At 38.2% G+C, this 144179-nt stretch overlaps 4 protein-coding genes across 5 annotated transcripts; 2 read left to right on the plus strand and 2 right to left on the minus strand.

The window, feature by feature from the left end:
• Positions 1-8051: 8051 nt before the first annotated feature.
• Positions 8052-64929, minus strand: LOC5567105 (katanin p80 WD40 repeat-containing subunit B1). Its single transcript, XM_021845876.1, has 6 exons — positions 64603-64929; positions 43048-43175; positions 41518-42993; positions 36592-37265; positions 36450-36524; positions 8052-9177 (listed from the first exon to the last, which is right to left on the minus strand). Exons 1-6 carry the CDS (start codon positions 64640-64642, stop codon positions 8940-8942), a joined length of 2631 nt encoding a protein of 876 aa, XP_021701568.1. The 5' UTR covers positions 64643-64929; the 3' UTR covers positions 8052-8939.
• A 4394-nt stretch (positions 64930-69323) lies between these two features.
• LOC5567104 (serine--tRNA ligase, mitochondrial) lies at positions 69324-83804 on the plus strand. Its single transcript, XM_021845892.1, is given in 4 exon segments — positions 69324-70025; positions 82400-82976; positions 83471-83484; positions 83486-83804. Coding segments are annotated over 4 exon segments (1389 nt in total). The 5' UTR covers positions 69324-69458; the 3' UTR covers positions 83717-83804.
• A 3133-nt stretch (positions 83805-86937) lies between these two features.
• LOC5567102 lies at positions 86938-106954 on the plus strand. The gene is made up of 3 exons (XM_021845900.1): positions 86938-87229; positions 105811-106045; positions 106187-106954. The coding sequence occupies exons 1-3, from the start codon at positions 87079-87081 to the stop codon at positions 106302-106304; spliced, it is 504 nt and encodes a 167-aa protein (XP_021701592.1). The 5' UTR covers positions 86938-87078; the 3' UTR covers positions 106305-106954.
• A 6574-nt stretch (positions 106955-113528) lies between these two features.
• On the minus strand, positions 113529-121426 carry LOC5567101 (BEACH domain-containing protein lvsF). Of its 2 annotated transcripts, XM_001651447.2 has the most exons (8): positions 120985-121424; positions 120443-120923; positions 120125-120310; positions 116086-116992; positions 115592-116021; positions 115404-115532; positions 113858-114330; positions 113529-113790 (listed from the first exon to the last, which is right to left on the minus strand). In XM_001651447.2, the coding sequence occupies exons 1-8, from the start codon at positions 120996-120998 to the stop codon at positions 113690-113692; spliced, it is 2721 nt and encodes a 906-aa protein (XP_001651497.2). In that variant the 5' UTR covers positions 120999-121424; the 3' UTR covers positions 113529-113689. The 2 variants fall into 2 exon arrangements, with proteins under 2 accessions (XP_001651497.2, XP_021701608.1); XM_021845916.1 differs by lacking the exons at positions 113529-113790; positions 113858-114330 and adding an exon at positions 115229-115333 and having other exon boundaries at positions 120985-121426.
• Between the last annotated feature and the right edge of the window lie 22753 nt (positions 121427-144179).

Genomic DNA, 144179 nt, shown 5'->3' on the forward strand with positions numbered 1-144179 from the left:
CGTGGGTTCGAATTCACAGATCTAGGATCATATTTACTCTACTAGAGTAGTTTCCTATGACAGATAGGCATATTTCGACATCAACGACGTATACTAGACTCGACTTCTTATATACAATAAAATACATCAAATGTGAATGATGTGGTATTGAATGAGTATGCATTTTTTTTTTAAACTATTGCCTTACAAATTGAAAAAAAACGGCGTGACAATTTTTTGAATAATCGGCGCGCCGAAAAAAAATTCGTTGGCGACGGCGTGAAGAAAAAAAAGCGGCGGCGTGGCGCGGCGGCGCACACCTCTAGATGGGATGTTTTTCTTCGCTTACTTTGATCGTTCGTCAAATTCAAATAAGAGCGAATTCTGCAATGCCTGCTCATGTATAATCTCAATGTGACTGTTATGCGGTTACAATTACCAATGTGACTAAACAACTTGGTATTTTTTTCGAATTTTCTTGAACAATCTCACAGATTTCAGTGAGTTGATCAAAAGTATTTATCATTTGATGACTCTTCAAGGTATTAACTCAAAATTGACAAAAATGTCGAATGCAACAAATATGCAGTTATGGGCTGTACACAGGCGTTGCAGAATTCGCTCTCATTTGAGAATGAAGCACGATCAAAGCAAGCAAAGAAAAACATTCCATCTGTTGCGGTCCACGATCGTCATTGTATCGCAAGGTGTAACAAGTCTGATAAATGGAAGCAGCGAGCGAGAGCCCCAACGAGAGAGCGATGATAAAATCCATTTTTCTCGCTTGTTTACCGTTGGGGATAGGTGTTTTTCTTTACTGGCACGATAAACAATCCACGAACTTCCAATAACAACAGTGTCCCCCAGGCTTGGAGCATGTTTAGAGGGGTTTTATCATGCACTACTATCCCCCCAATCTGATCAAACTTGTAGCAGTATACGATAAACAGTCTCTCATAATGTGCAGCATGTTATGATAGTTACAGAGAGCGATACGTGAGAGATTCTCTCAATTTTCTCAGGATTCAATCCCTGGCTGTACATTGATTGATAGCTTCTGGATTCAGTAAAACATTCAAATCAAAACTCAATAATGGTAATTAAATTCTAATAATTTTGTAAAAAATCCATTTTCTTTACCCTTTATAAAAAAAAATAATTCATTCGTAACGCTGGCTTCGTAAATGTTCACTTTAAATTGAAAAAAAGAAGCTATTAACAACTATATGCGGCTTGTACACCCCCTCTGCAAACTTGTTTCGAGCGCCTCCTTGCGCAGTGAAGCCATCAAAGCAAGGGGTAAAAAAATATGTGTTGGAAATTTCATGCCTCTTTTTCCATGAAGCTGGCAGGTATTCCAATCCGGAATGAATAAAAAATGAAAATTAATTAAATTATATTCAAAGCATGGAATGCATGTTCGTTTATGCCAGGAGTCTGATAGTATTCGTCAGGTTCGATTAGCTACGCACATTTGTGACTGCTGAACCACGTGGTTGATGAATCGAGTTCACGGAAACGGAACACTTGTTAGGCGCAGAAGTGCACTTGTTCGCTGTAGGGAAAATGCCATCTGATGCAAACACTAACGAGAACGGGAGGTTTAACGTTGTTTGCTCCGGAACTAAACCGAATCGTGAGAAATTGACCCGGTGGTGGTGGCTGCAGTATGTTGCTGTGTTAATACTTTCCTCAAACAACGTTTGGTGCCTTTGTGCATCAGGAAACGATTATATGATTATCTCATGACTGATTTACAAGTCTGATCTGAACACCGATTGTCCATTAACATAGAAACTTTTCAGTGTTTTCCATTGCACCCGATTTTTAGGCACGAAGAATTCGCCAAGCGAAATTAAAATAGCACCCCTCTTATTGCTACGTAAAAACTATTTAGCAAATATTTTATATGACCACTGTTATATGAGCACTAGACCGGTTCAAAACACAAAAATATTTAACAACCCTAAATTAAATAGCGCTATTTTCATGCTTGGGACAAAAATTTGTTCCGCAATTTAATGATAACATACCATATTTAGTTTCCCTTACCTATAAAAACAATGTTTTATCATCATAAGGCAGCGTTGGGACTGTTGTTGACCCTGCAATTCATTTTTGAACTGTACATGCAATAAACTAGGGTAGTAAACATAAAGCTGATAAATTTCGAAATATTGAACACTGAAATCACCCATCCATTTAGAAAGAACCATGCGGAGTAGGAGTAAGGATATTTTATGAGCATGTTATACACTATGCGAGCTAATTGCCAAACGGTTATTTGGTTTTTTCGGAAAACAACGAACCCCAGCAGTGTTCAGACCATGCGCCGTCCGTCGTTGTTCGGGGATGGAGCGCTGTCATTCGGAAACGTATAGCAAATATCCATCAGAATTCGGTTGTCTAACACATGTTAGCTTTTGTATGATCCCGCTGGGCTCGCTCGCTGTGGCTCTGAAGCCAAAATGCAGTCAGTTCGGTGCCCGGTGGGAGAGCCATCAACTGAACACCGGCAGACAAAAGAAACGAAGACCTCCTTGCGTGACCGGAAGCAAACGATTTCAAATTACATGCCCTTTTTCGACGCCGCCACCGACGCGAAGCGCGTACGAGGGAGGGATCATTTAACACACGTTACTACCTTGATCAAAAATCAATTTCTCATATCCTTATCGTATCGTGCTCGTACGGGAGAAAATAATGACCGTTCCCATAATTCACAACATAAACAAAGCACATCGATTACGATCGCTATCCGCTCATTCACTAGTGCGAGCAACCTGTCGATCTTGATCGCAGCTGATTGGTTGGGTTGGTGGCAACGGTAAGATCAACAGCATGGCACATCAAAGCAAAATAAGCCGCCCTTTATACCAACTAGGGTGTCGTCGGTCTGAGCCAAGAAGGAAAAGGGATGAACTGAAAATTGAATAAAAATTGAGGCATCAACATTAAATCCAGCGCCTGTTGTTGTCGTATAGCGCGAACGCATCATCAACGTAATTTTCGAATAAGGAACCGTGGGCCAAGTGGGTAAAGTAAATCGTAAATGAATAAGGTCGTGTTTTTTTTTAGATTGATTACTACCAAATCTGAACGTTATCTTTCAATTGATTTTTGTGCAAAACTTCGGGAAAAGTTTTTTAAAAACACATTTTTCAATTTCAATTGTCTTACTAGTACAAAAATGTTGTCTTTGGGGGCCACGACGTTCACATACCATACACATAGTCGTATTGTGATATTATTACAAAGTATGCAAGAATCCCCAGATACCAGAAATAAAAGCGAGCTTTTCCCGAAGGATTTCTTTCTTAAGTTAAACAAATTGAATGGTTTTAATATGTTCAATGTTTTTTTTTTATATTTTTGAGTGGGTTGTAGTGTATACAGTAGCAATTATTCTCCTCATCTTTGTTAAAACATTGTTTTCACAGAAATAACTGACTAAGCTGTTTTTTTTCATTCATCCTAACTATCGTCAAAATTAAGAAGGACTCAGCAATCATCATCATCATCACACATTCCACAAACATGATACGCTGTTCGGATGTTAGGATGGCCCACCTTGAAAAATCGCAATCCATTGCTTTAATGAAAAAAACAAAACAACGTTCAATTTCTATCTATGATTCCATTTTGATCTCACTATGCTTTCACTTGTCTTTCATTTGCTGTTACTGCGTTCGTATGTTTCGTTTTTATCTCTCACTTCGTAATTGAAGATTGATTTTTGAAGGCACTTTAATGTCGCGTGAGTTATTTTATTCTTTATTCATAAATATTATCAATAACCTACTAATTATTAACCATGCTGGATGGTGCTTCACTGTTTTAATGATATTAGTTTCATTTTTGGGGTTACTTTGGAGCGAACATCACTTCTTACATATCTTCTGGGATGAGGTGCGAATCAACAAAGCGTTATAAAATTATTGTGTGGGTTGATGAACTAATGAGTGAATGAACGTATAAACTAGTAATGGGCGTGAAGCGATTTTTATATACATTTATATTGAATATGCGTTTGATATTGTATGGTAATATTTTTTGCAAAAAAGGCTTACTGAAACTATATCAAATCGTGTTAATTGATTTGTTTACGAAGAGTGTCATTCGTTTTAGCAAATTTATGTAACGGGGTGCTGGCGTAAAATATTTATAAAACAATAATGTTGTCATGTGTTTTTTAACATTCAAAAGGATAAAACTAAAACTCTGATTTGTACAGTATTGCGTGGTTATATGAAACAATGTGTTCTGTTTCAACGATACTATTTGTATAAGGTGACTGATTTTTTTGTATTTTATTTAATCTAACGAGGTTGTGGTGACAATTGAATGGTTTTTGTACGTTATGCGTATTCTGGGAAGTTAAAATTATTGGTAATCGCAATCAGTGAAGGTTAAGGCGAAGTAGGCTGTCATTGAGATTTTTACGCGTCGTTGATAATCAGCCGTGAATATCAATTCACCGCCTTGATTCGCAAGTCAGTCCCAATGTTCAAAGAAATCCAGAGGAATGGAACATGTTCAAATCTTAATGAAACTTTCACAATTTGCTTTTCACTACAATATCTTTTCGAGAAAAATATAAAGATGAACAAAACACGGTTCATTTCTATGTAACACGATGTGGAAATCTGCAGTGGGACTGATATGCGATTACTTTTAGTTATGGAACAATTTTTCCTTTATTTTCCTATTTTTTCCGAACAAATCATATTATCTCATTAGTGCAGCTGAAAGAGCATGGGAAGATATGTTGAGAGCTGAACTCAGCTCAATTTTGACGAAAATACAGATGGGACTGACTTGCGATTCACGGCAGTCCTATCTGTTAGAAGCATTGTGAATCTGACAGACTGCGAACTCGATTTCCATCAAAAACTCCATGCGAACTCGCCAAAATAAAAACAGAAGACTGGAAAACCAGAAAAGGTATCAATACATATCTTCAATGCACTGTGCACTTCTAATTTAGTGTTATTTCATTTTTGCCATTACCTATACATTGGATTGAACCCCTTTTTACGTTGATTAAAATGTGTAGCCAGTTGTTACTACTTCGTTCTCAAATATAATTTTCTTTTAGTCTTTCAGTTGATTCAAACTTTTAAGATTTCAGATGTTAATCGGGCTGTTTAGTTTGATATATCAATTCAACCAAAACTTTTTCGATTAATGATTAGTCAACATAAGCAAATTGTGAAATTATGCGGGTCATCAGTAACGATTTATATAGCACTACTACAGGATTCTACCAAAACTCCTACCTCCTGAAAATTCACGCTTGCGCCTTCATACCTCAAGCGTAATGATGTTGAAGGCGCAAAGGACAGCAAAATGGATCTCTCTCGTAGATTGACTTCTCTCTTGCCTCCCCATCCGTACGCTCGCACTAATCGAATTTGGTTGATGTAGCAAGACTGTGCACCGGCCAAAGTTGACGCTTTGCTGCTTACACACTCGCATTTGTAGTTAAAAAAGCTTTCTACCACATGAACAGAATTGCGTGTACGATACAAGGCAGCGCGTTTTACGATGAGAGTGCACGCATTGATTTTCTTCGTCGCAGCAGCGAATTGTAGCGTGGATCAAAGTATTGTGCGGCATGCATCGCGCTGAGCGCGTAGAGAAAATTAGGTCTCAGATCGCGCGTCGCACGAAACTTCCAATTCACCAAGCAAAAATTCAACATCAAATCTCGAAAACTTATTCAAATAGTCTCAAGTCAGAAAAGTGAACTGTACTTTATCGATCCTACGTGTTTCGCAAACAAAATTCCACACATTTCGCTCTCACCCAACTAGATTTTTCACTTTCAAAACGTTTAATTCCGGAATCACAAAACGGCGTAAGTAAGGATTTCAACTTTCGCTACCTAACCGCTACTTTCACCGCTCCGTTGTATGGAGAGACAAAGTGACTTAACCATGAATCTAAACAAAACACTACTTGAGCCGATTTACACTGGTAGAATGAAACGGCTTATCATTTAGTTATAAATATTTTTTGTGGGAAACAAGAGCAACTACCTAGTTTTTGAATGCGAGCTGATTGTATGCAAAATTTAAGCGACGTACACGGCGAAAAAATGTTAAAAAGTTTATTCATTTTAAAACATTTTGAAAAGACAGGTTGTGATTGTTCTTAATTATTTTCTCAAAACCGTATGAAAGTGACTTACGTCGATTTGAAAAAGTAATCGAGAAATGTTTTGGTAGGTGGAAATTGCGTTGCAAGATATCAATAATAAAAATAGGCTAATTTTTGTTAAGATAATTTTTGAATTCTCAAGTAAAATCAGTACATATTATAGGTGGTTAGAATGAACGAACTGCGACTGTTTTCAACTGCTATTTTTGATTCAGTAAGAAGTACTCATCGTCATTCGACAAGCTATATCGTGAAATATTACGAAAATCGATTGAATCTCGTGTATTGATCCAAAGAGAAAATCGACGAAGAGAAATCGATCGCCGCAGATACGCCTGTATGATATTATACGCGAGAACTGTTTTATACGGGACGGAAATCTAAAGAGTAACTGTTATGCGATTACTGATTACCGATAACGGATAGTTACTGAATTCTGACAAAATTACAGATGGGACTGACTTGTGATTCACGGCAGCAATTATTTGCGGGCCCGTTTTGATGGCATAAGTCCACAAATTGTAAGGTAAAACAGTGACAGAGGCTCTGAAAAAAAAAACATACTAAAAAGCTTATACAGACCCACTTTGAACTGGGTTTGTATAACTTTTATTTACCTTTGGAAGGATTCTTGAACAAATAGATCAAGGATACTTTTGGTTACGCTTTTTTTAGGTGTAACTATCAAAAACATGAATTTTAAATATATTGACGTTGTTTTCGAATACCACTAAACGTCTTATAATGAGTTTGAAGACTTATCATAATCCATAGTATGAAGGCATTTCATAACCATCTAATTTATAAAAGTTCAAGCGCTTTCTAGGCATTACGGATCCAATATGTGTGTGCATATACACTCCAATACGGGTTTATTTTTTATATTTAAGTACCTATATAAATGGGTACATTTATATAAAAAAAAACTAAGCCATTTTAGTTAAGTTTTCTTCATCAGTTGTATTTTTTTATCGAGTCTTGCTACGATCGGCACACCGTAAAATCGAATGAGATTGTTGTGTTTCAGTGTAACTAGTGTGTTTCATGGTTCCAGAAAGGAGAACTAGTTATGAAGTATACTCTCCAATAGCCTTAAACAAACTATAGCTCCTACTATCGATAGGGAAATTCTAATTCTCTTCATACCGGCTGGTTTGTCTTAATCAAACAGACACAAAAAGGGGATTCAAATATTATGTACGCAAACTTTGCAAAGTTTAGACCCGCTCTTGTCCTTGTTTTGTTTAAAGCAGTCCAAACCAGACTTTTAGTGCCCGTTGTACCCAGGGAGAAAACCAAATTACGCACCGCGTAAATAAAACCCGTTGTTTCAAAAAAACGACGTAAAAACAGCGTTGTTTCAAAATACGACGTAAAAATACGTGTTTTTTTTTCAAAAAAAAAAACGGCCTAATGCTTTCATGTTTTTTGACGAATCATATTGTAGAGCATTTCATGACCGTACGAATTATATTGTAGCACATTATTTTGTATGTTATTTTTTTCCAAATGTTGAATGCTAGCTTGTAACTTTTGGAAAACGACATTTTCAAGTTGTTGCGAAAATGAGAAGAAAATATAAAAAATCAAACTAATAGAACGATAGCATACTTCAAACGTTGAAAAACCTTCGTAAATTATGGGATTACCAATAAAAAAATGAATATTCGGGTAGTATATTGACAGTCTACAGTTGAGGGATATACTGAACAAGTGGATGCATGTATTGCCCCCATTCGCATAATTATCCCATGTTCTATGGTATTTCCTTTATACATGGGTACGTTATGCGCATAAGGACCGTGTATGCCAACAAACAATGGAACGATGATGGGTCAAAAAATACCTAATACTGGACAAATGAGACCGAAAGCGTTTCCGGGATACTGCACAAAACTGACAACGGTTAGTTACTGCTATTCATATACTTTTTTTCCGGCTACTATTTACTGTTAAATGCATTTTTGTTTCACCATTTTGTGACATGATTTTCCCGAAACTGTGCAGTTTTAATTTTATTCATCTATATCAACTAGGTAGTACAAAGGTAAGTAAGTGGAAAGCATACGTTGAAACCGATTTATAAAACAAGATCAAGGAAACGAATGGTGTGTTAATCACAATTATTGCATGTTGCTTTTTTTGTTTAAAGCACTAAGTAAATCACCGTTTCGTGTTATTTTCTTTTCGTTTGAGTTGTACCTCGTTGGCTAATGCTAATGCGCCAACAGTAGTCCTACGATTGAGCTAAAATATTCCGATATCAAATATAAAAAGCCGTGAATTTGGTTACTCCGCTTGCATATTATAGGATGATTTTGCTTCTTTCGCTTATGTTAATAAAAGTCTATATTATCGTAGCAGTATTATTCTTATTAGGATGATCTTTTGTAGGTTGATTTTTCAATTAAAATGTTCAGTCTTATTATTAATCTGTATCGACGATTTTTTTTTTGCATTTTCCTTCATTGCATCTACGTTAGTTTAAAATATATTACGTTTGCTTCATGAATAAAAACAAAAAACCGTTTTAGATTAAAATCATACAGTTTTGTAGAATTTGTTGCTGTTTTGCTTGCAAATAAATTAGTAGCGTTAGCGGGGATTCTGTTTCTTTTTCATTTAAATGTGGACAAGTCGTACCTCTTTTACCGTTTCAACTATTATGAGTACGAAACTCTCACGATTTTTTTCGTTAAATTTAGAAAACACAATCATTTTGATCATAACGGAAATTAATAAATTAAAACCATACAAAAAAATCAAAAGAAAAGCAAGTCGCTTACCTCTCTCGTGCCTCATAAGTCGACCATCATGTTTTGCAGCTGCTGCAGATTGGTGCCTATTTTCGGATTCTCTGGCAAGGTTCGTATCCTCAGCAGCCACGTTTTGCACTCCATGCATTTACTGACGCGCTCCTCGCGGCTGACGTCCACGCCGATTGTGCAGGCACCCCACGGGTCGGTGTTTTCACGAATCACCGGCAGGAACGTGGTCAAAATCACTCGTAACGTATCGCAGGCTCGGGTACAGTGGCTGCAAAAAATAAGAAAGCAGAGCAGAATATTTAGGATGAGGAATAGTTGAGCATGATTCGCAAATCTTCACATCAATTTGTCCATCTAATCCAATTGCAAATTATATGTAATGTTTAGCTTTTCGGTAGTTGTTAAACTTCCACTCGGCTGGTTAGCCGTAAACCACGATTCATAATTAAAAACAAGTATTTATCGAGCAACGGACTCATGTTCCGTAACCGGTCGTTTGAGAACGTCGCGACCCATTGGAAGCCCACACAATAGAAACCTCAGCAAGCGCAGTTGCTGGCTAGTGTAGTGTGCTATTCCTATACCTAAAAAATAATGCGCTCTCGGGCTAGGCATTGGATATATATAGAAAGCGTTGTGTTTGGATGGGCATCTAATTCTTCCGAAAGAGGTGCGCTTTGCGAAAAAGGACCACGTGATTATTGAGCTGAAACGAATCCAGGTTAACTTCTGCGTTCATGAGTCCTCTCATGGCGTAGTGGTAACGCGCCCCAACTAGAGATCGGGGAGTCGTGAGTTCGATTCTCACTGAGAAGACGTGTAACTTTTTCGCAAATCTTCACATCAATTTGTCCATCTAATCCAATTGCAAATTATATGTAATGTTTAGCTTTTTGGTAGTTGTTAAACTTCCACTCGGCTGGTTAGCCGTAAACCACGATTCATAATTAAAAACAAGGATTATTTGAAGTCAAGTCTTGTTGAAGCAGTCGAATCCATTGATGCCTACTTGCCTACACTTTAATATACAAATTTAAATCGGCAATTACTCATGAAAATATATAATCGCATTACAGATAGCAAGTGTAATTCAATGATAGATTTTCTTGAACATAACTTAAATTTCGACCAAAACAAACTGATTTTGAAAATTTGTATAAGGCGGCATCCATTTATTACGTAACGCTAAAATTGGAAATTTTTGACCCCCTCCCCCCCCTTCGTAACGATTTTTGTATGAAAAATTTCGAATTTTTGTATGAGCCGTAACGCTTGAGCCTACTCCCCCCCTCCCCCTAGAGCGTTACGTAATTTGTGGATGCCGCCTAACGTTGATGGTTCATTTATTTAATTGGTTCTACATCGCCAATTCGTCGGTTCATGGCAGGGGGGGGGGTATACGCAACGCGGAATGCTCACCGTTCATGTTTTGTGAGTGTGTTAGTGTGGCTCACAACGCTACTAGACATCCCGTCGGTTGAGTGTTGGAAAGCATAAGATTAATATTAAGCATAAGCAATTAAAAACTGATTCCATTTCAACATATCAATAATTTTGCATACTTAGGTTATAAATCAAACAGTAGATGATTGAAATAGTCGTTTTTATAACTCTCTATTTATTAGATGCATAATGGTTGTAGAAGTTCATGAACAAGTGGATTTGACGTTATGGAATCACCACTGATATCACTATTGATAAGGGTTGATACACAAATCATGTCACACTAAATTTTGACTTTTTCGACACTACCCCCCCCCCCCCTTCGTCACGCTTTTTTATGAGTCCTCTAAAATTTTTTGTAAGGATTGTCACGGGTGCTACCGAGCCGTAAAAAAACAGTATTAATGTTTACCTGGACATTGACGTGACATTAGTGATTTTTTGTTGCAAATAGTGACTTTTTAGTGACCAGGTCGAAAAAATGACTAAGTCAATAAAAAAAACTCGCTTACAGTTCTGGAAAAGGTCACCGGAAACAAAAAAAATATTTTCCTATTACTTTTATCACAGAGAACGATAATATTAGCAATATTCAGTTGCCAAATTCACGTGATTTTCATGACATTTAACAGTCCTGTTACTTGAATATTTGATCCTTTTCATTGTATGGAATCATATTCTAGTAACTATTGCCTAATATTCAACTAAATTCATTTCATTTCATTTCATTTTATTGGTTTGTATTAGCATGTTACATCATTTCCATAGCTGAGACATGGAGTTCCTTTCAGCAGCTCAATAGCTCAGTTTGACAACCAATTGATTGGTTAGAAGAGACAAATCACTGGCGCTACTATGTGTTGTGAATAGTGGCTCAGCTATGCAAATTCGCGTTAGTGGAATGTAATCGTTTTTTAATACCTCGAAGTAATCCCAGTAAAGTCCTGAGTGTCTTCCGCGATCGTGAACGTATTATCCAGTTCCGCCGTATTGTATCTGGACCAATAAAACAGTTGCAAAATCCTGAACCATATGCCGACATTGTTTCTGTGCATCTACAAGCTTGCCATAAAACGATCAGTGTGAGGTCTCTTTCCTACCTACACATTGCGCTCCTCGATAAACACAGTACGAAACAAAAATGTCGCTACATCGTACTCCACCAAGTGACAAGAGCAACGAAAACATTGCTAAGCGCATACGATCGGATGGCGATGTTCATGAAGTCCCCCAGCCTTTGACGTTGGCGGCCGTAATGCAAGCTATGAATCATCAGTTTGCGCAGACACTAGCACGGATCGAGGAAATTAGTGTCAACATCAGCGGAAAAATAGACACAGTAAAAGCTGATCTAGATGGGAAACTTGAAGCTGTTCTCCACGACATCAACTCCTTCAAGGCGGACTGCAATGCTAAGCTCAAAAGCAACGAAGATGCACTGTGTGCTCTCGACGAAAGAGTGGGCGCTATATCGCAGGATATCGACAATCTCCAAAACAGGAACGAGCTAATTGTGAGTGGTATCCCGTATCTCAAGGACGAAAACCTGACATCTTATTTCAACGCAATGTGGAAGTACTTAGATCTGCAGAAGGGATCCATTCCATCTGTCGACGTACGGAGATTGAGACCGAGTACCCAAAACGATGGTCTAATTGTATTACAGTTTGCGCTACGAAATGACCGTGACGACTTCTACAGCGGCTATTTACTTAAACGAGATCTAAAGCTGTGCCATCTAGGAATCGATTCTTCAAGGCGAGTTTATGTGAACGAGAACCTGACTGTCGCTGCACGCAAAATAAAGGCAACAGCATTGCGGCTGAAGAAAGCTGGGAAACTATCAACGGTGTACACGAAGCTGGGGACAGTCATGGTGAGGCGCTCCGTCGATCAGCCGCCTATGGCCGTGCACTCGGATGTACTGCTGGATCAGTTTCTTAGCTAAGTAATCGAGTTATGTCATCGTCCACTTTCGTTATTTGTTAATGTGTATTGAATATTGTATTTGGATTTGTAAATTGTGTTTGTACGAAGACTGTTATAGTAGCAAAATACCAATGTCGTCTATTGTAGTTTATTCACAGCCCCCTAAAAACTGCTTCCCTTTTTTCACATGATGCCATCGTTACCAAACCACACCTCAATGAACATTCCTGGTGCAGTAATGAATGCCGTTCTCCTTCCTGGAAAGCTGAACGTTTGCCATGGAAATGCTCAGAGTCTATGTGCACGAAACTCATCCAAGTTGGATGAAGTGAAGGATCTCCTGCGTAACTCTAGAGTATCGGTTGCATGTTTCACTGAATCCTGGCTTTCAGCAAGGAACAGCAATCGCAGTATCTCTATCTCTGGTTTTTCTGCAATTCGCAATGATCGTATATATCGACGTGGAGGTGGAATTGTAGTTTACTACAAGAATCATTTGTGCTGTTCTCCGATCTTCAGTACGAAATTGTCATCCGAATCAGAAGACAAAACTGAGTGTCTGGCTGTGGAGTTGCGATTAGGCAGCGATAAAATCCTGATTGTGGTAGTCTACAATCCCCCAGATAACAACTGCACAAAATTCCTCGCAGACAAACTGACGGTTTTCGCCACGCGTTACGACAACATTCTGCTAATTGGAGACTTGAACACCGATTTGTCTAAGCCGAGCAGCAAACGTGCACAGTTTGAGTATATGCTAGAAAATTTCGCTTTGTTCTCGGTGGGTGAGGAACCTACGTATTTCCATAAAGATGGTTGCTCGCATTTAGACCTGTTTATTACAAGCTGCTACGATAAAGTGCTGCGCTTTAATCAAGTTGGCTTCCCTGGGCTATCCCAGCACGACTTGATCTTCGGCTCCCTAGACTTCGACGCAAACCCTGTTCCAAGTATGAATACGTATCGTGATTACGTCACCTTTGAAGCCACAACACTGCAAAACGCTATTCTTTCCGTTCCTTGGGATACTTTCTACGAAATGCACGATCCAGATGAGCTGGTTGACTTTTTCAACTCCCATGTGAAACGCATTCATGATGACTGCATCCCACTTCGTACCAGTAAGAAACACAAGTCATCAAACTTATGGTTCAACAACGAAATCCGTAAGGCTATGTTGGAACGTGATTTAGCCTATACCGACTGGATTAGAGCACCGACTACAACCAAGGATCAAGCGCGACGCCGTTATAACGCTTTGAGGAATAAAACAAACTCGATGGTTGTGGCTGCAAAAAATCAATACCTCAATCGATTCTTGGACAGCCGAGTCCCGCCGAAAGAGCTGTGGAAGCGACTCAAAGGAATTGGCGTGGGAAAAGATAAATCGTCAACCGTTTGTGAGTTTCACCCAGACGATGTGAATCGCATATTTCTTTCAAGCTGTGTTCAATGCGATCATAATAGCAATCCGAGAATTTCATCGTCCAACTCGCCCTACAGTTTCTCGTTCCGGCAAGTGGAGTACTGGGAAGTAGTCAATGCCGTGTGTAGCATAAAATCCAATGCAACGGGCATGGATGGCTTGCCGATCAAATTCATAAAAATCATCCTTCCGTTGATCGTGCAACAAGTTACCCATATGTTCAACTGTATTATTGAAACGTCTACTTTTCCGTCGAGCTGGAAACACGCTAAAGTTTTGCCGCTGCGAAAAAAGCCTCATGTTAATGCGTTGACGAACCTCAGACCAATTAGTATTTTGTGTGCACTATCGAAGGCATTTGAGAAACTCCTGAAGAAACAGATGTCATCCTACATCACTGTAAACAATTTGTTAACAGAACATCAAGCCGGTTTTCGTAAAGGGCAAAGCATCCAAACAGCCGTTGTCCACGTTTATGACGAATTGGCAAAAGCTGTCGACAAGAGAGGAACTGGCGTATTACTGCTGCTTGATTTTTCCAAGGCTTTCGATACTATTCCCCACCGAAAACTCTGCTCGAAGTTGGAAACTCAGTTTAACTTTGCTGGTACAGCTGTTGAGCTTATAAGTTCCTATTTGAAAGAGCGAATGCAGACTGTGTACTGTGGGAACCAACAATCCGAACGTGGCTTTTTAACGTCTGGTGTTCCTCAAGGGTCGGTGCTTGGACCTTTATTATTCTGCTGTCATATCAACGATTTGCCTACCGTCCTAAAATACTGTTCGATACAACTGTTTGCAGACGATGTACAGTTGTATATCTGTCGCCTTGGTCCCTGTACTCGCGATCTCATCAGTATGGTGAATATGGACCTCGAGAGAATCACGGAATGGTCTCAACGAAATCAGCTTTTTGTTAACCAATCAAAAAGCAAAGCAATGCTGGTAAAGAATCGACGGAGAAACAACGTTCAAACGGAGTTGCTGCCTCTTATCAGTATGGCTGGGCAGACTATAGAGTGGACGGAAAGTGCTGCCAATCTTGGATTCATCTTTCAATCAGACCTGCAGTGGGAAGGCCTTGTGAATCAGCAATGTGGAAAAATTTACGCATGCCTCAGATCTGGAGCTCCTATTAGCACACGTCTGAAACTGTTCAAAGCGCTCATTCTTCCGCACTTCATGTTCGGCGAACTACTTCATGGCAGATCCTGCGCATATTCTATGGACAGGCTACGTGTCGCATTGAATTCCTGCGTACGTTTCGTTTATGGGCTGAACCGCTACGCGCACGTTAGTCATTTGCAAAGGAACCTGATCGGCTGCCCATTTGAAAACTTCTATGCTCACCGTTCTTGTGTGTTCCTGTATAAGTTGGTGAAAACGAACACTCCGCCAATACTCCATCAAAAGTTGTTGCCGTTCCGAGGACGTCGCTTGCAGAATTTGATGATCCCTCCCAATAACTCAATGTGCTATTCCAACTCGTTATTTGTTCGAGGTGTGGTTTATTATAATATGCTTCCTCCTGCGGTCAAATGCTCGACATCCGAAGCAGTTTTTAAAAGGGGCTGTCTAGAGTTTTGGAACCGTATGTAATGTGAATATTGTAGAATGTAAGATTAGTTTATATGTTATGTTTTTAAGTTTTTATTGTATTTGACTCGTTAAAACCGCAGGTGGTAAACAAAAAAAGGTTTTCTTTACGCCACTGGAAATAAACAAACAAACAATACCGTGAAATTAGCATTAAAGTGAAAAACTACAAAAAAGCCTTCGAAATTTATCTAAGTTGATTTGTTTCACTCAAGTTTGTCGAATATCAATGGATTTCTGGAGCTACCATGGGAAAGAGAGGGTTAAGACATGATTTTTTTTATTTTGCCAAAGTTGTTTCACCCTTATTTTAATATGTTTCTTATATCCGAAAATATTCAAACAAGTATATTTCAAAATGGCCGCCATTGCAAGAGAGATGTTTAATAAAATGCCAATAAAACACTTCCACACTGTTTCCCCCACTTGAAAAATATACTCGCACTGCAGTTCGTCCTGTCGGCATAATTCAAAAATCCCTCTTGGCTGTAACAGATACTTTTGCGATGTCGAATTGAAAAGCAACAATAAAATCAAGTTTAATCTTTCATCACCACTCAAAAATGCAGGAATAGAGGACACCGAGTATAAAAACTAACGCAACGAGTTTTCCCTCATTCCTGCTTACACGACGTACACTCGAGCATTATTCATGAATGAAACGATTTTCAAGAGGGACGCCCTTCGGAGCAGCATATGATTGTCAGTAACAACATAAACAAGCAGCTTTCGCACCCGGCGCATAACTTTCAATTTGATTTGACACTCTTCCGCCTAAATGCCTTCCCTTACTAAAAAAATGAAGTATGGGCCCATCTACGACGATGCGATGATATGCCCATCAAACATGTTGAGGGACGATGACGACGGTTCTTTCAATGGATGGATGTGGATGATCGAACTGACATCGTACCTACTTATGTACCAGATAGAGTAAAAGGAAATCGAAAGAGGGCAACAACAGAAAAAAATATACAAACTAGATCATAATCGTATTAAAAGTGTCTGATTTGAAGCTGAAGCATGAAAAGGATCGTATCGAATGTCAAAATCAAGGATCTTTCTTCATTCATTGTTGTGCTACTGTATTTTGGCGAAGAAAAAAAATCTGACGTAAATGAGCGTAGAGTGATATTTTGCAAGATGGATTTTCGTCGATTTTAAGGACGTGGAGAGACGTACTGATTTATTCCCGGAACGGTTGATTCACTTCGGCAGAAGGTGTTTTTTTAAACCATGAGACCAACATCATATTTGGCAACAATGTTCTTGGTATATAAGTGCATCTTATTGCAAAGTTTTAGACATGTTGACTAAGAAAAATACTCAAGTCAAAGTGAATCATGGATGTGTCTAAGTAGTTCTTTACCACACATGTATGCATAAAGTTTGAAACATGAAAAAATACTGCAAACCAACTTATTTACAGAAGCATTCAGGAATATTTTTCTTAGGTTACTAATTATGTGCATTATCCTGCCATATTTTAATAATATGAAAACTCATTAAATTTTATCAGCTTATTTAAACAACTTTCGGTCATTTATTTCAGATCAGAACATAAAAAACAAGAGCCAAAATAAACCAACACATATCAAGCTCATGGGGTTAATTTTGATATTAAAATCAATTTAAAAATAAGATTTACATACATCATTCAAATACCACATATAGTTATTACTACATAGAACGTACTGAAGATGCTACATTTTTTTGTAAATTATTATTACCTTCTCAGTATCCCCAGGTAAATGCTCTACCGGAATGACCGGAATACCTGCATGAACTCGATTTGCTGTATCTTTTTATTCACCAAGCAAGCGAGTGTGAGGTTGTCTGGTGCGTAATAACTTATTATAGCAGAAGCCCCTACGAGTTAGGTTGTACATAAATGGAAACGAGTTGGCTCCGCCCCATCGTACCATGCTTGTTTTTGATTGTGTGAGAAGCGGAGGGGAAAATTTGACGATGTATATATGCATGTACGATTGCACCGAAATTATATGCTTAGTGAAATGGTACAGAGTTTTGAAAAGATGACATAATTTGAGTGCAATTGATTATTGAAATACTAATACATAAATTGAATAACATTAAAGCTAAATGATAACACTCGTAGTTTCGTAGCTACTGAATCAATGCACAGTGGTTTAAAAAGCAAAAATACGATCATAGGATTTTTCAGTTTTAAAGAGTGTAATTATTTATATTTATATTTATAAAATATATTCGGCAAACAACATACTGCATATGTTAAGCGGCAACTTTTGACTTTAAAAAAATTTTAAGTGACATAAAGTTTTGATTTCCTCCGTTTGTCGATAAAAGCAATTGGTGTCTTCGACAAATCAGCAAGACCAAGCTGAGGGTCGTGGATTCGAATCCCACCGGTCGAGGATCTTTTCGGGTTGGAAATTTTCTCGACTTCCCAGGGCATAAAGTATCTTCGTACCTGCCACACGATATACGCATGCAAAAATGGTCATTGGCACAGCAAGCTCTCAGTTAATAACTTTGGAAGTGCTCATAAGAACACTAAGCTGAGAAGCAGGCTCTGTTCCAGTGGGGACGTAATGCCAGAAAGAAGAAGAAGAAGTCTTCGACAAAGTTGTGAAAGGCCAACCTCTATACTATGTTTTCCAGGTAGACGGATTAGTCACTTTTCTGCAATTTGAAAACGAGAATATTTTTACTTGGATTTTTCATGTTTTGAGCAGATTTTCATGCAGTTTCCACCACGCTCTATCTTAACTTGAGAAATGTTGTGTTTCGAATGACATTACAATTGACGCTACCAATAAGCTGCCAAAATAAACGACAAAATCATATTGGATAACATAGAAGCAACGTCAGTTGCAATATTTCGCTGTTATTCTTTAACTATTTCGCATGTGAAATTTTTTTAATGTCATTATTTGGTCTGCGTCTACATCATCATTAACTATTATTACGTTGATACAACATGAAAAAGAAATTAATTTTTGGTTTTTCGACAGCTGAAGACTTGAAATGCTACTAAAGTGGTTGAAGTGAAGAACGAAATAGTTTTATTGAAAGGTCCTCATGTCCCATTTCATTTCACCAGTCACTGTCACATAATTACCACACTTTTGCTGTCGTCACTTTTTTAACACTATCACTAATATCACCGATTATCACTCATTAACTTTCGTAATACACATCATTATGTATACTTTCCATTATATCACTTCACTTTCACAGCTACAATTTTTTATCAAAATTACATCATACTACTTTCATAATAATTCATTTTTGTTACCATTTACCATCTAACCATCATAACTAAATAATTAAAATATAATCAAACTACGATTTAGCACTACGATCAATAAAGTTACAGTAGAATAAAAATAAAATCACTTTAATTAATTTCACTGCAATCGCTGTCTTTATGAACACTCATATCATGAATGTGTTGAGAACTAGGTGCTACTTTTTATATTCAGAGAAATGATTGCAGAATGTATTATAACTATCAATAATCTAGTAGCATAGACAAACAAACGTACCACTGAGGGTTCATATTATGTATTTTTAAAAAACTATCACCATCACTTTCAATGCAATTTACAAATATTTTCATCACCACACATTTCTTCAAATATCATTATTAGCACCATCACAATCACCAATTTAAAAAAGACGAATGCAACGCACAATTCCACCATGTTGCATTATAAAACGAATGATCACACGTTAGCATTGAAACTTAAGCACCATTACTGATTAGTACAAAGGATGCTACAGCTCGTGTAAACGAACTGAACCATTAACAACCAGCACTGGTTCATAAGTAACTACTGAGCCCTGGCGGTCCCTCCGTTCGAAGAGGACCTGATAATATGCCGAACATATTAACAGATCCTCCGCCTGAATGCAGCCGTTTCATGAAAATCATGAACCGTTAGAGGTGTGCCAAAGTATTGGGAAGGTGATATGTTTCACAGACGAATATTATTATGGTGCACCTTCTACTTTGGCACCGTCAAACCCTGTGATCGTGGCCAGGGAATTACACTTCTCTGTTTTGTTAAAATAAAATAGTATTTATTTTCAGAACCAATTATTCGCTACAACTTCATCTTCATAAGCATTCCATGAACACAAATTAATAATATCCATGTTTATTCACCCCAACTTTATAATTTTAGCATGAGACATTTGAAATTTTCACATATATTTAGTGAATCTTTGGCGTCTCCTCAATAATTTCCGTAATATGTGAAAAATCCTTTGGAGGAAGGGATCATAAAAGTCGAAAGTCATGTATAAAGCATTCTTTTAAAAATGCATTACGATGGTGATGTTCACAACGTATAAATTCTACATAAAGTGAATGTGTCGGTTTTACCCCAACAGCGTGTCGATCTTACCCGCACTCTCAATTGTTTCACCTAAAAATGATGAAATATCAATTTGATTTAAATCAATATATAACCTTTATATATCATCCAGCGATCGCAAAAATTGATAGATTTATAACCAATATGTGATTCTACAATAATTTTAGGTTCGTTTAACAAGCGAAAGTACACAAATTTTATCAATAAACTTAGGGTGTCGATTTTACCACGAATCCCCCTATTATGCGTATTTGAACACCATTTATAACTAGTGCTTAATAGTTCAGTAGTCGCGCTGTTGTATTTTGTACAACACAGTAAAAAAAACTCTCTTTTTGAACACAACAGCACCGCAGTGGTTCTTGCGACGACCAACCACGCGACGACCGGAAGGTTAAATACACATCAAAAATTTGCAATTCTAGCGTTACGTAATAAATGGATGCTGCCTTATCTCAGGTGTACTAAACAGAATCATCATCATCATCAAGTTCCATCGTGTACATTTTATCCGATACTAAAAGCTAAGAAGGTTTAATATTATTTTTCTATAAATTATTCTATATTTTTCTGTTCTATATTTCATATACAAGCGGGTCTCTAACAAACGCATTCCTATAACCCGCATTCCTATTACGCGCACTCCTATAAGACACACTAGAGCATAGTTTCTCAAACTGTGGGTAGCGACCCCATGGGGGTCGTGGGCTGATCCCTGGTGAGTCGCGAAAAATATATTTTTAAATTAAGTTTTCCAACTTTTTGATTGTTTCCTCGATTTTTGACAACCGATTTTTTTGTCAAAAGTTGTGCATTATTGTCTCATTTATCAAATTCAATTAATTGTTTTAACAATTGATTAGGCATTGGATTAGTTGCCACTAACACTTTTGTTTAAGGGGATATAAAGCTGATCATCGAATGGGAAACGATTTTCAGGAAATTTGAGAAAAGTTGATTGTTATCATTAGAACCATCAGCTATATAATTTTGATGATTTTTTTATAGCTTCAGTCGATGAACTTCACTTCAAAGGCTGTACAATTTACTAAATTTCTTAGCCCGTCAAAATGAAGCAAAGCTGACAACAAGCGAAAATACCTTCCGTAAATAAATTAGTTTCGAAGTTACACATTAAGGTAAAACATCTCCACGGGTAGAAATCAGAATCCAAAAACAAGATTATGACTCATGATATCATGATTCCAGCGTGTTTTCGTCTTATGAAAATACGCCATGATTTGGATTCATGATATCATGAGTCAGATTGCCGTAACGCAACACGCGTGTTAGGTTTTTGTAGCTGATTGCTCGGAATCATGATTCAAATGCCAAAAATGCTGAGTCGCGCATCCGTTTATGATCGACAAAATTTAAAAAAAAAATTAGCATGCATTGAGATTCGAGCCAAGAACCTTCCGATTGTGAGCCACGTACTCTACCACTCAACCGCTCCGTCATCTTGAATTAAGAGTGATCGATACGAATGTGATGAAGCAAAGTGCGCCGCTTAGCGTTTTCACACTGGATGTTACGCTTATGAGGAATCATGATTATGACTCCAGGAACCATGATTTGTGATCCTGATATTATGACCTAACCAATTTATGAATTTCATGATTTGTAAATCATGGTGTGGGGATCAGATTTTTATCCGTGTCGGAATCCAAAGATGGCCGCCACAATGGCTGACTTGTGCTAGCCCGGGTAGAGGTGAATAACAAAATAATGGTAAAATAAGAACAAATTTTGCAATCATATCTACTTTAACCATTATTATGTTATTAATACATGACATTAAATATCTCATCAATAGCAAAACATACAATCATAGCAAAATTTATCATTGATATGTTATTCTTGAAAGTCATGTAATAACTAATCAATAACAAAATATACTATCATGGTAAAATTTGTTATTTGTGCAAAAAATACTAAAAAACATTATATATCTAAAGAATAACAAACATCGCCATCATAGTATAGTATGTCATTATTTTGATATTTGAAAACGTTATTTTAATAATTCATGAGAACAAACCAATATCAAATTTTATTACAATAGCTCATTTTACTATTCGTATGATATTAATTGAAGATTCAAAAAGCAAAAGTTTTAAGCAAAAAAAGTTTAGTTTTCAATTATGCTAAATTAAGATATTAAAGTAAAAGAACTAAAATTAACATTATTTTGATCTATTTGTGAATAGCTTATTTAGTTATTATTTTGTTATCAATATCTAAGTAATAACATATTTTGTTATTTAAAGTTGCCTTTATTTTTACTATTATTTTGTTATTACAATGGCAAAATATGTTATGATTTAGTTGTTATGCCATACAAACTTAGTTATTATTTTTGTTATTTTATCTCTTATTTCAAACAAACAAAGAACAAATTTTGCTATTCAAACATTCTATTTTAATAGTAAATTTTGTTATTCTTTTGCTATTCTCCTCTACCCGGGAGGGCACACGTTTTGGAGAAATAGTTGACAATCGTTTCTGATCATCTTGTTTTAAGCTTTCTGGTAGTGCACAAAGTCAAAATAAAAAGTGCACTGTTTTTTTTTATGCTTTCTTCGCGAAATTTGTGCCTTTGAAGTTTTAGTGCAATCCTGGAAGTTGATTCCAAACCGTTTCACCTTGAAAGCTGCTTCTTTACCAGGTGAAAAAAAATGTATACTTTTATCATGATACCGTCGATGGGGGTGACATGGGTGATATGAATAAAAAACTTTGAACTTTACTACATGTAGCATCTACTCAAAAACAAAATCCACAAAGTTTACTACACTTTTGGTATGAATAAAAAACTTACTACTACTATGAATAAAAAAGTACTTACTACTTTCGAACATGAGCAGTGACTGAAGCTGCACGTTATGAAATTTCCATTCAGAGTGCAGAGTGATTCTGCACGTAAAGAACAATCTATTCAGAGTGACGCCTAAAATTAATACAATCATGCATATGAAGAAAATGCATGGAATCTAATCGATTACGCGACAATTTGCACAAATCATGAAGATGCTGTTATTTGACAAAATTTGTAGTGTAATTTTGCGATTAGTCTGGTATTCTCTTTATGTCTATGATTTTATGATGATGGTACATCAAAGAATTTTCTGGGTGGTGGGGATTGCTCATCAAACCTTCCGGTCCGCCTCATAGTTACGTACTATTTGGTGCTGGGTGTAGTTCTTGTTTTTCCAGCTGTATTGAAAAGCATGAGCCATAGTCTTTGGCATGCAATCGGATCTATCTTTAGCAGAAAAGAACCGAAATGTCTATCGACGACCGGTGATTGCTAGCAGATATAGTGGAGAGCTTGTCTTGAAACGTTCATCGCTTCAAGCTAGTTGAAAAACTGAATACACTGATTGCCTGTCGATCAGAGCCGAACTAGGCATAGATCGTATACATACATCTGAATCTACATGTCTCCGATGTATTACATCGTTCCAGGTGGGAGTTATCTGATATGTGAATATGGTACCATAACAGAATTTTCCATCTGAACGAAGTGATAAATCATACCGTGTACGCACCAAACTTTGCGCAGTTAAGAAATTATCATCGTATTTTTGCTTTAAATAAGGCTAAAATATGTATCTTTTTATTCAAACTTCTGCCAACGATAGACTTTTAACCCTTCAGTAGAACGCGTGATTTAAAAAAAATAAAAATGATTCACAAAAAAATAAAAAAATGCAAAAGGTGATGCAACACCTTGTGCCTAACATTGCGCACAAAATCTGAATTGTTCCTAACTTTGCGCATGATGTGCCTAACTTTGCGCATGCCTTAAATTGCTCGTTCACTCTGAATAATTTTACTTTTTTACTGGTTTTGTATTAAATAAAAAGGTTACAACTAATATGATTTTCATCAAGAGTTTTTTCCGTGAATTTCAATTTAACTTATTCAATTACCTCAAACATAGAGTGCCCTCGAATAGTAATTTACTCTGTTCTTATTTTTTTATAATACATATATTCACAAGATTACAATCTGAGCAATATAGTTTACAGCCGCAGCTTATGCCTATTTGTTATCGTACGTTGCTTTATATGACTTATTCTCTTGTTTTTTTTTAATTTTTAAACTGAGAGATGTATCGTTGATCTCTCGCGATTAATTATTTTTTATCTATTTTCCGCCAGTACGGATATTCCATAATTGATCGCTTTTTGCTAGACAACTGGAGCTTGAATCATTGTCCTTCAACTGGGAAGCCAACCTTTGCGCTATCAGTTATCCAAGTTTACAGTAATAGTCTCCTGTGTTAATACAGTGGATTTTCCGAGACTTTTCAATGCACACCTTGCCTTCAGCTTCATACGAAAGGTACTTTCAAGAATATTACATGTAGCCGCTGCCTTATGGATTGAGTGACCATTCCTGGTAAGATCGACAGATTTTGTCATTTGCAAGGACGTACATGTATTTACGTGCCATTCCGAATTGCTAGAAGTGCGCAAAAATTAAGACCCTCGTGTGAAAAATGGGTCCTAACATTGCGCATCGCTTTTTTCAAATAAAATTTCAACATATTATATGGAAAATAAATGGAATTACTAGAATATTACCTTTCTTGTAAATACACCGCAAATATACTTTTCACAACACAGTTTTGTTCATAAAAATGTTGATTGTTTGCAGAGCCACTCCTTAGCGCTTGTTCTAAGACGGTGTAAAAGTACACGTTTATGCGTATGACGATAAGGTTTTTTGTTTATTTACTAACATTAACGAGGGTTTCTTAGTAAACAAATGTATGTCAAATACTTATTTCACATAAACGAACATGTTGCTGAAACTGAATTGTTAAAAAAATCAAAGATTAATTATCATTTGTTCGTGCTTCTTTAAAATGCGCAAAGTTTGGAGCTGCGCAAAGTTAGGTGCGTACACGGTAATATTCCGCAAACTGTATCACACATCTACAGAATGTATTGCGTGAAGTTAAGACACAGCAGAGTATTGGGTACATAGGACCAAGTCCCTGCCGGGTGGCGCGAAACTGATGAGCGATAGACAATAGAATCAACAACACTGCCATAAGGGATAGTAAGCATGTGACTATTGTCGAAACTATGATTAGGAGGCAAATCAACATCCCAAGATCAAATTTTTGTTACAACCCAATGTAGGTATTATTAAATTAGGCTGTAGAAAATGATAAATATCTGATCACTTAGGAACCTTGCAACAGGTAATAAATGCTCGTAGTCTGTTTTCTTCGAATACACATGTATAAATTGTTAAAATTGCCGAATCATACGCGGAATTTATTAAACGGATCATGAAATTAGGACTGAAATCATAATGATGATAGATTATCAACTTTCCTTTCGTCTTGCTATTTGTTACCGTTAGAATCACCAAACTGATTGGTTTCCCACTACTTACACCAATACAACAGCACGAAAACTGAAGTATTATAATCGCGCGTTGGAACTTTCAATATCCATATATTACATCAATAGTGAATTCTTGTATGTAGCCAGTATAAATAACAGAATCATCAACTTCTTGAACATTCTTTAACTGAAAACAGGATGCTTGTCTTATCAAACATGCTCAATCTGCACCTAAAATCTCGGATCCAAATAGTTTTCTAAATAAAAATTGTGTCTAAATAAAACGTGTAGGCCAACAAAACATAATTGAGTAGGAGTTTACAAGTTACTTAGCACATGAAAAGCAGTTTAAATTAATCTATTACTAGATCAACACTAATGCTCACATTTTTATATTCTCATTTCATCATGGTCCTCATTGCTCGAGCGGAGACGAACACCCTGGAGATGGAAAAAATCGACAGCGCTACGATAAGGAAACGTAACAGATGAGAAACTATCGATACATTTATCAATTATAAAACCCCATTTTAATGTTAACACTTTGTTTCTGTTTTTTCTGTTTTTTTCGTTTCAGCAATCAAATAACCGAACCAACTCTACTATCTTTTCATTTCTTCTTCGTTATACTTATAGTCCTTCTGGCACTGAACCGAGTGGTGCGCCTTCCGATTTCTTACTGGTGCTGTTTTTCCTGTACATTTGGCATAGTGTCGGAGGTGGTGTACTGTATTTGCTATACAACGCGCTACTTTCGATATTGTGCTTGGCGTGTGGGGAAGCAGTACTAGTGGTGAAGCGGAGGGCGCCATTCGGTTTAGTGCCAGAGGGACTATATCTATTTAATGTATCTGAAGCTTGTGGGACCGCTTTAATTCCGGCGCCTGCTTGTGGAAGATCCCGGTGTGCTAAACGGTATAGGACATGTTAACGGGGGAGGCTTGGTAGGTCCTCACCCAGCCCGTGTCTAGATGGGCGGAAAATTGTCTGCCAGGGTGTGGATTGAGCAATTACAATTACAATGGTACATCAAAGAATTTTCTGGGTGGTTTTCGGCCTTCGCCGAACACGCCGAACGCTTAACATCTATGAAGAGATCTTGAGATTACAGCTATCAAATTTGGAACCACATATTTTCTAGCACCAGTACTGAGATTCTGGTGAAATTGCGATAGAATTTTGATGCTCCCCGTGTGTTTTCTTAACAGCATGTTGAATTCCGGAAGTTCTAAGTGTTTCTGCGATATTCTCGTTATTTTGGTGGGGTTTCTGATAGTATCCTTGGAATGTCTAGAACTTAGAATGTCGAGATTTTTATGGGAATTGTAGTGATTCCATTGGTAGTCGTTAGAATTGAATGAGGATCTCCCCTAAAACACCAGGGTTCCCTTTGAAATTATTAAAATTCTTGTCGATTTCACAAAAAAATCCCATTGAAATCTATAAAATATTTACCGACATTCAAATCGTTTATATTAAAGCTTTGCTTTGAAATTCCAACGGAACTGGAAATCAACGGAATCTTAAAGGTTTTTACAATAATTACGAAGATTGATTTTCAGAATTACAAATATTTACACAATAATTCGCAGGAATCCCTCCGCAATCTCATAGATTCTTACAGAAATACCGTCTCAAAGATACCCACAGAATTCCAAGAAATTAATATTCGGAATCTCATTCCCACTCCAATTCTAGAGTTTTTACCAGATTCCTAATATTTCCGCAATATTCCTAGAATGGTATTTAAACTTCCAGAATTATCATAAAAATCCGACATCCCTATCGGAATCCCAAAGTTCCTACAGGAATTCCGGAATTCAAAAGGAAATCTGAGATGTCAGAGTTTGCAAGTAAAATTCCAAATTACATTATAAATATCTGAATTCCTACCGACATCCTAAAATTCCTAGAAAATAACGTAATTATCGTAATGCCAGAATTCACACGGATATTACAAATTGCTACTGCCGGTAATCTTACCAGAATCTCAGCATTGGCGGGGCGAATGTTTTCGTAACCTCAGAATTCCTAAGCAAAACTCAAAATACCTTCCGAAATATCAAAACTCATATCGTTTTCCCATAATTTTTACTCAAAAGTAAATTATTCCATTCAATTCCGCAATCTCAAAGCATGTGTAGCAACCTCTGAAGCTAACTACCAGTAGCTTTGTAGTAAATGCTACCTTTATTCATAGCAATGCGTTGTTTGTAGTATGTTCGAAAGGTGTAGAAAGGAAAATGACACAAACATGTTCCACTCGTGTTCCACATATAGCGTTTACTACCGAGAATGTAGTAAACTCAACTTTACTACATTTTATTCATACGGCCCAATGGGTCTGGGGGGTGAGATTGGGTCAAAACGGAAAAATATGATTTATGAAATATTTCAGCTAATAACGGTGATATTACTAAAATTAATAATTCATATGTTAGGGAGCATATTATTACACATAATTCATCACAATATACATTTTTAGAAATAGTAGTTTTTGTTTACTATATCAATAAACTTGTATGTTGAAATTAGATAAAATTTACAACATTAAATTTCTCCTGTGCAAAGTATCACGCATGTACTTTAACCTCTACCGTTATATTAGTAGAAGGTTTAAAGTCTTTTCATTTCACTTCACACGTATTTTCCGAAATCTTTTTGATTTTTCAACAAAAATTTTATTTTTTTCGATACGGTGTCTAAAACATAAAAAATGGGGGTGAGATTGGGTCAAGCAAGAACGACAGTAAATGAAATTGCAAGTCCACTTTTTTGACATTTTACGGTGAAGGTTGTTCTCTTTTTCATTAAGATGTGTTTATTCTTTCTAAATGCAGCATCTCTGAAACATCAAACTAGTCTACTTGAGGATTCCGTACATTGAATAACAATGCAACGCATTTTGACAACTTCTCAATCCAGCAACTGTGTTTCGTGCGCAGCAACATCGTAAAATTTTATCAAATGGATTGTTTTTTTTATTTAATTATTCATCATCTCCTGGAAGTACAAATGAGTTGGAACACTGAAATATCGTGATTATGACGTCAACATCTGCCTGAAATGTATTGATCGTGGAATGTCGCTCCGAAATTTAACTATTTGCGAAGAATTAAAATAATCACTGTTTCAGTACACCTTTGGGGAAACTGAATAGGCTTCATGGCAATGGGGATGAGACTTTGAAGACAATTTGAGGGAAAAAAATAGAAAATTTATGTAAACTTGACGATGAATGTTGTGTTTACATATTTTTTCTCATAGCTCTTCAATTTCTTGGTATAATCGTTCTTTTAAGTGGGTTTATCATACTTGTGAAACATCTTAGATATCTTTTCATCTTGTTTGCATCGTATTTCATCAATATTCTTCAGCTGTGAATGGTTTTGCAACCATATTATCAAAAACAAGTTATTTCAATTACAGTGACCCAATGTCACCCCCTCTATGGGGTGAGATTGGGTCAATTTTCATTCACTTGTGGTGCCGCTGTGAATAAATATTTTTCTTTAATGTTTTGAACAGTTGTTAATGTACCATCAAAATACATACACACCAAATTTGAAGTTTATTGGAGTTAAATTGCGATAGTTATTCAATAAATAATTCGTACACATTCCTTTTTGACCCATTGTCACCCCCAACGACGGTACATTATTATTTGTCCAGTAGTACTAGTTGCTATGATTCTTCTTTAAATTTATTCATTTCTCTTTTTAAAAATAATCAATAATCTGATGAAGAAATATGATGTATCGTTTATGTCTTTCTTAAAACATCACCCTATTCTGCAAACTAAAAAGAGTAAAAATAATTATTTAGAATTTCACAGATTTACTGTAGATATGTTTGTTTGTTGATTTTTATCATTTAATTTGTAAAATACTGACGAACAGCTCGGTGACAGCTATATTTTCACCGAACTTCTGTTAAACCGTTTAAACCGCTCTAAAGTCATTTAGCTCCTTTTGTCTTTTTTTCACACCATCTTCATGATTCGGAAGCTAGCTCAGTAATAACATCCTAATTGAAATAACGAGAGTTCTTTCCCTGGTCTGGTCATTTTCTAGGATTTTTTTTTCATAATTTGGTTCGATAATTTTTCAGAAAACTCGGTGATTTCTTAAAAAACGTTCAACTACTGTGATTTGGGTGTAATTTCACTGGAAATTTTATAAATAATCTACCTATGTAACCACTTGAACACTAATTTATTTTTTGTGTTTATAGTGCTATTACAGTCGCCTCTCCACATCTCGATATCGAAGGGACCATCGAGATAAGGAGAGATCGAGACATAGAACATTTTTATAGAATACTAGATTGTAAATCACTCCGTTATCAGGAAAATCGAAAATAAACAGACGTCATTTTGTCTTCGCAAATTGTTTTGAATCCCTAAAATCCAGTCTAGTTACCTTTGATAATGGGCATATCGACATGTGGAGATAAAATCGGGAACGAAAATCACATCGAGATACGGAGGATATCGAGATATGGAGAGTGAAAATATATGCAGAACGAAGGAAACGAAGCAATCATCGGCATAGAGAGAGATATCGACATGTAGAACATCGAGATGTGGAGAGTCGACTGTATATCTTCTAACATATGGACAGTCAGCTCTATAATAGCACTATTTTATCACGCAGGCATTTGAACGCGTTCAGTTTGCGTTCCAGTTCAAATATTTGAACGAGGGATCAAGTAGGCTTGAACATTGATTAGTTCAAAAAATTGAACCCATGGGAGCTGAAAAATGAACGCGGAAGGAAAATTGTTTTCAATGCTCTTACACAACACATTTCCATGCGAAAGTCATACAAAACATGCTAGGAAACCTAGATGGTACCATCAATTTGGAATGATATGAATTCAACATAGTTTGATGTATTTTTTTCGTGTTTTAAGCTGCAGTGTGCATTCATAAGTGAACGGGGCGTTCTTGAGCATTGAAAAAAAAAATGCACGAGAGTTCAATGTTTACTGCGTTCTCGTTCAAAAAAGGAACGCGTTCAGTTCACTTTTGGCTCGCGTTCAGTTCAAAATGCGTCGCAGGGTGAATTAGAGTGCTGTTTGATTACTTGAATAACTATGTGACGAAATAGCCAATGAACTACAAAATTCATTTCTTATTTATTTCCCCTTAAGGCTCATTCACAAATTTCATAACGCTAAAAGGGATGGGTGGGTGTCCTCATGATGTTACGGCTCATACAAAATTTGTAGAATATTCATACAAAAGGAGTTACGAGGGGGTGGGTGGGTGTCAAAAATAGTCGTTTTCAGCGTTATGAAATAAATGAATGAACCCTTAGTGGGTCGCGAGAAAGACGCTCTACGCAAAGGTGGGTCGCGCACTCGAAAAGTTTGGGAACCTACGTACTAGAGCCTTATAGGAGACCCAGAACTTATGGGATTTCATAATTTTAGGGGTGTGGTTAAATATCTCGTATGCCTTAAGAGATAGCACAGTACTGTCTTCGGCGAAATTTCAGTACTCAGTACGGGCTACCTTTAGGAGTTGACGATCATCTTTTTAGTTGAGAACCTGGCCGGTAGGGACGCTTTTTCTTGCTAGCACTATATGAACCTTGAGGGATAAGAATGTAACCTTTATAACATATGGTATCTCTAGATCCTGAGGATTTGGAAGGTTGGTGTCTTCGACAAAGTTGTTCAGTAACTGAAGGACTGACATACGGTGGTCATTCAGATGCGGAATTCCGCCACGAGCGGGTCTCAGGATCCAGACCACTTAGAAAGATGGCGTCTTCGGCAAAGTTGTTCAGTAGCTCAAGGGCTAACATTATTTAAGTCAAGAGCCTCGAGATTTCGCCACCAGGTGGCGCTAGTGAGTATAGAATTTTTGATTTGCGATTATTTCAGGATTTGGACCACTTAGAGTGATGGCGTCTTCGGCAAAGTTATTCATTAGCCTAAGACTTATCATTAATAAAGCCAAAAGATTCAAGATTTTGCCACTAGGCGGCGCAAGTAAGCATGAAACTTTTGTTTTGCGGATTTTTGAAGATTCTGGTCCCTTAAAAATATGGCGTTATCCCGAAAGAAGGACGTACGTCGTATGGAGAAGCGGGAGTCTCATCATGATTTTTGTGGAATCTCGTAGCAGATACGCTATTGAGGCAACTCGAAAATAGCGGTTTTCCAACTTGTGGATTTGTCGACGTAGATAGTCGCTTTTAAAGTTGATATGTGCTTAAGAACCCTGTTCGACCTGATGGAAAGTGCTCTACAGGTATTAGAGAGTTGGTGTCGCCTTTTGGTTTACCCAAATAAAGCATCTATTGCTCTTTTTACGGAAAGACGAAACCGCGATGGAATTCGACCTGCACGTTTTTTTGGCACTGAGATTAATGTGACCGATCAAGTAAACTAGTTTGGAGTCATACTGGATTCCAAACTTTACTGGACACCTCACATTGAATTCAGAGTCAGAGTGCAAGCTTGTATGGCCTTCGCTCAGTACCGTCGAACCTTTGGTAAAACTTGGGGCCTTAAACCCAATTATATCAAATGGATTTACACAACAGTTGTTCGACCAATATTGGCATATGGATGTCTGGTGTGGTGGCAAAAGGGCGAAGTGAGAATGATCCAATCAAAATTAGGCCATCTCCAAAGGATGTACTTGATGGCGATATCTGGTGCGTTCTCTACGACTCTCACGGCAGCATTCGATGTTTTTTTTTGACGTTGCACCACTACACATAAATCTTAACCTTTGCGTACCGAAAACGCAATTCAATAGCTCAAGGGCTATCATTATTCAAGTTCAAGACGTTGCACCACTACACATAAATCTTAACCTTTGCGTACCAAAAACGTCTGTTTTTGAGGTTTTTCAAATATTCAATCAGCCTTTAAAAAGTCATTACCCAACCATTTTTCGAAATCAATTGCTTACACACTAAACACACTACGGTGAATTTCACCGTAATCTCAACAGCTGAACAGTTCGGTGAAATAAAACACCGTATTTCGTCGGATTTTTCACCGAATACTGTAAAAATTTACCGTACTGCGTTAATTTATTTCATCGAATTGTTCAGCTGTTGAGATTTCACAGGAAACCGTAAAATAATTTGAGTGTGTACAATCCAAATTTGTCTCAATTTGCACCGATACCGATACACCTTATGTTTCCGGGGTTATTTAGGATTTCGTTGGGGTGAGAACCTGCCCAAACATAATTGTTTTTTAACATTTCACTTTTTGATTGGTGCGGATTTTCGTGTCCACAGAGCTCGCAAACACTTTGTATATGGTTGTATAAACCGGTACCGTCGATGGGGGTGACAATGGGTCTGGGGGGTGAGATTGGGTCAAAATGGAAAAATATGATTTATGAAATAGTTCAGCTAATAACGCTGATATTACTAAAATTTATAATACATATTGGGGGCCCAGATAGCCGTAGCGGTAAACGCGCAGCAAGACCATGCTGAGGGTCGTGGGTTCGAATCCCGCTGGTCGAGGATCTTTTCGTAAAGGAAATTTTCTCGATTCCCAGGGCATAGAGTGTCTTCGTACCTGCCACACGATATACACATGCAAAAATGGTCAATCGGCAAAGAAAGCTCTCAGTTAATAACTGTGGAAGTGCTCATAGGAACACTAATCTGAGAAGTAGGCTCTGTCCCAGTGGGGACGTAACGCCAGAAAGAAGAAGAATAATACATATGTTAGGGAACATATTATTACACATAACTAATCACAATATACATTTTTACAAATAGTAGTTTTTGTTTAATAAATCAATAAACTTATATATTGAAACTAGACAAAATTTACAACATTAATTTTCTCCTGTGCAAAGCATAACGCATGTCCTTCAATCTCTATTGTAATATTAGCAGAAGGTTAAAAGTCTTTTCAATGCACTTCACACGTATTTTCCGGAATCTATTAGATTTTTCCACAAAAATTTAATATTTTTCGGGACGTTGTCTAAAACATTAAAAATGGGGGTGAGATTGGGTCAAGGAAGAACGATGGTGAATGAAATAACAAGTCTACTTTTTTGTCGTTCTACGGTGTCATGAGTACTCTTTCTTCATCTTCATCACACATCTTGTTTATTCTTTCTAAATACAGCATTGCTGAAACATCAAACAAGTCTAGTTGAGGATTCCGTTCATTGATTAACAATGCAACGCATTTTGACTACTTCTCAAACCAGCAACTGTTTTTCGTGCGCAACAACATCGTACTATTTTATCAAATGTTTTTTTTTAATTTAATTATTTATTAGCGTTCTTATATTATAGAAACATCTCACGGAAGTAGAAATGAGTTGGATTGCTGAAATACCGGGATTATGACGTCAACATCTGCCTAAAATGTGTTGATCGTGGAATATGTCGCACTGAAATTTAACTATTTGCAAAGGTTTAAAATAATCACTGATTCTGTAAACCTTTGGGAAAACTGAATAGGTTTTATGGCAATGGGGATGAGACCTTGAAGACAATTTGAGGGGGAAAACAAGAAAATTGTGTAAACTTGACGATAAATGCTGGGTTTACATATTTTTTCTCATAGCTCTTCATTTTTTTTGCTATAATCGTTCGTTTAAGTGGGCTTATCATACTTGTGAAACATCTTAGATGGCTTTTCGTCTTGTTTGCAACGTATTTCATCAATATGTTTCAGCTGTGAATGATTTTCCAACCATATTCTCAAAAACAAGTTATTTCAATTACAGTGACCTAATGTCACCCCCTCTATGGGGTGAGATTGGGTCATTTTTCATTTACTTGTACCGCCTCAGTGAATAAATATTTTTCAATAATATTTTGGACAGTCGTTACAATACCATTAAAGTACATACACACCAAATTTGAAGTTTTTTGGTTAAATTGCAAAAGTTATTCAATAAATAAATCGTACATTTCCTTTTTTGACCCATTGTCACCCCCAACGACGGTAGTGTTTTTTGTGTAACAATATGGAAGAGTAAAAATTTATATGTTATAAAAAGCCATATTTCATCACTGACGGGGTTGGTGGTCTGATGGCTACCGCTTCTGCTTCATATGCAGAAGGTCATGGGTTCAATCCCAGGCCCGTCCCTTTCCTCGTACTTTGTAGTTGTATATCTCTCACTTGCTTCTATCTTCTATTCTAAATATAGCACACTCAAACTATTCGTTCATAGCAAACGCTAGAACCAGAGACGGACAAGAAACCGTTTCCCTAACGCTTCCTACTTCCACGCGCACGCCTTTCTTACGCCTGATATATAGGCAGTCTGCTAACCACAAAAGCAAACCTTTCTGCCATGCCTTTCCCCCAATCCATACACTCCCGCATGAACTGACGTGGATGCAGTGGAATATACGGTCTACGTGGGAGTCAGTTCAATGCATCATCAATTCCTCCCCCTTCCCCTCATTGGTCTGCATTCTGACGTGGCAGGTGCCATTGTTGCCTAAAAATAGAAGATCACCAGCACTTATACACTGAGGATGCCTGCAGCTGATCTGGCGATACTGGAGTGCATCCACGGGCGGCCAATCAAGCTCAAGCTCAAGCTATAAAAAGCCATATTTCATCAGGTTCTGATTCCAACGAACTCCGGAATAACTCCGAAACTTTATGGTGTACCGGATCCCTTTGGCGGCCCTTGCAAATTGAGACAAATCTAGATCGCATGCCATTGATTTCGAAAAAACCGTTTGGAAAATTACTTTTTTGTAATTTTTCATCTTAATAGGCTGTTTTTCATCACGCCAATCTGTCATGAAACGGCCTATTTTCCTGCACTGAAGTATGCAGTGCGGGAATAGTCATAACGCAACTTAAACCAGTGCTGTAATGATTTATTACGCAACGCTTTCTCATTACGCATCTGTTTTGAGAATCATTACACAACAATTTATCAGAAATTGTAAAATGATGATTAATGCATTCCGATATAATTTCTGATATCCCCAAGTGGTCTTCCACGAAATTGGAAAATATGTTGTGCGTAACTCGTTGCAGAACTCTATTTTTACAGCACTCGTCGTGATATCCTACTGGCAAGCCTCGTAGGATAAATTTACGACTCGTGCTGTAAAAATCATCATTCTGTAAACTTCTATTTAACAACTGATTGCATTCTTAAAAACAGATGATACGCGAAACTTAAGTTCACCGCAATTCACTGGTTTTCCGTACGTCAGATAAGGGACGTCAAATCAGTGATGTAAACATTCGACATTTCTCGTGGCGTTCTTTTCGCTGGTCAGCATTCAATCGACTCAAGTACACGGAAAAAAAATCCGTGGTTATTATTACCATTTTAGCTGACTACGCCCATTCTTGAAACTACCATGGAATATCAGACCAATTTACTATGTTTACGGTACATCCTACCACATTACTGGTACTTTTGACAGAAATAATTTACAACAACCTGATTTCGACTACAGACATGGTAAAATCAAGCGCATTTCTGGTCTGCTGAAAATTGCCGGTGCGAGCGCTTAAGTTAACCCCCTAAAATGGTAGTTTTTACCGCACAATTTTTTTGTGTGTAGTGTTTTGTTTTGATTCGTGGTTAAATCACTTTGTCTCTCCATACAACGGAGCGGTGAAAGTAATGGTTAGGTTGCGAAAGCTGAAAATCTTACTTGCCATAGCACGTAGGATCTATATAGTAAGTTTGTTTGCTTTCTTGACTTTTGTCTGTTTGAAAAAATTTTCGAGATTTTCTGGCAACTGTCATGGTCAGCTGCATTCAGTTGACATTTTTCGCTCGTGTTAAAGGCCAGGAGAAGTGGATGAACTTGTCATTCATTTTTCTGTCAATTCTCATACAAAATCTACATTTTCTCTGACATAAATTCACTCTAGATGAAACCACTTCCCCTGGCCTATGGATGCTGAAAGCAAAGACTGTAGAATGTCAACGTAAACGTCTCCACTTCCGTGATTGCTTACAACACTGCTTCAAATTATTGTCCAAAAAATGCTCAGATCGATTAAGATAGTGAAAAATGATAGTGAGATCGAAAATAGAAAATTGGTGATAGAAGTTTGAAACAAAATTTAATCTGATTTTGTTATTGTGTTCGTAGATGATGATGTATAATCCAACATAATGATTGGAAGGACAATGTGCATTTTTAAGTAGGTACTTGCAACATATGACGCCATGAAAAAAAGGTTAGACAGTTCTAAATTTTGCCTTGATCATCTGTCACAAGTACAATAATAAACGGGTTTCAAATGAACTTCATATGGATTGCAACATATAATACATTCACCGACATCAATACAAAAGAAATGACATGATAATTGGCTCAAGTGTTCATCACCATTCCTGATGTGAATGAGATGAAATATGTAGATTTAGATTCTCTTTCATCAAAAAACCTTTAAATGACAGTTCAAGAGTACTTACAATTTCAAATCACTTTGCAGCAGGTCATAGATTTTTGGCAGTAGCAGAACGCACATGTCTAACGTGAAGTGTGAGCTGCAAAGAAACGATGACATAATCGATTATTTAATTTTATTCACACTATTTTCAAGTGCTGCCTTACCTTTTTTCCAATATCGCCCCTAGCAAATCAACTAGAATAGGGTGATCGTTCATCCGCACAGCCACCTTGAGAGCGGTATTCACATCTCCCGATTGCGTATAGTTGCGAATCGCCGAGAGTAGAGCCGTTCGATTACAGAGAGCTTGGAAGACGCTGTCGTGTTCGTTCATCAGTAGTTGGATTTCATACTCTTCATTGGAGGTCATACCTGCTCCTCCACTGTCATGTGACGACGGATATCTTATAAGCGGGATGTGATGCGTTGCAGTGGGGATCGAAGACGAAGGGGGGATAGGTGGGGGTGGCATCAAAATTGAATCCCTCCCACCCATACTTCCACCGCCAGAATCGTGAATTCCGATGTGAGTTAAACTGTGACCCCCAGAGTTACCATTGTTGTGATGGATTATGCCGGCTCGGCTCATTGTGGCGCTACTGCTATTGTGGTGCTCGCTGCCATTGGTGTTCCTTTGGCGCATATCCAGGGAGGTTTTCGAGCGGACGGGTTTTGTTACTATTTCGACTTTAACATTGGCGTTATGGCTATACCGGTTGGTGCTGTTCTTCATGTTATTGATTTGTGCTGTGCTTTCGCTTTTGCGTATCTTACTACTGAGGGCGGTGTTGTTCCGTATTGGAGAGCTTCCACGACTGATCGGTTTTTTAAAGGTGACCTAAATGAAAAAACAATAAACACATAGGTAAATATAGAGAACGGAATGTCAAAGTAACATAAATTAAAGGATACAACTAGCTCATAACTTAAAATAACTTTCATAGTTAATCAATCTTCATAAGTCACCAGGGTGTTTACAGAAATGAAAAAAAAAACAGTTTTTACAAATTAATTCCAGGTTCAATAAATACTCTAAAAACATGAATGACTAGTGAGTAGGTAAAGTTAAGTTAAGTTGGGGTTAGTGGATACAGAAAAATCAATAATCAACTTCATACTTATGATCAGCTAACGTGAATAATATAATTCTAACTTTTTCTTCTCGTGATAAGAAATGAGGGACTAATATACCTACTTCCAATCGTTACTTGTTTCGATTTTTCTGATTGTTACGTATTGAGTATGAGAGACTTGAAAATTTGCGCCGATTGATCCTCTTGTCCCCTCATGGTGGGGTAAGTGGATCACCAATAAAAGAGTTCTCTAAATAAATGTGATATAATTATGTACAGTAAATAGGATATTACTCTCATTTTTATTATTATTGCTATGTTACACGTTTTGATAATTTTAAAACAGAAATTTTTTTTATTCTATCAAAGTATTATGAAAAATATTTGAACATTAGCTCACACTAATTCAAACAAAAACAAAAAAATCGTGACAAGAATATTTTGGAGAAAATTTATTCATTTAATACACATGAGTTATACAGAAGTATTGTAGGATGACTGCTAACAACAGCAGTGTGGTGGTTCTGACGGTGGCAAACTGCGCGACGGCTGGAAGGTTAATTGGCATTATATTTGCTAACATTTTCATTGATGATTACCTCTTCTTTTGAACAAAAGTTGTTCTTTTTAGCAGCATTATTTATTTATCTTATTTTTTTTGTTTAATGCCAAACGGCTATTATACCAAATGACCATTATGCTAAACGACTTTATGCCAAATGGCTTTCTGCTAAATGCCTATGCCAAACGAAGTAGCCCAGAATTCGGTTTGAATATTCTCAGATATTTCTTTTAATAATGCGTCATGATAAACTTTTTTGGGTCCTTATTCCTTAAGGTCAAGCTTCTGTCAATGAATTGAGTTTGACTTCCAAACTCTTCACTCCTATAATGAGATTTTTTCGCTGAAAAAAATAGTTTGTTGGGGCGTAATAAATAAAACGGTTTTTTTCGATTTCACCAGTAAATAATCAAGCTTTTTTCCAAAGGATTCTGACAGTCGTCCAGGGATTATTCCGGGACACATTTCAGAATTTCCACAACATTAACAAGTAATGTCCGAAGTAATTTTTTTCAGGAGATTCCTACAAAACATTTTTTTTTTTTTTTTTTTCAATAAATTCGTCGTGAAGTTTCTCCAAGAATTTCTACAGCATTTCATGCAGAGTTAATATAAAAGATTTTGTTTAAGTTCTCCAATGATTCATCTAAACGTTTATAGTGTTTCCAATTCAAAATGCAACAGCCATTATTTCATTATTTCCCCGTTTTTTATACAAATATTCCCAGCAATTTTTTTCCAGAAATTTATGTTTTACAGTGTATATGAGAGTGTATGCATGAAAAATTATGAAAGACTCTCAGAAGGAATCCCTTAATCACTGCAATAGTTTTGGGAAATATCCTTAGAGAACTACTTCGTTAAAAGCATCAAGAAATCTTGAATATGGAATCCTAAGGAAAAATGTGGATCATTTGCAAAGAAAATTCATGCAAGATTAGATATTATATTATGTTTTTATAGATCAATTTCTTCCAAGAATTTCATGGATTAATTATTCCAGAAGATTTCTCGATGAATTTCTCATATAAGTTTTGACGACGAAATCCGCGATGGAGATGGTCTAACGGTCGACAGCTCCGTTCGTTTCAAGTGCTGACAGAGGTTGCGATCCGATGATGAATGGAAAAGAAAACGAGGATAAACAAAAACAGCGTAGTGGTAGCATAGTGTGCATAGCTTTCATCGAGCGAATTAAGCGAAGTTCTCCAAGTTAAAACGTTTATTTCCATCCTAAAAATCTTTATAAACATAACTTAATACTACTATTTACAATTAAAAGTAAGTAACATTGAATTTATTAGTGAACAGAAACATAAAAACGGAAATTTGAAATTTGTAGCCTACTTAACCTAAACGTTGCCTAAGACTAAGAGGGAAGAATTTTGAGGTGCAAAGTTACTGAAAAATTGTAAGTAGAGTAAACATGTAAGAACATAAACTAAACAATAAATAATTACAGCTAAAGCCTATCCTAACAAACAACATAGCGTTTGGATTGCTATTGGAATTGGAGACAACAAAGTTTCCTATGAATTCTTCAGAAAGTTTAAAGGGTTTCCACAAGGAAATGTTACTGCAATTTTTACACTGTCCTTCTACGCCCACATGTCTCATGTTCTATGTAGACCTTATGAACCGCGGGGCAAATATGCGTATAACAGCAGTACAGTACTGTCAACTGTCGTTCGTTGCACCGAAGCTATAGCTCACCTAGTGTAAGACTTTCGCCAATCAGGCTGAGGTTTGAAAATCTAATGTCAAATTATCCAACACAAAATAAATACAAGACTACAAAACTCTTTCAGGGATTGTACTGGAAATTCTCTCAAGAATTCTATCAAGATATTTTCCAGAGATTCTTCCGGTAGAAACTGTTGCTCTAGATTTTAATCCAAAAAAATCTTCAAAGATTCTTTCTAGAATTTTTGCTAGGCAACCCAGAAAGGTTTATTTATATAAGATTCGGCAGATGGTGCTATGCCACGTGCAAATGTTTTGCAGAAACATATTTTTCAAAGTGAAAGAAGTGTTTTTTCTTATCTGAAGACAATTTGTGGAGTTTATGTTTTTTTTTGCTTTTTTTTCGCTTTGCGCGCGTTTTGCTCGAGCCGAATTCGTTTCACGCGACTCGTTTTTTTTTATATCCGGTGTGTTAAGCGTATTGATTTAAAAATTGAATGGTTTGTGGATGCTCGGTTAGAGATGGAAGTTTTTTTTATCGATTTTTCATGTGGTGCGTGCATTTTAATGGGCAGTGCTAAGTTACGGTTTACACAAGCTTGTCCGTTTATGTTATGTAGTGTTCATTGGTAGAGAAGCGACAGATTGCAGAGGAGTTTCGAAAAAGGAATTTGATGAGTTTATTCTGATCACCAGCGCATGATCACAATGTGTAAATATTGAATATTGGAAGGCCAGAACGTCTACCAAACGTATCCTATGGCACTACCCTTTCCATCAATATTCCACAACATCCCGTAACATCTATGAGAGGTCGTAGAGTTCTCTGCATCTTTCTTAAGAAAGTGTTCAATCAATTATCCTTTACCATTCCCCAGCTTTCGAGGGGACGTGGCAAGGACAGCTCTTGACTGTTGGAGATGCGTCAATCTTGTCAAAGAGTTGGAGGTTAGTCTCAAATTTCTAACTTTGGTAATGGACGAAAGGAGGACCCTCATACAATGGTCTAGGACTGTACCTCCTACGAATTTGTTCGAAATGCTTAATGTTAATGCTAATTTAAATAAATTCGATAGGGACTTTTGCAGAAAATCTTCCTGGAGGTCCACCGTAATTTTTTCAGTGAATAATCAAGCTATTTTCTCTTCCATGGATTTTCTCCACAAATTAATCTATGGATTATTCCGGGACGAACTCCAGGATGTTTTCAACCAATTTCATAAGAAAAAAAATCCAGTTATTTAACAACAGAATCCTATAAGATTTTGCAAAAAAACTTCAAAGGAATCTTTGGAATAATTCCCGATAGCATTCTTAGAAAAATTGAAACCTGATTTAAATGTGAAAGCCATACGAGAAAAATCAACAAATTCTTATGAAGGCCTTGCAAAATACACTGGATGAATTGATTAAGAAATCCCAACAATAAATTCTGGGAAAAAATCACAAAAAAATGTAGGATCTCGAGAATAAGTCAGGAAGATATCCTTAGAAAAAATGCCTTTCTTAGAGAATTTAAATCGAAAAAAATGATAGAAATAATAGCAGAATCTACGAAAGAAATTTGAATTGAAGCAATACATAACAAAACTTTTTAAGGAAACCCGTGGAAGAGGACGATTGGAGGGAATGCACATAATAGTCTAGGTACCTATTGCTTTCCCTTCTGAACAAATTTCTGGTAAATGGGATTTCTTTTCATAAGATTTAGATTGAAGAAACTAAAGAATGGCGTAAAGTCGCTAGCTGATGAAAATGAAAATTCTACTCACTTGTTCATCTTGGCCTAGCTTGTTAATCTCCAGTGTGCTTCTAGATGTGGATATTTTCCTAGTCAAATTGCTGGATCCAAACGTGTTTCTGCTCGAAGCGAGATTTGGCTGCGAAGGTCTCCTCTGCTGTACGCTGGCACTGCTAATCGAATCCGTCTTTTGTCTAACCAGAGTGCTTTTCGTTACAGTCGAGGTGTTGCTACTGGAGCTGGTTGTGCTAGAGTTGGCCATCTTTGGTGCATAATCTGGAGGTTGGGCACTTTTGACCGGGAAGTCCTCTTTGTCCGCGTCTGAAGGGTTGTTTTTAATGGGGTAAAAATCCATATCACTAGAATAGCCTGTCGATGTGCTGATATTGTACATTTTCATCTCCTCTTTGACCAGATAGTTGCTGTTGGATAAGGGCCCGGATGGCGGTGTGATTGTCGGCACTGGAATAGAGGACGGTGGCGGCGTGAATGATTCGAAACTGACTGTACCGCTTCCGTTACTATGGCTAAAATCAAATGCATTTTTCTCTGCCAGTACCGACGAACCTTCTTCGTCTATCATTTCAATACTCAGGTTCGGAGACATTCCTCCGTTGATGTTTTCTTCAATTGTTTCTCCTGATAGAGATCGATCGCCAATAGATAATCGTACTTTTCCGCTACCTCGGCTAAAACTTTTCCTTGAGCTCTGATGATGATTGAAAGGTTGATTTTGTGGATTATAAAATGGCTTAACTTGCGCTAGGTTCAAAGCATGGATTGAAACGTTTCTGTTTTCGTATGTTCCACAAATCAGTTTCTTCCCAGCGGTTATCATATCTCCTAAGAACGTCCATGTAGAGTCAATATGATCATACTCCTGATCGGGTTCCCAGCCAATTACCGAAATACCAGCAGCTGTGCCCACAAACAAACATGTTCCACCTTCGTCAAAAGAGATACATTTGACCGTATGTCCTTTCGAACGAGTTTTATCTGCCCGCGAAACGAGTTGTTTCTTTTCTAGATCGTACAAATCAACCGTGCCATCGTTTCTTCCGGCAGCCATCAGCAAGTCCGATGGGTGGTACTGAACACAAATCGCCGGCGATTCTCTTTCAGTAAATTCCATAAACTGCTTGCTCATTCGAATATCCCATATTATGACACATCCCTCAGTACCAGCCGAGGCGATCCACAGTCCATCGGGAGAGAACTTCACTGAATTCACGTGTGAAATGTGTCCTCGATATCGTTTAATGCATACGTTCTGCCGAACATCCCATAAGCGTATGGAGGTGTCGTGACTACCGGACACTACATATTCACTATACGGATGAAAGTCCAACGTTCGCACTGTTTTCATGTGCCCGAAAAATGTGGTACATTCAGTGTCCGAGTTCAGATCCCATCTTTTGATAATGCCGGTATCATCCGCCGAATACACATAGTCGTCCGAATAGGCGAATTTAACACAATCGATTGGGGCATTATGTCCAGTTAAGCTCTACAAAAAAAAAGCCGTTAGAAACATAAAAGAAGATGCTTACGCCATACTTACCATAAAACATTCTTTGCTTCCAAACGTCCATAGGTTCACATTGCGGTCCTGACCTCCGGTGACCAACACTCGTCCTGTGACTCCAATATCCAAACATGTTACTTTGTTACTGTGTGCTTGAATATCGTCTGGAAAAGAAAAGATAATACAGTTGTTAGGAAAGGGTCTTAGTCATTTGGCATAATCGATACTTGGTATAATATCCACGTTTCGCAGGTAGATCACCTTTACGTGGTGCGTTATGAGGTAAGTGGACTATGATGAACCTTCATAAAAACCACAAAAACCTGAATGCAACTCTGTAATAGCGACCGGTGCCGCTTAAAGTACCATAGCACCTTAGTTCCTAACAGGAGCGCCATCCGGAACATCAGGATTGATACCAGTAAGATCCTTATTCTGGCATATTAGTCGCTACACAAACGGACACAGCATGGATCTACGAGTAGGAGTGCTTTGAGCACATTGGGACCAACGCCAGTACGGCCTCAATTATGCATACTGGCAGCGCACGACTAAGGAGAGGTAACGGTATGTGGACTGGATAGCGTTGAGGCTGACAGCGGCGACATTCTACTCCCTTAGTATGGTCGGATGACACTAGCTTGGAACGGCGAGTGAACTAATGGCGCAGGCTGCCCCCGTCCCGTAAAATCATGGCAGGCCTTGAAAAACTTTTCTCAATCCGTCACCCAGTTGTTCCAAATCGGCGGGAGTAGGTTCAGATGCCATTACCTGACTTGCGCCGAATCTGTTCTGAACAACTTTTTTGCGTAAACTTAATTATTTATATGACTTTTTGATGAAATAAAAAGCTGAAATTTGGTAAATCGACTAAACTAGAGGCGATCTATCGACCAAAAATAGCACATGTTGCTTCTCTTTCTTATATTTATGAGCTATTAAAAATTAAGATTTACGACATACTGCTAAGAATGTAGAATTGGCTTAGGAAATTGCCTACCTTTAGACGTATTCCGCTGTTCGAGTTGTTTTTAATTTTAAATTTGCTTAAATCTTTCAAAAAACAAAATACAGTATATAGTCACGAGCTATGGGTGGCAGTACTTGTTTTTAAAATATAAAACTTAAAACATTTGCATATTTGAATTAAATATTTGGGAAATATCCAAAAAACTGATCAATGTTACCCCGGATTACGGGGTACGGGCACCCTAGATGACATTATTCGATACGAGATGCGAAAGAGAGGACCATCCGAGGATAAATACGTGGCGGTATATTGCCAAAATTTCAATCGCATGAAAAGCTCAGCCAAAATGAAGGATATTCAACAAAAACTTTTATCTTCTTCTTTCAATGTAATTCTTGAATGATGGAAATTTCTCAGAAACTTGGAAATCCTCGTATTTGGTGCCTGTTTTCAAATTAATCAGGTACAAAATCTGACATACGGAACTATCGCGGAATTGCCATTATCTCCTGTATCCCCAAACTCTTCGAATCTCTCGTGAACGACAAAATTTTCCAGCAAGTAAAAAAACAAATTACTTGTAGGCAGCATGGCTTTTTTAAAGGCCGCTCAACATCTTCCAATCTGCTAGAATTTGTATCTTTCATTCTCAACGCAATGGACAATGGCAAGCACGTAGAAGCCCTCTACACTGACTTCAGTAAGGCATTTGACCGAATCGACATACCATTATTAATCTTCAAATTGCAAAAAATAGGAATGGAGCCAGGACTCTTAAGTTGGATCCAGTCATATCTATCAGATCGGAAACAAATAGTGCGCTTTCAAAATAAATTATCAGCACCCATTTCTGTAACCTCTAGAGTACCCCAAAATTCTCATTTAGGCCCACTTCTTTTTGTTTTGTATGTAAACGACATTTCCTTTTTACTTAGAAAAATAAAATTTCTTATGTATGCAGACGACATGAAGCTCTTCATGAAAGTAAGTAATTCTAGCGAAGCAGAAGAATTCCTGAATGACATTAACTTATTCTTCACTTGGTTCAAAAAAGCCAACCCAATATCAAAAAATGTAATTCAATAGCATTTAGTCGAAAATATGCAACACCTCCAATAGACCATTTCCGTCAGTCCTTACCCCATATTTTTATATTTTTCTTCAAAAGACGACCATTTTTAATGATTATTGGCGTTCCAAGATCTAATTTATATGATGTCCTTATTTTCTTACAATTTTTTGAAAACTTGGAAATTCGCCACTTTTTGATGTTAAAACTGTCGTGCGGCACAGTTATTTCAAACCTGTGGGTATACAAAGTCATAACCCTGCGTTGCGTGTTTGTAGACATGTTGAAATGTCAATGTCAAATCGGCCAATAGGCCTTTTCATGTGACAGATCCGTCTCTGCATTTGTTTACATCGGTGGATGACCGGTGCTAACACGGGCCTGTCATTTTCATAGAAGAAATGTCAAAGTGCTTCCCGATCAGCTGATTTGAGACGTCATTTGAATAGGCCTATCAACAGAAAGGGAAAAATCCATGTTCTGAATCTACTCAGGTGGAGAAGATTATTAATGGCCTTAGCCTGTCACATCAGTGACACACGCAAAGGAAAAAAAAAAAGATTATTAATGCGTGCCATTGTTCCTCTCTCTTAGTCATCCGCTGTACTTATGCCGCGCAAATTGTGACGTCACTATTTGCTCTGAATAAGCACAGCGGAAGAATAAAAAAGAGAGCTAGTGGCTCGCATCAATTATATTTGCCACCTGAGTAAACCAGAACATTGCGGAGAAATATGTTGCAAGCTCAGATGCATCTCTGTTATCAAATTGCCACCGGAAGCCTTATGGTTCCGCTTCTTCATTTATTTACCGGAACCATGAGCGCTTCCCCGTTTAAACCCCCTTTCATAGGTCTTCCTGAAAAATGTAATTCTCGCAGTTCCTCTAATCTGATGGTTTTCCCCCACAACAAAAACCTTCACGACCACAAATATTTTCCCCGTCCGCAGCCGCTGCGGTGCTCCACAATAGTTCCCAAAAACGGTTCTGCTCCCCACCGGCCCCGTGGACGGCGGTAAACTGGAGGGAGCGACGAAGATTTCTCCATGCGACAGCATTTTGTTCTGGTCACTTAAAAACCATGCATGAAAGCTAGGGGAATCCATACTGAATGATGGATGTGCCAATCGAGGACATCTTGTACAGTCTTCCGGATTTACAGTTTGGAAAAAAGGTTCAAAACATTATGGTGCTACGCTCATCGCCAGCCCCGGTCGACCACAAAACCGGAAGAGAAAGATTCTTCCAGCCTCCTGACACCGCCTGTACAACCCCATTGAAAAATAACGAGCAAACATCTTTGGTTCCTACTGGGAAGTGGTTCCCACTGACAGCTCAATGTTTGTAAACAAATAACCGTTTGAGGAATAACAATCTATGATGGCGAAATCTTTTTCTCCGAAAAAAATCTTTTCTCGCATAACAACAGCTATTCGAACAAACAAACGGTTGCAAACTATTGGATTGCAGTACAGCAAGTCAATTTAGGTTGATGTGATTAGCTAGAAACACATTTTAGTATTGGAGGAAAAAATCCCTAATATGATTAGGCCAATGTACGTTGTTGCTCTTGAGTTTGATGCTGACCAAGAAAACATGGCTGCCTAGCACCGGGTTGGATTCTTCGTATATCCAACTGGAGCATCACAGCAGCTCCAGGCGAAGGAGATGGTATGATTGCGAAAGATTTCGTCGTGATCTTTCGCTTCCACGAAATTAGTCACCAGCAAACCAAAACAGCATCTATTATATACCTAACGTATTAAAACATGAATAAAGTTATAGATGGTTGTACGCCTGACATAACCTCGAAACTCCAACATTTCCAGCAGTGAATGGCAACTCCTTATAAAAAAAAAACAATTTCAGCAGGAAAGTCTTCTTCTTCTTCTTTCTCGTGTGAGCTGTCTCTTGACTGCTCGGAACTAGGGCTAGTAGCTAAGACTATATGCCCTCTGTTTATTTTAACGTCCTTAGACGGTTCCTTCACAGATCCAATTTGGTCCTTCTTATGAATTCCGCTACTTCGTTGAGAAGTTCGAGCTTACCGCACTGAGAAAAATCTACACGTCAAGGTCGTGTGTTTTACTTATAGATTTGCGCAATGAGGAAAACCACATGATTTGAGTGTGGTAGCCATATGGATTTCATCATTGATTTCACGGTATAATAACATGTGTATCAACATTAGGTTGTCATGTGAAACAAACATGAATTTCCAAATATTAAATCATGAAAACCAACTGATTTGCTTATTGAATTCGAAATGTAGTAGCTTTAGATAGTCATGTGTGATAGAACATAATTGTCATGGGACTGAAAGAAGAAATTTGGTAGAAGAACTTTTGCTCCCCAAAATATGGATCCGAGGCTCCTCTGCTTGTCGCAAGCTCTCTTGATTTTTTTTCAAACCCGTGAGCCAGCAACAAGCGGGGCGCCGCAAATCCATAATTTGGGAAGTCAGGGATAAGCATATTCCATTTTTTTTGAAACTGAAAGCCAGGAAAATCTGTTAGTGGAATCCGATTTTTCTACTAAACTATACATTATAATCAATGTTTTCTTATAGAAAGGTAGAATTCTCGTATATCGGTCAACTTCACTAATAAAAGAAAAAATCGAATTCACAAATTTTCATCTAACACTTTCAGCTTCAAAATTTGCTTCTTCTCTTTGGAAGCATGATGATGACTGTCGTTCGACACCAGGTCCAACCGCAATTCAGTTCACTATGCATCCCATGGGTTGATCACAAACAATTTAGAAGCTTTGAACATGGAAATCGATAGCATAGCTCATGGATTTCATCATAACAATCTCATTGCGCAAATCAATGAATCGACCAACTTGAACATGATGATTATGACACAAGATAACCATAAGCAAAACACACTGAATCCGTGTTGGAGTGATGATCTATGCGTCCATAGGTTGACACATACGAATCTGAAGAGAAAGCTTCGGGAACTTATGTGGAAAAAATATGGAAACCCTGTTGTCGGTTGATGAATCAATCCATGAAGCAAAACAAAGGAATTTAATGTGTAACACACACGAAGTTTGCAAGAAAATCATAGCAAATCGATATGGACGTTCATGAATCGATCCATAATTTTAAACACACAGATCGAGCGTGTGGATTTTTATCAGTGCGGTTTTGAACAGTTCAGTGAGGTTGAGGAACTTATTATCGAACGAAAACTGCATTCTGATTCTGCCAAAACGGGGACAATGGAGTATCAAGTGCTCTGATGTTTCTGGTTCGCCGCACAATTTGCAATCAGCATCATCCGATATCTTCATACGGTGTAGCCAATATTTCGAGTAGTCGTGGGTGGTCATTAATCGATTGATTAGTTTGACGTTACTTCCTTTCATATCCACATTTTTGTACCATGCCGCTTTGTAGAACTTTGGATGACGCTCGTAGAATTTCGTACCTTTTTCTTCCGAATACGCTTCATACCATTGATTAGTTCTTCTTTCCAATGAGCTTTTTGCATTCAAAAAAGCATCTTTCAGTGGAATTTTGTGGCTTACAGCAACATTTGAAGTAACGCCAGCTTTAGCTAATTGATCTGCGATTTCATTTCCACTAATCGATACATGACTCGGAATCCATTGTACAGATGTCTTCTATCTGTAACATTTATCCAGTATGTCGACCAGGATTGCTTCGTCTTACTTTGATTCTTTGGCATTTGCTAACATGAGGCATGCTGATCTAGAGTCTGTGTAGATCACATAGTTCTGAAGTTGATCTTCTTCAATTATTTGCGTTGCTATCGATATAGCAATTACTTCCGCCGATGTAACACTTGTTTCCATGGCAAGCTTGTAGCTCACTCTTTTTTTAGTGTTTTCTACAAAGACTCCTATGCCACATATCAGACCGTCCTTAGAAGCATCAGTGAAAATTCTCCCTCTTCCTTTGTTCTGCCCATTCATCACGTAGAGTGCCATTTGTTTCAGCTTCCTAGGGTCGTTGTCTCTTTTCGCTGACTGCAAGTCTTCTAAGTATGGTTGAATTGAAACTTCGCAACCAACCACTGTTGTAAGCGGGCTGATTGCCTCGAAAAGCCCTCTATTGATCCAGTAGGTTTTCTCCAGATAAGAGTACGCATCCCATTTGTCTTTGTCATCTGGTAGAATTACACTTCTTAACTGTTCGGCGATCACATCATTTCTGGAGAAGTGACGAGCGATTTCACGTAAGGCGATATAATCGTACCTGAATTCCAGTGGTTCCTGTCCACTTAACGCTGCTAAGGCGTTGAGCGGTGTCGACTTGGTTGCTCCTAAAATTTTTCGTAGACATTGGTTGTTGATCGTCGATATTATTCGCCTGTTCGTAGCTTTTGCGTTGTTGTACACTGAACAACCATACTCGATGACGCTTCTACATAATGCTACATATATGCGGCGTAGTGTCTCCGGGTGAGCCCCACTTTTAGTACCGCTTAGGACCTTCACCATATTCAGTCTGTTTTGCACTTTTTCTCGTACCTCTCTAATATGTACACCAAAGCTTAGGTATCGGTCAAAGGTGATACCTAAATAGCGATGGTTCCTTACCGTTTCTATTTTCGTTCCATTAATATTAACGTTGATTTCTTTGTCATTGGCTTGGAACAGTATGGCTTTGGTCTTTTCGGCATTTATTTCGAAGTTCAGGAAATGGGCCACTTCTGTAAACTCCTGCAAATACTCCTGGGCTGTTTTATTCAGTTGATCCAATGACTTCGTCTTCACTAGTATTCCAAAGTCGTCTGCATACTGTACTAGTACGACTCCATCCTTCTCGATCTGGTGTAACTTCAAAGTGTAGACGTTGAAGAGAGTAGGAGACAGCACATCTCCTACTCCTACTGAGTCCATTACTGATTGTCCTGCTGATCTTTTTATCGCGCGTTTGCAGCGATACGCTTCTGTTCTTCAGGAAGCTAGATATCCACATTAGAATGTCTTGAGGGACGCAAACGCTGGATAGAATCTCCTCCAATCTTTCCGTTCTAACGACATTAAATGCATTCGAGAGATCTATACAAATCAAAGCTGTTACCAGGTTACTTCTTTCACTCTCTTTTATCCAGTTCGTTACGAATGAAACACATGTATTCGTTGACAGTCCCTTCCTAAAACCAAAAGAGTTTTTCGGAAGCACCTTGTCTCGTTCGAGTATTTCTTTTAGACGGTCCAAAACAGCTGTGTTAGCTATTTTAGTTAATGTTGGCACTAAGGAAATTGGTCTTCTACCATTCGGAGAATTCTGGTCCCGCCCTGGCTTAGGGATTGCGACGACTTTGATGTTCTTCAAGTTATCACTTAAGCAACCTCGTTGCCACATATCGTTGATGTCTCTTATGATGCTTGTCGTTGCCTCTGGTTGCAAACACCTGAGCATTTCGTATGTCAGGTTGTCTTCTCCTGGGGCCGATCTTCCACGTTTGCTGCTCAATATTCTATTCCAACTCTCGATGTCCAAAAGGGTAGATGTGCTAAACAGCCCTGTCGTATATTCGATTTGTACATCGTTGGACCCAAAATGCGTATCCAAGAAGTTTTCGGCAGCTGCTAGGTCGTCAAATATGATGTTGTTCTCCCGTTTCGAGCTTCTTTTACCGGTTAACCGTCCAACTTTCATCCATAATTCCTTGCTCGTCGTAAAGGGTCCAACTTCTTCCGGGAGTTCCTCAAATTTCTTCTTGATTTCTTCCCTTTTCTTCCGTTGAAACATCGCCGCTTTTTTCTTTACTTCTAGAAGATTTCCCATGCTCGCTACTCTGTTAAAATTTTTCCGAGCCTCATTTTTCTCCTTCCATGCAGCATCGACTTCGTTGGACCACCAAAATTTGGGTGTCCTCACGTCCTTTTTCTTGCTTTCCTTGTAGATTCTCCTCACGTTTCTCTGCAAATCGCCAACTGAACGGACTTCCTCTCCACTCAAGGCAGCTATTCGCTTACTAATTTCTTTTTTATCGTAGAAACAACCGGATCGGATCTTACTCTGAGTGGTCCAATTGATTCTTAAACAACGATGGTGGCTTCCTATGCTGTTGTCCAACGCTATCCATTCCATTGTGTTTACGAAACATGGTGAACATAAGGTGATGTCGATGGCAGAAGCACGACAGTCCAGTCTCAACGGTAAGTACGTTGGAGATCCGTCATTTAGTATTAGCAAGCTGGATTGATTTATGGTATCCATCAGGATTTCACCTTTCCGGTCGTTGATTGCATCTCCCCAACTGATATGGTGTGCATTAAAGTCACCACCAATGATGACTCTACGGTGATTTTGCAGGTTCAGAAAAATCGATTGGACGTCCTTTTCAAAATCCATCGCGGTGATCGTCGGACTAACGTAAACCGATGATACTACTATGTCCAAATGCAAAATATGTATGCTGACTACTTGGGTAAGTCGTGATGTTATTGGTTTCGAAAGTTTAACGTAATTCCATTTATTGGACAATAGCACTCCAGTTCCACCATACCCATCGTCTCTTGAGTCTGGTATAAAATGGAAACCAGAAACGTAATATTTGTTAGTTTTCTCTAATTCTGATTGAGTCCATGTTTCAGAAAGAATAGCTGCTGTATATTTTGATCCAGTTACTACTCTGTGTAGTTCTGCCTTATTTTTGTAGAGACTTTGAATGTTAGTTTGAAGAATGCACAGTTCGTTGGAAGCCATTTTACTTGTTGAGGTTGCTTACCTGCTTTTGCGCTTCTAGGTTACCTACAACCGTTGGCTAGGTTGAAATGCTTCTTAGTACACATGTTGAACAAATTTTTAACATCTTCGTGTTGACCGAGCTTTTCGATGAAGTCCGAATAGAAACTCATCATCGCTTCTTGGTGGGTTCTGTTGGCTTTCATGTACGCATCTTGGATTACTGCCTCCCAGCGCTCCTTTTCCGAAACGCTGAATGGGTTGTGTAGAGCAACTCCTGTGGTACTGTCAGTCGACAAATTCCTTATAATGTTATTCCTCTCCTCGGTAGTTTTGCACGTTTGATTCGCTGTTGACAGTCTTGGCTTCTTTCCACGTTGTTGTTCCTTTTGTTCCTTCTGGATTTGCACCGCAGCTTGTATCTTCTTCCTTTCCTGGTTCGTCTTAATCCACTGTTCACGGAGCGGATCCTTCCAGGTATACTGTCCACTTGCCATTGTCGCATATGTTTGGTCTAACGATGGGAATTCATCAGCGTTCAGTAGTGGTTCATACAGGTTTTGCGTTGCTATGGGGACTTCTTCCCTGGCTTCGGTATATGTGAGGTTTCGTTTCGCCATGAGGTATTTTATTTTAAGCTGCCTTTTTTGCTCGGGGCAGTTTGCATCCGTTGAGTCATGCTCTGTGCTACGGCAGTGTACACACTTTCGATTATTCTGGCAGTTCACATACTCGTGATCCTGATCGTGTCGTTGGCTGCATCGATCACAACGCCTCGCTCCTCTACAATTGTCCGTCCGATGTCCATACCTCAGGCAATTCTTACATATTACGACTTTCGGAGTGAACGTTCTCACTCGACTGACACAACAAAAGATTTTCACCATTGTTGGTAGTTCCTTGGCTCGAAACGTGATACTTAGTCGATTGATCGGAATTCTATTCTGTCCGTCCCATCGTGTCATCCTAGTTACACTCAAGATTGGAACCTCACATATTATATCCGCTTTTATGTCGTCTACATCAATGTCCGTGGGTATGCCCGCAATCACACCAGTGATACTGACTAGATGCTTGGGTACGTACGCTCGATAAAGACCGCTGCCAGAGTTGATTTCGTTTACCAGAGCGTTTGCCTTGGTATAGCTACTCACAAACACAATAATTTTGTGCAGTCCGACATATTTCATATCCGTGATGAATGGTTTAAACTGGTCCATCTTGCGAAGGGTTGATCCGAGAGAGAATTTGTTTATTTTCTGTCCTTCATTCCTTACTCGCAACTCGAAGTAGATGCGATATGGTCCAGTATCCAAACTTGTGTAGGTGATGTTTTCCTTCACTGCTCCTGAATTTCCTTTATCCGCATTTCCTGATCCATTGCCGTGTGTTGTTTCCACTTGTTGACTCGATCCGCTTGCTTCCCCCCAATCGGGGGGATCGTTATTCCCCATCATTTGCACTTCACTTTTTTCTACCCCTCCTCTCTTTTTCACTTGTTTGTAACACTACTCCTATTTCAATATGGCGTCCCTTGCGCCTCCGAATGCCACTCCAATTTTTCTTTCTTTTCACAGTATTTTATAGATTTCCTTCCTTCTTCTACGTATATTTATTTTCTCCGATACACCTTTTACACTTATGCTCCGTTTTCACGCAAAAACCACTTTGCAGCACAAATCTTTCGAATTTTCTAACACTCGCGAAATAAATTTCAACCGCCTCGAGCCGAACTCGAACGAACGATGATGAGCAGGAAAGTCAAAGAGCGGGACAGTCAATACAGGTTAATGGAAGAGGGACTAAGATTAAAAGTTTTCCGTGATGTCACCATGTACACTCTCTCTATCATGATTGATCCGAACCAGCTGATCAAATATTCACCACGACGTGGAGAAAGAATCATAGGGCAAAAAGGGGTCGCATAAAAATCGGAGAGAAATAAATTGTAGGGGACCGAGGGGTGAACTAACGTGCCGCAAGTTTTTTATTGTTTTCTAATAGTTAGAGGCTTCAAAACATATCGGTTCCTTTGAAAAGTCTGTTCAGTAAATTGACAGAAAGCATATTGAAGTATTTTTAGGAAGGGCGTAATCCTAGACTCTAAGCTCACATTTGCAGAACATTATAATTCCATAATAAAAAAAGCGAACAGCATGTTTGGCTTCATTAAGAGATTCAGTAACAATTTTCAAGACCCATATACTATTAAACTATTGTATATTACATATGTAAGACCAAATCTGGAATATTGTCACCTAGTATGGAACCCGTACCATGTCGTACACGAAGAACGCATAGAATCAGTACAGAAGCGATTCCATTTATACGCCCTTCGGAAATTGAATTGGACGGTACTGCCACTTCCGTCGTATGAAGCACGCTGCATGCTCATCAACTTGGAAACACTTAAGCAACGCCGGGAATTCGCAATGATTATGCTGCACTGCTGCACTTCTTCCTCAACTAAACTTCTACACACCCTCTCGACATTTAAGAACGAGAAAATTATTTTCAGGAAAATCAACGCATTATGCCGAAAACGGACCAATAAACCGTATGATGCGTCAGTATAATGTACTTTGCGAATTCATTGGCATTGCTATGTCCAAAGAGCAGCTTAAAACACGACTAAAGAACAATAGAAGTAATCCATAGCATGTAAGAAAGTATTGTAATTATTGTATGTAGTCTACCTATGCTGGACGAAATAAATAAATAAAGTTGGTGGCAAAAAATAAGAAAAGACGTATGGTTGCTAAGGGAAAAGTGACCTACGCGGCCGTCCTCCAGAATGGAAAAGCTGACATAAGCCAAGATCCGCGATCAGGAGGACATGGCAACAGTGGAGAGACCAACTCCAAGCCTAAGACCAAGAAAGCCAAGAAAAAAGAGCCACGGGATAGCCCGATCCAGGCACTACATCTACAGGAACCACCGGTGAAAGGCGACAGCCACCCGTGGATACGAGTTGGAAACCAGGAAACAACAGATGAAACCGAAAACGGAGCCCAAGGAGAATGCTAAACCGAAAACAGCGAAACGTAGGAACTTAGGCGAGGCCCTCGTTTTCAAACGGAGGAAGCGAAATACGCCGAAATTCTGAAGGTGATGTGAAGCACGGAGAAGTTATCGTCATTGGGCGCAGATGTGCGGAGCATAAGGCGGACTAGGATTGGTGAAATTATCCTAGTCTTAAAGAAGGACGTCAAGCAAAAGGGTACAGTCTATTAACAACTGGCACAAGGCGACGAGGTTGATGTAAGATCCCTGACTGCAAAAGAAACTCTTCAGTGAAAAAATGTGGATGAGGTCACGAATGCAGCGGAGATCTCAGCTACCCTCAAAGAGCAGTGTGCCATCGACGTAGTCAGTAAGGGCCCGCCGGGCACCCAGGTAGCGGCAATCAGGCTGCCGGTTGCAGAAGCCAACAAAGCGGAGAACTTGGGCATACTGAAGGTAGGCTGGTCGGTTTGCCGGCTGAGCATACAACAGCCTCCTGAAGTTTGCTTCAAGTGTTTCGGGAAGGGCCATAAGTCGTGGAATTGCAATGGTCGCGACAGAAGTAAGATGTGCAGAAAATGCGGCACCGAAGGCCATAGAGCGATTGTAAGCAGGACGCTAAATGCCTAATATGTGTCGACAAAGCAGACAACAGACACTTAACGGGTGGACCCAAATGTCCGGGCACGAGCGGAGTGTTAAAGAAGCCAAAACGGCAGTAACACAGTAAAATTTAAACCACTGTTATGCAGCCCAGCAGCTGCTCTGGCAGTCAGTCTTGGAAACTAAGACTGACGTGGTGTTACTATCGGACCCATACCGCATACCAGCCAACAACGGGAACTGGGTGGTGGATAGGTCACAACAGCTAACAGCTATAGAGACGACAGGAAGATACCCAATCCATGAAGTAATTTCTATCTCAAATGAAGGTTTTGCGATAGCAAAAATCAACGGCGTGTTCTATTGCATTTGCTACGCGACCCCAGGGAGGTCGATTGGAGAAATCCTCGTGGTCGACAGGATGAAAGCCGAACTAGCTAATCGGCAGCCAGTAGTGATAGCTGGTGACTTCACTGCCCATGCATTGAAGTGCGGTAGCCGCTGCACCAATCAAAGAGGCCAACTATTGTTGGAATCCCTGGCCGCATTAAATGTAGAGCTGGCAAATGTGGGTACAGTGAGTACCTTCCACCGAAATGGTGCAGAATCGATTATCGACGTGACGTTTTGTAGTCCTAACCTTTTAGGTACCATGAACTGGCGCGTTGATGACGGTTATACTCATAGCGATCATCAATCGATTTGCTATAGTATAATACCAGGCGGACGGAAGGCAACCATTCCGCAGAAGGTGATCACCATACCCACATTTATCTGCTCTACATTCAATGCGGCCAGGGATTCCAACGAAAGTTGTCTTCTTTGAAGTGCTCACTCCACTGCCCATACTATATTTGCAATGACGGAGGTTTATTCAGCTCTTACTGAAAACACAAACTTCAAGTGGAATAACAGCTTTTTAAACACGTAAGTATCTTAAAAGCTACCAATTGTTCCTTGGGCATACATTAAAGTCACCAGCAATCCCTACTGGCTGCCGGTTAGCTAGTTCGGCTATCATCATGTCGACCATATGGGAAAATACCTCATTCGACCACCTTGGGATCGCAGTTTCCTTCTAACAATTAGCATTTGTAACATCTATCGATTATGCAAAACACATTTGGTCCACCGAATTTACAAAATAAAAATGAAAGCAGCAATCGATCTCAATAATGATCGCTTTGCAGATCAGATTCGATGGGCGATGATCGTAATTTCTCCTGATAGTTAGCATCAATAAAAAAAAAACAATCAATTGCTTTGCCTATCGCATATTCGATCGAAGTCTGTCAGATTGCTTTACAAACCATCATATCCATCCTCATTCCAAACAGGCCGGTAGGTAGGGCAAAATGGTCCAAAATGCCACTTTAAGGATTTGTGTCGTTTTCTCCTAATGAGATCCACATTTTAACGCCATTCGAAGTCCTAACAGTAACTTTACAATATTTGCTAGCTACCATCATGAAAACATTTCCCAAATTTGAGTTTTTTAACGGGTTTAAATCGTGTAGAATAGTTGGTTGAAAAATGGGGGTGGTTCAAAATGACCAAATGGATGGGGTAAAATGCCATTTAGTATGGAGAACTACTAGTTAGCAACCATGTTTCTCCATGAGTTTGCTCTGTGGTATGGAAACGCTTATTCCTTTATGAAATCATCGGAAAACCTTAATGTTTAGGCAAAAAAGGGAAAAATGTTGAATTTCACCGGAAAATTGAGGAAAAATCTATAAGTTTATGTCCAAGGGTTGTGGCGGCAACTCTTAGCTAAACATATTTTAACTTCGTTTGGCAAAGAATACAAATTGAAACGATTTAGGAATGATTTTATGACGTGGGCCATTTTACCCCATCAGTGCGTCTTGGACCATGTTCCCCTACGGTATGGTGACCGGCCTCGATCTGGTGCCTAATTTGGAACTGCGAGACGACGACAATAATGACGACGGCGATGATGGCTGTGCTATACTCAATAACCTTGTTGATGGGTGTCTCTCAGTAAGATTTAAGATTTGCGCATGAAGTGGATGGGTGGCTGCTCTGCTATCCTTTTGGATACAGGTAGCGGAGATTGGGGACATGAAACTACGCCTCAATTTGGTTTGACTTCATTGATTGGTTGTTGCTTACTGGTTCGTCTGTGATTTTAATGAAGCAAGTTATCATATTTGCAAAATCAGAGCATAAATGGTTTTGATTTTTATTTTTTGAATGTGTTTAATTTACTAAAAAAATATCCTAGCCTAGGGCTCAAAATCTCGTTAACAAAGAAAAAAAAAATGTTTTAAAAAGGCAGTAATTATGTACGAGACCCTTTTTCTTCGGTCATTTCCATTTTGAGCGCAAGGCTGGTTACTTTATTTAACCCCAGATTACACTATATTTGCGTGCTGATACTCATTCGCACTATGCAGAAAATAAGCAAAAATTAAACCAATTTACATCGCTCACATCTCACATAGGAAAGAACTGTCGTTCGATTAAAAGATTGACGAGAGACGAACGGGGAAAACGGAGATATGGCCAGAGGAAGGCCGTCCGTATGCCTACAGTGGCTCAAACTCATATTTGTACAATGCACTGTTTTCTCTTCAAATCGCTCAGAAACTATCAAAAGATAAGTCTAACTGTTTTTATTTACCTTCATCTTCGGAATAATTGAAAAACATTGAATATTGTGTCTAAAATTGACCCAACTCCATATTAATTAGCTAGTTTATATTTAATTAAGTTAATAAATCTTCGAGCCGTTTAGTAGAATACCTATAAATAAATAAAATGAAAAAAATAGTACTGTACCATTCAATTCCACTAGTGTGTGTATCCTTTGACAGATACGCGTATTTCGACCTCAACTGTAAGGCCGTTTTCAGTATCGTGTACTAAACTAGTCGAGTCTAGTACACTACGCTGAAGACGGCCTTACAGTATTTATTAATCAGTTGCTTGCTACACCTATCAAAATTCAAACATATAGCATGATTGCTCAATGTTTTTATGCTGTTCAGTTGCTGTAGACTACATTTGAACAATTTATAAGCGGACAACTTACGTAAAAATACCATTTTTCCAATACTTTTGCTTTAAAATCCAATAAGTTGAATAGTTTTTTAAGCATCATTTCCTTAAGAATGATAGCTGCAAAAACTAATAACAAATCTTTGAGCTGTTTAGTGGAATATCTATAAGGGTGGAAAACCGAATTTAGTACTAGCCGAATCTAGTACACGACACTGAAAACGGCCTTACAGTTGAGGTCGAAATACGCATATCTGTCAAAGGATACAAACTCTAGTGGAATTAAATGGTATAGAACGAAATTCGGGTTTTCATCTACTTTTGCAACTTAATAAGTTTCAAAACGTTGAAATCAGTTTTTTAGAAATAAATAACAAAAAATATTGTCACCGACGGGATTCGAACCCAAGCTAATGGATAAAACCGTTTTCGTTTAGCGCGCGCACCATACCTACACGACCACGCTAGCTGAACAAAAGAAAAGAGAGAATTTTGGTAATAAAAGCAACATGCGAAAGACATGACAAATGACAAAAAAAGAGTAGAAAATGAGGAAGCCAACTTTTCGTTGCTAGTGATAATATAAACTCGCTGCTGCAGATCTCGAGAGAACACACTCTCGCAGTGATGGACGGGTTTGATATTGGGCTTCTCGAGAATTGTCAGCATTTCGATCACTTCCACTTTACTTCGAGTGCTACGTGCCAGGGTCTGATAGTAGTTGGGTACTTTGCGAATATTTTCTCAAAACCGCACACGCAGCGAACTGGACTATCGAAATTCATACATTATGCCTTATGAAAGGTGGAACAATTATTGTACTGCGAAAGTATCGTTCTAGCATCACTACATATCAAGTCGTCATTAGGTGTGTGGTGTGCGCATGGGCCTATCGATCGCAAGGTTCTTGGTTCGATTCTAGGTTGCCGCGAAAACATTTTTTTGTTTTCAAATCTTGATTTCATAAGGCAATGCTATGAATTTCTACCCGATTTCTTGTGGTGAATTTTCATAAGGGTTTTTTATGTATTTCGATATTGCAATGATTCAAACCATTTATTTAGGTTACTAAAAATGTGTAAATAGTGGTAACTAACCATCGTTTTCAAATTTAATTTTCTTCTAGCATTTCAGTTGATTTAAAACATTTAAGATTTCAGATGCTAATCAGGTTTTTTTTTATTGAAACAAAACATTACATTTCTCGCATAATGTTTGGTCTCGCCCTAAAAGCGATTGGTAACCGAGTGAGTAGCTTTTTGTTACCTTGTTATTCAACAATGCTAGGATGAAGAGAAGATACTTCTCTATCTCCCGGTGGTGATAGTTTTCATCCTGGTCCATTCATTTTCTTAGAAGCAAGGAGCTACACACTCGGTTACCAATGGCCTTTAGGGCAAGATCATAGGTTATGCGAGAAATGTTTTTTATCGATTAAATCAGAGGCGTCGCGTGACCTAATTATCAAGTTGTGCATTTGTAATTTAGTGCCATTCTATTTTTGCCATTGTTAGGTATATCTTCATGCAGCAAACTGGACTAGAAGAAAGGTATGCGTATATTAAAAGTAAATAAATCTAGAAAAAGGGTTTTGCCGACTCTTGTAGTGACGAACCAATTATAATTGACTTGAAAAATACAAAAACGTAGCGTCAACACGATAAGAATGTGTTATTATAGGTAGTGATGTACCGAATAACACTATTCGGAAGAATACCGAATAGTGGAAATATTATTATTCGTCCAAACGAATATTCGGCTGAATAATGACTTAATATTCGGCCAAATAAAACCTTAATATTCGGTCAAAAACACCCGTATGTTCGTCGTATTCCTCGGGAACTACATTTTTGATAAAAAAACGTTTGCAAAATTTACAAAAACGCAAGTTCTGAAAATTTCTGTATTCCCGATGTTAGGGAGCTGTATCCTATTGCTCACACTTTTGATCTACATCATATATTTTGGCAGTGCTGCACATAAATTAGAGCAAATAGATCGCAAATCACTGACTCGCATAATAAAGTAAGAAGGCGATTAGGGTTTTTTATGTATTTTGGACAGAGCGTTACGCGTATATAAATTGGCCACCTCCATATGATTTTGCCGCTAATGGCCAAATCATATGCGCGTAACGGTCTGTCCAAAATACTTTGATCACCCTAGTGGGTGTCGCAAAAATGTCGGATGTATAGAAACTCCATCAAACTTTAAAGGCTAGAAATTTCCAAAAGTATAAATTTCCATTCGCATCAACAGCCCCAAAGGTTGATTTGCAGAGAATGCCCTGTGTATTGAGCAACTCAGTAATTGCCATAATGTCATAGAACGCATGAATTCTCACATTTTTGAATATTTAGAAATTTAGAAATCATAAAACGTAAAATTCAATACATTATCACTTCAATAAATTATTTGAATTTTTTTTAAATATCCCTCGCGTGAAACATAATATTTGATGATAGTTAAGTTTATATTTGTATTCTTCTTCTTCTTGGCATTTACGTCCTCACGGGGACAGAGCCTGCTTCTCAGCTTAGTGTTCTTATGAGCACCTCCACAGTTGTTAAGGTGAAGATGAATCGAAGCCAAACCACAAATTTTCAAGAGCACGAATCTAGAGAACCAAATATTCATTTAAGCTGAAAATTTAATCGATTGGTCACTCGTTGGTGGTGACCAATCGATTAGGTTTTCAGCTCAAACGGGTGTTCGGTTCACCAAATTTGTGCTCTTGAAAATTTGAGGTTTGGCTTCGATTCATCTTCACCTTAACTGAGAGCTTTCTTTGACAAAGTTGCTATTTTCGCATTCGTATATCGTGTGGCAGGTACGATGACACTCTATGCCCAGGGAAGTCAAGGAAATTTCCATTACGAAAAGATCCTGGGCCGACCGGGATTCGAACCCAGACACCTTCAGCATGGCTTTGCTTTGTAGCCGCGGACTCTAACCACTCGGCTAAGGAAGGCCCCCATATTTGTATTATTTGGTCACTAATCGGCCTATTCGACCGAATAATAGATTTCATTATTCGACAGACCGAATATTCGGCAAAACCAAAATGATAGAGATATTCGGCCCGAATACTCGGTACATCTCTACACGTTTCATGCTTATAAATTATAAGCATGAAACGAGTTCACAGGTTGGTGATCGATCCTCGACTGAAAACGAATATCTTTTCACACTCGCACAACGCGAACCAGACACGATTGATCTTGATTTCATCGCGCTCGCTCCAAAGGAGCATGCAGCAGAATAAAAAGACCACACACAAATCTACTGAACGCGCGCAAACGGGGAAAAAAGCCAACTGCACCGACGCACAGTGATGCGAGGTCGGAAAATAGTCGAAAACCTAACTTCCACTATTATTTCTCAAAATCTGTATGTGTTTTTATTCGATAATTGAATATCCCTTTTCCAAGATTTCATGAAGACTGAGGGAAAATGGAGTTTTTGAGAGCATTTTGAAGAACACGACCGACGGAATTGTATGTTTTGCTTTCTTGTAAAATATATGAGGAAAATCAGAATAATAAAAAGACATATTCGTTTATAAATCATTTAACAAAATACTAATATTAGCACGGTAAATAGCTGGGCATGGCGTACCATTGGTACCTCGCGTACCTACAGGAATAAAATATACTCCATTGTGTGGTCCTTATAGCTTCTTGCCAAGCAACTCCTATCCCTACCTCCTCGTGGCACTGGCCGGGGTACGAGTAACCTTAGGGAAGATCCGGTAACCAACCCCGGTGGGAGCTTTGGTCGTATGCTGACAGGGAAGGAGGGGTTTGCTTTTGCTTTTGCTTCTGCAAACCTGGCGCGTTTGTACTCCACGTTAGGAGTGGCTCGCAACAGCGTCTGTTTCCCATGTCAGGGGCGGCTGATCATTGTCCGAATGCCAGAGAATGACTCTAAGCTAAACTGCGCACTATGGTCCTCCGAACATTTAGGGGGAATGGTCCTCCGGAAATCTAGGGGTTGGTGTCAGGTCCTGCAAGCCAACCGTAAAAATACACCAGCACAGGAACGTCAACGAGAGAATGCGGACCAGAACAATCGGCAAAGACCACAGCGACAAAAATGGACTAGCGATTGGAAACTCGGTACGTGGAACTGCAAATGTCTCAACTTCATCGGAAGCACACGCATACTCTCTGATGTACTGAAAATCGACATCGTAGTGCTGCAGGAGGTGTGCTGGACAGATTCGATGGTGCGAACGTTTAGAGATAACACACGTGAGCTGGGAACAGTTTTTATAGTGATGGGTGATATGCAAAAGCGCGTGATCGGGTGGTGGATGATCAACGAAAGAATGTGCAAGTTGCAAAGGCCGGTTCTTCATTTTCAGCATCATAAACGTACATAGCCCTCACTGCGGAAGCACTGATGATGACAAGGACGCATTTTACGCGCAGCTCGAACGCGAGTACGACCGCTGCATAAGCCACGACGCATAGATTGGCCAGGAGGAGCTCAGACCGACGTTTGGAAAGTTCAGCGCCCACCGGCTGACGAACGAGAACGGCCTATGACTGATAGATTTGGCCATTCGTAGCACCTACTTTCAGCACAGCCCGCCGTATCAGTACACATGGAACACAGCGAGCGAGGTGGCTTGATTAAGTGCAACAAGATCTGGAGAGCGTGGACCAAAGTCGATGCTGGAGGGACATAGCCAAGGACCGAGTAAATTGACGTAACATCGTTAACGAGGTGTTATCAAATTAATTGATGTAACACCAACTAAATAAATAAATAATAAAATAACGATACTAAACAATTCCATTTTCAAAAAAATCAATAGTTAGGCTCGAGTGCCTTTTTTTACCATTTTGCATAGAGCCACTTTAGAAAAAGATACCGCTATTTATACTTTTTGTAGAGAACAGTTTGTCAACAAAAACTCTCAAAAGCGTGCCCTTTGAATGATACTGATGTTGACTATGCATCGGTACTCTAGCGTATCAAATTATTGCTTCTACTTAGGTTCAAAGTCGTCTGTGAACTGAACAGATTTCATCTCATTAGACATTTAGATTCTTTGAAATAAAAAGCTTATTTTAGAAGGTAGGAGGTCTGCTATTCCACTGATTCGGAATCGCGTACCTACTAGATATCGAAAGATAACCACTTGAACTCGGAAAGAACTTGTCTCATGAATTGAAACCAGCGTCCAATGCTGATTGAGTCATTTTTCCATTTCGACCTCCTTCTCATCATCTAGGACAAATAGGTTGGCATTAGTGGCTTGTTACTCTCTTGTACTCTTCCGACCGTAACTTATTAGTATTAACAAGAACAGATGCAACAAGAGTACAATATGGTAGATCTTACCCCGTAACGCACCTCGAAAAGGTGATCTATCAGCGTTACGACACTATATAAGCCGTCTATAAGGGATTGAGTCCGATATACGGCTTAAGGTTACGTGGGTAGTTACAAAAACTGTACAATCTCGTCAATCAGTGTAAAGAAACTTTATTGGGATATGAGAAATCTTATTCAAGACTTTTTTCATCTTTTGTATGGAGAGGAATCACTGAGCAACGACACGAAAAAACATCACGATTGCTTGGCCTTCCACGAAGCACTGTTACAGTGAATACAATAAATTGGGAAAAAAACTCGGAAGTGATTTACGGAATATTTTCCGTATTTTTCCAAATTGGCCAGGTTTTGAATTCTCATATTTTTTTCGCTCACCCTGGATATCCCGTATAGATGGACACTCTGTTTGAATGTTTAAATTCAAACATACATTGAATTTTGATAGGTGTACTAACATGGAATTTAATCAGTTTTAGACACAAATTCAATATTGTTCCATTATTCCAGAGATCAAAGTATATGCAATTTCTGATAATTATCAATTTACCTATGATCTTTATTTTTGATAAGGTATTTTAAATTCATTGTATCAAATTTTGAGTTTTTTTTTTCAACTTGATGTGAAAACAGCGCCATGTACAAATATAAAATTGAGTCACTGTATTTCGTATATGTATGGGACCGACAAAAAATCACACAATGAAAACTACTTCTCATCTCAGCTGTGTCCAGAATTATCAATTTCGGGACGTTTTTGATCCACTTTCCTGTGCCTGTTGGCGCCATCGATTCCCACTGGGATGCATTTCACCGCAGGTTATCACAAAAATAGCCATCTCGTGACGAAAGAAGTTTTTTCCTCTGTTTTCTTTCCCCAGTTCCCACCATCACACTACTTACAGATTTTCGATGGTGTCTTTCGGGCTGCTGCTAAGGCCATAATCCGCTCCGTCCAGAAAACGGGGGTGTTTTACTACGGACAATAATTCTGCTTCTACTATCACTGTTTTCCACTTTATCGGACCTATTCTACGGTTGGGCCGATTTCCGTTTCTTCATTCGCGTGGCCGGAATCGCGGGCACCAGTTTTCGGCTCGAAATTTTCACTTCACGTACGAAATTTGTGACTTTTTTCCTTATTTTTCCACTTTTGCACCACAGCACAGAGACAGAGCAGTCTTCTTTTCTTTTGCTCGTCCGTCGCTACTCTGTTGCTTCTTTTTCTTACTGACAGCTGAAATCGAATTTTGACAGTTGCTCGAGCTGTTCGGTCGAAATGAGATGGGTTTGGAAAGATGGTCGAAACATCGCAACGCTCGCGTGACATTTTGAAAGAACCTATCATTTGGGCCAAGCATGCGGGGGAGAAACCTGCATCGATACTCGCGAAGAGGAAAAAATCAACGTCATATGCAGCCAAGATTTCGCTGTAACGAAACGTCAAATGCAGCCCGTCGTTTTTATAGCTGAAAAAGTGAAAAGTATTTGAAATAAATTGTAATCAAACTCCCCATTCAGCGCTGATACATCCCAAAGTTGCTGATACAGTGGGGATTCGATATATAACTTGACCATGCATATAATTTGGACAGGCTAGTCGTTCTATGCTCATTTTCAATGAGCTGGAGAGGAATATATGTACGGGAAATCGTGTATTGCATTATTAACACACTACCCGGATAAAAAATACAATACAAAAACAATATAACGTATTGAAACAGTACCATTCAATATATTGGAAATACAATACAGTATATTGTAAAATGACAATACAATTACAGTACAATATATTGTTTTGAACAGTTCACTGTATGGTATATGAGATTTTTGCAATATAATGTATGGGTGGTTAAGTATCGTAACAATACAAATATAGATATTTTCTCATACAAACATTTTGAAAACACAATACGATATATTGTTCATGTATTGTCTTGATAAGCAATTCGTGTATTGTTGTACAATACAAAAACAATTCAACAAACTGTATCATGGTTGCATTCGTCGTTACAGCTAATGTCAAGTGACTTCTAAAAAACTACTTATTTTTACTTTTTTTAATATTTTCCACCCAACATTTCTTGCTTTTTTGAACTTGTTTTGTTTATTTCTTTCAGCAAAGCTACATAGAAAAAAGTAACAGTTGTTTTACGCGAAAATAGGAATTTGACCAAAATTGTAAGGTATAAAACCAATTAAAAACAATACAATGTTCTGTTACAATATATTATATTGTTTTTGAATTGTATATCCAAACATGAATAATATTGCTTCGACATTCAATTACAATACGCTGTATTGTATCCAATACGTTATATTGTACATTAATGGTTTATTCCATTCACTGAATGATACGTTTTTATCCGGGTATGCTACTTATCAATGATAACCATTTTCATAACAATTATAAATTGGCTTCAAAAATATCAAAATTGTAAATTGTATCAACAGAACATCTGTGAAACCAACGAATGCAAGAGTATGTGCATTTCAAGAACATACAGTAAACGCAATAAAAGCGCTCACAATTGGCATTCATAAAAAGTTTAATGGTGGTAAGCTCCATCGAAGTTAATACGCCAATCGTGTATTATCCTCGATTTTACTATACACGGGAAAAAAAAATCTGTGGTAAAAATAACTATTTTAGCTGACTACGCCCATTCTTAAAACTACCATGAAAATTCAGACCAATTTACTATGTTTACGGTACACCCCACCGCATTACTGGTACATTTGACAGAAATAATTTACAACAATCTGATTCCAACTACAGACATGGTATAATCAAGCGCATTTCTGGGCTGCTGAAAATTGCCAGTGCGAGCGCTTAAGTTAACCCCCTAAAATGGTAGTTTTTACTGCACCATTTTTTTTTGCGTGTAGTAAAATACGAGGGGGACGACACATCCAGATATTTTAGATTATCTTATACCTTTGAATAAATCTTTAAGGCCCAAACGCAATGATAGCGGAACGGCAACGGAAAGCGGAACCGGTTCGCCAGCATGAATCACACCATTTCGACTGAGCTGTCAATGAAGTGGACCAACACTGAGTCGACATGCATATTATAGTTCATGCTGGCGAACCGGTTCCGCTTTCCGTTGCCGTTCCGCTATCATTGCGTTTGGGCCTTTACGATGACCATTCATCTTCTTGCAGTATATTATCTTGTTTCATCTGTGATATCATATAAAACATCTTTATCCATCTTCACAAATCTAGCTCATCTTTGCGCGTCTTACATGAGCGGATGGAGCGGATTGACTCAGTTGTCGTTGATCAACAACAAAGAGGAAGCACGGAGCTGCATAATCGGTGGAATGTGTCTAAACATCAAGCGAATTCCAATCCCAGCCGGTTCTACAACACCATTTAGATGTTCTCCTGAGCTTGCTAGTGGTCCGGAGATTGGCCCGGATTCAGCAGGATGCTGATTATCGGTTCCGTGATAACGGAGGCGTAATACACGGACTGCTCAAGAAGCAGAACAGTTGTCTATAGGATGTGTTGGCCAGGTTTTCCGACAGAAGCGGTTCCTGCATGATCAAAACGGTGATTTACTTCGAGATAAGGAGCATCGTCTTTGGCGCCCGGTGCAAGAGTTGCTGTCAAACTTGACGGAAGATGACCAGAAGCGACATGTGGCTGAAGAAAAAGATGATCTGGATCATGTCGGTGATCGAAGTACTTTGTGGGTGGAGATGGGCGGAAAACAGTTGGCGTTCGTTGACCAGTTAATTTTTTTCAATGGGGGGATAGGGGGGGGGGGGTTCTTGGATTATGTTGTGAATTAAGGTGAAGATGAATCGAAGCCAAAATTCAAATTTTCAAGAGCACAGATCTGGAGAACCAAACATCCGTTTAAGCTGAAAACTTAAACGGCCAATCGATTAGGTTTTCAGCTCAAACGGGTGTTTGGTTCTCCAGATCCGTGCTCTTGAAAATTTGAACTTTGGCTTCGATTCATCTTCATCTTAATAAATTGTCCCTGGTTTCTCTGTATATGCCCTTACTCACAACTCCGAAATATTTTATTGGTTATTAAATTGGGTTTTAAATTAATCATAATATTATTATATTAACCAAGCACATTGCTGGAAATTTCATAGATTAAACCGCATATTTTCGGGTTTCCTGCCGAGGATTGCGTTATCACATTTACTGACAATATCGTTCTGCAGTGTTGTTTAATATGCTGCTCCTTAAATATTAGAATGATGATTAGTGAAATTGTAGATAGCAACAGTATACATTTACCTACCCCTTCTGGAAGCCGGAATCCAGTACCGTAATCATAGTCGACGGATTTGTATAAGTAACGCGCTTTCTCGCATGTAAAGAAAAATTACCTATATACAAACAAAAATAGTTTTCTTAAGATTTCCCAGAATTAAGCCTCTTACGTGCAATTCTGGTAGCAAATAGTTACTATTCACTCAATTTTTACACACAGGCTAACAGTTTTCCACAATATTTTCACCCAGTTAACTTGTATTGCAATTTAATTCAAGTAACATGAGTAATTGGGTCCTAAAATTTTTAATGAAATCTTGTTTTTATTTAATAACTCGAAAAAGCATGTTACTGTGACTACTTTAGCAAATTTTCCCGCTCAAATAATGGCTATATCATGTTTAAACTTTAATTTAAAAATTTGGTCCATAAATGAACCTTGACACTTTTGATCATGTTTGACGTTCGCTTAGTCGACAAAAACACCACAGGGGTTTTAGTTCGACCACTGGGGTTGTTCCTATCTGACATTTCGTAAGGTACACGGAAAACAAAATACACCCAAAATTTGAGTTTAAGCCAAAGGATGTGACAAAATCTAAAAAAAAAATGTTTTTTTTGGCTTAAACCAACGGAAATAACGGCTATATCATGTTTAAACTTTAATTTAAAAATTTGATCCATAAATGAACCTTGACACTTTTGATCATGTTTAACGTTCGCTTAGTCGACAAAAACACCACAGGGGTTTTAGTTCGACCACTGGGGTTGTTCCTATCTGACATTTCGTAAGGTACACGGAAAACAAAATACACCCAAAATTTGAGTTTAAGCCAAAGGATGTGACAAAATCTAAAAAAAATGTTTTTGGGCTTAAACCAACGGAAAACATTGGAAAATTAAGTAAACATGTGTTTGTGGCCTAAACTTAAGCGTTTGGCACTAAAATTGGGACAGGGCTTTAGGACCCTATTAAAGCAAAAATAATGAAAATTAAAAGCATAAATAAACCAAAACTGTTTACAGAAAAACTGTAGCACTATGCTCACCATCATCTACATCATCATTGATCCTCCTTCCACCCATTCACATCTTCATGCATCTCATCTATCTACGCGCATCGTTTAGCAGAAGATGTCAGCACACGAAGCATGTCAAAATCTAGAATGATACACTGATCTAAAAAGTCTAATTTTATCTAAAAGTGCATCTAATCGGTGATTTGGATGTGTCGCCCCCCTCGGTTTGAATACCCGTAGTGGAACATTTTAAGTTTGATAGACCAATAATATTAGCGATTACGACCAAGTAGATCGAAACCCTTAAAAACATTTCAAGCCGGAGATTTCGTTCAGTGTAACAACATCGCACAAAAATGACGTTTCGGATGTTTGCTTCACGCACGTCCAGTTTTGTTTACGTTTTTCGCAACGATGTGATGTTAGTTTTTTAAACATAATATTCAGCAATTTTAATGTTACATAAATTACTAAAAGTGTATTGAAGGATTATTAAAAATGATTTTATTAAGCACCCGATGTTTCACCTTTAAAATCCTCCAAACGCTTCTTCAAACTAAATTCGTTCGGAGTGTTCATTACGAAGCGCAAGAGAAGCATTCAATTTCGGATCATTCAAACAGTTCACGGCATGAAATTGGTTCTCATAAATTCAAACTACAACAAGCGGACTACGACACGGGTTATCTGCTCAATCCGGAGAATGTACGCCAAATTCAAGCCAACGTAGAGCACCGGAAGGGGATAGGAAATATTCAACTGGTTCATGAGTTGAACAAACAAATAAAGTCCCTTCCCGTGGAAGAATCGGTAAACCGAAATCGATTGAATGATCAACTGCAAGAAGAACTCGGAAAGATTCCCAACAAGACCCACCCGGATGTGCTGAATTACGGAACGGAGCCCAAAGTGTTGAAATACTACAACGAGAAGCCGCAGTTTGGAAGCAAACATGTTTTCGAGTTTTCCGAAATGGCCAAAAAAATAAACCTATTTCGAATGGAAAAGCTGGGCAATTTCACAGGTCACAAGTCTTACTATCTGACCAGTGACTTGGCAGAATTGGTGAGTGAGGTCTACTACCGAATTTTTTTTAACATTCATTTTCATTCATACGCATGGTTATTTTTTCCAGGAATAGATTCAAATATTTGCCCAAAGTTTTCCTCAAATAATACTTTTTTTTTCCTCTGAAGTACGTTTATTGATTTTTACGAACTTCATAAGGAATCCTTCCAAGAGTTTCGTTTTAAATACCTTCAAGAATTCAACTTGAAATTGTTCTAAGGATAACCACAGACGTTATCTCGGAGATTTTATCAGAAATTCCTCCGAATATTTTTTCGGAAAACCCTTCTGCCGTTCTACGCATATTTGTCCCGCGGTCCAAAAGGTTTACATAGAATATTTCTTTATTTCTTTCTTTTTTGGTTGTTGAGCTGAGATAACTCTTCCTCAAATGGGCGCAAAACCTCCTCATCTTTTAGTACCAACAGACAGTTACACTCCAAATGATACAATTTTTGCTTAATACTAGTATAAATTATTCTTATTTCTATAGTGAAAACTAATGTACGGCTACAAAATTCATCTGATGCAATATTTTAAGTAGGACTGGAGAGAATACTACTGAATCTATTACGAAGAATGCGGCGAAAGAGATGAAAATCAAAATCATGAAAACAACGATTAAAAGAACGACACATGCTGGTGAAAGGCAGTGCTGGAAAAGATCGCATCACGAAGCAGCTCACGAGTGTAAACCAGCGCATACCAAACATCACAGACTCGCGAACTGGATAGGTGTGAGTAAGTCCGCACCCGCCTGCTCGAGACAACATGTCAAAAGAAGAAGCAACAAGCTCGGGAACGTTTACTCGCGAGTAACCGAGCTAGTTGTGATTTATTATGGTTCTGACAGACAAATTAATTGCATAACCATCAAGTCGACAGTAAACTATTAGTTTGTAGTCAAAAACCCTTGGAAATCATAAATCTTGGAGGGGAAGCAGCTTTTTTCCAAAAAATACAATTTGACTCTGAACAGCTTCGAACACGTTCGCGAATCACTTTTAGCTTCGGTTACTCGGGAGCACGACGGATGCGAGTAAACCAGCGCTCTGACGCTCGGGAGCGTTTGATTTTGTTTTTGTTCCAGTTCAGCAGAAATGTTCGCCACTTTCCATCACTGGTGAAAGGTTCGTGGTGCCCATAATTACTGCGAGCACCACGAATAAAAAGAAATGCACTAGAGCGAAGAGGGCGGTAAGGTATATTAAGATTAACGTGCGACAACAAATGTGAACAATCAATTTGTGTTTGTAAAAGATCAGAAATGAATAGTGCTTTTGAGATTTCACGGCGGACGCTCAGTAACTCTAGATCAATGAGATTGCAACGCTGTTCGTAACTGGGCAAATTCAGTGGATTGTACCATGGCAGATGACGCAAGCTAAACCGTACAAACTTGTGTTGAATTGATTCGATACGCATGATACTATTCTGATAATAAGGAGCCCAAACAACTGACGAATATTCTAAAACTGACCTCACTGATGAACAGTATAGTGGTTATCACGCCCAATGGTATGGGTGCCCTAGTGTAGATGTATTTGTGAACCTTAGAGGAAACGCAGAATCCGGGTGTAAATTTTTCAAATTGGGTAATATATCCATATGCATTTTGATGAGTCTCGAAAGCGTGTGCAAATTTCCTTGAGGAAAACAAAAACAAACTGTGTATGACGAGCGTATGTAAAGCCGTTGGTCCAAACCAACCAACCATCTACCTGTATTCAAATGTCACTAAGATCTATACATGGGACAAGTAGGCGTAGAAGGACAGCCTAAGTCCTCCAAAAATTTATCCAATTATTTGGCCATCGTTTTCTCAACACTTCCACCAAAATTTCCGTTTAGAACATATTTAAGAATTCAACCAGTATTTTCTCCGAGAATTTTCTAGAAATAGGGTTGTTCCTCCAAGAATTATTCTAAAGATTCTGCCTAAAATGTTGGTTACTTTTTTATTAATCCGGTAGGTAGAAGGAAATTTTTTTTTTTTTACTTAACTCGTTTATTTGGAAGGCTCAGGTGCCGTAGGGCATAACAGAGCCGAAATCTTTTCTTTTTTTACATTGTTTACATTTTATTTATTTTAAAAACTATGTTAGTATAGGGAAGTTTTAAGGTTAGTGAATACATTTATACAACAGGAAAGGAAAGGATTTTTCGGGATTTCTTAAGCTAGATTTCTATGTTCATGGGACAGGATATCCAGATCTGTAACGAAACTAAACAGAAACGGTTTGTGGGAGACACGACGAGAAGAGGACAATTTGAAGGGGAAAACAAAAGGCAGGGAACAAACGACAATCAAACACGGATATTGATACGCTTCAAGAACAGGTAAATAAAATTCATATATTCCAAATCAAGGCCCGCCAACACTTCCCTAACAGGTTTCTGCTGTCTTCCTCGGATCCGGAGAGTTTCAGTCAGATCAGATCTGATGCTACGATGCTCACCGCAGCCCCATACAACATGTTCAATATCCTGGTAAGCCACGCCGCAAACACAGAGATTGCTTTCTGAGAGCCCAATACGGTGGGTATGCGCGCTTAACGAATAGTGATTGGACATAAGCCGACACATGACACGAATGAAATCACGGCTCATGCCCAACCCCTTAAACCATGGTTTTTTCGACACCTGTGGAAATATGGAATGCAGCCATCTACCCATTTCTCCGTCTCTCCATTTCTGTTGCCAGCTGATCAAGGTCTCCCGACGGGCCAATGCAAAAAATTCATCGAAGGCGATTTGACGCTCGTAAACATCGCCTTCTTTAGCGCCTACCTTAGCCAGAGAGTCCGCTTTCTCATTGCCCGGAATGGAGCAATGGGAAGGGACCCAAGCTAGGGTAATAGTGTAAGAGCGATTTGACAAAGCACTCAATGCTTGGCGTATTCTATTCAGGAAGTACGCTGAGTGCTTCACCGGCTTCATTGATCGAACAGCCTCCAGAGAGCTTAGACTGTCGGAAAAAATGAAGAAGTGCTCGGGTGGGAGAGAACTGATGTACTCTAAGGTGTAATGTATAGCTGCTAGCTCAGCAACATATACAGAACATGGCTTTTGAAGCATGAAGGAGGCGCTATGAAAAACGTTGAAAACACCGAAACCAGTGATGTCATCCATTTTTGACCCATCAGTGAAGAACTGTCGGTTCTCGCTGACATGCCCGAATTTACTTGCAAACATGGGAGGGATAAACTTTGAACGAAAGTGATCTGGTATACCATGGATATCTTGCTTCATGGACAAATCAAAATACTACAGTGGAACAGTCGAAGTCTAGGAAGTTGTCACGATTGGTGTTAACCGAAGATGGGCTGACCTCCAGCGTCATGTACCAGTAGTACACACTCATGAAACGAGTTTGAGGATTATGTTCAAGCAGCTTTTCGAAGTTTTCAATAACCAATGGATTTAGAACCTCACAACGGATGAGGAACCTGAGTGTTAACTCCGCGAAACGATCTGTCAGGGGCTGTACTCCTGCAAGTACCTCTAAACTCATTGTGTGAGTCGAGTTCATGCAGCCTAGCGCGATGCGAAGACAACGGTACTGAATCCGCTGTATCTTCAGCATATGTGTTTTCGCCGCGGATTGAAAACAAAAGCTACCATACTCTAAGACCGACAAGATGGTTGTTTGGTACAGCTTGATCAGATCTTCCGGATGGGCTCCCCACCATGTTCCGGTTATAGTTCGCATGAAGTTGATTCGTTTTTGGCATTTCTGTGTCAGATACGCAATGTGTTTCCCCCAGGTGCATTTGGCGTCGAACCAGACCCCGAGATATTTAGAAGACATGCTATGAGTGATTGTCTTACCCATGAGTGTAAGCGGAAACTTGGCAGGTTTGTGTTTCTTTGAAAAGACAACCATCTCAGTTTTCTCCGCAGAGAATTCGATACCCAGCTTTAAGGCCCAAGTGGACAAATTGTCCAGAGTATCTTGTAAGGGTCCTTGTAGTTCAGCTGCTGTTGATCCTGTGACAGAAACAACACAGTCGTCTGCAAGCTGTCTCAACGAGCAATTTTCCATGAGACAGTCATCAATGTCTCTCACATAAAATTATAAAGAAGGGGACTCAGACATGATCCCTGGGGGAGACCCATGTAGCTAATTCGTGAAACTGACAAGTTTCCATGAGTAAAACTCATATGCTTCTCGGACAACAAATTGTACAAAAAATTGTTCAAAATTGATGAAAGGCCACTTGCGTGAAGTTTGTCGGAAAGGACATCAACACAAACTGAGTCAAAAGCACCCTTAATATCCAAAAACACTGAACCCATCTGCTCCTTTTGGGCAAAGGCAAGTTGAATTTCTGAAGAAAGCAGCGCAAGACAGTCGTTCGTTCCTTTGGCTTTGCGAAAACCAAACTGCGTATCTGACAGCATGCCATTCGATTCAACCCATTTATCCAATCGAAAGAGAATCATCTTCTCTAACAACTTGCGAATACACGACAACATCGCAATTGGACGGTACGAATTATAGTTCGACGCTGGTTTCCCGGGTTTTTGAATGGCTATTACTCTCACCTGCCTCCAGTCATCCGGAACAATGTTACACTCCAGAAAGTGATTAAACAAGTTCAATAGGCGCCTCTTTGCGACGTCAGGGAGGCCCTTAAGCAAATTGAACTTGATTCGATCCATTCCTGGAGCGGAATTGTTACATGAAAGGAGAGCAAGTGAGAATTCAACCATCGAAAACGGTCTATCCATGGCGTCCCTATCCACCGGAATATCTCGACGCACGCGATCAACAGGAACGGAATCCGGACAAACTTTCTTAGCAAAATCGATAATCCACCGAGGAGAGCTCTCTCGATCCTCATTAACTGACGATGTATTACGCATTCTTCTTCCGACGGTCCAAAGCGTTCTTAACGAGGTCTCACGCGATAATCCTTCCACAAAATGACGCCAATAACCGCTTTTCTTCGCTTTAACCAAGCTTTTGAACTTGCGTTCAAGGGAAGAATAGCGCTCATAGTTGTCAATTGAACCGCGTTTCCGAAAGTCTTTAAACGCAGCGGATTTCTCGCGATAGAGTTCCTTACACTCGTCATCCCACCACGGATTGGGAGGCTTCTTACGAACCGACGGACTTGGCACAGGACGGCGTTGTGCTTGAAGCGCGCTGTTGAGAATCAACTCGGATAAAAATCGATACTCTTCCAACGGAGGAAGTACTTCTACCGCTTGTTCTCCATCAATGATCGTTTCCGCGTATTTTCCCCAGTCAATGTGTTTCGTGAGGTCGTAGGCGAGATCGATGGATGGAGACTGTTGTGTTCCATTGGAAATTGAAACTACGATCGGCAAGTGATCGCTACCATGGGGATCCTGGATTACCCTCCATGAACAATCCAGCGATAACGAGCTTGAACATATTGAGAGGTCTAAACGGCTATCCCTAGGACTTCCATCTTGAGCTGGAGGTGCCACTCGTGTAACTTCCCCAGTGTTGAGAATTGTCATATTGAAGTCGTCGCAGAGGTCATATATCAACGTTGATCTGTGGTCGTCATACAGTTCCCCCCAGCCTGTTCCGTGGGAGTTGAAATCCCCAATGAACAACCGTGGTTCAGGCATAACTGAGCAGATGTGAGAGAGATCTCTGCGAGATATCGCCGATCTCGGAGGAAGATATATGGAGGCGACACTGAGGCTTTTGCCTCGGATAGTCACCTGACATGCAACGACTTCAATGCCTGACATCGGCGGCAGATCGACTCTGTAGAACGAGTGATGCTTTCTGATCCCCAAAAGCACTCCTCCATATGAGTCGGATCGATCCAGGCGAATAATATTAAAATCATGGAAAGGAAGGGTCACATCAGGTGTTAGCCATGTTTCTGATAACGCAAAAACATCGCACTGTAAATTATTAACTAAAAATTTAAAACTATCTAATTTAGGCATAATACTACGACAGTTCCAGTGTAGAACAGAAATCATATCTTCGACCTCTGTGGATAATTTATCCATCAAAAGATATGATCGTTGCAAGGAGGGGCATTCTAGAAGCCAGCTGCTTCAAAAGAGGAGTCACACATGGAAGCAATCCTTTGACAATGTTCTTCACTGGGTCGGAAGCATTGAAGAAGTTAAGGATGATATCCATTATGCCAGAAAGCGTAAACATAGGAACGCCCTGAGGTTGTCCTAGGGGCTCCGAATGCGAGCTTTCTTTTGGCTGAGCAGTCTGAAATTTTGGAATATTTGGGATTTTAGATTTTCCCGGTAGCGGCGGAAAGTCTCTTTCCTCTTGGAGTTTGAATCCAGGAGGCGAAAGCTTTGAGACTTTCGCGACAGGCTTAGTATTTTTCATGGTTGGTGGGTCATCACTGCTAGGCAGATTCCGAGGCTTTTTTGTGGGTCTCTGGAGTCTCACACGCTTCCTCGATGAACCCTTGAAAACGAAGGAAATTCCTTCACCAACCTCAGAGTCAGAGCCCTGATCATCAAGAGACAGAGAAGAGTAGATATTTTGTGATTCAGCAGACGGAGCAGCCTTTTTCAACATCTCGGCAAAACTACGCCGAGAGCGCTGCTCTAAAGATCGTCGCTGATGTTGCTGCCGGCGTACGTACGTTGGGCAGTTTTCGAGGGCATGTGGTGGACTTTCGTTGCAATAAACGCATTTTGGCGGTATACTACATGCACCATCCACATGTCTCTCTCCGCAAGAAGCACAGCGAGGTTTATTGCAGCAATACTGGGCAGTATGGCCCAGCTGCTTGCAATTGGTGCAATTCATTACCTTCGGTACGTACAGCCGCACAGGTAAACGAAGTTTGCCGATTACTAGAAAATTCGGCAAAGCAGATCCGGAAAAGGTCACACAGAAGGAGTCTGAATGCGAATAGATCTTCTTATCTCCCACCAGGGATACGGAATGCAATTGCTTGCATTCCAGTATGGGGACAGATGGGAGAGAAGGGTTTTTGAAGCGACCACAACCCTGCATCAATTCTTCGCAGGTCATACTGCCTTCGGTGACCACTCCCGCAATCTCAACCCGATGGCTCGGTAGATAAGTTTGGTACTCACGAGTAAAGAGCTCACAGGCCACAATCTCATTGGCCTGTTTACGGTCACTGACGGTGACGCGCAGCTTACCAGAACCCACTGTGTCAATGGCGACAACGGAAGAGAATCGCTTAGTCAGATCCTTACTGATCTGAATAGTGTTCAACCGTTTGCCTTTGGATCGAAAGAAAACAACAAAAGGCCCATCAGAGTCGGGCGGGTAGGCCTTGAGGCGGGGGGACGTCGGAGATGATAGATTATTTGTGTCCATTTGAGACACATCAAATTGAGGGGACACACATGGATTGGGCATAGAGGTGTTTGTGTTTTGTTGGTTCAACACATTCGAAGACTCAGTGAGGGGATACGACGTTCCCCCGCCATCATCATCTACACCCATTGCGGTAGCTTAACACCGCAAAGGGGCGCACGAATAACTTAAACTAACACTAGCCACAGAAATGGAAATTGAATCAAACTGAAAAAACACACATACAAAGGGGAATGGGAAGAGGGAAAACTTTCACACACAGTAAAAACTAATCAAAAGAGTCGTGAAGAGGAGAAGAACAACGAGAGGTACTTATCTTTTACTCTATCCACGCAGACGTCGTCGTCGATGATGCTGTAACCGATGGGCGTCTACGCTTGGGGAGAGGTAGCAAATGGCGGACGACCGTTCGCTGGCGCGTCTCCGCTGTCGCACACTACAGACGATGATCACTGCGTTGCACTCAGGTAGCACACGGGACGAGGTACGGGCTGTCCTCGACGGTACACGTGATCCGAAGAACCGCTCACTGGTACTTGTGGATGTGTGGTTGGTCTCTCACTCTCTCTGCTCTTACGCTATACACACACTATAGCCGATGAACACACTGCACTGCACACAGGTAGCACACGGGACGGGGTGCAGGCTGCTTTCAACGATGCTCGTGATCGGAAAAATCCACGCGTTGGCGAAAACGTTTAACAGTTTTGCGCAAAACTCGATTTAACGGCAACACAATGGCTTCGCCGAAAGTGTTCCGCTTCCAAGCCGAACTAAGGCTTTTCACTGCAATAAACACACTTTGCACTAACTAACAACCAAATATTTGGGAAGAACGGGGGTGAACCCGGACACACGAGAACTATCGACTGTCTCGCACGGTAGCTCAACAAGGAATGTAGAAGGAAATTCTAAAGTAACATCTGATGAAACTTGATTAAGTTCTAATAAGTTTCTGTACATTCTCTGGATAATATCCTACAGAAATTCCTTGCGAATTATTGGTCAGAATCCTTGAAAAAAAATGCGTAGTTATGAAGGGAGGTTTTTTTTTCCTGTGTGGACCAATAGCGCGTAGTGTAAAACTAACTATCGAAGAAACCATGAAGATTTAACTTGAAAAATTACTTGAGTAATTGTTTTGAAAAACATAAGGAGTATTTATTGTTTGAAATGTTGGAGAAATTTCAAGGGAAATTTATGGAGTAGCTTGATGAGGAATCCCAGTTCTAATTTATTGAGGAATTCCTGCAAAAGTATTAAATGAACATATTTCCTCGAATAATACCTGGAGTAATTTATGAGCAATTCCTATTCACAAAGGCCCAAAAATCTGATGTATTCTTCTAAATTTCGCGATGGACAGTTTCTATTAGATAAACACAAAATGGCGACAGTTTTTATTAAATTACTCAAGTTGGTTGACTCTATGAAATGAATTTAAAAACAAATCCTGACATTAAATTTGTATTTTATTTAAAATTTTGTTGTTACCTTATATTACTGCTGTATGGAAGTTAACAAAAAATGGATTAATTCAATACGCTCAAAACATGTGGATTCTAACAACTGTGATTTTAAGATAAACTCAGCATTATTATTTTGCGTGTATCAACTGGGGAAACCAATGGAAGAAATAATCAAAATATATCTGGAGTAAACTCTGCGATAGTCTATGGTAAAATTTTCAAACAGTCGATGTTCTATAACTCGTTGGATTTACCGGTATCTTCAATTTTCCATACATCGTGCTCTCCATAAGTCGATATTTCAATAACTCTATGTCTCTATCAGTCGATATTTTGAAATTGAAATTGGGCATTTTGAAAAGAAAATCTACCCTTTTTTACAAGATGCTAAAGACAAAATAATATTGTTTTCTTCAAGAAGTGATCATAAAGATATTGGAAACCCAGTAATTCGTTTAGTTTTAGGATGTTTTGCATCAGTATGTTCTATAACTCTATAATTCTATAAGTCGATTTCTTTGAAACATATCTGTTCTATAACTCTATTATTCTATAAGTCGATTCCTTTGAAACACCACTGGAAGAATTTCTGGGAGACTTGGTGGGAATCCACTAAAGGTATTTAGGAGGAGTTCCTAAAGGTATGTCAAAAGAAATGTTTGAAGAAATTATTAGAAGGATACCTGAAACATTTCCTTAACTAATCTGAGATTAAATTCCTGAAAACCCTGTGGAATAGTCGTGTAATAGGCTCTAAGGTTTCTCAGGAACTTCTAGAAATTGTCAGCAAGCTAAAAAAGTTACTTTAGAAATCATTTTGGTTAAAGACCTTCCCTGATAAGAACAACCCTAGTGTTAAAAAGTTGAACACCTGTGTCGTTTTTGTCGAATAAGTGAACGTCAAACATGATTTAAAGTGTCAAGGTTCAAATAAAAAATAAAGTTAAATTATGATATAGCCGTTATATCAAGCGTGTGCTAGAATAAAAGCGTAAGTCGCATGGTCGATTTCTCTTCATCGATCCTCTCTTATTTTAATAAAGGTGGCAAGACGCAAGTTTGTCAGCATTTTTTCACTTCAGGACGCAAGATCGCATCGTTACCTAGCATTCTGAAGTGAAAACATGCTAATAAACCCGCATCTTGTCACCGTTTCTGTCAGAATAGAGGGTCGATGAAGAGAAATCGATCATACGACTTCTTCTTCTTCTTCTCCTTGGCATTAACGTCCCCACTGGGGCAGAGCCTGCTTCTCAGCTTAGTGTTCTTATGAGCACTTCCACAGTTATTAACTGAGAGCTATCTTTGCCAAAAATGCCATTTTCCAGTCGTATATCGTGTGGCAGGAACGATTATACTCTATGCCCAGAGAAGTCATGGAAATTTCCATTACGAAAAGATCCTGGATCGATCGGGAATCGAATCCAGAGACCTTCAGCATAGCTTTGCTTGGAAGTCGCGAACTCTAACCACTCGGCTAAGGAAGGCCCCATTCATGCGACTTACGCCCTTATTCTAGCACACATTTGATATGAGCTAAAAAAATTGTCAAAGTAGTAACAAAAACACGCTCTATCGTGTTATTCAATAAAAATAAGGTTTTATCAAAGTTTTGGGACTCTATTTAAATAAACAAAATAATGTCTATATTCCTTAAAACTTAATCGAGGTAATATTATGTTCCGTGCTTGAAAAGCAACATAAATAAATTTTAAAGTTGTTCATATAATTTCCAAATAATTTCCTACTTCAATGTTTGAAAACCCAAATTTCATCATCTCTACTTATACTTAATAAAATAAGTGTCGCAATCGATGCGGCAAAAAAAAAACAACTTTTCTGAAATGACCTATTTAATTTTTCTTTGATTGTTGGAGTTCTCTGTAGAATATTTATTGACCAATTTGTCAAGATTTTTCTATTTTTACCAAGCGAAGCAGGACACTTAGCTTCAAACGTGAAATTTAAAGCTCAGGTTTTGGTCATCACGTTCATTGCTGAGATCCTTATGAGTTCATATGGGCCTTCCTTAAAGTTCGCGGCTAAAAAGCAAATTATCTGGGTTCGGTACCCGGTCGGTGCAGGAGGCTCAAAATTCGACAAAGAAAGTTCTCATTTCGTACCAAAAATTTGATGCAACGTTTTGAGCTTCATGAATGCCTCTAGAGATTTATCCAGAAATTACTTGTGGAATACTTTCAGAGACTCTTCCAGAATTTGCTCCAGGAAATGCTTAAGCATTGTGTATATGTAAATTTCAGCTTCAAAACCTTATAACAGTAAGATCCCTTAGGCGGGAATTGCCTATAACTTGACAATCGAAATCGTCTGGCTAGCTACTGACATGGGATGCAAGGATTTCAACCAGTTCTCCAAGAATTCCTCAAGATAGATTCCATTGATTCCCTTCCTTTTTGCAAAAGTTCTTTCAGGGATAACGCTGAGAAAAAGTCTTTCAGTATTTATACCAGAATATTTTTTAGGGATACCTTCTATACTAGGATTCTTTAAGAATTAGCATCGATAATTACTCCATAAGAATTTCATTCAGATCACTGAAACTTATGCAGAGATTTATAAAAGCATACAGTAACAATAAATTCCTCAGGAGCTCTACTTAAAATGCTAAAGCAATCTGAAATTCATCCAGAGATTTTTAAATCAATTTTTTCAAGAATGCCTCTTGAACTCATCCAGGTTTTTTTTAGGAATTCCTTCTAGAAACAGTTTAACATAAAACTATACTTTGTTCGGTAAAGATTTGCAACAGGAGAAGGGCTACTATGTTGCATATTGGTTAGCTGTGAATTCCACTGCATGATAGCGCTATCTCAGAAAACATTTTTTTCTTATCCCTCGAGTTCTTTAATTCTGTAAAACTATTTTTCAAGAGATTTGAAAAAAAAAAATTATGTATGATACAAACAACTCGTGGAAATGCACCAACGTGCGCAAAAAAATCATAAATCGATTCACTAACAAAAAAGTTACAGCCTTTCGAAGTGCTCTGGGGTCATATGGACCCCAGAAAGCATAGCATAGTATAGACCGACTGTACATGTCAATTGTGACTACTCCGTGATTGATCGGAACTGGTAAGAATTGCACTTCGATCCAAATGAATAAGGGATGGGAGTTTCCGCTAACTCTCGAAATGTAATTTTAGCAGATTTCATATTATTGATCAATAACGGCGAAAAAAGCGTTTTTATATAAAGTGCTTGAACAAACAATGTTGTAAATGGTTTAAAATTTTCGAAATCAGTTTAAAAATTGTTGATTGTTTTTCGATAGTAAAATGATTGTTTATCAATAGTTTTACTATTGAAACAGTTAGTTGACTCTTGGATTGATCCATATAAGTATGGAATCATATTCTAGTAACTACTGCATAGTATTCATCTGACTCGGTTTGTCTCAGCCTCAGGTTCGTCGAATTTCAATGAAGCTCTTCCCATGGTAGGGGATGAGACGGTTAAGAAAAGCTTTGCTATAAATCCTGGAGAAAACCAAAATATAATACTTACAAGCACGGTTTATTACAGAATTATTAACAATCTGATTATTTTTACTTTCATTTCTAGGAACAAGCCCTCATTCAGTATGCTGTGAAAAAGTTGCTGGCCAACAAATTCAAGCTGATCACGGTGCCGGATATTCTACCGGCCAGAGTTATCGAAAGTTGCGGCATGAACACTCACGGGGAGCGGAATCAGATCTACAAGTTGAACTACCCGCATGAAACACTGTGCCTTTCCGGGACGTCTGAGATGGCTTTGGCCGGATATTTCGCTGGCACCATAACCGAGGAAAGTCAACTTCCGCTGAAGCTTACTGCCGTTAGCCGCTGTTTTCGCGCGGAGACGTCCGGTCTCCACGATGAGAAAGGAATCTATCGGGTGCATCAGTTTACCAAGGTGGAAATGTTTTCCGTCTGTAGACCAGATCAATCCGAGGCCATTTTGGAGGAGTTCAGGGATATCGAGGTTGAGCTGTTCGACGCCTTGGGACTGCACTTTCAACTGCTGGATATGCCTGCTTGTGAGCTAGGTGCCCCCGCGTACCGCAAGTATGACATCGAGGCATGGATGCCGGGACGGGGCATGTATGGGGAAATTTCCAGCTGCAGTGACTGTACGGATTATCAAGCTAGGCGATTAGGTGAGTACTCTAGAATTTCATGCTAGAATTTGTTTTGGGAATTCCCCTAAAGGTTCCTTAATTAAATCTTCAAAAAACATTTTCAAGCAAGGGCTGGTAGCGAGCGACTAGTGTCTTTAAAATATATCTCGAAAATTTGCTGTAATGATTTCTGGAAGAATAGTAGTAGAGGAATTTCTGGAGGGATCCCTGGAAGAGTCTCTGAAAGTATTCCAGAACAAATATCTGAAGAGCCTTTGAGGATATCTCTGAACATAGAATTTTACATCAGGTTGGCATTAAGGCATAAAGGCATAAAGAGAAAAGTGACTTAAGAAACCATTTTGATTCAAATTCATTTATGCAATTATGCAGAATAACCTTCACTGCTTACACAGTTGTCAAATGTCCTTTAAGCCGAATGAGTCTACCTATAACCAATAGATTAGGGAGGTCAACAGACGTCCCGTCTGCTTAAATTTTAAATTTGCTAATGGAGATAATCAATTCAACAGGTATTCGATATCGTTTTAGAAGCTGACGACTCACAGCTCAGATACGCCCACACAGTCAACGGAACTGCCTGCGCTATCCCACGGATGTTGATAGCCTTGCTAGAGAATTTCCAAAATCCGGACTATACCATCACCATTCCAGCACCCCTTCGGCCGTTCATGCGAGATAAGAAACGAATCAGCAGAAAGAAGCTGTTACCGGAGCTTAAATTAACCAAACGGTTAACTCAGGAGGAAATTTGCTAGCCTTCCTTCAAAGAGCAAATATGGCTCTGTGCTTCAAATCAATCAATAGGCGCTGTGTAGGTAATAAAAATTGATGGTTACGAATGCAGAACGTTTTAAACTGTTGAAGGAACACTCCCTAGCTTCATTTTATCTACCGTTTTGGAGAACTTTGCCTTCATATGGGAATCGTAAGAAAAGAAAGAAAAAAACTAGCAGAGCGTGAAATATTCGCTTATAAAAATCTTCATCTTCTTTTCTCCACAATGCGAATTGAAAAAAAATCGCATATGGTAGGATTTATGATCCATCCCTGAATTATGTAATATTTTCAGGTTATTAGTATTTAGTCTCAAAGTTTCAAATATCCCTCCGGAAATCGCAAGGTATGCTGATTTCGACGGCCTTTTGAGTTTAAGGAGTTTGCAGATGAAATTAATATCAAGACTTACTGCCTTTGACCCTCCCACTATCACTATAAAGTTACGTCATATATGGAAGATTCTGTGCCATGCGTAAATCTTTCGCATATAGTTCTGCGATTTTTTTTACGGTTCAATGAATTCAGCAAGTAGGTATCGCATGCAAAAACCTAACCTATCGTCAACTGTTTCTCAATTAATGGAATAACGAAATGATGCGTGACCGCGAAGTCGATCGTTAGCTTGGGATGGTATATCCCATACGACGACGATGGGCCGAGAAGTTAAGGGTGTGTTGTCTCTCTCGCCGAAGTCGTGACATCATGTGCCTTTTTTAACTGAAGGAACAATGAATCAGCAAACGCGTTATCTTGAGAAATTGATCTCCCTATTCCAGATTATTAGGTTTGACAGGTGATGGATATACAGGGGGATAAGTAACTCAAAATATTTTAGAGAATGAGAACGGGTCTTAATTTATTAAACAAAAAGCCATATGAATCAGAAATATCAGCATAGACCATGTAAGGAATTGTTCATTGAAAACGTTGGACAATTTTTCGTTTTTTATCCTCCTCTGCTCATAACAAGTGTGGGCTCCGTAGCCGTGTGGTTAGTGTCACCGAGGCATTTAGCCACATCGTGCTAAGGAGTGTGGGTTCGATTCCCGTCTCAGGACGAAAAACTTTTCGAGAGAAATGTTTTCCGACTGTGCCACTGGGCGTTGCATGCTAGTCCGTTGTCTAGTGTGGTGCTTCCTTCAAAGGGCAAATAGCCCACTGGAAGCATTAACGTGTAGTGTCTTTTTTTGTATTAAAATTAAAAATAAACTATGTGGCGAGAATACGATCTTATTATAAATTATTATTGCCATTTTTCAGATTCTTTTTAGGAATCACTTCAAGACTAGAGACCAAAAAGACTGTTTTTATCCCTCACAAAATTCATCCAGCTGTATGAAATAGAACCCTAAATTTATATAAAAATAACTAGAACATACTTCTGTGAACTCCATAAGGATTTCTCCTGTATATTTTGACTTGTGTAATAATAAATCTTCGAGCTGTTTAGTAGAACACCTATAAGTAGATGAAAAAAAACCGAATTTAGTACTATACCATTTAATTCCACTAGAGTTTGAATCCTTTGAAAGATACGCGTATTTCGACCTCAACTGTAAGGCCGTCTTCAGTATCGTGTACTAGACTCGACTTCTAGTACACGACACTAAAGACGGCCTTACAGTTGAGGTCGAAATACGCGTATCTGTAAAAGGATACAAACTCTAGTGGAATTACATTGTATAGTACTAAATTCGGTTTTTTCATCTACTTGACAAGTGTACCTTCTCGGAATTTGACTACAAATTACCACAGCCGTTCCTGTAGGAGTTTCTCTATAAATATTCCTCCTAGTGTCATACCTCTCAGGGTATACCTACTGCCCATACTAGCTAGTAAGTACAGTATACTCTATTATGCATAAGAGCATTTTCTCAATGGTGAACTACTTCTTTTGAAATATTGATTACTCATTTTTTTCATATATAGTATTGAACGTAAACATCATGATTATTAACTATCGTATTGTTGATCTGATCGATATCTGTGCAGACAATCAACTCATTTGATGTTGTAGTATCGATATTTTTCCCTGATTTTCCCTGACTTTCCAGGTCAAAAATTGAATTCCCTGACTTTCCAGGTAGTCGACACCCTGTAGAAGCAGTTTTATATGGAACCGCCTATAAATCACGTTGTTTCTTAGAAACCATGAACCACAATCTACTAAAAAAAGGAAAGATCTCGAGGAAAAAACGAATGGAAAACGTGGTTTATTCTGCAGTTAATACATAACCAAAACTGTGTATAAATAATCAGGATTTTATGGTTGTAGCATGATCGAAGTAAAATTGAAAAATATGGAGCCAGCCGCCCATATACTTTCACAACAGTACATTATCATTATGGAAGCCGAAGAAGTATTTCACCGATTATTGATTTTTGAGACATCTCCGGATCATTGATAGTTTTATGATCTCTTCGATCATACAAATAACTGACCATGTGCAAGCTAACAACGCCAACCTTGTCGCGTCATCACTATGTCGTTTCGTTTTCGTTCTCAGCATAGAACCCACAGGAAGCAGTGAATCGCGACCGACGTTACCAAACCGTGAGATAGGCTATAAAAGTACCATCGATCACAATGGATCGCTCATTACCGTGTGCACCGGGTTTCCAAACGGAACTTCTGTCGCGAACCGCGAAAGAATTAGTTTAGTTTAAGTTATTAATTGATAAGACTTGAAGTTACATTTTGAGGAGCTTAGAGGCTTATGCGGATCGGACTGAAAAGCTATGTGATGAAGTGATTATTCAGGTGGATTATCAGTTGCTGGTTTCGTCGGAGTAGCTGTTGAAGATCCTGTTAGATTTGTCCACTATCGACAACTGTGAGTGTCTAAGTTCAGAACATTTTACCGGTGTGCAAGGGTAGTCAGGATCATGTCATACATCGGAAACGCTTCAGATGTTGAGCAGGAGAAAAATCTGACCGAGTATCGACGGCAGCGAAGTTCCAGCAGTCTACTCCCGGCTAGTTCAAAGTCTGTGGGCAGCCCTAAGCTTTCAGATGTTCTGTGGAATGACAAACGAGCCAACCAGGGCAACCAAACCGACGACGATGACTCGGAGATGTCGGATAGTGAGAACTTCCTGGCAAAAGGAGCCTTCCTACTAACTCCCTCACACGAGCTCTCGATGGACCGAGCAGCCCTGATCTGCGAAAAGATGAATTTCAAAGGTTGCTTTAGTCTAACGAAAAACGGCCACTGGAATACTGTTCAAATTTTCTAATCCAGAAGACTACCAGGCCGTGTTCAAGAAGGGATTCCACAAGGTGACCGGTGCGCGGTTCTACAAAAAGGTGGCCATTCCATGTCGGCCACAGAAAACATTCATGTTGTACGTATTTGACGTGCCGGATGATGTACCGGTTGACGACATTCGTCACTCGTTGTATAGATTCAATTCGGTGGTCGAAGTGGTCCGCCTAGTGGTGCAGTACCAGAAACAGCCCGGCTCACAGGAACAAGAACAGATGCAAGGAGGTGAGTCAATGTATTGCGACTTAATGGAAAATTATGGGCAATCATGGGTTGAATGAGTATAAAACGGTGAACAAAATATTTTTATTTTGCTTCGAATCCAGATCCTCTATGGGGATCATGAGATTATAGCAACTGAATTAGAAATCATATCATCATGAATATTGAAACTCATACTGACTATTGCATCACCTTGAATAGGTTAACATCATCTAAAAAATAGGGGTAGTCGGGGCGGTTTGGCCAATGGGGTGAAATGAGCACCCCCTTAAAACTGCATAAATTCTTTAAATTTCATCTGAAATAACATGCAACCCCAAAGCTGATGAGGAAATGAAGCAATAGGCATGTTATAAGTCAATGTTCGAAACTCAAATAAAAAAAAAATAAATGATGTTCGAAAAAACTGCCCATATCGCCCCGAATGACTCCTTTAATTTTCATCATTTCAGAATGATGATATTTGACTGTTAAAATGGTTTTAAAAAATTATACCTTCTTGCACGGAGTATTTATAAATACTAATAACTTTCAAGTGTTGTAACAAAATAATTGAATTTTTAGATTATATGAGATAATTTTGCAATCAAAAATGGGGTGCTCATATCACCCCATCAGTAAAAAATCGACTCGAAAAATGAGAAATTTTGAAAAATCAATCATTTATTCGTGAATTTTATGAGACAAAGGAAATCATGCGGATCTAGTGTATTCATCTAAAAATTGTTGGAAATCATGCAAATATTCGAAAAATTCATAATATTTCCAGCACTTTCATCGACTTTTCCTTAAGGTGGCCAAACTGCCCCACTTTCCCCTATATATATATATCGGAATCTAGAGAGGTTTTTCAAATTATTTTCAAAAACACAAGAGCCACTAATTTTTTTTAGTTGGAAAAAACTTTGCAATTTCTCATAGGCTGTTTTTCATCACGCCAATCTATCATGAAACAGCCTACTTTCCTGCACTGAATTATACAGTGTGTTGTGATTTATATGCTATCATTTTGTAACAAAAATATCTATCTACACCAAACCAAAATGTATTCCTCAAGAAACTTCTTAAGAACAATACTCGGCTGTTTTTGTTTACAGTATGACTCTTTATAATACGGTAAAATTAACAAAGGTACATAGAAGTCGCATAATAATGAACGCATTATATACGGTTCGAGTAGACCACAATTTTAAATCGGTATATTTCAAAATCCAGATAATGTTGGAGCATGGGATTTTCAGTAAAGTTGTTCTGGAGGCTATCTGATGGTACTTCATTTAATTCAGAATTTGACCGCTAGGTGGCGCTAGTGGGCTCGGAACTTTTACTTTTGTTCCGCAGATATTTCAGGATCCTGACCATTTAGAAGAATGGCATTTTCGGCAAAGTTGTTCAGTAAGTTAAGGACTATCATAGTTCGAGCTAGTTGATTAATTTTTTTTTCCACCAGGCGGTGCTAGTTAGCATAAAATCTTTCTTTGCGGATACTTTAGGATCTTGACCTTTTAGAAAAATGGCATCTCCGACTAATTTGATGCCTAGCTCAAAGAAGCATTTGAGCTACTGAACAACTTTGCCGAAGATGTCGTCTTTCTAAGTGGTCAAGATCCATAGATCTGCAAAACAAATGTTACATGCTCACTATCTTCACCTATGTATGTATGTATGTAGGTAGCCACCAATCCTTGCTTGAGTCTTGCTCTGCATGCGGCTCCACTCAACAGTAAGGTCAAATTTTATTACCAATCTGCATTCAACATATCGCTGTATGAAGGGCCAAAAGGGGGGTGGCGGACCCGTAAGTAGAAACACTTACGCGAAACCCGCGGGAAATAGAGAATCTCCTTCCAGCCATATGATCCAACAGATTGAGTATTAGAATTTGCAATACTTGTCAAGCTTTCCACGGAAAGGTTTGTTAGAAGAAGGGCGCGTCAAATCTTTTACAACTGTTGGAGAGACAAGTACTAGCCGCGAACGACTAACACTTTTCCTCCTGACTCCGATTGGCACTCCACTTCATTGTCCAGTTGTAAATTCAATGATGCCCTGATGCTCCCTCCCTCCCCAAAACATGAGAAATTCAGTTATAGTGATATGTTATATAGTAGATAAGATTATAATATATATAATAATATGATAATAAAATATGAAAACAAAATGGTATTAACAATAAAATATGACGCAGTGAAACAGCATGCAGTATTATATCGGCCGACATATATTTTTCTTTTGAATATTTGTGCTACTGATGATATTAGGCTATTCGAGGGAAGAATGATAAAAATAAACAAAATTCCAGCTTCCATCTGTTTAGGGAGGACAAACAAAATAATATTACATCCGACGCTTCGTTTCATTCGCTGTAGCCTACTGTAGTAAACAAAGACAATTACATTAAAGTCATTTATAAGTAGCAGCATGTAGTGCAAGGATGGCACATTCTCCTAGATTCCGGCTGACCACCTACTACATCGTCCATCTGTGACTTCTCTGATGCCCTAATGCACCCTCTCAATACCCCGCATATAATAAATAAAATAATTATAATAAAATATATAAAATTGAATTTATAGTTGTATATGATATGGATATAGATGTTTCAGAATTTCCATTCTTTAATTGTGATGAATTGAACCTCGTTAGGTAGTCTCCAAAATAAGGACGAATTACAATTTCCGGAATAGAACGACATGCTGAAATATTAATAGCAGTGATTATGTTAGTATCTCCGATGACTCCATGATGCTTCTGGAAATTATGTCAATGAATTATTATAACAAAACAATTATAAATAAGTAATTCATGCACCTCCACTGGACTAGTAGCTATAAGGAATAAGATTGAAAACTTGTTTCTTTGTATATATGTATGTAAGTAGGTAGCCACCATCCTAGCTTGAATCTTGCTCTGCATGCGGACAACCTTCATTATCAAACTGAATTCAACATACTATTGTGTGAAGGGCCAAAAGAGGGTATGGTGGACCCGTAAGTCAAAGCACTTACGCGAAACCCGCGGGAAATATAAAATCTCCTTCCAATAACATGATCCAACATAAAGTATAATGAAATTTGCAATATCTGCGAAGTTATCCACGCGATGGTTTGTTATAAGAAGGGCGCGTCAAATCCATTACAACTGTTGGGATAGAAGAACTCATCTACAAGGATGTTACGGTTATTTCAACCCTTGACTCCAGCTGGCACTCCACTACATTATCCAGCTGTAACTTCAATGATGCCCTGATGCACCCTCCCAATATCACCCATGTTATATGATTTAATTAAATGATTGTTATGTAATAAAATTAAATGCAATAATTTAAGATATAAAAATGTAAGATATCATGCAATAATCTGGAATCGTTGAATGAAAGATGATTAAAATATTAAACACAGTTTGTGCCAACTAGCCTGAAAAAATACAATGACAATGTTTAGAAGATCTACAAGGATGTTACGGTGCATTCTTCTAGACTCCGGCTGGCACTCCACTCCATCGTCCAGCTGCACTTCAATGATGCCCTCCCTCCCCATAATTTATTATATGTAGTAATAGTGGAATGTTTTATAACGAAATATAATATACTGCCATGTGGGGTGAAATTGGACCTAGGGCGTGACATGATTAATATGGGCTAGCATTTGGCTATTTCTAACGTCTTTTTGAAACTTCCTACATTGTTGCCATTATTATTGTATTTGTTTGCTGTAAAAGTAATGGCCCATAGTTACCCCCATGGCCCAATATCCCCTCGCATGACAGTATTAAATAATAATATTGGAGCAAGCAATAAAATAATAATTATAAATAAATTAAAAAGGAATAAAACAACTATAATAAAACGAGTTTGTCCTACTGGAATTGCCTTTGTTTCGTTGTTAGAATACCTACAAGAAAGATTTATGTGGTGAGAATATAATAAATTTAGTAAATCCTTTTTTTTCTTCATACACGTTGACGAACCCGGGAAATTTTAGAATCTACTTCAAGGCTTGTAAAATATTAATGAACTGTTTAGTTTAAAATATATGTAAAACTTGCCATGCGAAGGTTTGTTGAGATGTTCATTTTTGCTACAGCTGTTAAAGTATATTAACCTGCTTACTATAAGGAATGTATTATATAATATTTTATCTCCTACATACTGTCATATTGATCAACTCCATTCTCGTGTATTGCACGGGTATTACCCGCTGCCCTGATGCACTCACTCGAATGCATATGTGTAACATAATATTAACAAATCAATGAATTTCACATAAAAAAGATATTTTCACTCATAACTAGTAATATAATAGAACACCAAAGCACAACAATTTGCGATTGTGAAAACGTGTGCGCCCTATGTTGAAAGCACGGTGCTTGATCGAATAATGGAATCCTGTGGGAATAGTGATTGAGCACGAAAACGATGCAAGTTGCAGATTGACTTAATGCTAGATATTTTAATTATTCGACTATAGATGATGATGAACTGTGATGTCAAATTGTGTGTGAACTGCTTCGCCATCTAGAGAACCCGTCAAATTAAAATGGAATTAAGGATTCTAACACAAACACCAATATTTTTGTGATTCCATCGTATTATTGTAGTTTAACGAGAAATGTGTTGTTATATATATGATTATATTGGAATGAAAATGTAGTAAATCCTCCATGAGTCGAATTTGTTACTTGATATTCACTCATGGAACCATACTACATTGAATAGATAAATAATCATGGTTTCGATGATGGTCTCCTCAAACAGCCTTCCAAAGAATATTTGAATATGACTTCAATACCGACTCTTGGAGGTTTGACTGTAGTATGGTTGTTAACTTTATAAAGGCCCAAGTGAAAATGGAATAAATGTAAAAAGGTAAAAAGCATCTCTAATCGTTAAAATAATACAATAAACCGTTGTCAATATAAAAAAATGTTTTAAACAAATTAAACAGGAGAAATTGGGCAGGTTAAGCTCTACAAAAATTTGAATCAACTAAACCATTTTCATTAAAAAAAAACAATGTTACGGCAATTGTTCGTCTCCAAGATTGTTCGCATGTTATAAAACCTGTCTGATTCCTACAATTAATCATCGATACATAGAAACATTTAATTCATTTAATTCATTCGATATCTAAATCTGCCAACCCTGGCCGTAGTCTGTCACATCAGTTCAGCGACAAATCAAATGCAAATGGGAAAAAAAACATCGTAGGCCATGCCGCATCATACACTCATAACACAAATACATGTGGACTTGATACGAAAAATCGGTGCTTTTTTGCATGCTCTCCACACGAGCAACAGCATTTCGGTATAGACCGACCTACCGCAGCGTACAAGCAACATCATGATAAATCCGAGCAACTGGACAGCATGCTTCGAGTCACCCACACAGATACAATTTTAAAAATACGCACGTTGACCCATTCACCATTGAACCGAACTCGCTCGGTCCGGGAACTTTGACACTTGAGCGGGGTCTGAGCACATTCAACATTCAGAAGTATGCCCCGCTCAAGTGTCAGATCCCCCGAACCGAGCAAGTTCGTTTGATCGGTGGATATGTCAATAGTACGCTTTCACATCCACAATTACAATTTCTCCCTCATGACTACGCACTTTGGTTTTGCTGTTTTTCGAAATCCGCTAGGAATATTGCCTTAACCGGAAATGCGTCGCAAGCTGGAAGGAAATATTTGCGCATATAGTGGCGCAATGCGATCGGAACAAACTCACCAGATTTTTCAGCATAACCATCGTTGTTTTCCCATAACGAATCACATTTTTTTCTTCAACTTTAATTCACACATACACTCACAAGTCAGTTCGTTTTCTCTGCCGTTCGGCCCTCCATACTCATACAATAGCTTCTAAGAAAAGAATCGCTAATTTTCTTCAACTTATGTGCCATTCATTAGAAAATTCACTGCTTCAAGTATGTTACATGCTCACTATCTTCACCTGGTGACAAAATTAAGAATCAACTAACTCGATCAATTATAGCCCTTGAGCTACTGAACAACTTTGCCGAAGACGTAATCTTTCTAAGTAGTCAGGCTCCTGGGATATTCGCAAAACCAAGGGTGTTGTACAAAGTACAACGCGCGACTACTCGCGTTACAAAAATTCGCGCGACAATCGAAGGGTTAATAGTCATTCTGAAATCAGTTGTGTAATAAACATTACGCAACGCATTTTCATTACGCAATTGTTTTGATTTGCGTTATGAATCATTACATAATTATTTCCAGAAATTTCAAAATAATACTAAATACATCCTGATATGATTTCGGATACCCTCAAGCGGTCTTCAACGAAATTGCAAAACAATGTTGTACGCAACTCGTTGCAGAACTCGACGTAATTATCCAACTCGGCAAGCCTCGTTGAATAAATCAGGGTGGCCACCAGATATCTATTTTGAAATTCCCGCTTTTCCAGGCATAATTATCAAAATTTCCCCGGTTTTTAATTGGAGGGCCCAAATGTAAAATTATGACTTTTTGGTCGGTTTTTGAGTTGTATGTACTAACACTATACAGTACTGTACTGTTTTCAAGCTTTTCAACGGTATTCTTAGGTTATTTTTTCCTCCTATTGAATAATTGAATAATATGATTCGTAGAAAATTTGCTTGTTTTTTGACACCCATAAAATTTACATGGAATGAAAAATTGCTAAAAAAAATAGATTTTTGTTATTTACACCTTTGCCTCTCAATTGTGCTAATAAAACGGTTTCTATTATTTTGATTCACTTTGACAGGGGTTTGTTTTAAGTGCTATCAAGTCCATATTTATCAACAGTATGTTCCATCTTCCGTGACCTTCCTTATCCGAGGGTTAGAGTCCGTGGCTACAAAGCAAAGCCATGCTGAACGTGCCTGGGTTCGATTCCCGTTCGGACCAGGATATTTTCAATGAATGAGATTAAATGTCAACGGACAGTTTGAGATCTTCTGACATGACAAATAAAATTGAATGCGTGAAAGATTGTTGTAGAATATGTTCCATGTTTTACTTGATCGATAGCGATAATTTGTGACTTGAAAGGAATTTTTGAAGTATAATAGTTATCATATGTCTAGCAATTGGTTGTGATACAGATAAATCAGAGACTAACATGTTTGAGCTTAACCTAAAAAACGAGTTATGTTGCTAGACCTCCGAAAGAATCCGTTCGCAACATTGAAGCATGTATCTCACCTTACTTATTCAACTCTTAGTCGATTATACAACTAATGACACATTCAAAGCTCCTATGAATAAAGGATTGTATTAAAGTGAATTCTATTTCATTGATATATCATTCAGTGACTAAAGAAAACTTTGAATCCAATATATTTATTAGCTTAAATCTTCTTCAAGAAGATATGAAACTCAGATGCAAAGCCCTGCTGGTGAGAAAACAAATCATTTTTTTAACATTGCTAACCAATGCGAAAAGTGAAACATTTATAAGAAGTATAATATTGCAACGACTATTTCTACAAGAAATTAAATAATTATTGTTTGAAAATTATCTTTACAGTTGCGTAATGCCAACACCATCAACCATAACAACTTACACTGATAGGCAAAATAAAGTGCCCACATTACCAGACTTCGAATTTCTCTCATTGATTTGGTTCAAATTAAAGTTAACACACTTAAATCTTTTTTGATATTTTATTTTTGATATTCTTTTAAAGTTGCACTTACGAAATTTTGATAAAAATTAATTTAACTCAAAAAAAAAAAAAAAGAAAATCAATTTGTATTGAACAAAAAAAAAGTGACAAAAAAAGTGCCCACTTCCTTCTTGGCCCAGAAAAAAAGACTTAAGAAAAATAAAAAGCAATTTAATAGTTAATGTGTCCTTCTTTGGTCTTAAGGACTTGCTGAAGGCGCTTCGGTATGCATTTCACCAGGTTTTGTAGGTGTTGTGGATCTAGTTCTTCCCAGGCGCGCTCCATACTTCAAAATAATTATTTTTGTTGATAACACCAGTTTTGTTAACCCTGGCATCAAGAATCGCCCACAAATTCTCGGTGGGGTTGAGGTCTGGGCTTTGTGGAGGCCATTCCAGCGGTTTAATCCGACAAGACCGGAAGAAAGACTTGGTCTTCTTGCCAGTATACTTCGGGTCGTTGTTCTAGAGAAATATGAATTTCTCTTCAAGTCCCGTCTGGATCAGCGAAACCTCCAGATTTTCCCGCAAGATGTTAATACAGGAATCTGCCGTCATTATTCCGTCGATTTTCACGAGGCTTCCTACTCCACCCCATGAAAAACACCCCCAGACCATCACATTTCCTCCTCCATGCTTCACCGTTCCTTGGATGTGGCGCTCTGCACCACACACGAGCCCGCCGCTTTCGGTTGAACAGCTCGAGCTTCAGGAGCGCCACATCCAAGGAACGGTGAAGCATGGAAGTGTGATGTGATGAAATGTGATGGTCTGGGGGTGTTTTTCATGGAGTGGAGTAGGAAGCCTCGTGAAAATCGACGGAATAATGACGGCAGATTCCTACATTAACATCTTGCGGGAAAATCTGGAGATTCGCTGATCCAGACGGGCCTTGAAGAGAAATTCATATTTCTCTAGAACAACGACCCGAAGCATACTGCCAAGAAGACCAAGTTTTTCTTCCGGTCTTGTCGGATTAAACCGCTGGAATGGCCTCCTCAAAGCCCAGACCTCAACCCCACCCAGACAACCAAAATGTACGCATAACGAAATCACCTGGAGGCTTTGTACGTGCAAAATTTCACTTATAAGATGTCGCGAAAAGGCCTTCTACGTACAAAAGTGGAGGCGATATGAGTGCATATATTATGTGATGATTAAAAAAATACAATGCGAGTGTATAAATATTCTCCCGAACTAACCTGTTATCTTAAGCGACTTAACTTATGATAACAAATGTTGATTTGACAGCTGCTACGAATTGATTCGACTTACTTTGTACAAGTGTACGGGACGAAACAAAATGTACAAATGAACTCAGAAAAAAGTGTTTTATGCGAGGAAAATCATCAATTTGACGAGTTTATCCACGGTGCTTTGCGGGTTTGATGTAATTAGTATGAATAAACGAGTTTCAACGTGAACTTTCATGCAATTTCTGGTTGTCTGGGCATCGAGAATTTGTGGGCGATTCTCGATGCCAGGGTTGACAAAACGGGTGTTACCAACAAAAATAATTATTTTGAGGCCTTGGAGCGCGCCTGGGAAGAACTAGATCCACAACACCTACAAAACCTGGTGAAATGCATGCCGAAGCGCCTCCAGCAAGTCCTTAAGACCAAAGAAGGACACATTAACTATTAAATTGCTTTTTATTTTTCTTAAATCATCTTTTCTGGGGCCAAGAAGGAAGTGGGCACTTTTTATTATCACTATTTTTTTGTTCAATACAAATTGATTTTCTTTTTTTTTGAGTTAAATTATTTTTTTTATCAAAATTTCGTAAGTGCAACTTTAAAAGAATATCAAAAATAAAATATCAAAAAAGATTTAAGTGTGTTAACTTTAATTTGAACCAAATCAATGAGAGAAATTCGAAAACTGGTAAAGTGGGCACTTTATTTTGCTTATCAGTGTATTTTTGGTGGTTTTTAGAATAAGAGCTTGAAGATCTTCGTTCAAAATGATTTTCCCGGTGACTATCTCAAATTCCCGTTTTTTCTCGTCTTTTTCCCGATGGATTCAAATTCCCGTCTTTTTCCCGGTTCGGTGGCCATCCCGATAAATGTACGACTCGTGCTGTAAAAATCATTATTCTGCAAATTGTTGCGTAAACTACTATTTCACTAGGTTTTGGTCGATGCTAAAGTTTAAAGTGCTATAATACTCAGTATTGGAATTATTCCAATATTTTTGGTGAGTAGCGTAATTCTTAGCCTTGATTATGTTAGGATTACTTGTCGAATTTTGGGACTTCCTAGCAGTGTTGCAAAATTCTCAATTGTCATGCTTCAGATTTATCACGCTTGAATTGTAACTCACGCAACTCAGCAGCCAACAAATCATGCATGAGTTGGCCCACCTATTTGATTCATTGGTTTCTATTTCTTCCATATTCTCACACAAAGCGCTTGTTCTTTGGTTTTCTGCTAGAAATATAAAACACTTTTGTAATGTAAACAATAACATTGGATTTTAACTGATTTCCGATGAGATTATCAACGGAATCCAAACATGTTTACATGAATTGTAAAGAATGCCATTAGAATTCCAAAAGATTCATAACTAAGAGCCCATCTATTCTCACCCGAATCCCAAAAAAATCACCGGACTTTTGAAATTCTAATAAGATTCTATTCGGTAATGGTTGTGGCTTTCGCCCGCAAATAATAGTAATAATAAAATATTCTACTACCGTAAAGTGCCTTAATTCAGCGCACCTTAGACCCTAATTCGGCGCATTTTGTAATATTTCTAATAAATTGGAAATGTTTGGTTATTGTGGCAATTTTGATGTATTGTCATTAAATACACATAGTGGCATGAACATATTTTTTTAATTTTCATAAACTCCGACAATTTTTGGACCAAATGCGCGGAATTAGGCGATGCGCTGAGTTAGGGCACTTTACGGTACTTAAACTTTAGAGGAATGGTTGTCGGAATCCCAGAAGTCCTTTTCTTAACTACGTCCAAAACTGCTAAACATTCATATTGTATATTGCAATACTAAATTGTTTCAAATTTATGCGTAAAATCTTAAAACAAGAATATCAAAAAACATACTCCGGATAATCGAGTCTAAAATTCCGGATAATCGAGTCTAATATTCCGGATAATCGAGTCCAACCTGTAGTATGTTTGGAAGGTGTTGTAAAGTAAAGAGACATAGGTAAACATGTCCCACTCGTGTAGCATTAACTACAGAGAATGTTGTAAACTTCCTCAGCCTAGTGTTGAATTCCACGGCTATAAAGCAAAGCCATGCTTAAGGTGTTTGGGTTCGATTGCCGGTCGGTGCAGACTTCCCCGGACATAGAGTAATGTTTTTTTTTTTTTTTTTTTTTTTTTTTTTTTTTTTTTTTTTTTTTTTTTTTTTTTTTTTTTGTCAGTAGCCATAGGGGTAGTACTGGGACTCTTAATCTGCCCTAAGCTCTTTCCCAGCATTTGCTTTTATAAGCCTCTATTGCGTTCATCACACAGACGTTCCTAAGCAATGTTGCTCAAATGGTCACTGTGTACGCTAGCAGCAATCAGCCCTTGCCGTAGTTTTGCAGTCTAGTAGTTCAGACTACTATCAAACTATGATAAGGCCTGAAATGCTACTAGAGCTTAGCTTAGCTTAGCTTAGACTGACTACACATATCAATGGTTGCTATTCCGTGATTGACCGAAGTCAGTGAAAATGCACAAAGAATCAACTAGAAGTTTGACTGGGATTGGCCATAATCTTCTTCAGTGTGCATAATTCAGTGCCTCTATTTATACAGGGTCAATAACGGCGCCGGCCACGTCCTTGCAGTCAGGTGGGATTGAGGGAAGGAATGTTAGTGTGTAACCTTTGCTATTTGGAGACCGTGTTTGCCTCTGCATCTCCACAAAGGTTACTGGGAGGGATGTTTGTTAATGGGGAGGATCGTTGGGTCACAGGATTCACTTTGATAAGCAATTAGACCATGATAAATAATTATTTGTGAGATATAAACATGATTATGCCGACACTTGGGGTGACGAACCATTCAAAGTTTGTTGAACAAATACCTAAATGAAACATTCCTAACACTCCTATTCTTATGCCGACACTTACAGTGACGAACCATCCAAAGTTTGTTGAATAAAGTGAACCTTTCGGAAGTCTACACTTGTAGTGTCCAACCATTCAAAGTTTTTTTTTATTACAAAAATAAAGGTAAAAAGAAAGGGGTGTTTTGCATAGCATAGCATAGCATAGCATAAACTGACTGTACATGTCAATGGTTGCTACTCCGTGATTGATCGGAACTGGTAAGAATTGCACTACGATCCAAATGAATAAGGGATGGGAGTTTCCGCTTACTCTCGAAGTGCAATTTTAGCAGATCTAATATTATTGATCAATAACGGCGCCGGCCAAGTCCTTACAGTCAGTTGGGATGGGGAAGGAATGTTAGGGTGTAATGATTGTTGCTTCTAGAGACCGAGAATACCTCTGCATCTCCACAATCACCACGGGAAGGGTGTTTATTAGTGAGGAAGGAAAAGATCTGGGAGTCACCTCTGGTCGGTGATGCGATCCATGGACAAGGGGGAAATATACGACTTGTATTTAAAGCTAGTTTTGTATTTTTGTCTCGAGAAGTTTTTGGAAAAATTACGTCAACATCTATAATGTCGAACAATTCAAAAGACGTTTTTATTAATGACGAAAACTGAAAATTACATGTATATATTTTAACTTATATGAAACAGGAATAATGCCGACACTTGTAGTGACGAACCATACATAGTTTGTTTGAAAATTACATATGAGTATTACTGTGCATTTTGTCTCGATATGGTAGAAGTTTTAGAAAATACGTCAACATTCACAATGTCGAACAATTCAAAGGATAATTTTTAATAATGTCAAAAAGAGAAAAATATATGTATATTCAAATTGTATAAGAAAAAAGCATAATGCCGACACCTATAGTGACAAACCATACAAAGTTTGTTTTAATATTACATAAAAGTTACGCTTTCAAGAAAATATGTGTTATCATAAGCATGAAACGAACTCACCAGTTGGCCATCCATTCTCGACTGAACACAAAACTGACACTGACAGCAAAACTTCTTGGCGTCCCGAAAATAAACCGTCTTGCTTGGGCCTTCCCAAATACGTACCCAGCAAGACGCTCCAAAACAAAGGGAAAAAAAAAAAAATCTCCGGCGACGAAAACACGCGCGAAACCGTCAACAAACTCTATCGGACGACGCAAAACCGAACCGTCCTGCTTGGGCTTCTCGAAGCACTACCCAGCAAGACGCTCCAAAACAGGGGGAAAAAATTCTCCGGCAACGAAAACGCGCGAATCCGTCAGCTAAATCAATCGGACGACGCAAAACCGAACTGTCCTGCTTGGGCTTCACAAAGCACTACCCAGCAAGACGCTCCAAAACAGGGGGAAAAAAATTCTCCGGCAACGAAAACGCGCGAATCCGTCAGCTAAATCAATCGGACGACGCAAAACCGAACTGTCCTGCTTGGGCTTCACAAAGCACTACCCAGCAAGACGCTCCAAAACAGGGGGAAAAAAATTCTCCGGCAACGAAAACGCGCGAATCCGTCAGCTAAATCAATCGGACGACGCAAAACCGAACTGTCCTGCTTGGGCTTCACAAAGCACTACCCAGCAAGACGCTCCAAAACAGGGGGAAAAAAATTCTCCGGCAACGAAAACGCGCGAATCCGTCAGCTAAATCAATCGGACGACGCAAAACCGAACTGTCCTGCTTGGGCTTCACAAAGCACTACCCAGCAAGACGCTCCAAAACAGGGGGAAAAAAATTCTCCGGCAACGAAAACGCGCGAATCCGTCAGCTAAATCAATCGGACGACGCAAAACCGAACTGTCCTGCTTGGGCTTCACAAAGCACTACCCAGCAAGACGCTCCAAAACAGGGGGAAAAAAATTCTCCGGCAACGAAAACGCGCGAATCCGTCAGCTAAATCAATCGGACGACGCAAAACCGAACTGTCCTGCTTGGGCTTCTCGAAGCACTACCCAGCAAGACGCTCCAAAACAGGGGGAAAAAATTCTCCGGCAACGAAAACGCGCGAATCCGTCAGCTAAATCAATCGGACGACGCAAAACCGAACTGTCCTGCTTGGGCTTCTCGAAGCACTACCCAGCAAGACGCTCCAAAACAGGGGGAAAAAAATTCTCCGGCAACGAAAACGCGCGAATCCGTCAGCTAAATCAATCGGACGACGCAAAACCGAACTGTCCTGCTTGGGCTTCACAAAGCACTACCCAGCAAGACGCTCCAAAACAGGGGGAAAAAAATTCTCCGGCAACGAAAACGCGCGAATCCGTCAGCTAAATCAATCGGACGACGCAAAACCGAACTGTCCTGCTTGGGCTTCTCGAAGCACTACCCAGCAAGACGCTCCAAAACAGGGGGAAAAAATTCTCCGGCAACGAAAACGCGCGAATCCGTCAGCTAAATCAATCGGACGACGCAAAACCGAACTGTCCTGCTTGGGCTTCTCGAAGCACTACCCAGCAAGACGCTCCAAAACAGGGGGAAAAAATTCTCCGGCAACGAAAACGCGCGAATCCGTCAGCTAAATCAATCGGACGACGCAAAACCGAACTGTCCTGCTTGGGCTTCACAAAGCACTACCCAGCAAGACGCTCCAAAACATGGGGAAAAAAAATTCTCCGGCAACGAAAACGCGCGAATCCGTCAGCTAAATCAATCGGACGACGCAAAACCGAACTGTCCTGCTTGGGCTTCTCGAAGCACTACCCAGCAAGACGCTCCAAAACAGGGGGAAAAAATTCTCCGGCAACGAAAACGCGCGAATCCGTCAGCTAAATCAATCGGACGACGCAAAACCGAACTGTCCTGCTTGGGCTTCTCGAAGCACTCGATAAGGCCTGAAATGCTACTAGAGTGGTTAAAGTGAAGAACGAAATAGTTTTATTAAAAGGTCCTCATTCCCCATTTCATTTCATAACTCTCTATCGTCACTTTTATTTTCGACACTATCACGTATATCACCGATTATCACTCATCAACTTTCGTAATACACTTCAGATACACTTTCCATTATATCACTTTTCACATCACACCATTTTCATATAAATTCATTGTTATCACCATTTACCATCTGTTAGCATTACTAAAAAAATCAAAAGATATTCAATTTAAATGTATCATTATTTTTATTGCTGTAGAGTCATTACTTCTCAAACTACGATTTAGCACTATGATCAAGAACGTTACAGTAAAAAAAAATCAATTTGATCCATTCTTCTGCACTCGCTGTCATTATTAACACTTTTATCATGCACGTTTGAAGAACTAGGCAATAAAGTTTATATTCAGAGAAATGATTGCACAATTGCAAAAAAGTAGAGTTCACATCATTATTATAATATTTCTAACAAAACTATTAGAATCACTTACACTTTCATTTTCAAATTTTCATCGCCATAAATTTTATTATAAAATCACTATTAGCACCTTCACAATCACTAAATTTAATAACGACGAGTGTAACGCACAGTTCCACCAAACACCCATTTTTTTTCATTATAAAACGATTGATCACACGTTGGCTTCGAAACTTAACCACCATTGCTGATTAGTACAAAGGATGCTACAGCTCGTGTAAACAAACTGAAACATCAACAACCAGCACTGGTTTATAAGTAACTAATGAGCCCTGGCGGTCCCTCCGTTCGAAGAGGACCTGATAATATGCCGAAACATATTAACAGATCCTCCGTCTGAATGCAGCCGTTTCATGATAAATCATGAACCGTTGGAGGTGTGCCAAAGTATTGGGAAGGTGATATGTTTCACAGACGGGTATTATTATGGTGCACCTTCTACTTTGGCACCGTCAAACCCTGTGATCGTGGCCAGGGACATAGAGTAATTTTATAATAATACGTGTACGACTCGTACTGTAAACAACTTGTGGCGTAAACTGTTTTTCAAGTCAGATTTTCCATAAACTTTTAGGAAATTAACTACAATATTAGGGTTATGCTTTTTTCGTATACGTACAACAAATGTTTTACAAAATTTGACTAAGCGCGTTCGGTGAGTTGAAGTCCTTTAGTACATAAATACCATTGCACTGTGTTTTATTCTGTTGATTTCATGCGCCTTTTGAATAAGTAGCGCCCAAACCGTTAATTCTAGCGATATAGTTTATTCGGAGAAGTTTCTTGGTATACTAAAGCGCATCTTTTTATGGAAAAAGTTTTGTGATCAATCAACCTAACAGTGAGATAGACAAAACATTTTTTTTAACTTTTAGATAGAAATATGATGTCTTCGGCAAAGTTGTAGAATTGGCAATTTAAAACAGATTGGTCGAAGACACGATTTTTTTTATCTCTTTTACTTTTTGAGATATATGCCGTTGTATGTGAATGGCCCTAAAAACATATTTTTTATCATAATTTTTTCGAATACTTTTATCATTTTTTGTGTTCTTTATTTTATGGAAAAAGCCATGTATTTGCTAAACATATCATCACGCTATCTTTTGAAGTAACAAGGTTATTTATGAATTACTCTGTTCTAAGGCCCATTGCCCACTCAAGAATGATTTTTGTCATAAATTCTTACATTAATCCAACGACTTTCCCCAGAAATTCATCCAAAAATTCACAAGGCGCCAGCCAAGTACCATGGCTTACGTACAATTTCAAAAGTATCCTGAGAATCTGTACAACTGAAGTGGTACAGAAAATTATTTTCCGCAACTATTTGTTCTCACCGAAAACACCAAAACAACATTGCACGTCATCAACTTGTTACTGAGTAATAATTGACAGGCTAACAATCTTTCGCTCTATTATGCAATATTTGAAAAATCTCAGGAATCTCTTACCTATCGTAATGTTCTGAATGACTTCAAAGATTGAAGCATGAATTTTAAACGTTAATTCGCATATTCAGTAAAATATACAAATTATTCTCACTTACCCCATTTACCGATTTGCTCCGCGGTATCTTATATAATCTTTTTTTCCTGATCTCAAGCGAAATTCCTTGACATTGCCCAACTTTACAGGTCAGAGAATGAATTCCCTGGTATTTCTCGAATTTCCATGCTTTTACAGGTAGTTGAAACCCTGATTTACCTTATTGTTCGGAATATGAATCGTTTTCGGAATTTGAGACAAAACGGTATCAAATTTGTATCATTAAACTTAAAAATATGATATGAGATGGCAAACCACCACCAGTCTGTATAGAAACTGCACATAGTGGCCTGACGACTTCAACTAGATTTGATAGTAACTCGATGAATGGAATAGAAATTTCGAAATTAGAAAGCGCTTGTGTCTAGTATTTTCGAATACCACGATTAGGGGCCGATATCTTCACCTTTCCTTAAGCCACGTTTACCAAAACGGTTAAGGCCTTTTGGTTCGTCATCACAAAATGGCTTCTTCTAAAATCATTAACATATTTTTATGGTAGTATTGGTATTTCCAGCATCGATGAAATACTATTGGTCATCACCTGATTTTATGGATAATTTATACGAAAAAAAAAATGCTTCCGGTAGTATTTCAATATTTATTCAACACTTTCAGATACAGCATTATCAATCGACATTTCTGATTTTATGGATAATTTATACGAAGAAAAATGCTTCCGGTAGTATTTCAATATTTATTCAACACTTTCAGATACAGCATTATCAATTTAGCGACAATATACATGAGATTTATATTCTCCAAAAAAATCTCCAATCTTCTGCCGCATTTCATTGCCTCACACAACTACACTTGTAAATAGAAGGTGCCTACCTTTTCCACTGTAATTCTGCAGCAAGCATTTGTGTTTTGGATTCCATATTGCGTTCACAACACTTCCACTAAACAGATCTTCAATTTACTTTCCTTAAAGGAACACATTTCAAACGGGAATCAAATATTTATAAAGTTTTATTAACCGCAACACTCAAAACTATTATGGCAGTAATTTCCACTTGCTGCAAATCGACATCGACCCCGCCGCCGCACACTGAGCATGCTTGTGTTTATAGTCTAAAATTTCCAACACTTTTTTCCGTTGGAGTAGTTTGCAGCTCAGAAAGATTGGGCAAAGCTTAGAAACTTGAAAATCATGCGCTATTTGTTTGCGATTGTCTCAAATTACAGAAACCATCTCTAAGAAGCATAAAATCATACCAAGAGTTTATCAATTTGGGCCACCCAAAATCATGACAAGATCCACAGTGCGATGCGTCGGGACGCAGCTATCGTGTGTGCACAATCATCGCGATCGTTGAGCGCAATGATGTCAGAGTTGCTCACTGTAAAATCATAGCATTTAATGAGAATTGATCACAAAAATCATTAAAAAAAAAAATTTAAATCAGCGATCTTGTGATGAAAAACTATTTGCAAAATGAAAAGTTTTAATAATATGCAGCAAATGTTCCGAAAACAAGCATATAACAATTGGTAGAAAAATTTGTCACCAGCCACCTGGTAACACCGTCATCTCTTGCAAACATAAACCAATAGTCGTCAATCTACTAAATTTCCCATGTGTTTACATAGAAATATGCTTAACACAAATGTTATATTTTTTGTTAGTTTGTTTTGAAAATGTATATGGAATGGAAAGGCGACACTACTACTATTACATCAATGATGATTCTAATGATTCTTTGAGTTACACGCCGCTTCACGTTAAACAAGGTTTAAGGCCTTATCATTGGTGTAGAATCGAATTATTCGATTATAAAACCGATAAACTGTCTGTAAACCCACAAAAAAATGAGAACTGTTGCCAAGGGTCAACATGCAGCTCGGCTGTTGATGATGGTTTTATCAAATGCAAACCTCGAACACAAAGAAAAAGGAAGAATAGATAACAAATGAACCTGTCCCTGCATTCTTCTGTCCCTTCAGGCACTGCTACTCCAAAGCCTCAATTACCGAAGTTGTCCACAACCAAGCCAATCGACGAACAGGACGTGGCCCTCCAACGAGAATCGCCACCACCACCGATCCGTATCACCTTAGCCTCCATCGACGAGTATCACCATCTCCTGCAGAATGGGCTTGACTTCTACGGTGCGACTTTCTTCCCAACGGAGCCAACCCTCCCAGCACATGCCGCTAAGATTGCCACCAAGAAAGGAAGGTACTGAACACGCAAATCAAAAAGAGTCAGATCATGTCCCAAGCTTGTTCACGCTTGAACTGGTCCCAATGACGAACTAATGATCTCTTTATGTCTGCCATATTTTCCTCACGTCAATCTAACTGTCTCTGATTTTCGTAGTCGCATGATCGACGGCAGCATACCAGGGCGTGTTCGCGAACTGCTCCCAGTGTTCGACGCTGCCGGTTTTAGCAAGATTCCACCGCCAGCTTCCAAGACGATCAAACCGCGCCCATAATAGAAACATCCGGAACGGAAGGTCTCGAATCTAGAATAAACGGATTTGCTCTCTACTCTTGCGTCGAACGTGTAATGTCTCAACCCTAGCTATTGTTCTGTAGCAGCTAAATCAATCAAACCGAATGACTCTATTGTTAGAAACGTCTTGTTAAGCTTCCACCAGACGAACGAGGGTTACGACAACCAAAAATAGAATAACAAATAACTATAATTACGACATTTTTATATCTTTCGGCTTTTGCGTTGCCTACAGGAAATATCACATACTAGGTATAAGATGACACGAATATGTTCTGTTTTACTATCAAACATGTAATCCTTATTTTAGAAAATCAACAGTTCCTCTTCATTTTATGCGTGAATGGTTTTTGAATTGCTTTTGAAATGTTATATCATAATCAAATTATAGTTAATTTAGTACTCGTAGCTAAGTTAAGAAGGGCGTAAGGCGGAACATGAATAACTATACGGATTTGTTGTTGTTTGGCTGAACTGCTGGCCATCCTATTTTAAGAATTACAAGAATAAATAAACTGATAATAGCTGTCGATGATGAAGTAAAAAATGCTGACGCTGTTGATTTAAACTACTGATGATGATTATGATGATGAATTTATAAAATAAATGTTCCAAATAACATCTATGGAAATATGCGACATTTTTCAATGCAATGTGGTCAATATCCGATACATCCTTGAATACAAACAAGTTGGTAAAAATAATCATTATAAAAGTATAACAATCATAAGGGGTCATCCACGTGGTCATTTGGGGGGAAAGAAATGTCGGGCCAAAGACAACGGTCCGTACACATTTTAAGATTTTTGTATTGGCAAATGATCACAAAGGAGAGGAGGATGGGGATGAGTAATTGAAAACGTGGTTTATAGACAGCCCTTAAATAAATTGAACGTTCGTATAAACTTTAAATTTTGTTCTCTGATTTCCACTACATGTAAAAACGTGATTCGTAGTCTACTGGTTACCACTTCTGCTTAAAGTATGCACTAAAACTTCAAAAGCGTTAATCTCACAAAGGAAGCATCCAGCAACAGTGTATTTTTGTTTGGCTTTGTGCACTAGCAGAAAGCTTAGAATAAGAAGATCCGGAACGAAGGCCCATTATTTCTTCAGTTTAGTATCTTTGAAAACGAGAGTAGATGCACAAGTTGGGCATTGTGACGGCCATCTTTGGATTTAGAAATGTTTCACCTTAAGCGACAAGAGCTATTTCTGCAGACACTCTTTGACTTGGAGATACTGATTAATTGTACCAGCACACTGCAATGGTTATAAAGATCATGCTTTACCACAACTACACATACACTCCCGTGCAAAAGTTTGGGATCACCCCCTCAAAAACATACAAAAGTGTTCTGTCCATATCTCTGTAATTACACGTCTAATTAAAACTCTTTAAGCCGCATTCGAAAGGCAAAGAGTTATTCTTACTTCGTATGTATTTTTCCAAAAACATTTTTTGAATTTTGTTTACTAAATTTTCTCTTAAAGTTGTGACATTTATCAAAAAACACACTGAAAAATCATATTTAATTTCCTCAGCATTGGGTCGATTAAAATTTTAAATCAAAGTGTCATTAGAATCGTAATCTTATATTCTTTGAAGAAACCCCACGAAATTTTGGCGGAAAAATCTGGAAAGTATTCAAAATCAATGAAACAGTCAGTCAAGTCATCGTGCAAAAGTTTGGGTTCACCCCTCCGTATGATGCAAATCGTGCAAATGTTTGGGTTCACCTGAGCCGCACGCACATCATTTTTGTCAATATCCCTACCATTTTTCACTCGATTTTATTAGTTTAAAGCTTTTATGAGCGCAAATAATGGCGCGTACATGATTGGTTTGAGATTTCACAGATTTATGTAAGTTCAGGTGAACCCAAACTTTTGCACGATACACCATACTGAGGTGTGAACCCAAACTTTTGCACGATGACATGACTGACTGTTACATTGATTTTGAATACTTTCCAGATTTTTCCGCCAAAATTTCACGAGTGCTCTTCAAAGAATATAAGATTACGATTCTAATGACACCTTGTTTTAAAATTTTGGTCGATCCAATGCTGAGAAAATTAGCTATGCTTTTTTAGTGTCTTTTTTGAAAAATGTCACAACTTTAAGTAAAAATTTAGTATACAACGTTCAAAGAATGTTTTTGGAAAAATACATACGAAGTAAAAATAACTCTTTGCATTTTGAATGCGGCTTGGAGAGTTTCAATTGGACGTGTAGTCACAGAGATATGGACTGAACTTTTGCAAGTTTTTTAGAGGGTGAACACAAACTTATGCACGGGAGTGTAGCTTGCCAAATTTTGAAAACTTTTTGGTCTTTAAATGATCATCAACCTGACCTCGTTGAAGTACAGTACAAAATGCCAACCTTGAAAGCTGCTTAAAGCATGCATTTACGTTTGTTTCGTCAACCATTACCACATTCTCCACGCTTTTGTGCAAAATCTTTTCACGCACATAAGGACTCTGTACACCTTGTGGCCATTCTTCCATCGCTGGAAATGAATTGGCTGATGAGCTAGCTAGCGATGGAGCATCGCATGACTTCATTTGCCCTGAGCCGGCTATTCCAATTTCGAAGTGCTGGGTGAAGCTTCAGATAAACTCTTGGGCGGCAACTCAGCACAAGCAATATTGGAATAGTTTGGAGTCATGCCGTCAAACAAAATTGTACATTACTGAGCCATCTCCAAGGGTGGCGAAGTATTTAACAAATCTGTCAAAGCAGAATTGCAGTCTCTTGGTCAGAGCGTTGACAGGCCACTGCCGACTCAACTATCACATGGCAAATATTCAGCGTGCTGACTCAATTGTGTGTGATAGTTGTGGCTCCGGAACTTCGTATAACCTGATATGTAACTGTCCAATTTTTGCGCAAATGCGATTCCAATTACTTGGTAAACACTTATTAACTGAAACAGAATTCAGAAGCTTGAATCTTCAGGACATTCTGGACGCTGTGGTAATGAGCTATAGGCTCTTTTTAAGCTCAAGCGTTTTGCAGTGCCCTTTTTAGGGCGCTGTTCGAACTAGAGTGTCCATCCCGGGACAAAAAATCCCGGGATTAGACAAATATCGGGATTTTCCTTTTACCGGGATTTTAATTCTGACATCCCGGGAATCCCGGAATTCCCGAAATGTACGTAGAATTTGATGAAAACCACTAAGTTTTAATGGAAAACAATGACATTTTTCCGCACTATCAAGCCTTGTTTGATAAAATAGAAAAGCATCATGAAGAAGAGAATAAACAAGTAATTATTTTCATGAAAAGACCAATTTATCTAGTGAGAAATACATATTTTTATTTGTCTAGTTGCAAAGTTTCAATGCTTTTCTCTTCAACATTAGCCGGTTTTCCAACATCCCCTAGGCTGAGAAAGCAAATTTGAAAGTACACCCAAACTTTAGTCAGTAATTTTGGATAATAAACTTTTTGTATGATCTTCTACAATACCTTTAATGATCTTCAATCGTTTCTTTAGAACAGTTTTGATGAGTTTTCAAATGTTTGAAGCAAATTGCTTTAATTTTATGCTCTTGTTTTACCATACTTCCATTCATAAATGATATAGAGAATTTGAAAAATCTCTAGCAAACCCGTAATAAGCTAAGCTAAGTTTTGATTTGTGTTAAGTTACTTCATTAGAAAAAGAAAGTCGTATATGAAATGTGATTTGTTATAATTAACATATTGTCTAGGGAAATTACGTAATCTTTTTCTTTCATTGAAAAAAAAAATGTATTTCTGAATTTGTACTTTTATTTCAACCAAAATACTAGTTTTATTCAAAATTTGAGAAATCCCGGGATCCTGGGATTTCTCGGGATAAGCTTAGATTTTGTCCCGAATCCCGGGATGAGAAAAATGGCCGGAAAATGGACACTCTAGTTCGAACCCATTGTGGTATGGAGTTACATGCTCTCATTTCGCTTATGCGATCTACCCTCTTCAAGGGATCCCACTTCTATTTCCTCCCATCTTTCCCTTCCCTTTCCTCTCCCATCGAGTAGATGATGAAATAGGCTCAAATATGGCAATGGCACAAATCTCCCAACTGGTGGGGAACGTGCCTTTGGAGCCGGCCTTCTGATACCTGATATCTAAACTAGTTTTGAACACGCTTTTTACTTTTCTTTTTTGCTGTGAGTGAAAGAATGATGTATCAGCAAATTTGACCATAAATGAATACACCACTAAAGTTACCTAATGTGGAATATTATAGATTATTTTTAAGTTATACTTCTTCGTCTTGGCATGACGTCCCCACTGGGACAGAGCCTGCTTCTCAGCTTAGTGTTCTTATGAGCACTTCCACACTTATTAACTGAGAGCTTTCATTGCCAAAGTTGCCATATTCGCATTCGTATATCGTGTGGCAGGTACGATTATACTTTATGCCCAGGGAAGTCAAGGAAATTTCCATTACGAAAAGATCCTGGACCGACCGGGAATTGAACCCAGATACCTTCAGCATGGTTTTGCTTTGTAGCCGCGGACTCTAACCACTCGGCTAAGGAAGGTCTCTTTTTAAGTTATACCTTTAGTACAATAGTAAAGAATACCAATATACAGTTTGTAATTAAAAAATAGGTTTTTTGTTGTACGAAAAATAATGTTTAACTTTGACGAATAGCTTTTCTAATGAGTTTTTGGAAAAACTATTCGGTTCTTCGACCAAAAGCATTTTGTAAGATCTTATATTTTCATAACATTAAACTTTGCACAGAAAACCGATTAGGATTTTATCAATTAATAAAAAAGATATAGCATAAACAAAGTGTCCACTTTATAAAATTAACTGTCCTTATTGTTCTTTCGACTCTATTTTGCAAACTACGGAGAAATACCTAAACACTGTATTTTAGAAGTTCATACAGTGAGTCACAGTGAAAATCGTCCACCCTCATATTTTTCTTTCAAAGTTCTGTTATTACTGTATATTATTATATAAATAATAAAGTAAATTTAAACCTTAAATATAAGTCACAGTGAAAATCGTCCACCGATATCAATTTATAGTTGATCTAAAAGAATTATCAATTTTTCAGATGTCAACCCATAAACTAGTAACGAGTAGGTAAGCCTTTGTTCTTCAAACCTTTCCTGAGACGATTTGGCATTGATCGCACAAGTTTCACAGTTTAAGTTTTAGCGATCGTATTCCATTCAATAGTAAGCGCACTTTTCAAAGAATGTCTGCTCGTTATTTGATATTTCCTCATTTAAATGTCCAACTGATGCCACAAGTTCTTGATAAGGTCGAGATTTGGAGATTGCCTCGGCAGATTGATCATTGATAGATAATTTTTAACCAAGCTTTCGGTTTGGCCGCTGTATGTTTCAGATTTTTATCCTGGTAGATGTAATGCCCATTTTTGCAAGTTACTAACATCAGATGCTGGCATGAAGCCTCAAACCATCACGGAACTACTACCATGCTTAGCAGTTTCACAAAGTTTTTTTCATTTTTAGGGCTTCATTCGATTTCCGCCAAACCATAACCCTGTCGTCAGATCCGAAAGTATTGAACTTGCCCTTAACTGTGAATAGTAACTGCTTCCATAAGTTGAAATCCTTTTTAACGTGCGATTTTGTAAACTCCATACGACATTTCACGTACTTCGGTGATACAAACGTCTTCCGACTTGCAACTCGACCATGAAACGTTATGTTTTCCAAGCACTGTGCGTAGACAGTTTCTGGCTTTATGAGATACTTTTTTTCTGAGATTACTTTTTCGCTTCAATTGCGAGTTTCGGTGCACTTATCCTGGGGTCAGCATTAACCTGGCGAAGAAGCTAATACTCAATCGCTTCATTGAAAATTTTCTTCAACGATGTTTTGGGTTTGTTTTTACTTCAATTGTCAATTTTATAGCGATTTGTTATACTGTACACTGTAGTACGCCAACAAATTTAATGATTTTAAGTTGATTTTTGCCATTTTAGTGTAGTTTTATCACAAGTTTTCTTATATCTGACGATGTCTGTTTATTTCGTGCCATTTCAATGGAAATACTCTAAATAACTAAACCTTTCTTATTCTTGCATAGCAGATCGTGCTTGAATGTATGTGTGTGCGCGAGTTAAAGAAATGATATGAATGAACACTGTATAATATGACACCAAAAATCATGACGATTTTCACTGTGACCTTGTTATTGATTATTTTTACAAATTTAGAGCTTAACTTATTCTCATAATATTCAATGACTTGAATTGCATACAATTATCTAGACCCTTGCCAAACTCACGTAACGAGCCATTGAATTTGAATTCTTGTTTTATACATGAATAGTTCGAATTACTTTTCTGGTAATATTCAAGGAGGACGATTTCACTGTGACTATATATAATAATGACCTTTCGTTATTGGTGTTGTTTTTGATTGCATTATGACAAATTGCAAACATTTAGCTAAAAACTAGACGCTAAATTTAGCTGGGCGCATTCCTTACGATTTGTGTGTTCATGGAAATCGCGTAGATGATGTACCAGTAACATATGGAACTTCGGTTAAGTTGTTATACCAAGATGGTCATGACATGCCCCTTTTTACCCTATTGTTTGAACGACTCACAATAATCCTTCTTTTTTAGAACTGCTTCTTTGTTCTTATCCACAGTTGTTAACTGAGATTTTGTTTGCCAAATGGGCATTTTTGCATGTGTATTCCGTGTGGCAGGTACGAAGATGCTCTCTGCTCTGGGAAGTCGAGAAAACTTCCAACCCAAAAAGGTCTTCGACCAGTGGGATTCGAAACTACGACCCTCAACTTGGTTTTGCTGCGTGTTTTGATGAGTTCTTGAGCGCTCTTCCAAGGAAGTATTAAAGAGATGCAATATCGGGATTTATATCAATTTCTAATTCTAGGAACTTTGAAGAATTTGCGCAAATTTCACAAAAAAAACCCAACTTACAAAGGCTTAAGGATGGACATATCTTGATGGGTGAACATGGGGTGCTTGAAAGGTGGAAGCAACACTATGATAAACATTTGAATGGTACGGACGATGTGCCGACTCCAACGTGAAGTGAAGTTAAGGAGGCTACCAAAATTCATCGGAAGGACGTTCTTAGTACTTGCTGGACAGTCTTATAATTTGAATTGCGAATGTATGATGAAAAAACCGTTCAATATTTGCAAGGATATTTCTCTACAGAATACACGACAGTATATGCTGATTTTTCTTACGCGAACTATATCACGAGATTCATACATAATTTATTAAAACACGGAAAAGTAAATAAAACCGTCTACACGGAAATCTCCAGTACATAAATATCACGGAAAAGACTATCATTATATAAACTTACCTTACTAAAAATGGACGCAGCACTCTCACAGATTGCTCTTCCAAATTTTGACACAGTAGTCCCGGTTGTCTTTGCCACTTGTTACTATTTGACTGTTTTCCGTGCATCCGATACAGTAAATGCAATCTAAATGCGTAGAAATTGCATCAGAATTTTAGGACTTCATTGAACAGTAAGGAGGATGTTAACCTACCGGAGTGTACTCGTACTTCTTTCTGAATCAAACCCTCCAACATGTTCCACACATGCATCGTTCCACCCCGGTCTCCCATCAAGAGATACTTGTCGTCCTTTGCCCAGCAGAGGCTTCTGATTGGCATCAGCATTTCCCGTTTGAATATCACCATACCCGTCTCGATGTCAACGATGTTAAACATGCGATCTTCTCCACAACTTACAATCAACGAACAATTGCGGTTGAATCTGACCGCGCACACCGCGTCTTTGTGCTGCAAAACGAGTTTATGGTCCTGCGTATCAATGTCCGGTGGAGTCTGGTCCGATAGGTTCCGTGTTAATCCGAGTTTCCAGAGAAACAATTCGCCACATGCAGTGCCGATGGCAACCCGCAGGCAGCAATCCGATAGAAACGTATCCAAACACACGATTTTGTCCTCTAACGGAAGGTAACCAATCACGGAATCAATGTGGAAGTTGTTCCAGATCCTAAAAGAGATGAATTACCTACATACATATGGATTTCCTAGAAAAAAAAACCCTAACGAATTTCTTCAAAAACACTGAAATAAATCTTTGAAGAATCTTTGGAAGATCTGCTTTAGAGTAACTACTGGAGAAGTCATTAGAAGAATTGGTCAAAAAATATCTGGAGGAAATTTTAGAATAGTTTCAGCAAAAAGTTTCAGTGTACCGTAAAGTCCTCTAATGCCGCGCATCAGGTCCAAAATTTGTCAAAAATTAAGAAAATTATAATATTTGCCCATATCGCTTCCTGTATATGATGGCAATACATCACAATTGCACTTAAAATTACCATCAATGAATGATTTCTAATTTATTAGACATATTTTCAAAAATGCGCGGAATTAGGGTCATACGTGCGCTGAATGACGGCACTTTACGGTAATTCCTATTGAAGTTAGTTGCTTGGACTTCCTAAAACAAATACTGGAAAAATTTAAACTTCCTTTGAAAAATCTCTGGGGGAATTTCTGAACGAACTCCTGGGATAATTTGTTGGAACCCTCTTTGGAGAATTTCTGGAGGGATGCCTGGAAGAAATCACTATACGAAAACGTAAGAATCTAAAGGTTTTTCTAGGGCTTCCAGAATTTTGACCAGACATGTATTAAAATAGTGACCATGTCTAAAAACTGACCTTCTACCAGGTTTGAATACGTCAGTATATCTTTGAATCTCGCGATTCTTCACCTTAAAATTGAGAGGGAACATTTTTTTTTCGTGGGCTTCGTAGCCGTGCGGTTAGTGTTACCAAACATTTAGCCGCATCGAGTCAAGGGGTGTGGGTTCGATTCCCGCTTCAGTCCAGAAAACTTGTCGTCAGAAAATATTTTGACTATGCCACTGGTATTGCATGCTAGTCCATTTTCTAGTGCTTCCTACTTCCAACTGGCTACAATTCCTGCTTCAGCCTGTAAATGTTCTGTCACATTGCATTGTATGTACTGACACCCTCTACCCGTTATGCCTACAATTGGGTAAAACAGACGGTTTTTTGCATACAATGAATAGACAACGTACATAGTTGAATTACTTACTTGACACTGCAATCCCAACTACCGGATACTAAAACTTCGCATCCTTTTACAGTGGACAAACAGGACACCGCATCGTCATGGGCCGCAATCACCTGAGAGATTTTGCCGTAGTCTAAATTGTAAATAGTTCTGAAAAAGGAGCATAGTATCACTACACACATTGTTAGATACATGATTAGGACACCTACATGCTATTGTCCCAACAACCCAGAATAGCTGACTTTCCATTCGTCAGCCGTATCGCACTGAGCGGCATGTCGCTTATCTGCACGCTTCGAATTTGCCTTCGTTCGTGCAAACTGTAGCACTTGAATGTACCGTCCTTGCTTGTTGTAAAAATATGCTTCGATTCCTCGTCCAGCAACATTGAGGTAATTTCATCCTTGTGTGAAAAATATTGGGCATCCATGGCGATACGAAGCTCTCCATCCATGGACAAAGTTCTCGGACATCGTAAGGGAGAGTTAATGCTCATCAGTTTGGAAACGTGTGGAGTTCGAAACAGTTGCTTCGGAATTTGTCCAAATTCGGAAATTTGAACTTCCAACGCGTGTCTGGCAGCTAGATCTTTTATTTGGTCCAAATCGACGGATCCTTCATAACAGAGATGGTAGAACACTATGGAAAGAAATAATATGTGTTTAGCAATTTTGAAAGCTAGATGTGTGTCTGTGGAACATACAGTTATCTGCCTTCAGTGCTTCTTCGCCGCGTTGCTTGTATCCAAAGATCAAATCAATCCAATGATGCAATCTGCTGCTAACATAATCCGACTCCAGTGCTTCGCGTAGCAGTCCTACAAACTTCTCTGGACTCCCATCAGCCCACTTAGGAAGGACCACATGGTTCACCGGTGTACCGTCGAACTTTTGGCCAAAATTAATTTTCATTTTGTTGAGCAGGAAGTCGCCTTTCGTATCCGTATCGTAAAACTCGGGAATCAACTCTTTAAAGTCGGCCATGTTGTTCAAACAGTTATTGAATACGTCTTCTACTTTGTTGAACATCCGGTCAGGGTGGTCAAACCTTCCGTTCTGCAAGCAAAGCATCAATTTGGGATATTTCCTCACCAGATAAAACAGAACCAAGCCTGGAGCAGAATAGTGTGAACCGTAGAGAAACTTAGGATCACCCATTTCTTCACAACGCTCCTTCAGTCTTTGTAATCTCTCCTCGTTCAGTGCACCAATCGGTTTGGTTAGATCTCTGTATATTCCAGGATCACTCAAATTTAACCAATCGGAAGTATAGTCAGAAATCACCCAGGGAAATACCGGATATTGCGTTAGATCTTGATATGTACGATCAGCAAGGCTGTTTAGATAGAGTAAGTATTCGTAGTTGGATATGAGGCCATTCTGCCATTTGAGGGTGATGCTCTCCGGGATTTGCTCGACGACGGAAAAGTCTTCTTGTTTGATTACATTGCTGAAAAAGTCATCCCGTTCCGACTGATTTCGAAACGATACGTAGAGAAGTTTCTCCTGGTCAGCTTGGCTCCATCTGACCTCAAGCCCCATGTGGCGTAACAGGAAACGACGTTTCAAGAAACTTCTGATGGATTTGAGACGAATTTTAAGCACAGGATACTGAAACAAGATGAATGCGAACTGTTGATTTATTATCACTGTAGTAGAGTGGTTTTACCAAACAATAAATGGTTTGTACAACGTATCATTTCACACGAGACATCAAAACTCAATTCTCGATGTTTTTATTTTCTTGTATTTAGCACCAACCTTTAAACAGGATTTCTCTAGGAATTCCAAATACAGTCAGGTCTCCAATTAGACACATGTTTGGGGGCGTTATAGGAATTCGCGTTATAGGAGACCCATGGCTTATGGGGTTTCATCACTTTTAGGGTGTTGTTGAGTATTTCATATGTAATAAGAGATAGCACAGTACTATCTTCGGCGAAGTTTCAGTGCTAAGTACGATCTACCTTTAGGAATTGAAGATCATCCTCTTAGTTGAGAACTAGGCCGGTAGGGGCGCTTTTTCTGATTTGCACTATATGCACATTGAGAGATAATACTTATGACACACTTGTGGTATACGTACCATGGTACAATTATCTTGAAATGGGTTCCATACTGATAATTGTCTTCATTCATTCAAAAGACAAAATAAAAATGTAAAGCTTTCATACTGTGTTTTTTGAAACTTTTTTATTTTCAAAAATACTGGTATATGCTCTTAGGCAAAGCGGTAGAACTTGAAATTTTGATCAACTTTGCCAAAAAAGCTCTTCTGTAGCTCAAAATTTGACCAATCTTGAGCATTTTTTCCAATTTCCAATTTTTTGAGGGTGGTCCAACAAAAATAAGTTTTTCAACTCTAGTTTTTTTGATATTATTTTCTGGTCAAAGTCGTCTATGGACGACTTTTAGAACTTAACTTAACGCCAATTTTCGTGCAAAAAGATTGTTGATATTTATTTTAGTTCAGAAGTTATTAAAGTTTTTGTGATAAAAAATATTTGACTTTCAAGACGTTTTTTTACAAAAATAACACATCTGTAATTTTTTGATATAATATAAAATTTTATTTTGTCTTTTGAACGCCGTCAAAAGATATTGTTTATGTTTGCCCCAATCAGAGATATTCACAATCAAAGTAGGCATGTTTTTGAGAGAAAAACAACCATAATTTCTAAACGGAAGGAAATAGCGAGTTTCTTCACTCACCAAATTACGCATTTTTCAAAGCTCTAAAAGTGTTTCATAGACTACTGATGAAAAATTCGAATTGAAAACTCTAGAGCCAGAAAACCAGTTTTGTTCGGACCACCCTATGTCACCGTAGGAAAAAATCTCTAAATCGGTCAATTTAAGAGACACAAAAAAACTTTTTTTTTGCAAAGTTGCTTGAAATTGAATGGTCTACAACATTGCTGAAGCATGTATAATATAATTTCTACAAATAAAAAAGTTAGTTACACAATTTCTGTGAAAATGTGGTCCAACCTAATTTTCAATAAAATTAAACAAAGGGCTCAACTAATACAAACAACTTTGTAGAAGACCGTTTTTGTCTAATGTGCATCTTTCCGCGTAAAACTGATTCCTGGACCATAGTGCAATGGCTGACAAGTGGTGGTCATTCTGATACGGAATTACGCCAACAAGCGGCGCTAGTGAGCATGAAACTTTTGTTTTGCGTATTTATAGCTCAGTAGCCTGGCCACTCAAAAAGATGGCGTCTTGGGCAAAGTTGTTCAGTAGCACAAGAGCTATCCTGTCCACTTAGGAAGATGGCGTCTTCGGCAAAGTTGCTCAGTAGCACAGAAGCTAACATTATTTGAGCCGAAAGTTTAGAGATTTTGCTACCAGGCGGAGCTAGTGAGCATGAAACTATTGTTTTGCGGACAGTTCAGTATCCTGACCACTTAGCAAGATGGCGTCTTCGGCATAGTTGTTCAGTAGCACAAGGGCAAATTCTCCCGGAGGGGGTAATAAATCCTACAGTAAGCTCCGATGAAACTTTTGTAAGTTTAAAAGTAACCCTTGATGAAAAACAAATCTTGGACTCTTGAGGATGTTTTAGGAGAGTTCCTAGATGAATTGCTAAGGTAGAAAAAATTTATCGGATAATATTCAACAGGATTTTCTAAAGAAATTTCTACGAAAACATCGGAGGGAACTCCTAAACAAATTTGGGTAGGAATGCTCAGAGGAATTACTGGAAAAATGGCTGTAGTGTTAACTGGTGTGAAACTCTAAAAAAACTTGAAAGTTCCGTGGATTTTTTGGATCAATTTTTGGATAAAAACCACAGAAGTACTCTTTTGAATTTATTGCTGGAGAAAATCTTAGAAAGAAAAAATCCAAAAGAACTTTATGCTGAATCCCAAATCGAATTTATAACAGAATTTCTGAAAGAGATCTTAATAGAGTACCGTCGATGTACTCTTGAAGAAATCTACATAAAAAGCGTTGCAATTCTTGTAGGGTTTCTTGGAAAACCCCTAGACAAATTCCTTCAAAAACTCTGGAATCAACTTTTGGGGGTTTTCTTCTAAGAATTTCTGTACAATCGTTTGGAAGATCTCCTGGAAAATATTGGATCTGTAGAAATATGGAAAGATCCCTGAAAATATTTCAGACGAAATCTCTGGAGAAATCAGTTGGACAATTTTGGATCCTTTTCTCGAGAAATTTGAGAAGAAATTCTTGAAGAACATGTTGAATAGTAGCGTTATAGTCTCTGAATATTTATCTGAATGCTGTAGAATCTTGCTTAAGAATTTATTGCAAGGGGTATGGAAAAAAGTGACTTTAGAGACCTTCCTTTGAAAATAGAGACTTGCAATAAAATAGAGACCAAGTCTGAAGTATTATTAAAAAAGAGTTGAGTATTATTAAAAAAGGCTACTAGTAACTTAATTTTGACAACTTAGATTTTGACATAGCTTATGTGGATAACATTTCTTCGTTTTTGTAGAAGTCTACGATTTATTGAAACTTATAGTAGTTCATAAAGGTAAACGACATAAATTTCCAGGTTGGGCATCAATGAAGTGGGCACTTTATTTTGGCGATGACGGTATCTGAATGTCCAAGAAAGTCTTGACTCTATTACCAAGAGGTGTTAAATAGTAACCAATTTCACTCCGCGTGCTCATGCGATTGTTACCTTGTGTTGACTAAATTCATGCGGTTAAATTACGTCTCTCTATCGTCTGCTCAGAAAACTAAAATAAGATGACTCACACATACCGTTTGAATGTTGTTGTACGGTTGAAAGTATAGAAACACATCAGTTAGCAGCAATCGGCCGGGATTCACCACCAAAGGGTTGATTTCATCCACCTGATAGTCGACGATAATCTTCTCGTACAGATTGTCCAGCCACAGGGGATTGAACCGCACTCGATTATGACGCGAAAAGACAATGGTAGCAATCTACAAAACAAAAAGCATTTAGACGGAGTTTATAAATATCATCGGAGAATATTATTGCACAATATTTTTCGATGGACGCATGGATTGATAACGCCGGAAAGCATCATTATCTTGCCTTCATTAATCACTCACCATGCTGTTCTGCTCGTAGGCAGGCAAGGTCGAAGCGCGGTGAAGTTGGCACATCTGCTGGATGTAGTCTTCTAGCTTGGCATAGTGAAAGTTGAACAAAAAGAAGCGCTCATGCTGCCGAAAGTTATAGGGTTGAACCACATTATCGTTCAACATCTCCGTGTATTGGGAGCATTTGATGGCCAGCACGTTGCATTCCAATGCTTTGACACTGGTCGGCTCCCAGCGACGGATCTGTAGACAATCCTTGTAGGCAATTTTGATCAACGGTAGGCGGAGATTATCCTTAGCCTCGAATACCACTGACTTAGAACACATCTTCAGTCGACCGATCAGAGATTGCGTTGCATATGATGACGAAGGTGGTGATGTCGATGTGATTGGAGATTCGCTCGAATGATTTCTATCGTCTAGCTGGAGCAAATCCACAGAAAAATCCTCGAAATATATCTCTCCTGGTTCCAGCAGCAACAATGAAAACCTGCAAAATAGAAACCCTTATTTTATGACCTGTTTGGTCTGAATTGATTTAGAACAAATACCTTTGCTTCTCCATTGCTATCGTGAATAATCAAGTTGCAATATACTTTTCGCTTTACAGCAAGGCGAAGAAAAATGCAAACCTACAAGTTAAAGTTTAACCACAGAATATCCAATTCCCTTAAATGACTATACAGCATCAATCACAACACGTATATTGTCATCGCGAAAGTAATAAAACAGGATGCAAAGTTCGTACAATCGTTCCTATGTCTGACTATTGACTGAGGCTACCACCACTTTCATCCAGATCTATGTTTCATTTTTTTCTTTTTCTGTTTTGCGAGAGCTAATCTTCTCCACAAACTGAACTGAACGAATCTTTGCTGTTTGTTTTTTTGCTTGTTGCTGCTACTATAATTTGATGTTCCTGTTCTCTGTGAGGTTTTTCCAAATATTGTGTATCTGAGACAATCGACCATATAGTACAAGTATGCTATTATGGACAGTAGACATCACTGAGCTGACCGATATCAGCTGATGTATACCCCTTCCTTACGAGAGCCTATGTATTTAAAGGAACGGTGAACATAATGGGCGCGAATGGCTATTGCGTCCCTTACTCTATACAGCAGGCAATCGGCATGGTTGTAGACAACATGTGCTGTAATGATAGAGTACCGAATATGTCTTGATTTTTGGGTGTATGGTCCTGGAGATTTTCCGAAATACTTTTGAGGACCGTCACGTGTTTATGTACAGTTGTATTCAGAATAATAACATTGAAACCCGATTTTCAAACAAAATGCTTAGCATTGGCATGCTGTAATTTTATTTTCCAACCACCTACAGTGGCCCAATTTCATATTCGTACAGGATACTGTTTCCACATCAAGTTAGTAAAAAACTATTAAATGAAGTTTTGAGCTACAAATACTTTATCCACATTGAAGATAACAGGTGTTATCTATTGTTTGCCAATCACAAAATGTTTCCATTTACATTCATCTTTGGATTAATAGAAAAGTATTGAATTGATGTCTAAAATTCACCCAATTCCATATTCGTACACCTGCCAAAATTCATACGCACAACGTTCAAAACTAAATTTAGAAGCTCTATTTGATTACTGAAATGCTTTATTATGATGTTCAGATGGAGTGAAATACATTTGGGCAATTTATTAGTGGACATATATGAAATTTAGGTAAAGTTATGAGAAATGCCAGTTTTCCAATGATTTTTGCTATTAAATCCTATAATTCGAACAATAACGTTTATTTTTGTTATTGGATACAATCTATAAATTATACTCGTAAGCTCTGACAGAAATTAAGTTGAAATATATATAGTTTACAGAAATCATAAACAGTTTTTATCCCTTTTGAGTTCAGAAAATTGTTGTGCCATAAGTTCAAAACTCTTCTAAAATTATATTTTTAATCAATGTAAACCAAATTTTCATTCTAAACAACAGGTAAATGTTAATTTTGAATTTGTCTGTAAAAATAATTTGAGCTACGAACTTCGTTTTACAATAAAGTACCCTAAACTACGCTGTACATACCTCCACATAATTGATGTCATCGTAATATTCAATTATCTTTGAAACAATATTCAAATTATATTCAAAATAGCACCCTATTTTGTAATTTATTGATTTTATAAGAAAAATACAAAATAACTTGAATGAGCAGAGAGCATTGATATACTATTTAATAGAATATATCCTGTTGTTTTCATCATTTTAAAAAACGTTTGTGTTGCGGTTATGGCAATAATATTTATTCTTTAAATCTCTATAATCATGTTTGGTAGTAAAATGTGAATTAAAAATGATAATTACGCAGTGTTTTGATAGGAACATTAACTATGGATTATGTATATACATTTAGGAGCCAAACTTAAAGAAATTGCCTAAAATTTTTGGTTTTGGATTTGTTATAAATGCTATACTACCTAAGATTCAAAAGTATAAGTTGTCGATATCCATTCCTAGCTACTCTAAAACTGATTATAATTTTTTGAAACTTGTGCAATATTCGCAGTTATCATTCTTAAGGAAGTGATGTTAAAAAAATGCAATTTATTGTTCGACTTACCGAATATTTTAGCAAAAAACATGGGAAAGCTGATATTTTTCTTAAATTTACTTAAGTTTCAAATATGTCCGGTTTTAAATTTTCCAAATGTATTCTACTGCATCTGAACAACACAACGAAGAGCTTAAGTAATCATCTAGTCCATTAAAAATTAGTTTTGAATGCTGTATATTTCTTTTTTGTTAGGTGTACGAATATGGAATTGGGTCAATTATAGACACAATCTCAATAGTTTTCCATTATTCCAAAGATTTAAGCAAATGAATACAGATTGTCATTGCCAAACAATAGATGATACCTATAACCTTCATTATTGATAAAGTATATCGAAGTCCATGCCACATTTAATAGATTTATACCAACTTGATATGAAAACAGTGCCCCGTACGAAAATGAGATTGAGTCACTGTATTTATTTATTTATTCCATATCGCTAATCATAAGTAAACCATGTAGTTACAATTTGTGCTTAATTTTACATAGTTTTATACTATAAAATAGTACATTTAGATTAATATAATACTAAGTGTTCATATATCGTATGGAATGAAAATATTTCTTGCAGTATTTAATATAAGTATCCATAATGCGATTGATGGTCCCAAATTTGGCATAGTTTGCTCCAGAGTCTATATACAGAGAGTTGCGCGAAGAGACTTCTTTGAATGGTTGTTCTTCTTCGTCTTCGAAAATAGCCCCTATCTGTTTTGCTGGTCTGCTCGATAGGTAGACGGTTTGACTGTTCGATAGGTAGATTTGGTTTTCACTCTTCTCGCAACTCTCTTTTCATTGACTCTGGTTTGCTCGATAGTGGTTAGTTAGGAATAAATTTCGATTCCGTAATTGCCGAGGAGGTATGTAAACATTGAATTTGGATTTCAGGCGAGTCAATTCGAATCAGGTCAGGAGCTATTTATCTATGTACCATTGATACACAGCTGGATTTTGTTCAAAAAGTGATCGAAATAAATAGTTTTGCTTAAATTTTAAGCTCCTTTGCACCTATAGTTAACCTATTGTTCCTATAGTAGCACTACTAAGAGAAACCATTTTTTTTTTTACAAAATTATTAATGAGTTTGGAGGAAAAATACAAATGTTTTGTTGAAATACGGTTTTAATTAGTGTTTTGCCTACGCCGTGATGCTAATGCTACTATAGAAACAGAAATTAGAAATAGTGCTTCTATAGGCACATGTGTTCCTATAGTGGCACAAGCGATAATAAATACAAAAATTTGAGTTTTTGTAGTTTTCATATTTTTTTCACAAAACCAAGATAAAAAGCTTTCAGATGATGTAAAAATAATACCGCTAGCTTTGTTTTTCGATTTTACACAAATATTTGTTCTTAGCTATGCGGCTATTGGTACATCGACCCTATAAATGCAATCATTTCAACTTCACGCCGCTTTTTCTAAGTTTCTGATGATGATGATTTGGTTCTACCATCTATTGTAGCAAGGCATGTGCCTATAGCGCTGGAATAATCTGAAAAGCGATTTGATCAAGATAGTATTGTTGTTTGTGATCAGTCAGTCTCCTGTATGAAGGGCCAAAAACGGTTGTACGGACCCGCAAGCAGAGACACTTACACGAAACCCGCGTCACGCTTTTTCAAAGTTTCTAGTTCCTATGTCGATAATCATGCAGCGTGCTTCGTATGGAAGTGGAAATGATGTCGAACCTAATTTACTAAAAGAATTTAGTAGAAATTGATTTTGTACTGATTCTGATCTTTCTTCGTGTGTGACTGAAAAAGGAGACCATATAATATTGTAGTACCGTTTTGATTCATATTACGGACACTTAAGGACTCAGGGAAATATAACCCAGCATAGAGCATACAAAATAAATCAATAAATCGAACGTCGGAAGCCCTTTACTTTCGAACGGTGGGTGAAGAATACGCTTCCGCAACTTCAATAATTTTAAATAAATCAAAATGTGTGGCCTTTTCATGATTCTTATTCCGGACGCTTCCTCACTTTTGCCTCGTATTCCGGACACTTTGGATCGAATTCCGGACAGCTCATGATAATCATTAATGGAACAGTCAAATCATCAATCGAAATCGTTTAACCACCAAAGAGACATCTAACGTAGTTGGGCATTATAAATTTTCAAAGATATTTATGGAAAAAGTTTACTAAAACGAGCCTTGAAATTGAGAACTTTTGAACAGCAAAAATTGAAACATTTCGCGTGAAATGTTTCCCATACAAAGTAGAGTGTCCGTAATTTGAAGCTGTCCGTAATATGAATCAAAACGGTATCGATCTAACATATGAAATATAACATTTTTTATTGGATGGATCATGAAAATTGTAGCAAAAACGCTTGATTAACCCTAGCATGTTATAAGCCCTGTAAATAATTGCGTTGAAGTGGCCAACATTCGGCCTGAAATTTTGACAGAGAACTACAAAGGTGTTCGATTTAACCCTTTCCTTCCCATGGTAGCACAGGTGATCCACCACTTTGCGTATGTCGTATATAAACGGTACAAGTTAGATCATATCCATTTTTGTTATCATATGTTCACATATGTTTCATTAAATTATGTACAAAGTTTCATCAAAAATAATCACTTATATTTCTAGTTAAAGCGCAATAACGGAGGAAAAGTCAGCATTTTTTTCTAATTCAGATAAAGTGGATTGTCAAACTTCCATATTTAGAAATATATACCTACATTATTTTCACAAAACAAAAATAAAAGCAAGGTCGATTGTATTATTTTTCCAAGATTCAGCTGAGTTTTTAGAACATTCTTTATACAAAACTATTGATTTTGCGGAAAATTAGGTGGATCACTGGTGATCCATTGGGAATGAAACGTCATTTTCGTTAATTCTGGACTAACCTATCTTTTCGAAAACAAAACTTTCATCATGTCTCGAAAAATGGTTTTAGGCTGGAAAAAAATGCAAGACGCTGAGGACAATCAACAAACCAACATACTCAGCAGTAGCTATAAGCACGGTATGACGGAGTAGAACATTGGCCCGTTGCATACCGTTCTGTGCAAAGATCAATGATCATTCAGTTCATTTAACCCTTTCTTTCCCACAGCTTTGTTCGGCAATTTAACTATCAAAATGGCGTTATTAAAAAAAGTTCTTGAATAAAAGTTGTAGCAAATAATCTAAATTATTCAAAATCACAATAAAAAATTGATTGTTTTTCAATAGTTAGCTGATTGTTTTTCAATAGTTTGGCCCTTAGGTCACTTATTTCGATGTTTGATGAGACAAATGAGCGCATAAACTTATTCCTGTCATTATTGAGTTAATCGTACCAATTCGGTTTAGCTAGCGTTCGTCGAAAATCGGTGGATCACCTATGCTACCATGGGAAAGAGAGGGTTAAATACACTAAGTGTGATGTTTGCTTGTGTGTAAAAAAATACAAAAACTTCTTCACAGCTTTTTATTTTCCACCAGAACTGGGTTGTGCAGAACACACTGTTCAAAAAAAAATGTATGAGTAAGAACAATGAAATGGAAAAATATTGATGTCTCTTTCTTACCCTAGTTGCAGTCATCTTCCCAATGAAATATTTTTTTCAGTTCTATTCTTATTTTCGAGTAAAACTTTACATGTTTTGTTCTGGTGATTTATCCAGATATCACATTTTCTATTTTTAAACTTTGGAAAACCTCGTGGGAAAGAAACGGTTAAAGAATTTTTCAAAATGATGTTTCTATGAGTTTGTAGCTTGGGTAAATGTTCTTAAAACGACGAGTAAAAAATAAAAACTGAAAAATACAGTAGATATTTAAAAAAATACAACTATGACAATTTTGAGCAATTCCACCTTAACTTATTAACTGGTGTTCCGCCGTGAATTTTATTTTTTGTTTTATTGAAGTTGATGATATCTGTAGTTCTCTGTTGAATGTTCGTGTTTTTTGCACATCTATACACGCAGAGAAAACAATTTTAATATTAAATATATTTTGTATCATTACAACAATATATCTGTATTATTTGCCGGCTTATAATTGCCTGTCATTGTTTCAATAACAACTCGTAATTTGGTTCAAAAATATTTATTGTTGAATTTGACAGCTGGGTTAAATGCGGGGCAACAAAAATAATTTTTGTTTCAACTTTCTTTTCCTTTGAAACAACAATTTTCTGCATTAAAATAAAACCTATAGTTTTTGAAACAAAATTACACTGTTTTTTGATGTGATAATGTTTTGTTTGAAATAAAAACTCATTTTTATTAATCTCAGTCCGCTTAACTCTTTGTTTTTTTCCTTTTTATAAAATAGACAACGATAATCATTCTGAATAACCTACTTTATTTTCTCTTACGTAGGAAGTTTATGAAACTTGCTCCATAATTCGTTCAACTGGCGAATGAATTTTATCCGCTCTGCGACAAGAAAAAATGAAATCATCAGCTCGTGTAGAAATTGACTGCAATAATTTAGAATGCATTAGTGGAAACAACAATTTAGAAAGAATGGCTGAAACTTACCAAAAACAGCTTCGATTATGGATTATGGATACTTTGAAACAGTAATAAAAAAGCGACGACCTGAACTCCTTACACAGCAGTTTTTGCACATTTTTCACTTTAATTTAATACAACGCACCGAATGAATATTTCCGCTTTCTTGCCGTTTCAAATGAAAACCAAAATGGCAGGACCGTTTTCATGCTATACGCATGGTTAATTGAACCAACAGTGAAGGAATTGAAACAAATAAAACTTTTATTTGCCGTAATGATTTTCTTTTGTTTTTTCAACAAATTTCTACTTAGGATTGGTCCTATTCAATTCAACAATATTTTTGATTTATTCTGATGAAAAATATTGTTGTTCCAACGCATTTTTGAATTGCAACAAATTAAAAATGTTTATAGAAAACAATACAAATATTTATTATTTTGAATAGCTGTTAATTCTCTGCGTGTATAAATAAAAATGGAGTGGTGTTTGTATGTCACGAAATGGCTTACGAACGGGTCACCAGATTTGAATGATTCTTTCTCTGTTTTGTTCTTCAAGGGTTCCGACGTGTTTGTGTGTATAAAAATCCCAGGATATTAACCGGGAAAATCGGAAAAACGAGTGTGAACGGAACTGTCATTTTGGATGGGACGATCCATAGCGTTTTTTAACAGCCTACTTGATGGCAAGACGAAGTTTGCTGGGCCCACTAGTTCTAGATAATTTGCTAAGATAATCGAAAAAAATCGATTCTCGGGATAGTATTCCGCTGGATTTTCTAAAGAAATTTCCCGAAAAACATTGGACAGAATCTTTATAGAAATTTGTGTAGGAATGGTCGGAGGAATTATTGGAAAAAAATGCTATAGGGTGCAGAACCACTTGAGCACTTCTATTATTGTATTATTTATTTAATTTTAAAGTGTTGGTTTGTATATTGTACAAAACGAAAAATGTAAACAAAGGATTCAGAAAAAGTTAATGCACATAAAACATACATTTCAATACGATATGAGCTTGAGCATGAGCATAGATGACCGTACAGTTCGTAGTTGCTACTCCGTGATTGACCAGTGCAATCGAAGTTGCATAGAGATTTAATGAATGGGGTTTGGGATTAGCTGACCATTCTTAATGTGCACAAATCGAGAGCTCAAAATTTAAAAGCCAATAACGGCGCCGGCCACTTTCTTACGGTCATCGGGGAAGGGAAGGATTGTTAGTTAGACAACCATTGTTACTAGAGACCGAGGAATCTCCTGCATCTCCACAGTTGTCATGGAGAGGATATTGGTTTAGTGGGATAAGGTTAGGATCTGGGAGTCACCATTAGTTGGTGATGCGATCCATATATTCACGCCTAACCAGAATCGCGATATTATTCGATAAACGCATTGTACGCCGAATAAGTGTTTATCGTTCGCCCTCGCAAGAGCAAGCGATACGATCAAAGGATCAAACACTACTAACCTGTTCCGCGATCCACGATTCGCGACACTGTTTTATCGTGCTACGCGAGCGACGCGCAACACGGCCAAATGATCAAACACTACTCCATATACATTTCAATACGATAAATAGTAAACTCACAACAGAAAGGAAGTAAACATGAAGTTACAAACTAAAAATTATGAACAGCATGTTTCGCAGAAAAGTGTTATATTATAAATTGCATTGGAAACTGGACTGATAAGTGCGAAATCGTAAATCGGGATTACGTCAGATCGGTTTTGTGTCTTTGCAGCACTTATTCGTCATCTCATGCTGAATAAGTGCGGTGAAAACACCAGATCGATCTGACGTAATCCCGCACTTTTATTTACAATCCTGAACTTTTAATCACATTTATAATGTGCACAATGTGTTATAAATGTGTAATTCGAGCTTTACTTAAAAGTGTCCAATGTAGCCCCGTTTTTTTGAAGGACACATTTTTTCGCTATTTAAGCATTTTTTTTTAATTTCTTGATGGATTTGTACATTTATTACGCACATATACAACCTAAATATGTGTAAGAATAATCAAAATCTATCCATAATTCTTAGAGCTACAAATCCTGTTGAAAAGTTGAAGAATGTGGAAATAATTTCAAAAGAAGGCCCGTTTGAAGGTATTTCGAAAGAAATCTTTAAAAAAAAACAATACAAAAACCTCTGAAGCAATTTCTAAATGAATCTGAGAAGAAATTCCTGAAAAACCTGTAGAATAGTCGCGCTATAGTCTCTGATGATTTATCTGAAGCTTCTCGAATTTTACACAGGATTCACTGAGAGCATAAGCATAGATGACCGTACAAATTGTAGTTTGTTTTGTTTCTGTTCGGGATGAACTACTGCGACCAGTTTTCTTTGATTTTTTTTGGTATACCCGTGTGCTTTGTTTAGTGCGATCTACTCCATTACTATTGAGAAATAATGAAGTAGTCGTTTTTTTGTATAGTTATCATCCTTCACCATTTTGCATAGAGCAAATTAAGAAAAAGAAACCGCTTTTAATACCTTTTGGAGAAAACAGTTTGTCACCATTAAACTCTCAAAAGCGTGCCCCTCATTCAGGTTCGGCCACTTCTTTTTCTTTCTGGCGTTACGTCCCAACTGGGACAAGCCTGCTTCTCAGCTTAGTGTTCTTATGAGCACTTCCACAGTTATTAACTGAGAGCTTTCTTTGCCAATTGACCATTTTTGCATTTCTATATATCGTGTGGCAGGTACGATGATACTCTATGCCCTGGGAGTCGATAAAGTTTCCAACCCGAAAAGATCCTCGACTGGCGGGATTCGAACCCACGACCATGCTTGGACTTGCTGAATAGCTGCGTATTTACCGCTACGGCTACCTGGGCCCCTAAGCTGGTTGAATGATACTGATTTTGACCATGCATCGGTACTCTAGCGTATCAAATTATTGCTTCTACTTATAAGCACAGACAAACAGACGTAACAGCTGGAATAATTATCAATTTAAAATATAGTCACGTGAAGATTTACGCCCAATGCTAAAATACTTCACTTGGCCAACCGCGAACAAGGTGGCGGTAGTGAGCAAACGTCAAACTCGAACGAAAGCGACTTAAGTGCTACGATTGGCCCGTCGGCCTACTACCAAATATTAGAATTGGAGGCTATTGAGTGATTCCAAGCAACAGCACCAAAATTTGGTAAATTTTTTAATTCATTTTTTTCTATTGAGCTGAAACTTTGCACAGTTTTCCAGTTCCATCTAAATCGTCATTTTCCGATATCAAATCTTCAAGTTGAGTCACGACTAACTTTTCAAAAGGGTGTATGTGAAAATGGTTCAAAAATATTCAAAAAGCTGCACAGCAAAAACGGTTCGTTCGATTGTTAGACAACTAAAGAAACAAAGTTAGACAACTAAATAAAGATTCCAAAAAAAATACACACAGTAAAAAAAAAAAAATTTTTGCATTAAAAAACATAATTTTTGACACAAAAACTCAAATATCTCAAAACCCTATCGGAATACCAACGTAATTTTTTGAGGGAAAACGGTCCATTATATTAGTTATCTACCATGAAAATTTGGTGATGGTAAACCAATAAACAAAAAAGTTATGACATTTCAATCATGTCACAATTTTCACATTTAGTAGAAAAAAAATATTTTTTTTTCGGTGTAAATTATTACGGGAACCGCAGTTTGTTGCTGATTTTATTGTTAAGGGCCTTGCGTGAATTAAACAAGTCGTTTTCATGTATTCATTAGTATTATGTATATTAAAGGTATAAATATTATGTATATGTATAAATATTATATGTATATGTATATATGTATAAATTAAAATGAATTAACAGATTACACGAAAGTATTTTTTTTTAACAGGATATTTTTTTTAGAGTATGATCGATGAGTTTCTAAATGTTATATATAAACTTTAAAAGTTTTGGATTTGGGTATGCGTTATGAGATCATGAAAACATTTTATTAATACTTATTTATTTATTTATTGTTATTCAATTTTTTTACAATATCGAACACTTTTGCATCATTATCAGTACAGTTCGAGTATAGTTTTGCTTTAATTTTATTTTCTGACAATGGAATGAAACAGTGAAATTTTTGGGTTCCTTGGATCGTTTTCGCGTTATTATATTGCATTTTTGGTTGCAAGACAGTTATTTTTGAATTGTTTTGCCTCTTTTGCTGTATTTCTATTGGTTTTGAACTCGTCAATGGCGTCTTGAATAGACCACGAGCTTGGCAGCATCGACAAAATCAATAATTTTTCTTTCCTTGTCGTGGCTAGATTCGAGAACCTTTCCTTCATATTCATAATTACCTCATCGTAGTCTGTATTTTCCACATCCTCAGGTCCTAATTTGAAGAGGTTTCTTCGTACAGCTTCGTTGATTTCACGGTATTTTTTCTCGGGATAATTGACGTAACCCATCTTCGTCCATTTAATCGGAGTCACTTTTATTCCAGCTATCCCTTCGTTGAAGCGTTCGATGTTGACCTTCTGGATGCACTCATCTTCTGATTGATTTGTTGAAACAGATGTCGCTGATGGTACCGTGGCAAGACTATCTGCACTTGGTACTTCTGGTAACTCCTCAGTTGTTGTCGGTGCATCTAGTAATTCCTCAGTTGTTGTTGTTTTTGAACTTCCTGTAACCTGATCCACCGATGATGTACAGATTACCCGTTTGTCAACGTTTAAACGGCAGGACGTACAAATGCGTAAATTTGTATTCAATGTAGACATTGGAGCATAACCAGCCGCTTTCAGTTTATCTATGGTGCTTTCGGTGAGATTTCGTAGCTCTTTCGAACACTTTTTTTCTGCAAACGGCCTGCAACAGTTGAGAAAGCGACTACTCATGTTGCTCGTTAGATTTTAATAAACAAAATCACTTTTAAGTTTTTACTGACTAGTTTGGTGTCGTTTGCTTGACTGAAGAAGAATTTTACAATTAAATCTTTTATAACCATAGTGGTAGTATATTTTTAGCTTTTTCGTGAGTATGTTCATGGTATGTACCTATCATGTTTTTGATGTTGTTGAAGTTACTCGCTTTCTCCCAAATATGATTAACAAAGTCTATTCTCTACCAAGGCGGGTCTATACCCAGGTGTAATCAGATTTTAACTTTGTGGAGAAAACCAGCGCCGAGAAAACCGACCTGCTTTACGTATACTAGATCACCTGGGTATTAGACCTATTCATATTTTCAAAAATGTCTGGAAACTCCCCAGTCAACCAATACTTTGATTTTTCATTGCGAAATGAACTTCTGGTCAAAATTTCACTCAATTTAGAGTAAATTTAGTTGTGCTTCAAATCAATTATGTGTTTTTTGGCTATTTTCAAGCTTTAAGAAATCATAACTACCGAACGAAACATCAAAATTTATCGGAAATACTTCTACATAGTAGTTTATCCAATTCTACGAACTTTTGCCGAACACAATTTTATGATTGGAGCAAGTTTTAACATAGTTTGGTTGAGGTTTGTATCTCGAGGTTCTTGAAAATCTCTTTTTTCAGGAATTGTTTTCACTGAACAGCATGCCTGCATGAAAATTTCGGATTTTTAATTTCCAGACATGATGACAATGCATATCTAAAAGTCAATCCCGTCCAAAGTAACCATTTATCTTACGAAAATAAATTGTAAAAAATAGATAATTATTAGGCACATTTGTAAATCCACTGTGGGTGAGCCAAGAGCACCACCGTGAGCTTCAATGAATACAAAAAATGAACACGTTAGCACTGCCTTTTCTCAGTCGATGATGATGATTGTTTTCAAATCGTTCTAAATGATCAGTGAAATGCGATCAAAACAATCATCACTCGGAAAGAAAAAGCAATGCTTACTTGTTCAATTCATTCGTTTCCGGTACATGTGTCATGCATGATTTAACTATCATCAGGTTGCGATGCGGTGCTCGATCTTTGGGCATTTATTGTAATTTATTGCCTTCAGCAACATGTAATCTGTTGATGGTCAATGAATTCATAAATGTATTATGTTTGATTCCCGTTGACTAGGGCTGAAAAAATAATACCAATGCATGTTTTATATACCATGTATATTGAGAAAACTGTAATTTCTGGGTACAGTGGAGTACAAATTTGGATCAAACAATGTTAAAACTCAGTTTAATCTTGTTAGCGTGTTCGACAAACTTTAACAGAATATAATTAGCTTTCAAATAGTGGTAATAGCAAGTGGTTTTGATTTTTCACATGCTAGTTATGATTTTTCAAACCTTGAAATAAGCCCAAAAACACATTTTCAACTTGAAGCATACTGAAATCTTTATCAAATGAGCTGAAAATTTGACCAGACATTGTTCTTAGCATGAGAATTCCTAATACTGCTTGACCGGTAGATTTCCAGACATTTTTTTAAATATGAACAGGTCTACTGGGTATAGACCCGCCTTGTTCTCTACGAGGTAAACTTTTTGCAGGTAAACTAGTCGTATACCTGTATAGAAACCTTTTTTGTAGCTTTTGTCTTCAATATTAGATTCCTTATAGGTTTCAACACTATTGAGAGAATTTTTCTTCAGTTACGTACAATAAAAAATATGACACTATCAAGACTTTAGATCACAACACTGGATCGCGTCTAACTTTCTAATAGATGCTATAATAGTTATGAATAATTAAATAAAATATCATGAAAACAACTTGTTAACCTCATGTGGTACCCTTAACAAAAAATTCAGCAACAAACTGCGGTCCTAAAAAAAAATAACAATGAAAAAAAAAAAAAAATTTCACTAAGTGTCAAATTTGTGAAATATTTGAAATGTCATAACTTTTTTGTTTATTGGCTTACCATCACCAAATTTTTATGGTAGATAGCTAATATAATGGACCGTTTTCCCTCAAAAAATTACGTTGGTATTCCGATAGGGTTTTGAGATATTTGAGTTTTTGTGACAAAAATGATGTTTTTTAATGCAAAAAAAAAAAAAAGTTTTTTACTGTGTGTATTTTTTTTGGAATCTTTATTTAGTTGTCTAACTTTGTTTCTTTAGTTGTCTAACAATCGAACGAACCGTTTTTGCTGTGCAGCTTTTTGAATATTTTTGAACCATTTTCACATACACCCTTTTGAAAAGTTAGTCGTGACTCAACTTGAAGATTTGATATCGGAAAATGACGATTTAGATGGAACTGAAAAACTGTGCAAAGTTTCAGATATTTTTGAAATGGTCGATCAGAATCGACTTGCATGCCTCCGTGGAATCCCTCTATTATGCTGTACGATGCAAATAATTAGAGTGTTACGTCTGTTTGTATGTGTTATAAGGTTCAAAGTCGTTTTTTTGTAGCTGTGAACAGGTTTCATCGCATTAGACATTTAGATTCCTTGAAAAAGGAAGCTTGTTTAGAATGTAGGAGGTCTGCTACTCCACTGATTCGAAATCGTTTACATCCTAGATATTCAAAAATAAGCACTTGATTTTGGAAAGAACTTGTCTCATAAATTGAAACCAGCCTCAGATGCTGTTTGAGTCACTTTTCCACTTCGACCTCCTCATCATCTAGGACAAATAGGTGGGTCTTAGTGACTTGTTACTCTGTTATACTCTTCCGACCATAACTTATCAGTATTAACAAAGAACAGATACAACAAGAGTACAATATGGTAGATCTTACCTCGAAATGTGCACAAATTGAGTTCAAAATTTTAAAGGTCATTAAAGGCGTCGGCCACGTCCTCACGGTTATCGGGGGATAGGAAGGAATGTTAATTAGACTATTGTTACTAGAGACCGAATAATCTTCTACATCTCCACAGTTGTCATGGGAAGGATATTGGGTTAGTGGGATAAGTTAAGGATCTTGGAGTCACCTATGGTTTGTGATGCGATCCATGCTTTATTCATACCCTACAGCAGTGATCCTCAGCCTAACTGGTTATGCGGGCCACCACTTTACTCTTAAGGCTAAGTAGCCCGTCATTCGTTTTGGCAACAATGATGACTTTTCAGCTTGCATTTCAAAGTGATAAAACTCAGTCTTGATAGTTTATATTGACTTGAAAACGTATCACTGTACGCGCTAACATGCATAAAGTATGCTGATACTTTTTCAGCTGTGTCAGTGCAAAACCAACTGATATTCTTTAATTTGAAATCGTGAGATGAATTAGCAACAATCATCAACGGCGCGTACAAATTTCAATGACGGCCTACTTCGCCTTAAAATACGTCGCGGGCCACAAATGTCTATTTTATAAGTCTGATCAAAACGACTCGATTTATTGGGTATTTTGCTCTCCAATGGAGTCACACCTAAATAATTTTGTCACATCAAAGTATCGTCACACCATGTTTGACATATATTGGATCTAACAAAATCTACATGTATCGCACATATAACGTACACTTTTGGATTGTGCATTGAATGTAAGGTTTGTGCTTTTGCTGAACTGCCAGACAAATTTGCGTGTGAGTACCTATTTATTTCCCCACATTTAAGATTTGCACAAAACCTATTCGTTACAAAACGAACAATACTGTCGTCCAAAAAATTTGCTCGGCACGTCTGTATCATTCGAGTTTTTCAACAGTTGTTACTCAACTTGACTCGGTTACTAGTGGGGTCGATAGGTAACTTCTGAATTATGATTTCTTATTGTGTTCGACAGTTTCTAACGGTTTAATAATCTTTTGTAATATCACCAATGTCCCTGGATTCTCAAGAATTCATTTTTCGTACAAAGATGCATGTCAAACATTATAAGATTTGCGGAATTTAAACAACATCCAGTACCGATTTCAGATATAAAGCGTGTGGATTATTTTTCCAAAGAGTAAACAAGCTTTGACAGACTTCTAATATTTTCTACATTTTTAATAGGATAACTGAAACCAGATGCGACTCGTAACCTCACTTTTTACCTGTTCTACAAATCTAAAAATGGATAATTCGGCAAATTTAGCTTATAAAACACAAAGTAAATGGTTGTAATCTTCCTTTCTAACAAAGCTTTATTTGTTAGATGCTAATTTGTTGCTGAAAATCCAGAATTTGTAATCGTGGAACAGGTAGATTTGAGGTTAGGGAATCGCCACTGACTGAAACACTAGTATTAACCTACATATCATATAAAATTCTTGACCACAGCAAAACTAAAAGTTCAGCGTAATTTTGGAACTAAAATAGAAATTCTTAGAAAAAAAAACACTTTTATTCTATCTATATTCTGATGTCAAGAGTTGAAGAAACTGTGGGTTATCGGACAAACTCTAGAAATAAGAAATTATTTCAATTTCCTTTAGTTTCTCAATAGCTATTCCACATGTGTTGATGTGAAAGAAAAATTTTTTGAAGGTTAATCCAAGGGCCCACTCTTGAAATGAAGTTTGCGAGATTTAACAGAAGATAAATTTTCAATTTGTGAAATTACAACTTGCGGGCCGCACTACTCCAATATTAAAAATCACTCCGCGGGCCACACAAAACCTTCCCGAGGGCCGCATGCGGCCCGCGGGCCGCAGTTTGGTGACCACTGCCCTACAGGATTAGGGGCGGTCCATTTATTACGTAAGACAATTTTCGGGGTTTTTCAACCCCCCCTCCCCCCATGGTAAGATTTTTTGTATGAAAATCAAAAATAAATTGTATGGCGCGTAAGAAATCTCAGACCCCCCCTCCCCCTATAAATGGATAAATGGACAGCCCCTTAGTAATGTAACCGACACAAATCGAAGATCAAACACCACTTACTACACAAGATTCACTGATAGTGGTAAGCTCCATCGAAGTTAATACGCCAATCGCGTATTATCCTCGATTTTACTATAGTAAAATCGAGGATGATACGCGATTGACGTCGTAACATCGATGGAGCTTACCACCATGAGAGCAGAATAAAAAATAAAATGACCTTAGAACCCTTTTGCACGCAGAGAATTAACAGCTATCCAAAATAATAAATATTTGTATTGTTTTCTATAAACATTTTTAATTTGTTGCAATTCAAAAATGCGTTGGAACAACAATATTTTTCATCAGAATAAATCAAAAATATTGTTGAATTGAATAGGACCAATCCTAAGTAGAAATTTGTTGAAAAAACAAAAGAAAATCATTACGGCAAATAAAAGTTTTATTTGTTTCAATTCCCTTCACTGTTGGTTCAATTAACCATGCGTATAGCATGAAAACGGTCCTGCCATTTTGGTTTTCATTTGAAACGGCAAGAAAGCGGAAATATTCATTCGGTGCGTTGTATTAAATTAAAGTGAAAAATGTGCAAAAACTGCTGTGTAAGGAGTTCAGGTCGTCGCTTTTTTATTACTGTTTCAAAGTATCCATAATCCATAATCCATAATCGAAGCTGTTTTTGGTAAGTTTCAGCCATTCTTTCTAAATTGTTGTTTCCACTAATGCATTCTAAATTATTGCAGTCAATTTCTACACGAGCTGATGATTTCATTTTTTCTTGTCGCAGAGCGGATAAAATTCATTCGCCAGTTGAACGAATTATGGAGCAAGTTTCATAAACTTCCTACGTAAGAGAAAATAAAGTAGGCTATTCAGAATGATTATCGTTGTCTATTTTATAAAAAGAAAAAAAAAACAAAGAGTTAAGCGGACTGAGATTAATAAAAATGAGTTTTTATTTCAAACAAAACATTATCACATCAAAAAACAGTGTAATTTTGTTTCAAAAACTATAGGTTTTATTTTAATGCAGAAAATTGTTGTTTCAAAGGAAAAGAAAGTTTAAACAAAAATTATTTTTGTTGCCCCGCATTTAACCCAGCTGTCAAATTCAACAATAAATATTTTTGAACCAAATTACGAGTTGTTATTGAAACAATGACAGGCAATTATAAGCCGGCAAATAATATTGTTGTAATGATACAAAATATATTTAATATTAAAATTCCCTGGGCTTGGAATTATATTTTCCAGGGAGCGATGAATTTTGATAATTAATCGCTGTTGTCAGTAGTTTTGATTAGATGTTGGGTAAATTTCATAGCAATGGCAACCTTTTTATTACAAAATTAAGATTTTATCTTCTGACCTAAAAATTCTGGTTAAACTACTGTACTATGCAGTTGGGCTGCACTGCGCTATCACTCATCAAAATTGCTTTCACTTCGGGAAAATATAATTCTAAACTGGCGAGAAGATTACAGACTGAGGGTGGGTTAGGAGCACAATTAGACCCTTGAATGTGCAATGTGGGGTAGTAATTGGGAATGCCATTGACGGTTTGTAATCTTCTACGAGGTTTTCGAAAACCAACAGGGCGCGTGCACCGGGTTGCGGATAGGAGCAAAGGGAGATCAATAGCATCTACTTAAAATAATAGAGCAAAAAGCCGTTCCATGATTAGGTAATGTTTAGCGATCTTCTATGGTGTTCTAGTACTATAAAATTCTTCACTCACTGGGAATTCTGGCCTTGATAATATCAGGGCTGGTAGCAGTCAGACAGTAAAATAATAGTGACTTTAGTGACCAAAATGATAATAATAGTGACCAAAAAGTGACCAAATAGTGACCCAAAAGTGACTTCAAAACTACATGTATTAGTCATGAAAATGGCTATAAATGAAAATACGTTCTATGTGGATATTAACCAATCTACATTTTGGGTGTATTTAGAGTGTAGAGAACTGCACTGTCCATGTTCGCCTAGTCGACTTAAGCGCCAATATGATCAAAATTCATATTTTCGTTGCTATGCATTCTTTGCCTAATAACACACTCGTGGAACATGCGAACAGCACTTACTTGTTAGCACATACACCACCTTATGCGAACATTCACACCACAGATAACAGACGTTGAAGTCCGATTGTAAAACTGTGTAAGACAATGAATGGTCATTTTGAATGACAACACAAGTGACAACATCATGGTGACGCTGTCATCGCTAAGTTCCCATGACGATGTCAGTGGTGAATATGAAATATTTCAATGTACTGATATTCACCATCGATTGACGCAATTCGCTGTGTGGCGGCGCTAGTGATTGCAAGGAGTTTCAATTTAAATATTTACACGGGTTTTCAGAAAATTTTTGTTCTAGCATGAACATCTGTTATCTGTGTTCACACGGTTTGTCTAGTGTTTGATCGGATAGTTCAGCGTATAAACCAGTCTGCTATGATTTTTTTTTTTTTTTTTTAATATCTTTATTAGTATCATTCCAAACATTACATTCATTTCTTATATATAGGTGTTATGTGTTATTAGACAACACTATCATCCTAATTTGGTAAAATAAATTTAAGATTTAATTAACATTTTGTTAACAACATATTACATTTCATTTGCCGTAGCAGTTCAGTTTTTTTACAGGTGAGTTGATTTCACCTGCTTATAAGAGAAAAAAAACGTTTTTAATATACTTAACCTAACTTAACCTAAACATATAACGCATTAATCGTGGCAATAGAAGATTGTAACGATTTTTTCCTGAAATTATTTATTATTTTATTTGACATTTGTTCCAATGTTTCAACATTGGATATTCTATGAAACTCATTGGTACTATACCAGGGAGGAAGCCTCAGAATCATTTTCAAAATTTTATTTTGAATTCTCTGCAGAGCTTTCTTCCTGGTATTACAACAGCTAGTCCATATTGGTACAGCATACAACATGGCTGGCCTGAAAATTTGTTTGAATATCAAAAGCTTGTTCTTAATGAGAAACAACCAATTGTTCTGGTTCTGTCCTTCATGTGCTACGCTCATGAAAGACATGCGCCTCCGTAACACTGCACGTGCCGCTTATGAGGTGGGCCAAGGACATGCGCTCAACTCCCATAGCGACATCATGACGAACCTGAAAACCGAGATTATGGATGAACTGAAAGCCGAAATTCGAAATAATTTTGCTAAACTGATTAATTCAAGTTCCTGTACTCCGAAGTCTTCCAAACGTGTTGGCATCGACCCAAGGTTCACCAGGAGCCGGAGGCTGTTTAGCACGGCAGCCAATCCAGTATCGAAGAACCAACCGCCTTTGCTACTTGGAACTGGTAGCACACCATCTCCGTCAATTGAAATCGGAACGGTCCCACCGAATCAACCTAAGTTCTGGCTGTATCTATCTCGGATCGCAAAAGATGTGTCAGCTGATCAAGTTTGCGCTTTGGCAAAAAAACGCCTCGGTACTGATGACGTTCAAGTAGTTCGGCTCGTGGCCAAGGGAAGGGACATAAACACATTGTCCTTCGTTTCATTCAAAATTGGCATGAGTTTGGAATTAAAATTCAAGGCTCTGTCCACTTCGACGTGGCCGAAAGGTGTTGTCTACAGGGAGTTCACCAACAACAACAACCGTGAAGAAAATTTTTGGCGCCCAGGACATGTGGCTGCATCCGACGATCCGCTGAGCCTTCCAACAGAAGAAGTGGTTCTAATGGAATAAGTGATGACCCGGGACGCACTCTTCCCCTCAGCCTAAAGGAAGCCCCTATTCCTCTCACCGCAGTCGAGCCCCTCCCGCCAGCGACCAGCAGCCGTCCCGGTCCTGCGTGTGAGTTGGAAGATGGGGTCTTCCGATCATCTTTCCCAGGCAAGTATGCGTACCCTTTGAGAACTTCACCGGCTGTACCATCTGTTGTTTTCAGTGTATCTTCACCAACTCAAACATGTTCAGCGTTTCTTAATCGGACACCGGGACGCAAATTTGCCGCAAGCCTTAAGGAAGCCTCTATTTCACTCACCGCAGTCGAGCCCCTTTCGCCATCGGCCAGCAGCCGTCCCGGTCCTGCGTGTGAGCTGGAAGACGAGGTTCTCCGAACTCCAACATCAGGCAAGTATGCTCTCCACTTAAGAACTTCGTACGCTGTATCACCCGATGCTTTCAGTGCAACTTCAACGACTCAAACGTGTTCTTCATATCTGGACCGGATACCGGGACGCAAATTTGCCGCAAGCCTTAAGGAAGCCTCTATTTCACTCACCGCAGTCGAGCCCCTCCCGCCATCGGCCAGCAGCCGTCCCGGTCCTGCGTGTGAGTTGGAAGATGGGGTCTTCCGAAATCGTATCTCAGGCAAGTACGACATCAATACGAGCAATTCGCTTCCTGAAGTTCCTGTTGTTTTCAGCGAACTCGAAGAACTGTCAGGCTTAGCTTCAAACTTCGATTCACCAGGACCGTCGGCAGTACCTGCCGGAAACAATCATAGAAGCCGCATTCCCGAGTATGCTCTTATTGATTCACGGATGTACGACCTCTGGAGTTCCGCAAATGGTGATGCTCAGATGTCTGAAGCCGGCCCTTCTTCAATGTTTTCTGTCGATGGAGCTCTTTTAGAGTTTGCTCGTCGCTCTGACATCTTAGATTGCTGGAATGGGTCGCGTGATCACTTCACACTCCCCCTACCGGATGTCATGGATTTAAGACGTGTAGATGAGGCTTCGGATAGTCGGGGCCCCCCTGGTGCGGAAGTCATGACCCAACCGGAACTAGGGAACACCCTCCGGCGCCCGAAGACTGACTCTAAAATTCGTCGTGTACTAACTGACTCCCAACGCACTTCTCACGATGTTATGATCTACTACCAAAACGCTGGCGGAATGAATTGCGACATTAATAGTTACCTTTTGGCGACTTCCGACGATTGTTTCGACATTATCGTTCTAACGGAAACATGGCTCGATTCCCGTACTTTTTCCAGTCAAGTTTTCGGACCTTCATATGAGGTGTTCCGATGTGATCGTAGCGCTAGAAACAGTACCAAATCTGTTGGTGGTGGCGTTCTTGTAGCGGTAAAGAAAAAATTGAAATCTAAGCCTATTGATAACGACTCTTGGGCTAGTATCGAGCAAGTGTGGGTGAAGATCGAGTTTTCCGGTCGTAACCTATTTTTGTGTGGGATTTACATCCCCCCCGACCGAACGCGAGATATGGCTTCAATCGAAACACATAACCAGTCCATAATTCATATTTGTGCCGCAGCGAATCCCGAAGAAGAGATTGTTGTTGTTGGCGATTTTAATCTTCCCGGAATATCCTGGCAAACTTGCGGCAATGGTTTCATGCACCCAAATCTTGGCCGTTCTTCTATCCATGCCGCTGCGTCCCGACTTCTTGATTGTTACAGTACTGCTACGCTGCGACAAATTAACAATGTACTCAACGAAAACAATCGCTGTCTTGACCTTTGCTTTGTTAGTGCGCGGGATGTGGCACCGCTGATAACTTCGGCCCCCGTCGCCTTGGTGAAGAATGTTGCCCATCATCGTCCACTGATTATCGCTCTTCAACACAACGAAATTCGCCACCGTGAATCTATCTCTCCAGTTTACTACGATTTTCGTAACGCTGACCAACAGAGTATAGCGGAGTTTCTTTCATCTGTGGATTGGCTTCACGTACTCGACTCCGATGATGTTGACACCGCTGCTTTGACATTATCTCATGTAATCGAACACGCTATCGAAAGGCATGTGCCCAAGAAAGTTCATTCTTATTCGGGTCCTCCGTGGCAAACCCGCGAGCTACGCCACCTGAAGACTTCAAAAAGAGCTGCTCTGAGACTCTATTCCAAACACCGCACGCTTTCACTTCGAGATCACTACGCAAGAGTCAATAATGCTTACAAGAACGCTAGTCGACGTTGTTATAAACGGTATCAGCAGCAGGTTCAGCTGAATCTAAAATCGAAACCGAAATCATTCTGGAGATATGTAAACAAACAACGGAAGCAATCCGGTCTCCCCTCCGCTATGAAGCTAGATGAAGAGGTAGCTTCCGATTGGTATGATATCTGCACCCTTTTTGCTAAAAAATTCTCCAGCGTTTTCTGCGAAGAGGAGTTATCCGAAGAACACGTTGCGAATGTTGCAAACAACGTACCTTTGTTCGGTGAAACGTTCAACATGCTCACTGTCGATGATAATATGATCATCGAGGCGGCTGCACGGTTAAAATCATCGTTGAACCCCGGTCCCGATGGAATTCCATCTGTTTTGCTGAAGGCGCACATCGTCAATTTGCTGGTTCCTATACGCCATGTATTCAACCTATCGTTAAATAGTGGACGATTTCCTGCGGCCTGGAAAACTGCTACTATGTTTCCTGTGCATAAAAAAGGCGATCGTAAGGATGTCAATAATTATCGAGGAATTTCAGCACTTTGTTGTATTTCTAAGCTCTTCGAGTTGATAGTCATGAAACCAATGCTGTTCCACTGTAAACACTACATTAGTGAGGATCAACACGGATTCGTATCGGGGCGTTCCACAACGACCAACCTGTTGTGCCTTACTTCACACATTGCCGACAGCTTTGCTGATCGAGCCCAGACGGATGTGATCTATACCGACTTGACCGCTGCGTTCGACAAAATAAACCACGCAATAACTGTCGCTAAGTTGGAAAGGCTCGGTGTCGGGGGCCTAATGTTGCGCTGGTTCAGCTCGTATCTGACTGATCGTCGCTTGACTGTGGAGTTGGCAGGATTCTCTTCCGAATCTTTCACGGCAACTTCCGGAGTACCTCAAGGAAGCCATTTGGGACCCCTGATTTTTTTGCTGTACTTCAACGATGTCAACACAGTAATTAAAGGACCTCGATTATCTTATGCAGATGATCTAAAACTGTTTCTGCGGGTCCGTACCATCGCCGACGCCGTTGCTCTTCAACATGATTTAGATGTTTTTGTAGTTTGGTGCGACATGAATCGATTGACAGTTAATCCTGAGAAATGCTAGATTATCT

Source organism: Aedes aegypti, chromosome 1 (assembly GCF_002204515.2).
Source record: "Aedes aegypti strain LVP_AGWG chromosome 1, AaegL5.0 Primary Assembly, whole genome shotgun sequence".
Classification (NCBI taxonomy): Eukaryota; Metazoa; Arthropoda; class Insecta; order Diptera; family Culicidae; genus Aedes; species Aedes aegypti.

What these genes read in the sequence shown, in the direction of transcription:
- LOC5567105 (XM_021845876.1), bottom strand. Translation starts at nt 64,642, where the DNA reads ATGGCCTTAGCAGCAGCCCGAAAGACACCATCGAAAATCT. An exon ending in AGCTAGGCCAAGATGAACAA is followed by an intron (nt 37,266 to 41,517) that starts GTGAGTAGAATT and finishes TTTTTCATTTAG; the next exon opens with GTCACCTTTAAAAAACCGAT. An exon ending in CTGCAAAGTGATTTGAAATT is followed by an intron (nt 9,178 to 36,449) that starts GTAAGTACTCTT and finishes TATTTTTTGCAG; the next exon opens with CCACTGTACCCGAGCCTGCG.
- LOC5567102 (XM_021845900.1), top strand. Translation starts at nt 87,079, where the DNA reads ATGTTGTACGTATTTGACGTGCCGGATGATGTACCGGTTGACGACATT. An exon ending in ACAAGAACAGATGCAAGGAG is followed by an intron (nt 87,230 to 105,810) that starts GTGAGTCAATGT and finishes CTGTCCCTTCAG; the next exon opens with GCACTGCTACTCCAAAGCCT. An exon ending in ATTGCCACCAAGAAAGGAAG is followed by an intron (nt 106,046 to 106,186) that starts GTACTGAACACG and finishes TGATTTTCGTAG; the next exon opens with TCGCATGATCGACGGCAGCA.
- LOC5567101 (XM_001651447.2), bottom strand. An exon ending in GGTTGTTGGGACAATAGCAT is followed by an intron (nt 115,533 to 115,591) that starts GTAGGTGTCCTA and finishes CTCCTTTTTCAG; the next exon opens with AACTATTTACAATTTAGACT. An exon ending in AGTTGGGATTGCAGTGTCAA is followed by an intron (nt 114,331 to 115,403) that starts GTAAGTAATTCA and finishes CATCTCTTTTAG; the next exon opens with GATCTGGAACAACTTCCACA.